Source organism: Thalassophryne amazonica, chromosome 17 (genome assembly GCF_902500255.1).
Source record: "Thalassophryne amazonica chromosome 17, fThaAma1.1, whole genome shotgun sequence".
NCBI classification, from domain to species: domain Eukaryota; kingdom Metazoa; phylum Chordata; class Actinopteri; order Batrachoidiformes; family Batrachoididae; genus Thalassophryne; species Thalassophryne amazonica.
In genome coordinates, this window is record NC_047119.1 from 31,101,917 (window position 1) to 31,246,095 (window position 144,179).

Genomic DNA, 144,179 nt, shown 5'->3' on the forward strand with positions numbered 1-144,179 from the left:
TGCAGCACATCTCAAGCTCCATCGGGTTGGACAGGGAGTGTTGGTGCACAGGCATTTTCAGATCTCTTCAGAGATGTTCAGTCGGTTTCAGGTCTGGTCCACTAGGGATGGTGACTGGTTTCCTCCAAACATGACACCTGGCATTCACGCCAAAGAGTTCAATCTTTGTCTCATCAGACCAGACAATTTTGTTTCTCATGGTCTCACAGGTCTCACAGATGTGTGCCACAAGACAATCCTGTCTCAGAGGTCTACAGACAGTTCCTTTGACTTCATGCTTGGTTTGTGCTCTGACATGCACTGTCAACCGTGGGACCTTATATATAGACAGGTGTGTCTTTCAAAATCATGTCCAGTTAACTGAATTTATCCCAGGTGGACTCCAATTAAACTGTAGAAACATTTCAAGGATGATCAGTGGAAATAGGATGCACCTGAGCTCAGTTTTAAGCTTCATAACAAAGGCTTTGAATAATTATGTACATGTGATTTCTTGGAGTTTTTTTAAATAAATTAGCAAATGTCTCAATTTTTTTTTTTTTTTTTTGCACATTGTCATTATGGGGTATTGTGTGTAGAATTTTGAGAGAGAGAAAAAAAAAATAATTTCATCCATTTTAGAATAATGCTGTAACATGACAAAATGTGGAAAAAGTGGAGCGCTGTGAATACTTTACTGATGCACTGTAACGTTAATATTTCAAAGACGCTTTTCATGAAATATAATTTTAAAAAAAACAAAAACGCTAATTTGAGCTGCATAATGTGAAACAAACTGACCTGATTTGCAGAGCTAGCATTTTTCTTCCCATCATCGCTCGACGATTTATCTGATGTTTGCGGTGGACACATTCTTTTGTAATCAGTGGTTACTCCTCTGTCGACTGTCTGCTGGCTGCTAGTTTTTTAGAATTATTGGCTCATACATATTAACAGAAAATAAGGGAGCACAAATCCCTGTTGCCAAAGAAGCAAAAACATGAAGGAAGATGAAGTCATGACCAGCAACAAGATAATGTAGTCCGCAACGTCACCATTAGATGGCACTAAATCTGACATACTGTAGCTTTAACATCAAACAGATCACTAGTATGAAGGAAATAAAACTGTAAATATGGTAGAATAAAATGGTAACATTTAGAATATTGATAATGCAAAGACACCCACATCCAAAGCACATAAAAAGGCGTGCAGGACCAAAAAAATATCAAAAAGAAAAAACAAATGATCAGCACAGCCACAGTGTTCCCAGACAGAAAATTTTTATTTAATAGAAAATGAATGTAATGTTTCGGGCAAGATCCCTTGGTCTGTCAGTCATCAGTCAAGACATGAATCATTAAATTATTGCATGAATGTAGATGTAATAATTTGTATGTGTGCTAGTTGTGTTAAAAAATGTAAAACCACTAGCATGTCCCCTTGGCTACTATTGGTTCTATTTTGTGAAGCAAACAAGTGCTAAAAATTCAATCTCGTGCTTGTTGACTTTCCAGAATGTTCTCACTGTAAATGATAAATGCACCAAAATCAAAAGGTAATACATTACTTTTTGATTAGGGAATTCTTTTTTACACATTTATCAAAATCAGTGTGTACATTGCTTAGTGTATGTCTGTTCAGGTGAGCCATTACATATAATTTTTTCTTTATTCCTTCCCATTTCCCTGCAGTCTGCAACAGGGTCACAGATCAGTCACTGACCTATTTCAAGCGTTGTGGAAGCATATGTTGTATCGACCTGCGCTACTGCAAGCAGGTGACAAAGGAAGGATGTGAACAGTTCATTGCTGAAATGTCAGTCAGCGTGCAGTTTGGACTGACGGACGACAAACTACTGCAAAAGATCAGTTAGGCAGAGGACTGCACGATGCTCATGACACATTAAAACTACTGCCCACACGGAGGCAGCAGACAGTCGTGTATGGCAAGCCGAGCTGTTTCGTCGTCTGCGGGCTACTGAACAGGCACGAGGACACCATGTCTGTAAAACTGATGGAAAGGGAACCTGTGCTGCTAAGCCACAACTTTTTTTTTTCTGTAAAAATGGAAACTTTTTTTGGGGGGGGGGGCAATATGGACAGTTTTTTGGGGGGGTTGTTGCTGTTTTTCAGAAATTTGCACCTATTAATAACTTATTTATTTCTTCTTATTGAGTGTTTACCTGCAGTACCATGGTTATATTTGTGTTCATAGGTATTTGTTCCAATGCAAAGTTCATGCATTGTAGATGACTATTTTTGTATCAGAAAGTGTTTCATACATTTATGTGCAGTTTTAAGTGCACCACAGTATAGTTCCATTAAAAATTGATAATCAATTGCTGAGAGACAAAAGTCTCAATTTGTTGCCAAACTGTAGGATGGTAGCTTTTGTGTTTGTGTTTTTTTTAATATGCCAGTACTCTGTTTCCTATTGGATAAAGGTGCTGTCCATTTAATTTTCTGTAAAAATGTTGTTATACCTTTGTATGAGGTGTCTTGCAGAAAATGTTTATTTGCACTGATACAGCCAGTATGAATACATGAATGTATTCACAGTCATTACTGACATGGTGTATAAAGTCTTTTTGGCCTTTTTTGTTTAAGTGGAAGTGTTTGACTGTTAATGAGTTGTAGTCCAGATGTATTGTATAGTAACATAGCTTCATATAAATGTCCAAACACAGGTTGGTACTTTGCAAAAGGGAACATTTTAGCTCTGTAAGTAGCAACAATACCCGTTCATTCCATAGTCAAAGATTTAGTAACTGTCAAACAGTATTAAAGCTGGTTTACCCATGTCCTCATTTAAACTCCACATTTGAGTCATGCAAGAAATAGTTTTAATAACCCAGAGGATTATGATTAAATTTGCACAAACCTTTTTAGGTGATGTGAATTTGATGTGCCACAATACAGCCTGTACTTCAATTCACAGAAAAAATGGAGTAGAGCAACTGAAACAGGATTTTTATCTTTTCTCCACTCATAATGTTATTTTACTGTAGATATCAAAATTCTCATGAACCCAGAAATTAAGATTTAAGTTTGTATAATTTTCATGCAATGTAATGTTCCAGTTTCAAAAGCAGCAAATCTTATTAAACCAGTGGTGAAACATTAATTACAAAGTTTTTGACTTTAGCTCAAAATTGAATAGTTTTCAAAAGTCACAGAGTTCTTTTGGCAACAATGTAGATAACAATTGCAGGTGAAAGCGTAACTTTCTGGGTGAAAGTAAAAATCCTGGGTCAAGATATGGTTCCACTCAAACCCATAGATTTCAATTACATTTGGTTGATTGGTAGATCTTAAGTTAAAGAAACGTTGATTACATTATGCTGCAGGTCTGACTCAAGGAGTCTGTCTTGCCTTTGATCATGATTCCTTTGATCCTGCAATTGGGATTGGTGGTTGATTCAACATAATCAAAAAAAAAAAAAGTCAGGAGCCACCCCTTCATCTTGATTCCTTTGATCCTTTTACCAGGATTGGTGGTTGATTCAACATGATCAAAACAAGTCAGGATCCACCCCTTCATCTTGATTCATTTGATCCTGTAACCAGGATAAATGCAAGACCTACTATAAGAAAGCAAGATTCAAAGACCAGCAATCAAAATCAAAGATGTGTACCGGTAATCAGGACCAGAATCCAGAAATCAACATGGAGGTTAAGGAGCAAAGATTAGCAATGAGTTTTAAAGGTATGACTGTATAACAGGTGCTAAATTATTTTTGTTATTCACCTTGACACAACTGACGAAATAGTAAAATCTGAAAGATTTGTGCAAAAAACAAAAAAAAAAAACCCTTTGTGCTTTACACTTAAGAGATTCCACTGGAAAAGACGTTTATCAAAGGTAGTTGTTTTAGAATAGTTTCTTCAAAGTTTTATTTTTGTATCATTTGAATTATATCTGCACATAAAAAGGCATTGCTTTTTGTGGCATTATGGGCTATGGCCACAATTATAGGTCATGAATGCAAATATTCATTAATATATTTTGTCATACAAAATAAATGTTGACGTTACAACTTATCTAAAAATGTTCAAATATATCCAAACATTTAGGATTAAATTTTCTAAAAATGAGTTTGCAAACAAACACCTTCATAGTTATTGTCTAAGTTTATTGAGTTCTTCCCCTTTAATTGAGATATACTTTGGGGTGGGGAATTACATTATGCTCTGTCTTCATGAAGTATTTTAGTATATTATTGTAAATGTTTAGACTGTACATAATGTATATGTAAAATATAGTAAGAATTAAATTTTGTGATATTAAATTCAACTGAAATACTAAGCTTTGTGTGAAATTGGTTGCTTTTTAAACAGAAACTTAAATATGTTCATAATTAACATTTTATGTTTGTACTTAATGTGATGGGATTTGTATTTAAAGTGAAGTTCAACCAACTTGAATTGTATCACATTTTACAGAAAGACAAGCAGAGTTATACTGACTGGTTTGTAGTTCTGTGTTTTTATTGAATCTAATAAATCATCTTTTGTTTACCAAAATAAAAAGGTTCAACATTCCAAAATATAAAGATCCAGGGTTATGAGTGATACCTTTCTACTGTGACATACAGTGTAGCTGCCCCAGTTTGTTTGACATCTTAAAGAAACAGCAGCATCATCAGCATACAGGCTTACAGTTATACATTTGTTACAGTGCATGGTGTCAGTATCACGTTTGAATCTGAAGCAGACGGACGTGTTAGAAATCAAGACAGAACTTTAATGTTGACTCAGAGGACCAAAATTTTCATCTGGTCAAAACCAGCAGATAATAAATTCTGAAAAGATGGTATACTTTCATACTGCCAAATTAAATATAATTAAAAATTATATCAAAGACTCCTAAGTACATGTAAAAAATATACATTTAATCATAACTTAACAATATAAGCTATCTATGCAACTCACTTAACAGCAATTCAGTTTTTAAACATATCACAGGCTGTACATGGATATTTTAGTGACATCTGAGTAAACTACAACTTGTGACTAGAAAACAAACGTTTAATTTGCATAAAAGGTTAAAGTAAAATTTGACTTGAAATTTGACTCATGATGTCATTGTATGAATAATGGACAGGACACATTTAAACTGTAGAAGCACATTATGTATTCAAGCACAAATGCATTTGTAGAAATTATACTATTGCTTGCTAGAAGCTTGTCTAGGGTGTACCCCACCTCTCACTGACTGCTGGAATAGGCATCAGCACCCCACACACCCTTGACCCTTAACTGGAACAAGTGGGTTTATAAAATGATGGATGGATGCTTGGTGGAAGTTATTTAAAGTTACACTCCTCCATAACTGATTGGTGGCTGTCCAGCACCTGTTGCCACAGATGTGTGAACTGCTAATGTAGTTTACCTGTGAAATTGTGTTTTGAAACATTATATACACTATCATACAATTTAGTGAATTTATTATTAAGAATTTTAACATTCTTTTTTCCTCTTCAGTATATTCAAATACTGCAAGGTGTATTTGAAGCTTATTGATTCATTAGGCACTGTAGTTAATAATGTTTACCATCTCCAGCTACGGCTGTTGGCTGATAGGAAGTTTAAAAGTTTTAGTTTGGGCTATTTGTGCACCCCAGCTACGCACCTGCTATTACATAAATGGTAAACATGCATTTTGATTGTTACAGCTAAATATCACATGTACATGTGTTAATCTGTAATTTACATAAATGGTAAAGACTATACATTTACATTGTTAATCTGGTATTTACATAAGAGGTAAACAAAAGTTACATTGTTACTGTTAAATTGTGTTAATCTCTAATTTACACAGATTATATAGACATTAGTAAATAACCACATGTACACCTGTATGTCTATTTTATAGATGGCAAACAAAATGCATTGTTACAGCAACATCAGATGTGCATGTGTAAATTTGTAATTTACACAGCTGGCAGACATTTATATACAGTGGCTTGCAAAAGTATTCAGCCCCTTGGTATTTCACACATTTTAATTTGTTTGACATTTCAAATACAAAAAGTAAACCAAGCTTCTCAAAATAAAAAAAAATATAAAATTATCTTCCTTAAACTCAAAGTAAATCTCTACAACCTGACACAAATTAATTAAAAATATAAAAGCCAAGATGATGGGTTGCATAAGTAATGGGCCCCTTTGGTATAATACCTGTAAATAATCAGTTTTATTGCCAGTTGTCTTCAGACAAGTCAGGGGACGGATACATGAACATTTCCAATTCACTGAATATGTCTTGGACTTTATTTACATCAGTTATGAAGAGATACAAATAATATGGCACTCTATGGTAAATCTGTATGGAGTAGACAGTTCTCAAAAACTGAGTGACTGTGCAAGAAGGAGAGGAGTGAGGAAAACCACCAAGACACCTAGACAACCCAGAAGTTGTTATAGGCTTCTGTGGTTGCGATTGGAGAAATTGCGCACAGTGCAAGTTTTGGATTTTATATCCCCAGTTATACAGCAGTTCATGTATCCATCTCCTGACTTGTCTGAAGAAAACTGGCAATTAAACTCATTTACAGGTATTATATCAAAGGGGCCAATTGCTTATGTAAACCATCATCTTGGCTTTTAGATTTAATTCATTTATATCAAGTTGTAGAGATTTGTTTTCAGTTTGAATCTAAAAAAGATCATTTTAGAAATTTTTATATTGAGAAGCCTGATTTACTTTTTGTATTTGAAACACCATAAACAAATTAAAATGCGTGAAATACCAAGGGGCTGAATACTTCTGCAAGCCACTGTATACATATAGACAATTATTTCAGTTAAATATCACATATACATGTGATATTTAACTGAAATATCACATATACATGTGTAAAATAATTAATTTACAGAGGTGGTACCCAATAGGCACAGATTGATCAGAGTTTCTCATTTGCATGATTTAATCTGCAAACATCTGATTCATTTTTGAGCAAACATAATTGAGATTTTGATCAAATGTGTACAGAGTTTCACAGAATTTTGCCCAAAACAGGGATTTTCTCCAGTTGCACTGGTGGCAATGGAACATTGCCATTTAAAGACTTGGGACAGTGCACATTTGTGCTGTGTCTTCCAAAAAGAGCTTTTGACCATGTCAGATATTACAGCAGTAGCGTGTAGATTTTTTTCAAACACCAAAGAGTAACTATATTTGGGCTTTTTTGTTTATATTTCCAAAGTCCCCCAATACTAAGCACATTGATATTTTGTACTAGGTGTAATTTAGGCCTGAAACGACTGGTTTCAGATATCAGTGGGCAGGTTTCCATTACACCTTAAATTGCGCAAATTGAAGTAGGGAACTGAAAATACACTTAATGGAAACATGGGTATTTTGAGAAAAAAACTTTCACATATTACAAAAATGCTTTTGCACTTATATGAGCTGGTGCTTCAGGTGATTACAAAAAATGAAATAGAAACTTTTTTCGCCATCACTGATGGCATGGCATTAAAAAAAAAAGGGTCACGTGACATTTGAAAATACATGACATGATACCTGTGGACTAAGTAAGAGATGGAGAGCTTGTTAAACATTACAACATATGACATTACGGCAACATTGGATCACAACGACGACGAACATACATCAAATTAATTTATTTCTGAATCCCTGTTAGCTCTGTGAGACATGCCCACACAATCTGTGCAACACAGAGGGGGCGTAGCTCCTTCAGAGCAGCAGCCACAGAAACAAGCCACTTATTAGAGACCTGAAAATGTTTCATCATGTGTCACCTCAGTATTTTTGCGGCATTTTTCTCTTTAAATTTTAACATCTATTTTGGATTGTTTAAAGCTTCATTTAAAATAAAAGCACAGCCACAAGGCTGACAACAGGGCTTTGGCGGCACTGTTTGAAGGAGTGTCTCTTTAATGTGTGCATATATATATATATATATATATATATGAACAAAGCATCATCATCATCATCTTCAGCTGCTTATGTTGGATAGGGTCACAGGGGCAACAGCTCCAGTAGGGGACACCAAACTTTGACTGGGGTATTCTGAGGTGTTCCCATGAATGTGTGGAGATATAATATCTCCGCCTAGTCCTGGGTCTTCCCCGGGGTGTCCTCCCAGCTGGACGTACCTGCAGCACCTCCCTAAGGAGGTGCCCACTGGGCATCCTTACCAGATGCCTGAACCAGCTCAGCTGGCTCCTCTCAATGCAAAGGAGCAGCGGCTCTACGCCGAGCTCCTCACAAATGACTGAGCTTCTCACCCTGTCTCTAATGAAGACCCCAGCCACCCTCCCGAGGAAACCCTGAGCACCATGGGCTCAGATTTAGAGGTGCTACCAGGCAACAGGACCACATCATCTGCAAAAAGCAGTGATGAGACCCTCCTCCCCCCGACTATGCCTTGATATCCTGTCCATGAATATCACAAACAGAATTGGTGATAAGGCGCAGCTCTGGCAGAGGCCAACTCCCACTGGAAACCTGTCCGACTTACTGCCAAGCACCTGAACACAGCTCTCGCTTTGTGAGTACAGAGATTGGATGGCCCTGAGAAGGGACCCCCTCACTCCATACTCCCACAGTATCTCCCGGGATACATACGCCTTCTCCAAGATCACAAAACAGATGCAGACTGGATGGGTGTACTCCCAGGCACCCTCCTGGATCCTTGTGAGAGTGAAGAGCTGGTCGGTTGTTCCACTACCAGGATGGAACTCACATTGTTTCTCTTCAGAGATTTGACTAAATAAATAAATGAAATTCAGCACATGATTAAAAAGAAAAAAGGTTTTCTGTCAAATAGTGTCCTTAGTAAAAATCCTCTGCGCACTTCTCTACAAAGAAATAAAATGAATTCAGCGTACTCAGACATTTACACACTTAATTTCCTCTTGTTGATCTGAGAAAATGAGCATAAACTATCGCACCAAAATTGCCGGTTATGAGTGAAAACACATAACGCTAAATGTTTATTAATTGAAGGCATGACGTTTGGCACCTTATGCCCTCCTGTGGGCAATAAGATGAGGTGCATGGTCTGTTCTGATTAATGAATACATATTTAATAAAAACACGTCTCTTTTTTTAATGATATTGCACGCCTTAAATGAACACTGGAGCGAGATAACATGAGACATGTAAACCGTAGACTCTGTGATCTGACATTTTTCACTAGCTCCTCTTTGCTGCTCAGAACAGATCCACTTCACTTTGCTGTTCGTTAAAAACAATCAGCTGTAAAATAAAATGAAACAGATCAGAGTAGAAAGTGATGGATCGGTTCTACTGTGTCTGTGAAACACTACAGACAGAAAGCGTGAGAGACCCAGTGCAGCTGTGGGACATCCACAGGGACGGACATGTGGGACACGACTTAGTCGGGGGGGGGCACAAACAGCTCCAGGCCACAGGCAACAGTCCAGCTTCAAACCAGCAATCCAGTTTGCTGCATCTTTAGTAGACACCATGCACAGTTGTCCATCCTCCTGAGGACGGCTCTGGCATGGAGAGAGTTTTTAAGACTTGAAGACATGCACGGCCCGCACGACGTACTGCCTGCAGATGGGGCACTCGCTCATCCTCTTCCCACATTTGGTGCAGGTTACCATGTGACCACACTCCAGCAGCACACAGTCGATGATGGCGTCCATGCAGATGCGACACAGGTTTTCATCAGCGGCCAGCTGAGCTCTTACACCGACTGCAGATGGAAATAAATCATGTTCAAATCAGTTTATTTTTCTTCCCAACTGCAGTTCTCATTAACAGCCCTGCACAGTAATACCTGCAGGAGTTTGTGGTGTGTTATATACGGTTTGCTGTTATTTACCCACATCTGTACAAAAAGCTCAATAATGTTGAATTTATTTTTTGTTGATTATTCAAAAGAAAATCTAAATTCGAAATGCTTTAACAGATTAAGAATTTAAATCAAGCAACATGACCAGTTTCCTGTTCTAGCTTTTCACATTTGCATTCACATTATGTATTGAAGTGACCGGAATCAGATTTTTTTTATTATTATTATTATTAAACCAGATCAGACAAAAATTACACTCACAACCACATATGTAAGCAGATCAAATCTGGGAAAGACAAAACCTAATCCAGATTACTTCAGTCTTTAATGTAAATGCAGCCTGGGCCAGACAACCTTCAATGCTGTGGGATCTGCAAAATAGCATTTGTAATTTCGTTCAGTTTCTGACATTTGTAGATGGAAAGCAATTCAAGAAATACAAAGCAATCAGAGATTGCAGAACCTCATCCCCCCGATTGGTGCCTGAGATGAAACATCACAATAGGAGGATTCCTTGAAAGCACATTTCTGTCAAGACAATTCAGATTAAATCATTCTTTCTTTAATATTTATTATGTGAGGGTGTTCCTCAGGTTCTAATTGACATGATACAGTCTATAATTAAGTTATAAATATGGATACTATTTCAGATTAAGCTTTTCTTTTGACGTTAGTCACCAAAGCAGCTTTGTTATGGATGTTACTCTGCCAGTTTTACTCCGATGCCCTTCCAGATACAACTATAATGTATGAGTATGGGCAGGTGTGGCCTCAAACCGGGGACCTTCTTATTTGGAAGCAAGTCTATTAATTACTTACACCACTGTGCTGCCATTAGTGATGACCAAATGAGGATTCATGAAGCTTTTGCATTTTTAATGAGCCCACTAGGTGGCGACGGTGACATCCAAGTAAAGGTTAATGTAACGTTGTTTTTTCTGAGCATAATAGATGGCAGGCTCTTCAAAACAAACAAAAAACTCTAAAGTACACAGCACCCGAGATTGCTTTGAGCCCTTTTGTGAAAAAAGCTGGCCATCTAGTAGCCGCAGACAAAAACAGCAAATGCTTCATGAAGCCCGATCTGACGATCATCATAAAAATGTAGGATATTTGAGCCAGGTGTTAAAAGCAAAACCATCCTTTTGAGTGGAAAACTTCAGTTAGAGCAAATAGAAATTTTACATTTCTGAGTAATTTAAGCCCTTAATCTGTTCGCTACAGGAGTAGTGAGTGAATTACTCTCATTTTTATCTGGTACCATGGAAACGCTTGTTTCTGACATCGTTCCTATAGAAACGTGTATCCTGCAAATATTTTGAAACCAAAACTAAGGCTGTACAATCAGCAGTGCCTCACATATGCACACTTAGAGAGAAGAATAGCAGGTAAAATATAGCTCATTATGCATTATTTATTTTTATGAGAATGTGGGACATGCGATATCTGACTGCTGGCTGAAGTTTGGCTGCTCCAGGTCTCGTAAGTGGACCCATCTCTTCCCTTTATATCAACAACCGTGCCTATTTAAAGCATGATAATGTAATTACACATAATGGAGACATGCTGCCACCAGCGTAATGCGATGTGAAGAGGTGAAAGCTCTTAGAGAGCACGTTAATGAAAGGATGAGAGAAAGACCTTCACAATGAGATGACAGTCACGGAGTGCAGAGAAACAAACTGCATCTGGCAGAAGACAATGACCTCAGCGATAATGTGGCACAGGTAAAAACTGGCTGCAACATGCCATGAGTGTCATCACACCACATGCACTGTAGGTGAGCACGGAGAAGATGGAAAGGGTGCTGTGCAGTGTTTCGTCATAAAAAACATCTTACCTCCAACGCTACTGTTGCACAGAGGTGGAGGATATGCAACCACTGATTTATAGATAAGAACAGGCAGCAATAAAATGCATTAGTGCAGGAAAAAAGAGAATTTACCCTTTAAAGTGAAACAATGTCGAAGGATGAAATTAAAAATTAGTTTTGCCAGCTATTTTTGCATGGAGACAGTAAAATATGAGTATTGATTAAAATATAATTACCTGCTGTTATGCTCACATTTTCCACTGTAAAAAAAAGAAAAACATATGTTCATACATACAGACAAAAGGTCATAATGTAAATTTTAGAGTGATGGAAGAAAAAAAAAAATCAGCTTACTGGATTTCCTGTTCTGCTCGTTTTCTCTGTAGAGTCGATGCACTCGCTCCAGCAGCTCCCATTTCTCACAGCAGCCCGAGTAATTGACAAAGTTCCTGGCGAGAATCTCTTTGAGCTGGCGGACGGAGAGGTTTTCTATCGCTTCCTCGTTGTCCAGATCGGACAGAGAGGCCCTGATCCTCCTCTGTGTTGCTGGACTGACCTGCAAGTCACAGACGAAAAACAAAAGGACCAAACTGCTCATTTTGATGATCGAACCTTTCAATAAAAATTGCAATGACTGCAAATGTGTTACTAGCAGCTGTTTTACTCAACCATAAAATTTAGAAGCAGAAGACAATACACTTATCTGATGATTCTGAATGTCGGTAGCTTCAGTTTATTCTGGTTCAACATTAAAATCGATTACATGAACCAGTCTTCAAAAGATAAGCTGTTATGGTAAACAATGTGGCTAATCAGCATGTTTTCTTAACTGATGTAACACATTTTCCAGAGTATACAGTAGTGTTCAGAATAATAGTAGTGCTATGTGACTAAAAAGATTAATCCAGGTTTTGAGTATATTTCTTATTGTTACATGGGTAACAAGGTACCAGTAGGTTCAGTAGATTCTCACAAATCCAACAAGACCAAGCATTCATGATATGCACACTCTTAAGGCTATGAAATTGGGCTATTAGTAAAAAAAAAGTAGAAAAGGGGGTGTTCACAATAATAGTAGCATCTGCTGTTGATGCTACAAACTCAAAACTATTATGTTCATACTGCTTTTTTAGCAATCCTGTGAATCACTAAACTAGTATTTAGTTGTATAACCACAGTTTGTCATGATTTCTTCACATCTGCGAGGCATTCATTTTGCTGGTTTGAAACCAAGATTTTGCTCGTTTACTCGTGCTTGGGGTCAGTGTCTTGTTGAAACACCCATTTCAAGGGCATGTCCTCTTCAGCATAAGGCAACATGACCTCTTCAAGTATTTTGACATATCCAAACTGATCCATGATACCTGGTATGTGATATATAGGCCCAACACCATAGCAGGAGAAACATGCCCATATCCTGATGCTTGCACCACCATGCTTCACTGTCTTCACTGTGAACTGAGGCTTGAATTCAGAGTTTGGGGGTCGTCTCACAAACTGTCTGCGGCCCTTGGACTCAAAAACAATTTTACTCTCATCAGTCCACAAAATATTCCTCCATTTCCCTTTAGGCCAGTTGATGTGTTCTTTGGCAAACTGTAACCTCTTCTGCACATGTCTTTTATTTAACAGAGGGACTTTGCGGGGGATTCTTGCAAATAAATTTGCTTCACACAGGTGTCTTCTAACTGTCACAACACTTACAGGTAACTCCAGACTGTCTTTGATCATCCTGGAGCTGATCAATGGGTGAGCCTTTACCATTCTGGATATTCTTCTATCCATTTTGATGGTTGTTTTCCATTTCTTCCACACGTCTCTGTTTTTTTGTCCATTTTAAAGCATTGGAGATCATTGTAGATGAACAGCCTATAATTTTTGCACCTGCATATGAGTTTTCCCCTCTCCAATCAACTTTTTAATCAAACTACACTGTTCTTCTGAACAATGTCTTGAACGTCCCATTTTCCTCAGGCTTTCAAAGAGAAAAGCATGTTCAACAGGTGCTGGCTTCATCCTTAAATAGGGGACACCTGATTCACACCTGTTTGTTCCACAGAATTGACGAACTCACTGACTGAATTCCACACTACTATTATTGTGAACACCCCCTTTTCTACTTTTTTTTTTTACTAATAGCCCAATTTCATAGCCTTAAGAGTGTGCATATCATGAATGCTTGGTCTTGTTGGATTTGTGAGAATCTACTGGTACCTTGTTTCCCATGTAACAATAAGAAATATACTCAAAACCTGGATTAATCTTTTTAGTCACATAGCACTACTATTATTCTGAACACTACTGTACGTTGCTCCAGAGTATAAATCACATCCGTCAAGCATGCATGGTGTGGGCACAGGGGGGGAAGATAAAAATCACACTGGGGTAAAAGTTACACCTTTCACCTTTTTTCCGTATGTGGAACAGTATTTCCCTGAAGGCAAGTTTAACAACAGAAAGGAACTCGGTGCCACACATGTGCACACCACAGCCTGCACTGTTACTTAACATAAGGACGTTTAAATTCAAACAATAAGCAATATGGACAACATATTGATGTTATTTGTTGCAGTACGGACAAAATAAATCATCAGATGGACACAACCTGCTGGCCCACAGCACTGAAAAGCTACAATTTATCATTTGGAATTTTTGCGCACTGTTGTGCATTTTGTTATTGGCGTTTATTCTTTTACTACACTGGTCAACCAAAAAAAAAAAAAGTTTTTTTTTTCTTGCATGGACTTTGAAAACTGATTTAAGGTAATTTTGGGGTGCAGAATCCAAATCTGAGCTCAGATTTCCTCTATTACATCACATTTTTTTTGTAATCTGTCTGTTCCATATTGATGGATTATGCAAAAGTCACGAGTTTGACGCCACTAATCATGCACTAATCATGCACAAAAGCAGCTTGAAAAGCATAGTTTTTAAACCAGGTTTGCGAAATGTGAACAAGAGCCATAATATTGTTTATGGCGCAGAAGAGGTGTGTGAGACTGCAGCTTTTGCTTTGTATCTCAAAAACGTGATGTGACTGGCAAAAACTAATACCAGATTCAGAGCTCCCAAATTACCCCAAAATCTGTTGAAAAACTCAATGCAAGAAAAATCATGCTGCCCAGTGTTATTGGAATTTATTTTGCCTAGTGATTTGATTTCTGTGAAATTCCCATATAAATATTTATTATTATTAATAATTATTAAAATAATTACAACAACAACAAATGCATGACTTATAAGGACCCCCTGCCCGCAAAATTAGTAAAAAAAAAAAAAACCTTAACTTGTACTCTGGAAAATGCAGTATTTTAATTAATATTTGCAATGTAATGTTTTAAAGAGCCTGTGCTGTGATGTTTAGAAGTCGAAGACAATGGAAAAATAATTACATCCCCTCCAGGTTGGTAACATAACTAAAGCCAGTGGGCCCCAGCAAAACTAGAGAAAAACGATTTAACCTTATGTTTCAGTTTTGTAGTTTGGAAAAAGGCTGCCAGTGATGTAACAGATGTGAAATATTTATCTGCTCAAATATCAAAATGACCCTTTAAAAAGGGACGCACGCATGCAATGGCCTCTCTAAAGTCAATGCATTAAAATGGAAGAAGAAAACAATCAATCAAACAAAAAACACAACAACAACAAAGCACTGCACCTCTATGATATTTTCTGCAGGTTCCAGGCTCAGGAGCGATGTTGTCGGTGTATCATCATGTTCCTGTTGGATCCGAAATCAACACATTGAGGAGGATTAAAGTTTCAACCTGTATGAAGCCACTAAAGTCCAACACAGATCCAAAATTATGGCCATGTAATCACAAAATGACTAAACACTGACATTATTCCAGCCCAGTAGAAGAGTAGACTCTCACTCTGAGCCCCTTTCACACCGGGCCAACATAGAGTTGCATAATGCGGCATACCGACTACGCCGCGCTTATGCAGCACTACGTGACAATACGCTGAGGGATGCAAAGGGGTCCACGAAATGGACACAAATTTTTTTTTTTTTAAAACATGTTTGATTTTTTTACTAGTGTACTCCGCTACTGTATGCAAGTCTACGTAACACTGTGCTACTGTACACCATGCCTCCACAATTGTACACTACCATACACCAGTCTGGCAAAAAATCCTTTTAAGTTTTTTTTTTTTTTTAATCAGTACATACCTGGATTGCAAGATTTTATTCATCCCGCTGAACTTTCCTGTTAATGAAGCTTCAAAACCACGGAAGAAGAAGAGGTGAGCCAAAGCTTCCCTCCAGCATGCAACATACGCAGTCATTCCTGCGTAATAGATCCGCAGCACAATGCAACTCTATGCAGGCCCGATGTGAAAGGGGCTTACTGTTCAGTTCTCTTTATTCATCTGTGTTACTTTCACATTAATGACATTTTCTTGAAATAACTGCACTTTTTTTTTGCTCACCAGATCAAGACTTTTTGCATTTCAATACTACAGATATCATCTCAGACATAGTCTAAAACTTGGAATATGGTGCCAACTCTTATTATTATTAATAATAATAATAATAATGGCAGATCCTAAAGGGATTACAGAACTAATGTGACTTAAAATTAAGATTTTCAGGCGAAATAGATTATTTTTAAAATTATGGTGAGCAAACACACAGTCACTTGCAGAGCTTTCAATAGTAGGATGAGAATAATCTTTTGTTTCATTAAAATAACCTTAAAGTGTTTCACTGACTGAAGCAATAATGCAGAAAGAAATGTAATTTAAACCCTTTTTAATATTTATACAGTCTTTTTTTTTTTTTTTTTAACATGATCGCAGGCCTCCCACCTCCCACCCTGACATCAGTGTGAGAGTGTGTTTGTGTGAATGGGTGAATGTGAGGCGTAACTGTAAAGCACTTTGAGCGTCTGGTGAAGATGGAAAAGCTCTATATAAATGCAGTCCATTTATAAGCAGCATAAAATGCATGAATGAATCAATGGATCAAAAAGAAAGTTGGGCTCTCTGAATTGAGTGTCTAGTGCATTTACAAAAAAAAAAAAAAAAAAACGCTGTAAGATTTAAAAAGCCTTTGTTGTGTGGGCCGCTGAAGAGGAGGTACTGCTGGCTCACCACCACCGGATGGCGCCCTGCTTGGAGTGCGGGCTTCAAGCACAAGAGGGCGCCAGAACCACTGGGAGTGACAGCCGTCAATCATCCTCAACACCAGCTGTCACTCATCATCTCATCATCACCATCACCATAAAGGCCGGGTGGCGACTCCACCTCCTCGCCGAGAAATCTCCTACGATACAAGGTAATCTCTCTGCTGACTTATACGTCAAATAATAATCTGATCTGTTTTGCAGCTGTTTTTTCCTGGTGGTATTTCCTTGACTGGATTTTCGGAGCTGCACGTGTGTATGATTGGAGGTGGAGGCTCTCCCTCCACAAGAATCAATAATCAAGGTTGCTGGGTGTGAGGATTCACACTCACTACCTTCTGTTTTTTCTGCCAGCAGTACCAGGGCCGACAACGGAGGACAGAGACCACCTGGGGACTCGGGGCTTGGCGGCTTCAGTGTTCTTCAGGCCGTTGGTGGTAGAAGCGGTGTGGGTCCCGGCTCTTCGTTCATCTGAGGTCTCCTATCTTCGAGCCTGCCCGCAATCCTCTTGTGTGTGATTGGCAGTACCTTTGTTTATTTTACGTTGTGTTCTTGTGCAACATTAAATTGTTACTCCTTCCCTTATCCATTGTCCGTTCATTAGCGCCCCCTGTTGTGGGTCCGTGTTACGACACCTTCCCAACAGGATTTCTCGGCCATTCGTCATGGATCCCGAGGGGCGTCAACCACAGCTTGAACAGCCAATGGGAGAACAGGGAGCGCAGGCGTCAGCAGGAGGCGTGGTAAGTGATCTGCAGCAAATCCTTACCGCTTTCACTGCTCAGTTACAGCTGGTAACTGAGCAAAATGCAAGCCTCAATCAGAGGATGGAGGCTCTCACCGCCAGAGTGGAAGCACGCGAGTCAAGCGTCGCTGCAGTGTCTCCTCCTGCTGGTCCGGGGCCTAATGTAGATGTTCCACTGGCCGTTCAACTACCCCCCCCACCGTCCCCTGAAGCTTACATAAGTCCTCCTGAACCGTACGGAGGCTGTGTGGAGACGTGCGCAGACTTCTTGATGCAGTGTTCGCTCGTTTTTGCACAGCGTCCAGTCATGTACGCGGCAGACGCCACCCGGGTGGCTTATGTAATTAATCTGCTTCGAGGTGAGGCACGCGCTTGGGCTACAGCGCTCTGGGAACAGCAGTCATGGCTTCTGACGTCATACGCTGGGTTTATACGGGAATTCAAACAGGTGTTTGATCATCCCAACAGAGGCGAGACCGCCTCGACCGTGCTGCTGTCACTGAGACAGGGGCGTCGGAGCGCGGCAGATTACGCTGTCGACTTCCGCATCGCGGCTGCGAGGTCGGGTTGGAATGACGTCGCGCTCCGCGCCGCCTTCATAAGCGGACTGTCTCCAGTACTGAAGGAGCATTTACTGGCTAAGGACGAACCGCAGACTTTCGACGGGCTTGTCACTCTGGTTATACGCTTAGACAACCGTTTGAATGAACACCGTCGGGAGCAGGCCGGGGGGCGTGGCCGGGCACAAGCCGTCCCTCTCTCTTCCGGGTCTGACGGGGTGACGTCGTCCTCACGCTCCATTGCCGGTGGGCTCCGTGTGGCAACAGCTCCCCCTGCTGACGAAGCTATGGACACGAGCAGGGCTAAAGTGAGATCAGATATTAAACAAAGGAGACTGGCCCGCGGGGAATGTTTTTACTGTGGCTCATGTGAGCACCTGTTAAAAGACTGCCCCAAACGGTCAAACACCAACGCCCGTCCTTAGACACTGGGCTAAGGGTGGGCCATAACATGTGCACGGGAAGTTCCCGCAAATCAGCACGAATCCCAGTGGTAATCCTGAGTGGGGATTTAACCCTTCACGCCCCAGCACTGGTGGACACGGGGTCCGAAGGGAATCTGTTGGATAGCAGATGGGCAAAGGAAGTGGGGCTCCCCCTAGTGGCTCTGCCTTCGCCCTTGAAGGTACGGGCACTAGATGGCACTCTACTCCCGCTAATCACACACCGGACCCAGCCTGTGACCCTGGTTGTGTCTGGGAATCACCGGGAGGAGATAGTGTTTTACGTGACATCTTCTACCTCCCGAGTGATTTTGGGTTTTCCTTGGATGGTGAAGCACAATCCCCGGATCGATTGGCCGTCTGGGGTCGTGGTGCAGTGGAGCGAAACCTGCCACCGGGAGTGTTTAGGATCCTCGGTTCCCCCCGGAATGACGGCTAAGGAGGAGGTTAAAACCCCTCCCAATCTGACGGCGGTGCCAGGGGAGTACCATGATCTGGCTGACGTCTTCAGCAAAGATCTGGCGCTCGCCCTTCCACCACACCGACCGTACGATTGTGCCATCGATTTGGTTCCGGGCAGTGAGTTCCCGTCCAGTAGGCTGTACAATCTCTCACGTCCGGAACGCGAATCAATGGAAACCTACATCCGGGACTCCTTGGCCGCCGGGTTGATCCGGAACTCCACCTCCCCGATGGGTGCTGGTTTCTTTTTTGTGGGCAAGAAAGACGGCGGACTTCGTCCATGCATCGATTACAGGGGATTGAACGAGATCACGGTTCGCAATCGATACCCATTGCCCCTCTTGGATTCGGTGTTCACACCCCTGCATGGAGCCAAAATATTCACCAAACTCGATCTTAGGAATGCGTACCATCTAGTTCGGATCCGGAAGGGAGATGAATGGAAGACGGCATTTAACACCCCGTTGGGTCATTTTGAGTACCTGGTCATGCCGTTCGGTCTCACTAACGCCCCCGCGACGTTCCAAGCCTTGGTTAATGACGTCCTGCGGGACTTCCTGCACCGGTTTGTCTTCGTGTATCTGGATGATATACTCATCTTTTCCCCGGATCCTGAGACCCATGTCCGGCATGTACGTCAGGTCCTACAGCGGTTGTTAGAAAACCGGCTGTTTGTGAAGGGCGAGAAGTGTGAGTTTCACCGCACGTCTCTGTCCTTCTTGGGGTTTATCATCTCCTCCAACTCCGTCGCCCCGGATCCGGCCAAGGTTGCGGCGGTGAGGGATTGGCCCCAACCAACGAGCCGTAGGAAGCTGCAACAGTTCCTCGGCTTCGCAAACTTCTACAGGAGGTTCATTAAGGGTTACAGTCAGGTCGTTAGCCCCCTGACCGCCCTGACCTCCACCAAAGTCCCCTTCACCTGGTCGGACCGGTGCGAGGCCGCGTTTAGGGAGTTGAAACGCCGGTTTTCATCTGCTCCAGTTCTGGTGCAGCCTGATCCTACTCGCCAGTTTGTAGTAGAGGTGGATGCCTCAGACTCAGGAATAGGAGCCGTGCTGTCCCAGAGCGGGGAGTCCGATAAGGTTCTCCATCCTTGTGCCTACTTTTCCCGCAGGTTGACCCCCGCTGAACGGAACTATGACGTGGGCAATCGAGAACTCCTCGCGGTGAAGGAGGCTCTAGAAGAGTGGAGACACCTGTTGGAGGGGGCTACGGGGCCTTTCACGGTTTTTACGGACCACCGGAACCTGGAGTACATCCGGACCGCCAAGCGGCTGAACCCCAGGCAAGCCCGCTGGTCCCTGTTCTTCGCACGCTTTGACTTCCGGATCACCTACCGCCCCGGGACCAAAAATCAACGATCTGATGCATTGTCCCGGGTGCACGAAGAGGAAGCCAAGGTCGGGTTGTCGGACCCCATCGACACCATCCTTCCCGAGTCCACTGTCGTGGCTACCCTCACCTGGGACGTGGAGGAGATCGTCCGGGAGGCCCAGACTAAGAACCCGGACCCGGGAAACGGTCCGAAGAATAGACTCTACGTTCCACCAGAGGCTAGGGCTGCCGTCTTGGACTTCTGCCACGGATCCAAGCTCTCCTGTCATCCTGGAGTGCGTAGGACCGTGCAGTAGTCCAGCAGCGCTTCTGGTGGGCGTCACTGGAAGCCGACGTCCGGGACTACGTCCAGGCCTGCACCACCTGTGCCAGGGCAAGGCGGACCATCGCAAGACCAGGGGTCTCCTCCAAACCCCTGCCTGTGGCTCATCGCCCCTGGTCCCACAGCGGTCTGGACTTCGTCACGGGCCTCCCGGCGTCCCAGGGCAACACCGCCATACTGACGATAGTGGACCGGTTCTCCAAGGCGGCCCACTTCGTGGCCCTCCCGAAGCTCCCAACGGCCCAGGAGACGGCAGACCTCCTGGTTCACCACGTCGTGCGTCTGCATGGGATACCGTCGGACATCGTCTCGGATCGTGGTCCCCAGTTTTCCTCGCAGGTCTGGAGGAGTTTTTGTAAGGAACTGGGGGCCACCGTGCGTCTCTCGTCCGGGTACCACCCACAGACGAACGGCCAGGCAGAGCGGGCGAACCAGGAACTTGAACAGGCTCTTCGTTGTGTCACCTCCGCTCACCCGGCGGCCTGGAGTAACCATCTGGCCTGGATCGAGTACGCTCACAACAGCCAAGTATCCTCTGCCACCGGCTCTCCCCCTTTGAAGCGTGTCTGGGCTACCAGCCCCCGTTGTTCCCACTTGTGGAGGGAGAGGTCGGGGTACCCTCGGTCCAGGCCCACCTGCGGAGGTGCCGCCGGGTGTGGCGGGCCGCCCGCCTCTGCCCTGTTGCAGGCCCGGACGAGGGCCAAGGCCATGCAGACCCGCCGGCGTTCCCGGCCCCTACATACCAACCAGGGCAGGAGGTGTGGCTATCCACCAAAGATATCCCGCTCCAGGTGACCTCCCACAAACTCAAGGACCGCTTCATCGGGCCGTTCCCCATCGCCAAGATCCTCAGTCCGGCCGCAGTGAAGCTAACTCTCCCGGCTCACTGCGGATCCATCCGGTTTTTCATGTTTCCAAACTCAAGCCATACCACACCTCACCGCTCTGCTCCCCCGGACCCGACCCACCTCCTGCCCGGATCATCGACGGGGAGCCGGCATGGACCGTTCGTCGGCTCCTGGACGTCCGTCGGATGGGTCGGGGCTTTCAGTACTTGGTGGACTGGGAGGGTTACGGACCCGAGGAACGCTCCTGGGTGAAGAGGAGCTTCATCCTGGACCCGGCCCTTTTGGTCGATTTCTACCACCGACACCCAGACAAGCCTGGTCGGGTGCCAGGAGGCGCCCGTTGAGGGGGGGGTCCTGTTGTGTGGGCCGCTGAAGAGGAGGTACTGCTGGCTCACCACCACCGGATGGCGCCCTGCTTGGAGTGCGGGCTTCAAGCACAAGAGGGCGCCAGAACCACTGGGAGTGACAGCCGTCAATCATCCTCAACACCAGCTGTCACTCATCATCTCATCATCACCATCACCATAAAGGCCGGGTGGCGACTCCACCTCCTCGCCGAGAAATCTCCTACGATACAAGGTAATCTCTCTGCTGACTTATACGTCAAATAATAATCTGATCTGTTTTGCAGCTGTTTTTTCCTGGTGGTATTTCCTTGACTGGATTTTCGGAGCTGCACGTGTGTATGATTGGAGGTGGAGGCTCTCCCTCCACAAGAATCAATAATCAAGGTTGCTGGGTGTGAGGATTCACACTCACTACCTTCTGTTTTTTCTGCCAGCAGTACCAGGGCCGACAACGGAGGACAGAGACCACCTGGGGACTCGGGGCTTGGCGGCTTCAGTGTTCTTCAGGCCGTTGGTGGTAGAAGCGGTGTGGGTCCCGGCTCTTCGTTCATCTGAGGTCTCCTATCTCGAGCCTGCCCGCAATCCTCTTGTGTGTGATTGGCAGTACCTTTGTTTATTTTACGTTGTGTTCTTGTGCAACATTAAATTGTTACTCCTTCCCTTATCCATTGTCCGTTCATTAGCGCCCCCTGTTGTGGGTCCGTGTTACGACACCTTCCCAACAGCCTTGACGTGCACCAATTATATGAGAAAAGAAAAACTGAAGGGTGAGATTATGTATGAGTGATAAGAGGAGGGATGTTAAGGTTTGTGCTGTTGGCTGCAGCTGTGCCGCCGTGGGGAGTTCTCATCCAGTCTTATATAACGAATGCAGTCGCTGTAACGGCCTAAAAAAGCTGAGGGCTTAAGCTGCATATCTGGCTGGTCTGAGGGCTGCGTGTGTGCACACACACACACACACACACACGAGCAGATGTTTTCATCCGTCATATGGATGTCTGACCAATGCACAAGAACTTTGTGAAAATCTCACAAAATACAGCGAAACACTTAACTCAGAACATAGCACTCCGCCAGATGAAAAAGAGCAAAAACATAAAGAAGGAATTCACAGAAGAAGAAGAACAAAAAACTAAATCAAGAATACACACGGGGGGATGTTTGTTAGGAAGATGAAAGGGACACATCATCTAATCATCCTGCACAGATGGAGGGCACATGCCAAATAATTACTGCGTATGAAAAGGAGTAAAAATGTGCGCGTGTTTGTGCGAGAGCCTGCACACCATCGAGCTCTGAGCGTTCACGTGTACGTGCGCCCTGACCTGGCTGGTGGTCCCTGAGCTGTCACTCCGGCTGAGCGCGTCTCCCTGAGAGGCGGACAGGACCGAGTGTTCCGAGGTGGAGCGTGTGGCCAAAGTAGGCGAGGCGGCACGCGAGTGGGGCAGCGAGTGCAAGCTGTCTGTGTCATCCTCCTCCTCCTCTTCTTCTTCTTCACGAGTGTTCCCATCCTCCTCCTCATCCTCCTCTTCATCCTCTTCCACCACCGCTCTGGGAATCTCACCCGCTCCCCGGTGGCAGAGCACCAGGTCCACGAGGTCCTCTTTTTCCCTGCAGGTGTCTGTGGGAATGTTTCGCAGCAGAAGGTACTGACGGAGGTCTTTGACGCGGAGCTGCATGAGTCGAGGCCTCTGGAAGGCTGTGCCGCGCAGGAGGTGGCAGGTGGTGCAGCAGCGCAGGTTCTCCTGAAGCACCGAGCACAGGGCGCAGAAACTCTTCTTACAATCACAGCAGATGTGCTGCAGAAAGACACACACACACACACATCATTTACACAGGGTGACACATTCTGCTACTGACACCAGCATTTTTGCAGCGTCTGTTTTTTTTTTTTAATATTCCAAAGCAGGTTTTATTTTCACATCATTTACTATTTGTTAGAATAGTCACTTTATGATATCACTGATGAAGATACAGAATGCTTATGGTCACTTGGTGGAGGCAGACGTGTGTGTCCTCTGAGTGCCATTCTAGTTTTTTTTAATTAACTGATTGATTAATTAATTAATTTGGGGTGGGCATGATTAAGGTCCAGGAATTATTTCCCAATTTTTTTTTATTTTTTTTTTAAGATATCACAGAGGAAATTACATTTTGGCAGAGGTAGGCACTCTAATGATTAAGTTTGTAAAAGAAAAAAAAACGAAAAAAAAAACAGTTCCACTTTTATACCATCAAACAGAACAGGAATACAATATTAAAATAAAAAAATTGTTGAAAACAATGACTAATTATTATTTTGTTGCCATTGTCATACCTGCGTATTTATATTTATTTAATTATTTTAATTTTAGAAATAAACAAACAGATTCTTACAAACTAGCTACAGACGCTCCATCCAATTCAAGAGCTCAGGGCATATAGGCCGTATCTATTTTAAACGAAAAAGTGTGTATATATACACACATATATATATATATATATATATATATACATATATATATATATATATATATATATATATATACACACACATATATATATACACACACACATATATGTGTGTGGAAACTCAAAGTCAATGAAATACACTCTGGTACTCGATGTTTTCTGACATTTTTTATATCGAGCAGCAAGACCGACACTTCAAAGTGGGCAGCAAAGTTGGTTGGTCATGGCAGCGAACATTTTCTTATCACTCGTGTGCAAACGTGCTCATACTTCACCCGAAACTCATTTCAAAGAAACAGATACTTTTATTGTCAATCCCTGGTGTGTCTTTTTTCTTCACTGTGAAAATATCACACACACGTAAATCCACAGAGCGGTGGTCTGTGGATACGGATACAGCTATCTGAAGCAGTGCGTGTGACTGCCACACAGCTACACTCTTATCAGAGTCCATGTGTGCACGGACCTTGGAAAGGAAGGGGCCAAATGATGCATGAAGTTCTCGCCAGTGGGTTTTGCATTAAAAAAAAAAGTGCATAAATTACAACTCTGCAGACAGTTTTTAGGTTAACTTTATACCTTCCAGTGAGTTTCCACTTTACATATATTTCAATGCAGCATGGAAGATCAGCCTGCAGAGAATTTAAACCTGGTTCAGATAAGCAATCTGTCTCATTCAATGTCAACACTTTTACTGTGGATTAAGTGTTTCTGGCTGAAGAGTCCTTGTTGGTGCATTCAATGACAATATGAAATTGTATGCACAAGATATTCTGTCTGATATTCAAACCTGAAATATGTAACACATGGTTACTGTCAAAATGACATTTCAAATTTAAGGAACCAAATAAATAAATAATACCTGCTTAGTACAGTTAAGGTGGGAATCGAATCCACGACCTTGCTGTGCGGCAACAGTGCTAAGCCACTAATCCACTGTGCTGGCAGGGGGGGATTTTCAAATTAAAACTCACTTTATTTTTGATTGAGCTTGGAATATTTCATTGCTTCTGCAATGAAATATTTTATTTTCAGAAAGTCAATGAATTATTGAAGTTAAATCTTCCATAGATGCACCAAGAAGGAACAATGCTGTCACATCTGCACACAAGACTGCATCACTCTGACTGTACACGATTAATCCTGCAGGTTTTGTGTTTTTTGTGCATGCACATTTTTAAACACATTTTAGTTCAAACAGAAGTGCAGAGAAGGCGATCAAGTGCAGGATCGGACTTGATGGACGGGCCACAATATTTCTATTTAATAAGCACAAAAAATGCAAAATGCATGAGTCATTTGATATTTAAAGACTTCACAAGCACTGCAGCATGTAAGGGAGATTTTTCCAATGTTCATGTGTCCAAAATTGTCACCATGCTGCACGTACCTTGCGTCTGAAGACAGAGAAGGCCAGTCCACAGGCCTTGCACAACTGTCCGCTGCTCCCTGAGCTGGTTGGAGGGTAGGTGGAGTAACCAGCACTTGGAGCAAAGCGAAAGGGCCCCGCCCCTGCTCCGAACCCTGGCTGCTGCGCCCGTACTGTGCCAGTGCCCATCACCTCATTCAGCAGCCCACAGCATGACGCCCACATGGATGACGCTCCCGCCTGTTGACAACACACACAAATACACATATTCACAAACATGCGTCAAGAACTAAACATTAATATGTTTTGCAGCTCATGCCACCTGTGAATAAATCTCACATTATCATGTTATAGTAGCGCAAAGTCTAATAACAGTTATGAAGTCCAGCATAATTATTCCAAATAAGCTGTACTAAAATTCAACTGTATAATTAATACAAGCTTATATTCAGCCTTCTTTGCATTTGCAGTATTTAGTTAATGACAGTGTATTGAAAACCATGAAATTAATATAGAGACCGATTTCAACTACTCATATACGTTGTAAACTGCAGTTAGAGAGATATTACATTTAATCAGCTTGCATAGAGAGTATCAAGTGTGTATGTTCTGTGTTGTATGCAAAGGTAGACAAACTCAGAAGATTTTGCACTCTCAAACTGATTTAGAAAGAGGGCTCTAAGGTGAAGTCTCACTTGCCCAAGCAACCTTGCAAATAAATGACTTTCTCCAAAACGGCTTTAAGAATTATGGTTTAATTTTTATTAAATGCGTAAAAATTCTGGAAATCTAAAATATTCCTGGGTATATGCAATGAGTTTGTGCACTTCCAGAAGTTCTGCACAGCAGCAGCAGCATTCCAAAATAACAACACATACAATATATATATATATATATATATATATATATATATATATATATATATATATATATATATATATATATATAGAGTGAGGAAAATAAGTATTTTAACACCCTGCGATTTTGCAAGTTCTCCCACTTAGAAATCATGGGAGGGGTCTGAAATTTTCATCTTAGATGCACGTCCACTGTGAGAGACAATCTAAAAAAAAAAAATAAAAAAAAAAATCCGGAAATCACAATGTATGATTTTTTTTTAATATAATTTATTTGTATGTTACTGCTGCAAATAAGTATTTGAACACCTACCAACCAGCAAGAATTCTGGCTCTCACAGACTTGTTAATTTTTCTTTAAGAAGCCCTCTTATTCTGCACTCTTTACCTGTATTAATTGCACCTGTTTGAACTTGTTACCTGTATAAAAGACACCTGTTCACACACTCAATCAATCACACTCCAACCTGTCCACCATAGCCAAGACCAAAGAGCTGTCGAAGGACACCAGGGACAAAACTGTAGACCTGCACAAGGCTGGGATGGACTACAGGACAACAGTCAAGCAGCTTGGTAGAAGACAACAACTGTTATGATTATTTATTAGAAAGTGGAAGAAACACAAGATGACTGTCAATCTCCCTCGGTCTGGGATTCCATGCAAGATCTCACTTTGTGGGGTAAGGATGATTCTGAGAAAGCTCAGAACTACACAGGAGGACCTGGTCAATGACCTGAAGAGAGCTGAACCACAGTCACAAAGATTACATTAGTAACACATGATGCTGTCATGGTTTAAAATCCTGCAGGGCAGCAAGGCCCCCCTGCTCAAGCCAGCACATGTCCAAGCCTGTTTGAAGTTCACCAGTGACCATCTGGATGATCCGGAGGAGGCATGGGAGAAGGTCATGTGGTCAGATGAGACCAGAATAGAGCTTTTTGGGATCAACTCCACTTACCATGTTTAGAGGATGAGAACAACCCCAAGAAAACCATCCCAACCGTGAAGCATGGGGGTGGAAACATCATACTCTGGGGGGTGCTCTTCTGCAAAGGGGACAGGACGACTGCACCGTACTGAAGGGAGGATGGATGGGGTCATGTATTGCGAGATTTTGGCAAACAACCTCCTTCCCTCAGTAAGAGCACTGAAGATGGGTCATGGCTGGGTCTTCCAGCATGACAATGACCCCAAACACACAGCCAGGGCAGCTAAGGAGGGGCTCCATAAGAAGCATTTCAAGGTCCTGGAGTGGCCTGGCCAGTCTCCAGACCTGAACTCAATAAAAATCTTTGGAGGGAGCTGAAACTCTATACCTTACCATACCTGAAAGATCTGGAGAAGATCTGTATGGAGGAGTGGACCAAAATCCCTGCTGCAGTGTGCGCAAACCTGGTGAAAAACTACAGGAAACGTTTGACCTCTGTAACTGCAAACAAAGGCTACTGTACCAAATATTAACATTGATTTTCACAGGTGTTCAAATACTTATTTGGAGCAGTAACATACAATAAATATATATATATAAAAAAAATCATACATTGTGATTTCTGGATTTTTTTTAGATTATGTCTGTCACAGTGGACATGCAGCTAAGATGAAAATTTCAGACCCCTCCATGATTTCTAAGTGGGAGAACTCGCAAAATTGCAGGGTGTTCAAATACTTATTTTCCTCACTGATATATATATATATATATATATATATATATATATATATATATATATATATATATATATATAATATATATATATATTAGATATATATATATATATATATATATATATGTGTGTGGTGTGTGTGTGTGTGTGTGTGGTCTACCCCATCTGTCATGCTCAGTCATCACGTTATGGGGTAACTATGTCAGGGAATTCAATGAATTTTTGACCTTGTTTGACCATTACTTTGGAGACCAAGCACACTCAAACTACACAATTATCAATCCTATTAGCCCCCTTGTGATACATTTGACACTTCAGCAGATGGCTTCCATCCATTAAAGGACATGTTGCATGTTTTTAATGGTCTCAGTTAGCAAGACAAACTTCAAGGGTCATGATTGTAAGTCTCTCCACCTGCATGCACTAGTAATTAGTGATGTAGTTTAATGCAAAATATTCCTCTCCCTGAGTGAATTAGCAGGTGCATTTCCAGAAAAGGTCTTACTCAGCAATCCTTGGCATTTCTCAGCATGTGACATACATTTTAGAATGAGCAGAAACATCCTGATGACCGACAGACAGAGTGACGAATGCAGTTATGTCTGATAATGAAGCTTCTGAGCTTTCATTTGAAAGTGATGGCTCGGATTTACAGAGGAGATGACACTTCACCCTGAATCTCTTACTTTTCAGAGTCCGTTGGATTTTGAAGCCTAACGTGCTTTTACAAGCTGCCTGGACACACAGATGTATTTCTTACTTTGGAAAAAGTCAGAATACATTATTTTCAGGGTTTTCTATCTAACAAGCTACAGTCGTGACAGAACTTGAGCTGAAGGCAAAGCTGCTGAGGACTGGTGGACTCGGACATGTTCTTTGGCTGGTGATCCATGTGAGGACTTATAGTGGACCTGCATTGTTCTTCGACTGGCAATCACGCACGCGATGCGTGCATGGGGGCTTCTTTGATGGTGTGGACTTTACATTTGGAAATCTTAACAAGTGGGTGAGTGGCATGTTCAGTTTTTTCCTCTTTGCAGTGTTCTCAGTGGAGCTGGTAGGCTTTACTTTTAATTTCCTTTGAGAGAGTCTGTTGGAATTTGGATCTTGATGTGTGTGTTGTGCAGCATGCTGTTTTAACATGCACCTCTCAGATGTTTAACTGCTGCTGTGAATGTGGATGTTTAATGTCTCCACAACATTATTTTTCTGCACAGATTAAAAAAAAAAAAGTTTGGAAATGCAAAAGTGACTGCAAAAGTAACACGATCAGTGGGATCGTACTTCTCGGATTGCTTTTGTTTTCAGCTGCCCAACTGACTCAAATCTGAATTATTACGCATCAACGACGGTGTGGCTACAAGACAGTTTATGCTTCAAACTGTCTTGAAATATTCTGCATAGAAATCGTGGCATCTAGTGTACACCTCTACCCCCACAAAACAACTACTGACTGTGGCTCAACTTGCGCTGATGTGGAACAAACTCTTTGAAATCTGAAGATGGAGATATGCACAAATGATGCTCCATAGTGATGATGGTCACAGTGAATTACATAAAGTCACATATAGCTGGAAAAAAAAAAAAGTCTGAATAAGCACATAAGCACACCCAAACATATCTTCATGCAGTCTGAACAAGTGTGTAAGAATAGGATCAAAACAAACACAGACGCTGGACAACTACTGGCTTCTGGCCTAATAACTTTGACTGAGGGGGAAAAGCGAGAAAACAGGAGATGGCACATTATCGAGAGTGCGCTTTAAGCATCTTTGTGAGGAAACCTAATTAAGCGTGAGTAGCCTCTAAAAGCTCCTATTAATGACACTCTCGTGAGCGCTGTGGATTCAATTTCTCTGTTGCTGCATTATTTTACAGTTTGCTTAATAAATGCAAAATTAGAACATGTGTTCAGCGTGTAACCGATGCAACCAACAGTTTGTGGGTGTCATACTGAAAGGAGACAGACGGCTGATGTTAGTTCTGTTTCATGCCCCCGGGGAAGGAGCTGAGCTTCATACAGCGCAACAGTGATGCTGACGACGAGCGCCCGTAAGGACAGAATCTGTCAGATGTGTTTTCTGACCACAAGACGGGACGGGGAGCAAAGATGGAGTTCCTCGGAGCATACTGATGAGGAGTAAGAGAAGGAGGACGAGAGAATATGTCTCCTATTGTTCCTGCTGGTGCACAATCAATAGCTGACATAAGCAGAACGCTGGCTTGCCGTGGTTCCAGGCTCCATGCAAAAAAAAAAAAAAAAGAGAAAAGAAATTCACAAGGTCTTGCCACATCACAAGGCAAGACCACAAACACCCCGAGTGCCGACTTCAGCCGTCTCCTTAAGGAACGTTAGGAAGGAGGCGCTATATGTGGCGCCACAGTGAGAAACTGGAAGGTTTGTTCCTGCTGCGCTGAGCCACCCGGACACTCAGGAAGCATTTTTCAAGCTCAAATAATGGAATAACAACATATTACAGCACTCGGAGAGCGCGTGGCTCGGCCAAAGATTAACGATCAGGCAATCCGGTGTGATGATTGATAACATTACTGAATGTTTCTGGCACAGTTTCATACAATACAGCAACTTTACTCACATCACTGGATGAATACATAACTAATTATCACAAATGATTCAGCTCCCATCAGAACCAGAGGACTTGTTGTTGATGGGGATATGATTAAGAGCAGCAGAATATATATTGTGTGTGGTGGCCAAGCGGTTAAGTGTGCTTGTTTCCAGTATGGCAGGTTCTTGGTTCAAGGCCAACCCTGCCCATTCTCCACATGGAGTTGTGTCAGAAAGGGGAACCAGCGATAAATGTGCCAAATCAACATGCAGGTCCACTTCGGATCTGCTGTGATGAATCTGAGTGAAATCAATTTACTTATGTGTGTACACACACACACACACACACACACACCACACACACACACACACACCGGCCATTTTATTAGGTACACTTGTTCAAGTGCTTGTTAACACAAATAGCTAATCAGGCAATCACATGGCAGCAACTCAATGCATTTAGGCATCTAGACATGGAGTGGACAACTTGTTGAAGTTCAAACCGAGCATCAGAATGAGAAAGATGCATGGTTGTTGGTGCCAGACAGGCTGGTCTGAGTATTTCACAAACTGCTAATCTATTGAGATTTTCACACAAACCATCTCTAGGGTTTACAGAGAATGGTCCAAAAATAGGGAAGATATCCACTAAGTGGCAGTTGCATGAACAAAAATGCCTAGTTGATGTCAGAGGAGAATGGGCAGACTGGTAGAAAGTGCAACTGAATGATGCTGTCATGTTAATATGCACCAACATCTCTGAGGAATGTTTCTAACACCTCATTGAATTTATGCCACTAAGAATTAAGGCAGTTCTGAAGGAAAAAGTTCCAAAAAGTTTAAACTCGGAACTAGCAAGGTGCACCTAGTAAAGGCGCCACTTAAAGGAAACACTATAGCGCCTTAGTACAAACTTTACATGAGTAATGTAAATCACTTTTTTAGTGAGAGTTATGGTTTAATTTCTCTGAAATGCATAAAATACTGGAAGTTTAAAAGTATATACTTCCGGGTATATGCATAGGCTGCTTCGGGTCATTGTCCTGCTGAAAGATGAACTGTCACCCAGTCTGAGGTCAAGAGCACTCTGGAGCAGGTTTTCATCCAGGATGTCTCTGTACATTGCTGCATTTATCTTTCCCTCAATCCTGACTAGTCTCCCAGTTCCTGCTCCTGAAAAACATCCCCACAGCATGATGCTGCCACCACAATGCTTCACTGTAGGGATGGTGTCTGGGTTCCTCCAAACATGGTGCCTGGCATTCACGTCAGTGTGTTCAGTCTTTGTCTCGTCAGATCAGAGAATTTTGTTTCTCATGGTCCGAGAGTCCTTCAGGTGCCTTTTGGCAAACTCCAGGCAGGCTGCCACGTGCCTTTTACTAAGGAGTGTGTTCCGTCTGGCCACTCTACCATACAGGCCAGATTGGTGGATTGCTGCAAAGATGGTTGTTCTTCTGGATAGTTCTCCTCTCTCCGCACAGGAATGCTGGAGCTTTGACAGCGTGACCATCAGGTTCTTGGTCACCTCCCTGACTAAGGACCTTCTCCATGATCCCTCAGTTTAGATGGTCAGCCAGCTCTAGGAAGAGTCCTGGTGGCTTCATGGCAAAAGCTGTGAATACGTATGTACATGTGATTTCTTAGTTTTTTAATTTTTAATCAATTTGCAAAAATTAAAAAAAAAAACTTTTTCCACATTGTCATTATGGGGTATTGTGTGTAGAATTCTGAGGAAATAAATGAATTTCATCCATTCTGGAATCAGGCTGTAACATAAAATGTGGAAAAAGTGAAGCACTGTAAATACTTTCTGGATGCACTGTATGTGTGTGTTTCTCTGTCACCTTAATATACACATAGTCTACATGTTGTCTCCATCATAAATAACTCTTCAGTTGTTACTAAAAATTACCAATGTCTTCATCCTCATAACAACAATACATATCCCAAATAATTATAAAATGCAATCACCTTATCTACTTCTCAGAGAGAATACCTATGGTGTAAGTATAAAGTGTCTACACATTATTATTACAAAGTTCATGTATTCACAATTATGTGTTCACTCAAATAGATACTGGGCATAGCACTCAGACTTGATGAAGAGTTGACCTTGACACCAGAGGATTCTTTGTTCAACTCCTGGTTGGATATGAGAATGACTAAGGTTGGTTTAGCAAGGTCCTTAATGCCTGACATGCTACCAGTGTGCAGTATGACAGCACTGTGACATCAGTGTGTGTGTGTGTGTGTGTGTGTAAAGCTCTGTAGAAATGCAGTCCTTTGCCACATCCAAAACAAACTATAATTCTGCATTGTTTCTGTTTAAATTTATTGCATTATGCATCTTCTCTTCAGATAAATCTGCTGCAAGTACGATGATCCACCACACTTCATGGTGTCACCTGTGGCTCAAAATTCACCTGATGTCGTTAGATGCATTTGCGCTCATATGGGAGTACAGTAAGAACACATTCTGCACCCTCCGGCATGGTGGGCCATGAAATCACTCAGATCTAGCTTTGAGTCAGCATGACGTGTTTCTGTCATTTTAATTAGTACACTGTGCACACTCTGCAGGCAGGGAGACCTGAATGCACAAGAGACGAGCGCAAACATGATAATGTATTTTTAGCCGTATTGCTCCAACCTGCATCTCTGGTAATATTACAACTGAACTAATGTATTTTTGTGATTACAATCACACAGGAACATCGGTCTGAGCGCAAAAACTGAACAATGTAGACGTGATGTGCAGACAAGAGAGCATCAATAAAAGCAACAGAGATGCAAGCGATCTGACCTCATAAAACTAGTTTTCTAGACTCAAACCAAGAAGTATGACCATATGGGACGGGACCCTGAAACAGCTCCAAATGGGCCATGTTTGAGACAAACATGTTTAACTGGAACTAAAGTGAGTCTGACATTATTTTAACTGCAGCATCATTTCATAGGTCAACATTATTTATCGCTTTGATTTCTGTGCTGTGTTTGAGTGATGCTGGGTGACATGTTTCATCCTCATTTATTATAGTTCTTTAAATCTAAAGATTAAACAATTACAGTAGTGTTCAGAATAATAGTAGTGCTATGTGACTAAAAAGATTAATCCAGGTTTTGAGTATATTTCTTATTGTTACATGGGAAACAAGGTACCAGTAGATTCAGTAGATTCTCACAAATCCAACAAGACCAAGCATTCATGATATGCACACTCTTAAGGCTATGAAATTGGGCTATTAGTAAAAAAAAAGTAGAAAAGGGGGTGTTCACAATAATAGTAGAGTAGTGTGGCATTCAGTCAGTGAGTTCGGCAATTTTGTGGAACAAACAGGTGTGAATCAGGTGTCCCCTATTTAAGGATGAAGCCAGCACCTGTTGAACATGCTTTTCTCTTTGAAAGCCTGAGGAAAATGGGACGTTCAAGACATTGTTCAGAAGAACAGCGTAGTTTGATTAAAGAGTTGATTGGAGAGGGGAAAATGTATATTCAGGTGCAAAAAATTATAGGCTGTTCACCAATCAAAACAAACAGCTATGGAGACTGCCAAAACACAAAGTACTTGTTTTTCCTGAATGCTTCCGAGTGTTTGTTACTTCCAAGTGTTTTGCCCCTCTTGCATGTGCACGTTGATCAGTCATGAATGCAGCCTGTTAAAAGCTTTGTATAGGCTCATTAGTATCCGTCTTTGATATAGCATCGCGGGAAGTTTCAGCTACACGTTCAGACAGCTGGGTAAAAATGGCATCGTAGAGAGTTCTAGGGGCACGATCATGGCGGCAGTTACAACCAGGTTAAAACAGCATGATGCTCTGGTACATAGAGCAGACGTCGCACATATCTCAATCCAAAACCTGACAGATGCACTCAAAAAAAAATTAATGCTGTGTTGACACATAGGCAGGATGCATTACGAGTGTTAAATTTGCGTCATTCTTGGCACATTCCGGACATTTTTAATGTGACTTAACGTATCTGTATAGGTTTCTTAATAGTGTGTGTTGGTGCGTGATATTCGTGAAGCAGGTTTTTGGCTGTCAGAAAAATCTTCCACAAATGTCACGCACCACCCTCGTTTTGCCTCATGTCGTGGAGGTCGCAACTGAGCATGTTGATCCGTCTTGATTAGTGGTGATCCTTAATAGAGCGTTACACCATTCTCTGACGTGCGCACAATTAAACCCTGCTGCACCGCATTCAGTTTCATTGCTGCAGTATGCTGAAGTAGGACAGTGACATCAAGTTGGCTAAACGTTTTGTTCTAATGCTCATCAGCGTGCTCCTGCAGGTGTTCCATCTGCTGCTGCTGCGCCTGATGTTTGGGAAAACGAGCTAGACGAGGGCAGAGTGTCCGTCGTCTTTTCTCTGTACGGAGCTCACTGAACCAAGACGCATGCTCGATATGCATGCATGGCCGTGAACGGTAGAACGTCCATAGCTCTTGAAAATAATATATTCCCAACTTTTTCCAAGTGTCTGCTTGGCAGGTCCACTGATGTGAATGAATGCTGAGCCATCACTTTCGAAGGTAGATTCTCACAAATCAACAAGACCAAGCACTTCATGATATGCACACTCTTAAGGCTATGAAATTGGGCTATTAGTAAAAAAAAAGTAGAAAAGGGGGTGTTCACAATAATAGTAGCATCTGCTGTTGATGCTACAAACTCAAACATATTATGTTCATACTGCTTTTTTAGCAATCCTGTGAATCACTAAACTAGTATTTAGTTGTATAACCACAGTTTGTCATGATTTCTTCACATCTGCGAGGCATTCATTTTGCTGGTTTGAAACCAAGATTTTGCTCGTTTACTCGTGCTTGGGGTCAGTGTCTTGTTGAAACACCCATTTCAAGGGCATGTCCTCTTCAGCATAAGGCAACATGACCTCTTCAAGTATTTTGACATATCCAACTGATCCATGATACCTGGTATGTGATATATAGGCCCAACACCATAGCAGGAGAAACATGCCCATATCCTGATGCTTGCACCACCATGCTTCACTGTCTTCACTGTGAACTGAGGCTTGAATTCAGAGTTTGGGGGTCGTCTCACAAACTGTCTGCGGCCCTTGGACTCAAAAACAATTTTACTCTCATCAGTCCACAAATATTCCTCCATTTCCCTTTAGGCCAGTTGATGTGTTCTTTGGCAAACTGTAACCTCTTCTGCACATGTCTTTTATTTAACAGAGGGACTTTGCGGGGGATTCTTGCAAATAAATTTGCTTCACACAGGTGTCTTCTAACTGTCACAACACTTACAGGTAACTCCAGACTGTCTTTGATCATCCTGGAGCTGATCAATGGGTGAGCCTTTACCATTCTGGATATTCTTCTATCCATTTTGATGGTTGTTTTCCATTTCTTCCACACGTCTCTGTTTTTTTGTCCATTTTAAAGCATTGGAGATCATTGTAGATGAACAGCCTATAATTTTTGCACCTGCATATGAGTTTTCCCCTCTCAATCAACTTTTAATCAAACTACACTGTTCTTCTGAACAATGTCTTGAACGTCCCATTTTCCTCAGGCTTTCAAAGAGAAAAGCATGTTCAACAGGTGCTGGCTTCATCCTTAAATAGGGGACACCTGATTCACACCTGTTTGTTCCACAGAATTGACGAACTCACTGACTGAATTCCACACTACTATTATTGTGACACCCCCTTTTCTACTTTTTTTTTTTACTAATAGCCCAATTTCATAGCCTTAAGAGTGTGCATATCATGAATGCTTGGTCTTGTTGGATTTGTGAGAATCTACTGGTACCTTGTTTCCCATGTAACAATAAGAAATATACTCAAAACCTGGATTAATCTTTTTAGTCACATAGCACTACTATTATTCTGAACACTACTGTACGTTGCTCCAGAGTATAAATCACATCCGTCAAGCATGCATGGTGTGGGCACAGGGGGGGAAGATAAAAATCACACTGGGGTAAAAGTTACACCTTTCACCTTTTTTCCGTATGTGGAACAGTATTTCCCTGAAGGCAAGTTTAACAACAGAAAGGAACTCGGTGCCACACATGTGCACACCACAGCCTGCACTGTTACTTAACATAAGGACGTTTAAATTCAAACAATAAGCAATATGGACAACATATTGATGTTATTTGTTGCAGTACGGACAAAATAAATCATCAGATGGACACAACCTGCTGGCCCACAGCACTGAAAAGCTACAATTTATCATTTGGAATTTTTGCGCACTGTTGTGCATTTTGTTATTGGCGTTTATTCTTTTACTACACTGGTCAACCAAAAAAAAAAAAAAGTTTTTTTTTTCTTGCATGGACTTTGAAAACTGATTTAAGGTAATTTTGGGGTGCAGAATCCAAATCTGAGCTCAGATTTCCTCTATTACATCACATTTTTTTTGTAATCTGTCTGTTCCATATTGATGGATTATGCAAAAGTCACGAGTTTGACGCCACTAATCATGCACTAATCATGCACAAAAGCAGCTTGAAAAGCATAGTTTTTAAACCAGGTTTGCGAAATGTGAACAAGAGCCATAATATTGTTTATGGCGCAGAAGAGGTGTGTGAGACTGCAGCTTTTGCTTTGTATCTCAAAAACGTGATGTGACTGGCAAAAACTAATACCAGATTCAGAGCTCCCAAATTACCCCAAAATCTGTTGAAAAACTCAATGCAAGAAAAATCATGCTGCCCAGTGTTATTGGAATTTATTTTGCCTAGTGATTTGATTTGTGAAATTCCCATATAAATATTTATTATTATTAATAATTATTAAAATAATTACAACAACAACAAATGCATGACTTATAAGGACCCCCTGCCCGCAAAATTAGTAAAAAAAAAAAACCTTAACTTGTACTCTGGAAAATGCAGTATTTTAATTAATATTTGCAATGTAATGTTTTAAAGAGCCTGTGCTGTGATGTTTAGAAATCGAAGACAAGGGAAAAATAATTACATCCCCTCCAGGTTGGTAACATAACTAAAGCCAGTGGGCCCCAGCAAAACTAGAGAAAACGATTTAACCTTATGTTTCAGTTTTGTAGTTTGGAAAAAGGCTGCCAGTGATGTAACAGATGTGAAATATTTATCTGCTCAAATATCAAAATGACCCTTTAAAAAGGGACGCACGCATGCAATGCCTCTCTAAAGTCAATGCATTAAAATGGAAGAAGAAAACAATCAATCAAACAAAAAACACAACAACAACAAACAGCACTCACCTCTATGATTTTCTGCAGGTTCCAGGCTCAGGAGCGATGTTGTCGGTGTATCATCATGTTCCTGTTGGATCCGAAATCAACACATTGAGGAGGATTAAAGTTTCAACCTGTATGAAGCCACTAAAGTCCAACACAGATCCAAAATTATGGCCATGTAATCACAAAATGACTAAACACTGACATTATTCCAGCCCAGTAGAAGAGTAGACTCTCACTCTGAGCCCCTTTCACACCGGGCCAACATAGAGTTGCATAATGCGGCATACCGACTACGCCGCGCTTATGCAGCACTACGTGACAATACGCTGAGGGATGCAAAGGGGTCCACGAAATGGACACAAATTTTTTTTTTTTAAAACATGTTTGATTTTTTTACTAGTGTACTCCGCTACTGTATGCAAGTCTACGTAACACTGTGCTACTGTACACCATGCCTCCACAATTGTACACTACCATACACCAGTCTGGCAAAAAATCCTTTTAAGTTTTTTTTTTTTTTAATCAGTACATACCTGGATTGCAAGATTTTATTCATCCCGCTGAACTTTCCTGTTAATGAAGCTTCAAAACCACGGAAGAAGAAGAGGTGAGCCAAAGCTTCCCTCCAGCATGCAACATACGCAGTCATTCCTGCGTAATAGATCGCAGCACAATAGCAACTCTATGCAGGCCCGATGTGAAAGGGGCTTACTGTTCAGTTCTCTTTATTCATCTGTGTTACTTTCACATTAATGACATTTTCTTGAAATAACTGCACTTTTTTTTTGCTCACCAGATCAAGACTTTTTGCATTTCAATACTACAGATATCATCTCAGACATAGTCTAAAACTTGGAATATGGTGCCAACTTATTATTATTAATAATAATAATAATAATGGCAGATCCTAAAGGGATTACAGAACTAATGTGACTTAAAATTAAGATTTTCAGGCGAAATAGATTTTTTTAAAATTATGGTGAGCAAACACACAGTCACTTGCAGAGCTTTCAATAGTAGGATGAGAATAATCTTTTGTTTCATTAAAATAACCTTAAAGTGTTTCACTGACTGAAGCAATAATGCAGAAAGAAATGTAATTTAAACCCTTTTTAATATTTATACAGTCTTTTTTTTTTTTTTTTAACATGATCGCAGGCCTCCCACCTCCCACCCTGACATCAGTGTGAGAGTGTGTTTGTGTGAATGGGTGAATGTGAGGCGTAACTGTAAAGCACTTTGAGCGTCTGGTGAAGATGGAAAAGCTCTATATAAATGCAGTCCATTTATAAGCAGCATAAAATGCATGAATGAATCAATGGATCAAAAAGAAAGTTGGGCTCTCTGAATTGAGTGTCTAGTGCATTTACAAAAAAAAAAAAAAAAAAAAAGCTGTAAGATTTAAAAAGCCTTTGTTGTGTGGGCCGCTGAAGAGGAGGTACTGCTGGCTCACCCCACCGGATGGCGCCCTGCTTGGAGTGCGGGCTTCAAGCACAAGAGGGCGCCAGAACCACTGGGAGTGACAGCCGTCAATCATCCTCAACACCAGCTGTCACTCATCATCTCATCATCACCATCACCATAAAGGCCGGGTGGCGACTCCACCTCCTCGCCGAGAATCTCCTACGATACAAGGTAATCTCTCTGCTGACTTATACGTCAAATAATAATCTGATCTGTTTGCAGCTGTTTTTTCCTGGTGGTATTTCCTTGACTGGATTTTCGGAGCTGCACGTGTGTATGATTGGAGGTGGAGGCTCTCCCTCCACAAGAATCAATAATCAAGGTTGCTGGGTGTGAGGATTCACACTCACTACCTTCTGTTTTTTCTGCCAGCAGTACCAGGGCCGACAACGGAGGACAGAGACCACCTGGGGACTCGGGGCTGGGCTTGGCGGCTTCAGTGTTCTTCAGGCCGTTGGTGGTAGAAGCGGTGTGGGTCCCGGCTCTTCGTTCATCTGAGGTCTCCTATCTTCGAGCCTGCCCGCAATCTCTTGTGTGTGATTGGCAGTACCTTTGTTTATTTTACGTTGTGTTCTTGTGCAACATTAAATTGTTACTCCTTCCCTTATCCATTGTCCGTTCATTAGCGCCCCCTGTTGTGGGTCCGTGTTACGACACCTTCCCAACAGGATTCTCGGCCATTACGTCATGGATCCCGAGGGGCGTCAACCACAGCTTGAACAGCCAATGGGAGAACAGGGAGCGCAGGCGTCAGCAGGAGGCGTGGTAAGTGATCTGCAGCAAATCCTTACCGCTTTCACTGCGCAGTTACAGCTGGTAACTGAGCAAAATGCAAGCCTCAATCAGAGGATGGAGGCTCTCACCGCCAGAGTGGAAGCACGCGAGTCAAGCGTCGCTGCAGTGTCTCCTCCTGCTGGTCCGGGGCCTAATGTAGATGTTCCACTGGCCGTTCAACTACCCCCCCACCGTCCCCTGAAGCTTACATAAGTCCTCCTGAACCGTACGGAGGCTGTGTGGAGACGTGCGCAGACTTCTTGATGCAGTGTTCGCTCGTTTTTGCACAGCGTCCAGTCATGTACGCGGCAGACGCCACCCGGGTGGCTTATGTAATTAATCTGCTTCGAGGTGAGGCACGCGCTTGGGCTACAGCGCTCTGGGAACAGCAGTCATGGCTTCTGACGTCATACGCTGGGTTTATACGGGAATTCAAACAGGTGTTTGATCATCCCAACAGAGGCGAGACCGCCTCGACCGTGCTGCTGTCACTGAGACAGGGGCGTCGGAGCGCGGCAGATTACGCTGTCGACTTCCGCATCGCGGCTGCGAGGTCGGGTTGGAATGACGTCGCGCTCCGCGCCGCCTTCATAAGCGGACTGTCTCCAGTACTGAAGGAGCATTTACTGGCTAAGGACGCACCGCAGACTTTCGACGGGCTTGTCACTCTGGTTATACGCTTAGACAACCGTTTGAATGAACACCGTCGGGAGCAGGGCGGGGGGGCGTGGCGGGGCACAAGCCGTCGCTCTCTCTTCCGGGTCTGACGGGGTGACGTCGTCCTCACGCTCCATTGCCGGTGGGCTCCGTGTGGCAACAGCTCCCCCTGCTGACGAAGCTATGGACACGAGCAGGGCTAAAGTGAGATCAGATATTAAACAAAGGAGACTGGCCCGCGGGGAATGTTTTTACTGTGGCTCATGTGAGCACACTGTTAAAAGACTGCCCCAAACGGTCAAACACCAACGCCCGTCCTTAGACACTGGGCTAAGGGTGGGCCATAACATGTGCACGGGAAGTTCCCGCAAATCAGCACGAATCCCAGTGTAATCCTGAGTGGGGATTTAACCCTTCACGCCCCAGCACTGGTGGACACGGGGTCCGAAGGTGAATCTGTTGGATAGCAGATGGGCAAAGGAAGTGGGGCTCCCCCTAGTGGCTCTGCCTTCGCCCTTGAGGTACGGGCACTAGAGTGGCACTCTACTCCCGCTAATCACACACCGGACCCAGCCTGTGACCCTGGTTGTGTCTGGGAACACCGGGAGGAGATAGTGTTTTACGTGACATCTTCTACCTCCCGAGTGATTTTGGGTTTTCCTTGGATGGTGAAGCACAATCCCCGGATCGATTGGGCCGTCTGGGGTCGTGGTGCAGTGGAGCGAAACCTGCCACCCGGGAGTGTTTAGGATCCTCGGTTTCCCCCCGGAATGACGGCTAAGGAGGAGGTTAAAACCCCTCCCAATCTGACGTGCGGTGCCAGGGGAGTACCATGATCTGGCTGACGTCTTCAGCAAAGATCTGGCGCTCGCCCTTGCCACCCACACCGACCGTACGATTGTGCCATCGATTTGGTTCCGGGCAGTGAGTTCCCGTCCAGTAGGCTGTACAATCTCTCACGTCCGGAACGCGAATCATGGAAACCTACATCCGGGACTCCTTGGCCGCCGGGTTGATTCCGGAACTCCACCTCCCCGATGGGTGCTGGTTTCTTTTTTGTGGGCAAGAAAGACGGCGGACTTCGTCCATGCTCGATTACAGGGGATTGAACGAGATCACGGTTCGCAATCGATACCCATTGCCCCTCTTGGATTCGGTGTTCACACCCCTGCATGGAGCCAAATATTCACCCAAACTCGATCTTAGGAATGCGTACCATCTAGTTCGGATCCGGAAGGGAGATGAATGGAAGACGGCATTTAACACCCCGTTGGGTCATTTTGAGTACCTGGTCATGCCGTTCGGTCTCACTAACGCCCCCGCGACGTTCCAAGCCTTGGTTAATGACGTCCTGCGGGACTTCCTGCACCGGTTTGTCTTCGTGTATCTGGATGATATACTCATCTTTTCCCCGGATCCTGAGACCCATGTCCGGCATGTACGTCGGTCCTACAGCGGTTGTTAGAAAAACCGGCTGTTTGTGAAGGGCGAGAAGTGTGAGTTTCACCGCACGTCTCTGTCCTTCTTGGGGTTTATCATCTCCTCCAACTCCGTCGCCCCGGATCCGGCCAAGGTTGCGGCGGTGAGGGATTGGCCCCAAACCAACGAGCCGTAGGAAGCTGCAACAGTTCCTCGGCTTCGCAAACTTCTACAGGAGGTTACATTAAGGGTTACAGTCAGGTCGTTAGCCCCTGACCGCCCTGACCTCCACCAAAGTCCCCTTCACCTGGTCGGACCGGTGCGAGGGCCGCGTTTAGGGAGTTGAAACGCCGGTTTTCATCTGCTCCAGTTCTGGTGCAGCCTGATCCTACTCGCCAGTTTGTAGTAGAGGTGGATGCCTCAGACTCAGGAATAGGAGCCGTGCTGTCCCAGAGCGGGGAGTCCGATAAGGTTCTCCATCCTTGTGCCTACTTTTCCCGCAGGTTGACCCCCGCTGAACGGAACTATGACGTGGGCAATCGAGAACTCCTCGCGGTGAAGGAGGCTCTAGAAGAGTGGAGACACCTGTTGGAGGGGGCTACGGGGCCTTTCACGGTTTTTACGGACCAACGGAACTGGAGTACATCCGGACCGCCAAGCGGCTGAACCCCAGGCAAGCCCGCTGGTCCCTGTTCTTCGCACGCTTTGACTTCCGGATCACCTACCGCCCCGGGACCAAAAATCAACGATCTGATGCATTGTCCCGGGTGCACGAAGAGGAAGCCAAGGTCGGGTTGTCGGACCCCATCGACACCATCCTTCCCGAGTCACTGTCGTGGCTACCCTCACCTGGGACGTGGAGGAGATCGTCCGGGAGGCCCAGACTAAGAACCCGGACCCGGGAAACGGTCCGAAGAATAGACTCTACGTTCCACCAGAGGCTAGGGCTGCCGTCTTGGACTTCTGCCACGGATCCAAGCTCTCCTGTCATCCTGGAGTGCGTAGGACCGTGGCAGTAGTCCAGCAGCGCTTCTGGTGGGCGTCACTGGAAGCCGACGTCCGGGACTACGTCCAGGCCTGCACCACCTGTGCCAGGGGCAAGGCGGACCATCGCAAGACCAGGGGTCTCCTCCAACCCCTGCCTGTGCCTCATCGCCCCTGTTCCCACATCGGTCTGGACTTCGTCACGGGCCTCCCGCCGTCCCAGGGCAACACCGCCATACTGACGATAGTGGACCGGTTCTCCAAGGCGGCCCACTTCGTGGCCCTCCCGAAGCTCCCAACGGCCCAGGAGACGGCAGACCTCCTGGTTCACCACGTCGTGCGTCTGCATGGGATACCGTCGGACATCGTCTCGGATCGTGGTCCCCAGTTTTCCTCGCAGGTCTGGAGGAGTTTTTGTAAGGAACTGGGGGCCACCGTGCGTCTCTCGTCCGGGTACCACCCACAGACGAACGGCCAGGCAGAGCGGGCGAACCAGGAACTTGAACAGGCTCTTCGTTGTGTCAACCTCCGCTCACCCGGCGGCCTGGAGTACCATCTGGCCCTGGATCGAGTACCTCACAACCAGCCAAGTATCCTCTGCCACCGGCCTCTCCCCCTTTGAAGCGTGGTCTGGGCTACCAGCCCCCGTTGTTCCCACTTGTGGAGGGAGAGTCGGGGTACCCTCGGTCCAGGCCCACCTGCGGAGGTGCCGCCGGGTGTGGGCGGGCCGCCCGCATCTGCCCTGTTGCAGGCCCGGACGAGGGCCAAGGCCCATGCAGACCGCCGGCGTTCCCCGGCCCCTACATACCAACCAGGCAGGAGGTGTGGCTATCCACCAAAGATATCCCGCTCCAGGTGACCTCCCACAAACTCAAGGGACCCGCTTCATCGGAGCCGTTCCCCATCGCCAAGATCCTCAGTCCGGCCGCAGTGAAGCTAACTCTCCCGGCTTCACTGCGGATCCATCCGGTTTTTCATGTTTCCAAACTCAAGCCATACCACACCTCACCGCTCTGCTCCCCCGGACCCGACCCACCTCCTGCCCGGATCATCGACGGGGAGCCGGCATGGACCGTTCGTCGGCTCCTGACGTCCGTCGGATGGGTCGGGGCTTTCAGTACTTGGTGGACTGGGAGGGTTACGGACCCGAGGAACGCTCCTGGGTGAAGAGGAGCTTCATCCTGGACCCGGCCCTTTTGGTCGATTCTACCACCGACACCCAGACAAGCCTGGTCGGGTGCCAGGAGGCGCCCGTGGAGGGGGGGGTCCTGTTGTGTGGGCCGCTGAAGAGGAGGTACTGCTGGCTCACCACCACCGGATGGCGCCCTGCTTGGAGTGCGGGCTTCAAGCACAAGAGGGCGCCAGAACCACTGGGAGTGACAGCCGTCAATCATCCTCAACACCAGCTGTCACTCATCATCTCATCATCACCATCACCATAAAGGCCGGGTGGCGACTCCACCTCCTCGCCGAGAAATCTCCTACGATACAAGGTAATCTCTCTGCTGACTTATACGTCAAATAATAATCTGATCTGTTTTGCAGCTGTTTTTCCTGGTGGTATTTCCTTGACTGGATTTTCGGAGCTGCACGTGTGTATGATTGGAGGTGGAGGCTCTCCCTCCACAAGAATCAATAATCAAGGTTGCTGGGTGTGAGGATTCACACTCACTACCTTCTGTTTTTTCTGCCAGCAGTACCAGGGCCGACAACGGAGGACAGAGACCACCTGGGGACTCGGGGCTTGGCGGCTTCAGTGTTCTTCAGGCCGTTGGTGGTAGAAGCGGTGTGGGTCCCGGCTCTTCCGTTCATCTGAGGTCTCCTATCTTCGAGCCTGCCCGCAATCCTCTTGTGTGTGATTGGCAGTACCTTTGTTTATTTTACGTTGTGTTCTTGTGCAACATTAAATTGTTACTCCTTTCCCTTATCCATGTCCGTTCATTAGCGCCCCCTGTTGTGGGTCCGTGTTACGACACCTTCCCAACAGCCTTGACCGTGCACCAATTATATGAGAAAAGAAAAACTGAAGGGTGAGATTATGTATGAGTGATAGAGGAGGGGATTGTTAAGGTTTGTGCTGTTGGCTGCAGCTGTGCCGCCGTGGGGAGTTCTCATCCAGTCTTATATAACGAATGCAGTCGCTGTAACGGCCTAAAAAAAGCTGAGGGCTTAAGCTGCATATCTGGCTGGTCTGAGGGCTGCGTGTGTGCACACACACACACACACACACACGAGCAGATGTTTTCATCCGTCATATGGATGTCTGACCAATGCACAAGAACTTTGTGAAATCTCAACAAAATACAGCGAAACACTTAACTCAAACATAGCACTCCGCCAGATGAAAAGAGCAAAAACATAAAGAAGGAATTCACAGAAGAAGAAGAACAAAAAACTAAATCAAGAATACACACGGGGGGATGTTTGTTAGGAAGATGAAAGGGACACATCATCTAATCATCCTGCACAGATGGAGGGCACATGCCAAATAATTACTTGCGTATGAAAAGGAGTAAAAATGTGCGCGTGTTTGTGCGAGAGCCTGCACACCATCGAGCTCTGAGCGTTCACGTGTACGTGCGCCCTGACCTGTGCTGGTGGTCCCTGAGCTGTCACTCTCCGGCTGAGCGCGTCTCCCTGAGAGGCGGACAGGACCGAGTGTTTCCGAGGTGGAGCGTGTGGCCAAAGTAGGCGAAGGCGGCACGCGAGTGGGGCAGCGAGTGCAAGCTGTCTGTGTCATCCTCCTCCTCCTCTTCTTCTTCTTCACGAGTGTTCCCATCCTCCTCCTCATCCTCCTCTTCATCCTCTTCCCACACCACCGCTCTGGGAATCTCACCCGCTCCCCCGGTGGCAGAGCACCAGGTCCACGAGGTCCTCTTTTTTCCCTGCAGGTGTCTGTGGGAATGTTTCGCAGCAGAAGGTACTGACGGAGGTCTTTGACGCGGAGCTGCATGAGTCGAGTCCTCTGGAAGTCTGTGCCGCGCAGGAGGTGGCAGGTGGTGCAGCAGCGCCAGGTTCTCCTGAAGCACCGAGCACAGGGCGCAGAAACTCTTCTTACAATCACAGCAGATGTGCTGCAGAAAGACACACACACACACACATCATTACCAAGGGTGACACATTCTGCTACTGACACCAGCATTTTTGCAGCGTCTGTTTTTTTTTTTTAATATTCCAAAGCAGGTTTATTTTCACATCATTTCTATTTGTTAGAATAGTCACTTTATGATATCACTGATGAAGATACAGAATGCTTATGGTCCACTTGGTGGAGGCAGACGTGTGTGTCCTCTGAGTGCCATTCTAGTTTTTTTTAATTAACTGATTGATTAATTAATTAATTTGGGGTGGGCATGATTAAGGTCCAGGAATTATTTCCCAATTTTTTTTTATTTTTTTTTTAAGATATCACAGAGGAAATTACATTTTGGCAGAGTTAGGCCACTCTAATGATTAAGTTTGGTAAAAGAAAAAAAAAAACGAAAAAAAAAACAGTTCCACTTTTATACCATCAAACAGAACAGGAATACAATATTAAAATAAAAAAATTGTTGAAAACAATGACTAATTATTATTTTGTTGCCATTGTCATACCTGCGTAATTTATATTTATTTAATTATTTTAATTTTAGAAATAAACAAACAGATTCTTACAAACTAGCTACAGACGCTCCCAGCCAATTCAAGAGCTCAGGGCATATAGCCGTATCTATTTTAAACGAAAAAGTGGTGTATATATACACACATATATATATATATATATATATGATATACAATATATATATATATATATATATATATATATATATACACACACATATATATATACACACACACATATATGTGTGTGGAAAACTCAAGTCAAATGAAATAACTCTGGTACCGATGTTTCTGACATTTTTTATATCGAGCAGCAAAGACCGACACTTCAAAGTGGGCAGCAAAGTTGGTTGGTCCATGGCAGCGAACATTTTCTTATCACTTCGTGTGTGCAACGTGCTCATACTTCACAGCCCGAAACTCATTTCCAAGAACAGATACTTTTATTGTCAATCCCCTGGTGTGTCTTTTTTCCTTCACTGTGAAAATATCACACACACGTAAATCCACAGAGCGGTGGTCTGTGGATACGGATACAGCTATCTGAAGCAGTGCGTGTGACTGCCACACAGCTACACTCTTATCAGAGTCCATGTGTGCACGGACCTTGGAAAGGAAGGGGCCAAATGAGGCATGAAGTTCTCGCCAGTGGGTTTTGCATTAAAAAAAAAGTGCATAAATTACAACTCTGCAGACAGGTTTTTAGGTTAACTTTATACCTTCCAGTGAGTTTCCACTTTACATATATTTCAATGCAGCATGGAAGATCAGCCTGCAGAGAATTTAAACCTGGTTCAGATAAGCAATCTGTCTCATTCAATGTCAACACTTTTACTGTGGATTAAGTGTTTTCTGGGCTGAAGAGTCCTTGTTGGTGCATTCAATGACAATATGAAATTGTATGCACAAGATATTCTGTCTGATATTCAAACCTGAAATATGTAACACATGGTTACTGTCAAAATGACATTTCAATTTAAGGAACCAAATAATAAATAATACCTGCTTAGTACAGTTAAGGTGGGAATCGAATCCACGACCTTGCTGTGCGGCAACAGTGCTAAGCCACTAATCCACTGTGCTGGCAGGGGGGGGATTTTCAAATTAAAACTCACTTATTTTTGATTGAGCTTGGAATATTTCATTGCTTCTGCAATGAAATATTTATTTTCAGAAAGTCAATGAAATTATTGAAGTTAAATCTTCCATAGATGCACCAAGAAGGAACAATGCTGTCACATCTGCACACAATGATTGCATCACTCTGACTGTACACGATTAATCCTGCAGGTTTTGTGTTTTTTGTGCATGCACATTTTTAAACACATTTTAGTTCAAACAGAAGTGCAGAGAAGGCGATCAAGTGCAGGATCGGACTTGATGGACGGGCCACAATATTTCTATTTAATAAGCACAAAAAATGCAAAATGCATGAGTCATTTGAATATTTAAAGACTTCACAAGCACGCAGCATGTTAAGGGAGATTTTTTCCAATGTTCATGTGTCCAAAATTGTCACCATGCTGCACGTACCTTGCGTCTGAAGACAGAGAAGGCCAGTCCACAGGCCTTGCACAACTGTCCGCTGCTCCCTGAGCTGGTTGGAGGGTAGGTGGAGTAACCAGCACTTGGAGCAAAGCGAAAAGGGGCCCCGCCCCTGCCTCCGAACCCTGGCTGCTCGCCCGTACTGTGCCAGTGCCCATCACCTCATTCAGCAGCCCACAGCATGACGCCCACATGGATGACGCTCCCCGCCTGTTGACAACACACACAAATACCATATTCACAACATGCTAGTCAAGAACTAAACATTAATATGTTTTGCAGCTCATGCCACCTGTGAATAAATCTCACATTATCATGTTATAAGTAGCGCAAGTCTAATAACAGTTATGAAGTCCAGCATAATTATTCACAATAAGCTTTACTAAAATTCAACTGTATAATTAATCAAGCTTATAATTCAGCCTTCTTTGCATTTGCAGTATTTAGTTAATGACAGTGTATTGAAAACCATGAAATTAAATATAGAGACCGATTTCAACTACTCATATACGTTGTAAACTGCAGTTAGAGAGATATTACATTTAAATTCCAGCTTGCATAGAGAGTATCAAGTGTAGTATGTTCTGTGTTGTATGCAAAGGTAGACAAACTCAGAAGATTTTGCAACTCTCAAACTGATTTAGAAAGAGGGCTCTAAGGTGAAGTCTCCTTGCCCAAGCAACCTTGCAAATAAATGACTTTCCTCTCCAAAACGGCTTTAAGAATTATGGTTTAATTTTTATAATGCGTAAAAATTCTGGAAATCTAAAATATTCCTGGGTAATAGCAATGAGTTGTGCACTTCCAGAGTTCTGCACAGCAGCAGCAGCATTCCAAAATAACAACACATACAATATATATATATATATTATATATATATATATATATATATAGGATATATATATATATATATAGATATATTATATAGAGTGAGGGAAATAAGTATTTTAACACCCTGCGATTTGCAAGTTCTCCCACTTAGAAATCATGGAGGGGTCTGAAATTTTCATCTTAGATGCACGTCCACTGTGAGAGACAATCTAAAAAAAAAAAATAAAAAAAAAAAAATCCGGAAATCACAATGTATGATTTTTTTTAATATAATTTATTTGTATGTTACTGCTGCAAATAAGTATTGAACACCTACCAACCAGCAAGAATTCTGGCTCTCACAGACTTGTTATTTTTCTTTAAGAAGCCCTCTTATTCCTGCCTCTTTACCTGTATAATTGCACCTGTTTGAACTTGTTACTGTATAAAAGACACCGGTTTCACACACTCAATCAATCACACATCCAACCGTCCCACCATAGCCAAGACCAAGAGCTGTCGAAGGACCCAGGGACAAAACTGTAGACCTGCACAAGGCTGGGATGGACTACAGGACAACAGTCAAGCAGCTTGTAGAAGACAACAACTGTTAGGATTATTTATTAGAAAGTGGAAGAAACACAAGATGACTGTCAATCTCCCCTCGGTCTGGGATTCCATGCAAGATCTCACTTTGTGGGGTAAGGGATGATTCTGAGAAAGCTCAGAACTACACAGGAGGACCTGGTCAATGACCTGAAGAGAGCTGGAACCACAGTCACAAAGATTACATTAGTAACACATGATGCTGTCATGGTTTTAAAATCCTGCAGGGCAGCAAGGGCCCCCTGCTCAAGCCAGCACATGTCCAAGCCTGTTTGAAGTTCACCAGTGAACCATCTGGATGATCCGGAGGAGGCATGGGAGAAGGTCATGTGGTCAGATGAGACCAGAATAGAGCTTTTTTGGGATCAACTCCACTTACCATGTTTAGAGGATGAGAACAACCCCAAGAAAACCATCCCAACCGTGAAGCATGGGGGTGGAAACATCATACTCTGGGGTGTGCTCTTCTGCAAAGGGGACAGGACGACTGCACCGTACTGAAGGGAGGATGGATGGGGTCATGTATTGCGAGATTTTGGCCAAACAACCTCCTTCCCTCAGTAAGAGCACTGAAGATGGGTCATGGCTGGGTCTTCCCAGCATGACAATGACCCAAACACACAGCCAGGGCAGCTAAGGAGGGGCTCCATAAGAAGCATTTCAAGGTCCTGGAGTGGCCTGGCCAGTCTCCAGACCTGAACTCAATAAAAATCTTTGGAGGGAGCTGAAACTCTATACCTTACCATACCTGAAAGATCTGGAGAAGATCTGTATGGAGGAGTGGACCAAAATCCCTGCTGCAGTGTGCGCAAACCTGGTGAAAAACTACAGGAAACGTTTGACCTCTGTAACTGCAAACAAAGGCTACTGTACCAAATATTAACATTGATTTTCACAGGTGTTCAAATACTTATTTGGAGCAGTAACATACAAATAAATATATATATATAAAAAAAAATCATACATTGTGATTTCTGGATTTTTTTTTAGATTATGTCTGTCACAGTGGACATGCAGCTAAGATGAAAATTTCAGACCCCTCCATGATTTCTAAGTGGGAGAACTCGCAAAATTGCAGGGTGTTCAAATACTTATTTTCCTCACTGATATATATATATATATATATATATATATATATATATATATATATATATATATATATATATATATATATATATATATATATATATATATATATATATATATATATGTGTGTGTGTGTGTGTGTGTGTGTGTGTGTCTACCCCATCTGTCATGCTCAGTCATCACGTTATGGGGTAAACTATGTCAGGGAATTCAATGAATTTTGACCTTGTTTGACCATTACTTTGGAGACCAAGCACACTCAAAACTACACAATTTATCAATCCTATTAGCCCCCTTGTGATACATTTGACAACTTCAGCAGATGGCTTTCCATCCATTAAAGGACATGTTGCATGTTTTTAATGTCTCAGTTAGCAAGACAACTTCAAGGTCATGATTGTAAGTCTCTCCACCTGCATGCACTAGTAATTAGTGATGTAGTTTAATGCAAAATATTCCTCTCCCTGAGTGAATTAGCAGGTGCATTTCCAGAAAAGGTCTTACTCAGCAATCCTTGGCATTTCTCAGCATGTGACATACATTTTAGAATGAGCAGAAACATCCTGATGACCGACAGACAGAGTGACGAATGCAGTTATGTCTGATAATGAAGCTTCTGAGCTTTCATTTGAAAGTGATGGCTCGGATTTACAGAGGAGATGACACTTCACCCTGAATCTCTTAACTTTTTCAGAGTCCGTTGGATTTTGAAGCCTAACGTGCTTTTTACAAGCTGCCTGGACACACAGATGTATTTCTTACTTTGGAAAAAGTCAGAATACATTATTTTCAGGGTTTTCTATCTAACAAGCTACAGTCGTGACAGAACTTGAGCTGAAGGCAAAGCTGCTGAGGACTGGTGGACTCGGACATGTTCTTTGGCTGGTGATCCATGTGAGGACTTATAGTGGACCTGCATTGTTCTTCGACTGGCAATCACGCACGCGATGCGTGCATGGGGGCTTCTTTGATGGTGTGGACTTTACATTTGGAAATCTTAACAAGTGGGTGAGTGGCATGTTCAGTTTTTTCCTCTTTGCAGTGTTCTCAGTGGAGCTGGTAGGCTTTACTTTTAATTTCCTTTGAGAGAGTCTGTTGGAATTTGGATCTTGATGTGTGTGTTGTGCAGCATGCTGTTTTAACATGCACCTCTCAGATGTTTAACTGCCGCTGTGAATGTGGATGTTTAATGTCTCCACAACATTATTTTTCTGCACAGATTAAAAAAAAAAAAAGTTTGGAAATGCAAAAGTGACTGCAAAAGTAACACGATCAGTGGGATCGTACTTCTCGGATTGCTTTTGTTTTCAGCTGCCCAACTGACTCAAATCTGAATTATTACGCATCAACGACGGTGTGGCTACAAGACAGTTTATGCTTCAAACTGTCTTGAAATATTCTGCATAGAAATCGTGGCATCTAGTGTACACCTCTACCCCCACAAAAACAACTACTGACTGTGGCTCAACTTGCGCTGATGTGGAACAAACTCTTTGAAATCTGAAGATGGAGATATGCACAAATGATGCTCCATAGTGATGATGGTCACAGTGAATTACATAAAGTCACATATAGCTGGAAAAAAAAAAAAAGTCTGAATAAGCACATAAGCACACCCAAACATATCTTCATGCAGTCTGAACAAGTGTGTAAGAATAGGATCAAAACAAACACAGACGCTGGACAACTACTGGCTTCTGGCCTAATAACTTTGACTGAGGGGGAAAAGCGAGAAAACAGGAGATGGCACATTATCGAGAGTGCGCTTTAAGCATCTTTGTGAGGAAACCTAATTAAGCGTGAGTAGCCTCTAAAAGCTCCTATTAATGACACTCTCGTGAGCGCTGTGGATTCAATTTCTCTGTTGCTGCATTATTTACAGTTTGCTTAATAAATGCAAAATTAGAACATGTGTTCAGCGTGTAACCGATGCAACCAACAGTTTGTGGGTGTCATACTGAAAGGAGACAGACGGCTGATGTTAGTTCTGTTTCATGCCCCCGGGGAAGGAGCTGAGCTTCATACAGCGCAACAGTGATGCTGACGACGAGCGCCCGTAAGGACAGAATCTGTCAGATGTGTTTTCTGACCACAAGACGGGACGGGGAGCAAAGATGGAGTTCCTCGGAGCATACTGATGAGGAGTAAGAGAAGGAGGACGAGAGAATATGTCTCCTATTGTTCCTGCTGGTGCACAATCAATAGCTGACATAAGCAGAACGCTGGCTTGCCGTGGTTCCAGGCTCCATGCAAAAAAAAAAAAAAAAAAGAGAAAAGAAATTCACAAGGTCTTGCCACATCACAAGGCAAGACCACAAACACCCCGAGTGCCGACTTCAGCCGTCTCCTTAAGGAACGTTAGGAAGGAGGCGCTATATGTGGCGCCACAGTGAGAAACTGGAAGGTTTGTTCCTGCTGCGCTGAGCCACCCGGACACTCAGGAAGCATTTTTCAAGCTCAAATAATGGAATAACAACATATTACAGCACTCGGAGAGCGCGTGGCTCGGCCAAAGATTAACGATCAGGCAATCCGGTGTGATGATTGATAACATTACTGAATGTTTCTGGCACAGTTTCATACAATACAGCAACTTTACTCACATCACTGGATGAATACATAACTAATTATCACAAAATGATTCAGCTCCCATCAGAACCAGAGGACTTGTTGTTGATGGGGATATGATTAAGAGCAGCAGAATATATAGTATGCGTGTGTGGTGGCCAAGCGGTTAAGTGTGCTTGTTTCCAGTATGGCAGGTTCTTGGTTCAAGGCCAACCCTGCCCATTCTCCACATGGAGTTGTGTCAGAAAGGGGAACCAGCGATAAATGTGCCAAATCAACATGCAGGTCCACTTCGGATCTGCTGTGATGAATCTGAGTGAAATCAAATTTACTTATGTGTGTACACACACACACACACACACACACACACACACACACCGGCCATTTTATTAGGTACACTTGTTCAAGTGCTTGTTAACACAAATAGCTAATCAGGCAATCACATGGCAGCAACTCAATGCATTTAGGCATCTAGACATGGAGTGGACAACTTGTTGAAGTTCAAACCGAGCATCAGAATGAGAAAGATGCATGGTTGTTGGTGCCAGACAGGCTGGTCTGAGTATTTCACAAACTGCTAATCTATTGAGATTTTCACACAAACCATCTCTAGGGTTTACAGAGAATGGTCCAAAAATAGGGAAGATATCCACTAAGTGGCAGTTGCATGAACAAAAATGCCTAGTTGATGTCAGAGGAGAATGGGCAGACTGGTAGAAAGTGCAACTGAATGATGCTGTCATGTTAATATGCACCAACATCTCTGAGGAATGTTTCTAACACCTCATTGAATTTATGCCACTAAGAATTAAGGCAGTTCTGAAGGAAAAAGTTCCAAAAAGTTTAAACTCGGAACTAGCAAGGTGCACCTAGTAAAGGCGCCACTTAAAGGAAACACTATAGCGCCTTAGTACAAACTTTACATGAGTAATGTAAATCACTTTTTAGTGAGAGTTATGGTTTAATTTCTCTGAAATGCATAAAATACTGGAAGTTTAAAAGTATATACTTCCGGGTATATGCATAGGCTGTATGCTTCGGGTCATTGTCCTGCTGAAAGATGAACTGTCACCCCAGTCTGAGGTCAAGAGCACTCTGGAGCAGGTTTTCATCCAGGATGTCTCTGTACATTGCTGCATTTATCTTTCCCTCAATCCTGACTAGTCTCCCAGTTCCTGCTCCTGAAAAACATCCCCACAGCATGATGCTGCCACCACAATGCTTCACTGTAGGGATGGTGTCTGGGTTCCTCCAAACATGGTGCCTGGCATTCACGTCAGTGTGTTCAGTCTTTGTCTCGTCAGATCAGAGAATTTTGTTTCTCATGGTCCGAGAGTCCTTCAGGTGCCTTTTGGCAAACTCCAGGCAGGCTGCCACGTGCCTTTTACTAAGGAGTGTGTTCCGTCTGGCCACTCTACCATACAGGCCAGATTGGTGGATTGCTGCAAAGATGGTTGTTCTTCTGGATAGTTCTCCTCTCTCCGCACAGGAATGCTGGAGCTTTGACAGCGTGACCATCAGGTTCTTGGTCACCTCCCTGACTAAGGACCTTCTCCATGATCCCTCAGTTTAGATGGTCAGCCAGCTCTAGGAAGAGTCCTGGTGGCTTCATGGCAAAGCTGTGAATACGTATGTACATGTGATTTCTTAGTTTTTTAATTTTTAATCAATTTGCAAAAATTAAAAAAAAAAACTTTTTCCACATTGTCATTATGGGGTATTGTGTGTAGAATTCTGAGGAAATAAATGAATTTCATCCATTCTGGAATCAGGCTGTAACATAAAATGTGGAAAAAGTGAAGCACTGTAAATACTTTCTGGATGCACTGTATGTGTGTGTTTCTCTGTCACCTTAATATACACATAGTCTACATGTAATGTCTCCATCATAAATAACTCTTCAGTTGTTACTAAAAAATTACCAATGTCTTCATCCTCATAACAACAAATACATATCCCAAATAATTATAAAATGCAATCACCTTATCTACTTCTCAGAGAGAATACCTATGGTGTAAGTATAAAGTGTCTACACATTATTATTACAAAGTTCATGTATTCACAATTATGTGTTCACTCAAATAGATACTGGGCATAGCACTCAGACTTGATGAAGAGTTGACCTTGACACCAGAGGATTCTTTGTTCAACTCCTGGTTGGATATGAGAATGACTAAGGTTGGTTTAGCAAGGTCCTTAATGCCTGACATGCTACCAGTGTGCAGTATGACAGCACTGTGACATCAGTGTGTGTGTGTGTGTGTGTGTAAAGCTCTGTAGAAATGCAGTCCTTTGCCACATCCAAAACAAACTATAATTCTGCATTGTTTCTGTTTAAATTTATTGCATTATGCATCTTCTCTTCAGATAAATCTGCTGCAAGTACGATGATCCACCACACTTCATGGTGTCACCTGTGGCTCAAAATTCACCTGATGTCGTTAGATGCATTTGCGCTCATATGGGAGTACAGTAAGAACACATTCTGCACCCTCCGGCATGGTGGGCCATGAAATCACTCAGATCTAGCTTTGAGTCAGCATGACGTGTTTCTGTCATTTTAATTAGTACACTGTGCACACTCTGCAGGCAGGGAGACCTGAATGCACAAGAGACGAGCGCAAACATGATAATGTATTTTTAGCCGTATTGCTCCAACCTGCATCTCTGGTAATATTACAACTGAACTAATGTATTTTTGTGATTACAATCACACAGGAACATCGGTCTGAGCGCAAAAACTGAACAATGTAGACGTGATGTGCAGACAAGAGAGCATCAATAAAAGCAACAGAGATGCAAGCGATCTGACCTCATAAAACTAGTTTTCTAGACTCAAACCAAGAAGTATGACCATATGGGACGGGACCCTGAAACAGCTCCAAATGGGCCATGTTTGAGACAAACATGTTTAACTGGAACTAAAGTGAGTCTGACATTATTTTAACTGCAGCATCATTTCATAGGTCAACATTATTTATCGCTTTGATTTCTGTGCTGTGTTTGAGTGATGCTGGGTGACATGTTTCATCCTCATTTATTATAGTTCTTTAAATCTAAAGATTAAACAATTACAGTAGTGTTCAGAATAATAGTAGTGCTATGTGACTAAAAGATTAATCCAGGTTTTGAGTATATTTCTTATTGTTACATGGGAAACAAGGTACCAGTAGATTCAGTAGATTCTCACAAATCCAACAAGACCAAGCATTCATGATATGCACACTCTTAAGGCTATGAAATTGGGCTATTAGTAAAAAAAAAGTAGAAAAGGGGGTGTTCACAATAATAGTAGAGTAGTGTGGCATTCAGTCAGTGAGTTCGGCAATTTTGTGGAACAAACAGGTGTGAATCAGGTGTCCCCTATTTAAGGATGAAGCCAGCACCTGTTGAACATGCTTTTCTCTTTGAAAGCCTGAGGAAAATGGGACGTTCAAGACATTGTTCAGAAGAACAGCGTAGTTTGATTAAAGAGTTGATTGGAGAGGGGAAAATGTATATTCAGGTGCAAAAAATTATAGGCTGTTCACCAATCAAACAAACAGCTATGGAGACTGCCAAAACACAAAGTACTTGTTTTCCTGAATGCTTCCGAGTGTTTGTTACTTCCAAGTGTTTTGCCCCTCTTGCATGTGCACGTTGATCAGTCATGAATGCAGCCTGTTAAAAGCTTTGTATAGGCTCATTAGTATCCGTCTTTGATATAGCATCGCGGGAAGTTTCAGCTACACGTTCAGACAGCTGGGTAAAAATGGCATCGTAGAGAGTTCTAGGGGCACGATCATGGCGGCAGTTACAACCAGGTTAAAACAGCATGATGCTCTGGTACATAGAGCAGACGTCGCACATATCTCAATCCAAAACCTGACAGATGCACTCAAAAAAAAATTAATGCTGTGTTGACACATAGGCAGGATGCATTACGAGTGTTAAATTTGCGTCATTCTTGGCACATTCCGGACATTTTTAATGTGACTTAACGTATCTGTATAGGTTTCTTAATAGTGTGTGTTGGTGCGTGATATTCGTGAAGCAGGTTTTTGGCTGTCAGAAAAATCTTCCACAAATGTCACGCACCACCCTCGTTTTGCCTCATGTCGTGGAGGTCGCAACTGAGCATGTTGATCCGTCTTGATTAGTGGTGATCCTTAATAGAGCGTTACACCATTCTCTGACGTGCGCACAATTAAACCCTGCTGCACCGCATTCAGTTTCATTGCTGCAGTATGCTGAAGTAGGACAGTGACATCAAGTTGGCTAAACGTTTTGTTCTAATGCTCATCAGCGTGCTCCTGCAGGTGTTCCATCTGCTGCTGCTGCGCCTGATGTTTGGGAAAACGAGCTAGACGAGGGCAGAGTGTCCGTCGTCTTTTCTCTGTACGGAGCTCACTGAACCAAGACGCATGCTCGATATGCATGCATGGCCGTGAACGGTAGAACGTCCATAGCTCTTGAAAATAATATATTCCCAACTTTTTCCAAGTGTCTGCTTGGCAGGTCCACTGATGTGAATGAATGCTGAGCCATCACTTTCGAAGGAATGGTCAGTAGCTTCATGATTTTCACATTTCTAATCTGTTTCTGTCACTTTAAGCAGCAAGGAGTTGCTCCTTGCTGCACCTCTTCTCTGAAACATAATTTACTTTATGCAGGTGCAGAGTTGTGGATTCAGACAATATTTTCACCACCACAACTATGCACAAATGTTGCTGCCAAATTTGTTAACTTATGGTGGCGCTGTAGTGCAAAGCAATTTTTTAATTTTTTTTCCACAAATAGAAAACAAAAGAGCCCTGTTGTTGGAAATTTGTCTTTACATCATTTATGTGCTTCTGCTGTTTGTACTAATTAAGGTAACATGAAACATGTCAGGTTTTTAAATAATAATAAAAAATGCTGTAAAGATGTAGTGCGCAGTCACCAAACGCTTAATTTTGGATTTCTAAACTGTTTTTATGCAATAATTACACTGGTTTTATAAAGTAGAGTTGGTAATGTTCACTGTCTACACAGCCATGTTGATTGGTGATGTCATATCCTGCACTTGGGCTTCACCAATCCCAAACAAAAAAGCAAATCACAGTTCCTGAGTGAGAACTGAATGCAGTATTTTGTAATTCTTGTGTCTGTCAATCATCAAAAAGGCCACGGTTTTAGTATTTCTGTGCATGTCCCTCTTGAGTCAGAAATGATTTTTTTCCCCCAAAATTACCAAATTTCCAGAGGTGAGTCATACAAATGATGTTTATACAGAGTATTGTTACATTCACATGGCGTGTTGTTGGACTACTGACGAGATGTATTCAAGGAAGCGTTAACCAAAATTGCCAACTCTGGTTCACAGGTAAGCGGTTAACCCTAATGGTTAGCACCAAACACAAGCATCACACAATTAGCGACTGCAAATGCTAACTGCTAGCATACACCCTCAAATGCTAATGCTAACACATGTCCATTTATGCTATTGCCAACCGCTACCATATCCTTGCTTATGAGAACATTAACTATAGGTAGTTAAGGATCCTTTAATGCCACAGTTTAATGTGCCATGTCAATGTAAAAATTTCCAGTGCAGCATTTGCTGCTTTCACTCTGGAGTCAGTAGACCAATCATCAACCTCTGGTATTTTAGCGTTATTATAGCAGCCATCTGTGCCACTTCAAAATGCACCCATTCACCCCAAAATATAAAACTCCCCAGTCTACCGGTGTTGCCCATCTGCATTAGCTTCAACTGACAATGCTACCAGCTAATGGAGGTATAGTGGGTGTGTCAAAGCATGAAGTAGGCGTGCAAATCCACATATGGACTTGTGTGACATATGTCACAAGTCTAAAACAAACCATTTCAGGATTACATCTCCCTAATAACATGGTAGCTTCCTCTAGTATGGTCACAGGAAGGTGGGACTTTTAGAGTGTTTATGAAGAAACTCCAACATATTTAAATATTAACATGTAGACAAAAACTGGTGTGACCCCTTTAATGTTATATGATACATTTAAAATTGCAACAAAGCCATTAATGAGTATTGTATGGCCTAAACAATATTACGGTTGTTTTCCGTCCAAACAATGACATATTGAAGCTGCTGTCACTATCTTTGTCTGTCGTCTCTTCATTTCCTCTCTATTGCTGCTCAGTTTCTCTCATATTCTTCTCTTGCATGAAGCAGAAGAAGATTTCTTGCAGCAAACAATGAGCTCAGCTGCAAAAACTGCACGAAAACTTACGATTATTGGTGAAAAACAGGAGACAGGTATCATATTATTTATACAATCGTGATTTACACACAGTTTGGTGGTGTTTTCTGATGCCTGCAGATGCCACGTCCAATAAAAGCAGAACAACAACAAACATAAAGCTCATGTTGCTTTCAGCCACGTTTGGATCTGTGTGCGTAAAATAAGATTTACACACTTTAGTCCCGAGTGGAGGAAGAGTTGATGGAGGCTTTTTCTCGGGAGCATACCTTTAGGTGCAGTCGATTAGGACTGAACCGTGTCACAACATCAAAAACAGACTTTTTCTGCCAGATTTATACATTTATCCTGTGCGATCTTGGCAATGAGCTACAATGCTTCATTGCTAATCAGATTCAATTAATTTTCTGAAGCAGTTATTTAGTCTTTGCTTCATTTTTTTTCCTGAAGAAATTCTGATTTAGTGGTTGCAGCATTTTGAAACAATCATAGTGATTGAATCATCTCATTGAGCGTTTCGACACATAACCACATTTTCTGAATGAGCCGCTTCATAATGTGTTGTGAACATTTTGAAAACACCAAATCACTTTTGCAAACAAATGCAATAATTGTTTTGTGTATTGTGAAACAATTTTCATTTCGTGTTCGGGCATTTTGAAGCAGCAAATCATTTTCTGAAGCAAAGGTATAGTGTTTCAACTGCTTTCTGAAGTAAATGCTTCAGTTGCTGTTTGAGCAATTTGAAACAGCAACTCATTTTCTGATACATCATTTCAAGTTCCAAACATTTTAAAGCAATTTTCTGAAGCAGCTGTTCCATTAATTGTTTTGAATACTTTAACACATTGACACAGGATTGTTTTATGTTCCAAACACTTTAAAATGGTGAATCTTTTTGGTTCATTTGTTTCCCAAGCAACTGACTGATTTAGTGTATTGAGTGTTTTGGAATACTGAATTCTTTTCTGAATCAGAAGTAATTTCGTGTTAATTGTTAATTTAAATTTATTTTAATTTGAGTATTTTGAACGAGTGAATAATTTTCTAAAACAGCTGTTTCATTTAATGTGTTTAATAATTTACATCTGTTTCATTTAATGTTTCAAGTATTTTCAAAACAGTATATGATTTCCTGAATAAACTAGCATTTTGGCATGTCAAAACAGTAAATTTTCATCTGAAACAATTAGTTCATTAAACATTTCCAAACAGTAAATGGGCCACTGAAACAACTGATTAATTTCGTATGTTTACATTTTGTAACAGCCAAATGGTTTCTGAATCAGTTGGTTCATGTAGCAGTTCAAAACAGTGAATAATGTTCAAAAGCAATTGGTTCATATTGTCATGAGTAGAGTCTTCGGTTAGGAAGGAGTTTCCTCCAGTTGAAACTGCTCCTTATATGGTTCTTTTTCAGCTGTCATATTAAATTTATGGGGGTAATCAAGTGTTCTGTGATTATATTTCACTGGGTGTCTCGAAGACATTCACTGATGGTGCAGTGACAAGTTCATCAGGTAGGCCATGTCACCTTGGTTTGACCCGATTGCTGAAGAAAAAGAGTCTTTTGTTAGTATATGTAGTGCTCCTTTTTAAGCGTATGCCCTCTGGTCTTCATATCCCTCATCACTTCTGATATGCATGGTGTAGTGTTGTATAATCTGTGTACATATTTAAATGTGTTGATAAGTTCCCCCCATAGTCTCCTGTATAGTAGAGAGGGTAGTTGTAGGTTTTTCAGCCTTTCTTCATATTTCAGGTCACGTAGTCCTGGCACTCTTTTGGTTGTTACTAGTTTCCATGTGCACAGTGACCAAATCGGTGCCCCATACTCAATGGATGATGAAAACGTCTTTGTCCACATATTCAAAGGATCTCCACAGAAGACCCACCATTTCATTCGCTTTGGAGACAATGGATGTAATATGGCTTTCAAATATCAAGTCTTGATCAACAATGATCCCTAGGTCTCCTTCTTCTTGTAGTCAAGAAAGACTCTTTTTTGCAGACTGACCGCTAACCGCTAACTTTTTGTTAGTGGATTAGCTTGTCAGCTAACTTCAAATACCATCAGCGGACCAATAAGCATCCGCTAAATTTAGTTCCGCTAATTTAGTCTGCTAATGTTTTTTTTTTTTTGCATAGTTAGTAACATGAAATACATTTGTAAACCAGTGGTTCCGGTCTGCTACGTATTTTGCAGCAGTCAGGCAGCTGAGAAGAGCTGAGCTCAACTCTACCCCAGCGGAAGGAACCTGGCTACCAGGCTACCACAGAAAAGTCATTTACCTTTACAATATACAGTGGTCCAGCCATGAGGCAGATGTCTTGAAAAGGAAAGCAGGTTTGACTTATGGTTTTGATTTATACATCAAATTAATCCAGATAGAATAGCTACATTAATGTCAACTTTGTCATTTGTACAAAGTGAAAATATAACATAGCTTTTAATTTTAAAATAATGCACTAATTCTGAAGTTTTTAACATTAGCACACACAGATGCCCAAAGGGATTATGAGTAAACTGAGCTTCTGCTCACACTGATTCATTCATTTTTTTTTCTACAACCTCACTTCCAATGAAGTTGGGATGTTGTGTAAAATGTAAATAAAAACAGAATACAATGACTTGCAAATCCTCTTCAATCCTTTAATTCCTGCAATTGAACGCTGAGAAACATTGTTCTTAAACTGTTGGACTATTTTTTTCACTCAGTTGTTCACAAAGTGGTGATCCTCACCCCATCTTTGCTTGTGAATGGCTGAGACTTTTGGGGATGCTCCGTTTATACCCAATCATGACACTCACAATTAGTGTCCTCAGATCCCAAATGCTTATTGAGTGCTGTTAGAAGGAAAGGTGATGTAACACAGTGGTAAACATACCACTGTCCCAGCTTTTTCGAAACATGTTGCAGGCATCCATTTCAAAATGAGCAAATATTTGCACAAACACAATAAAGTCTATCAGTTTGAACATTAAATATGTTGTCTTTGTGGTGTGTTCAATTGAATGTAGGTTGAAGAGGATTTGTAAATCATTGTATTCTGTTTTTATTTACATTTCACACAAAGTCCCAACTTCATTGGAATGGGAGTTGTATGTAAAAACCAACACAAGTTACTGTAATGTGTGTGTTGGTGTTTACAAATAAATGTGCTTTTGCAAAATGCGTCATTTTTTTCATTTGTAAAAAAAAAAAAAAAAGGAAAAAAAAGGCATTTGCAAAACCGAAAAATCTGTTTAAGCTGTGATTCAGGTTGACAACAGTGTGATATAACTAGGTGCCATTCCCACAGCCATCCAGTAAATGGGTTAAAATGCATAGAACACTGCCATCAGCTTCCCCCTAATACTGTAGCCATCAACTTTTGCTAACAGGCGTTCAGTGGGTGCCTTTCGGAAATGAGTTACTCTCTGAAACGAGATTCATTAAAAAAAACAAAAAAACATCACTATTGGTGGAGTATCTGGGGATGTTAAAAACCTAAATCTGTGTTTTTTTGCAGAACAGTCACCATAATACTGTCTGGTTTGCCTCGCTTAGGTAGAGATCTCTATTTGCAGTGCTGACACACGGTATGCAAAGGCAAAATGATTCATAGTCTGGGTTTCAAAATATAATTTAGAAGTCTCTGCTTTTGGCTTACACCATCCGCCTCACAGGGGCTGAAAAGCAGCTTTTCAATTTCAACCCGATTAGTCAATGAAAAGCCAGAGGCATTTTGTCTTCTGGGGACAGAGTGAGCAATAATGTTCCCGAGGAAAATTAACACCAAGAGTTAACAATGACTGGAGTCTTATCTTACACAACACTGGCAAACAGCACTTAAAAATGCTCAAAGTAGAGTTTTCTATGAGGAGCATGAAAAAAAATTTAAGCAAAGAAAATGTAAAGAAATCTTTGTGTTATTTCAGTTTTAGGTCATTGCTGTGATGTGCACGAGTGGCTTTTGTTACCAGTAACTCCTTGGAGCATTTAAGCAGCAGAAAACTGTCCTATCGGTGACCAAAACCTAAACATGTAATGTTGCAGGAAATCTAAGAGCCTCTGTATACTGCAGAGATGTTTCAAACTATTTCTTAAATCTCAATATTAGAATTACAGTTTGGCCAAATTGCCCCCCCCCCCCCAAAAAAAAGAAAAAAGAAAGAAAATCACAAACCAAAAGGTCTCAGACAAATTAAGAAAATGGTCATTAAACTGTTAAGCCAGTGAACTTTATTTCATTACAATTCAAAAACTGTCACATTTTGGCTGTTAACAAAAGCGTCGAGCTGCTGCAGTGAGTCAGCTAGCTGGCAGCTACAAGGGGAATCCTCCGTAATGTGGAGTACAACATCTCACGTGTGAAAAGTCGGACTGGCTATTTACACTACGGGTGGTGCAAATATGGTAAAACTAAATCTTTATTTACAGCACAGTGGTGTAAATAGAGAACTACCAAATCTTTACTTGTACCATCATGATGCAAATAAGGGGATATTAAACTTCAATTTGTACCACAGTAGTAGATGTTTCGAATATAAATTAAATTTGTGTAGATGAGGGTGGTGCAAATAAGAGTTGAACTAAATCCTAATTTACACCTCAGTGGTGCAAATAGCCTTTTCCAGTGATAGTAGATCTTTGTGGCTTCCAGCGGGATTCAAACACTGGACTCCTCACTCACAAGGCCATCGCACTACTGGGTCAACCACAGAGGAATTCCCCCACCAGAGCAGCCAAACAGGAATCCTCCACCAGACCAGCCAAAGGGGAATCCCCGACCAGATCAGCCAAAGAGGAATTCCCTCACCAGACCAGCCAAAGGGGAATCCTCCACCAGACCAGCCAAAGGGGAATCCCCGACCAGACCAGCCAAAGGGGAATCCCCGACCAGATCAGCCAAAGGGGAGTTCTCCACCAGACCAGTCAAAGAGGAATCCCTGACCAGATCAGCCAAAGGGGAGTTCTCCACCAGACCAGTCAAAGAGGAATTCCTCCACCAGACCAGCCAAAGGGGAATCCCCGACCAGATCAGCTAAAGAGGATTTCCTCCACCAGACCAACCAAAGGGGAATCCCCGACCAGATCAGCTAAAGAGGAATTCTTACACCAGACCAGCCAAAGGGGAATCCTCCACCAGATCAGCCAAAGAGGAATTCCTCCACCAGACCAACCAAAGGGGAATCCCCGACCAGATCAGCTAAAGAGGAATTCTTACAGCAGACCAGCCAAAGGGGAATCCCCGACCAGATCAGCCAAAGAGGAATCCGCTCAAGTATTTGGTCCATCCTCCTCAGGCCAGTTACATGTGATAAAATCCCAGCCCAGTCTGCACTGGTTGCAAAATTCAGCCTCAACAAGAAGGGCACTCAATGGACATTGCTAACAATGAAGCTGTTCTCTCTCTCTTTTTTTTTTGTTTGAACCAGTGCATGCATCTCGGCAGCACGGTGGCTTACTGGTTAGCACTGTTGCCTCACAGCAAGAAGGTCATAGGTTTGATTCCCACCTGTGGCCTTTCTGTGTGGAGTTTGCGTGTTCTCTCCATGTTTGAGTGCGTTCTCTCTCGGTGCTGCGGCTTCAAGTTTAAATTGTCCGTAGGTGTGAGTGTGGGTGTGAATGTGTTTGTTTGTCTATATGTGGCCCTGAGACAGACTGGCATCCTGTCCAGGGTGTATCCCAACCTCGCACTCTATGACTGCTGGGATAGGCTCCAGCCCCCGTGACCCTTAATTGGACTAAGCAGTTAAAGAAGAGTGTGTGTGTGTGTGTATGTATGCATGCATGCATGCATCTCAACAAACATAACAAGGGGTACACTTACACACCACTGTGCCTCTGGGTCCAACGCCAAAGTTGTGCAAGGTCTTGAGGTATAATCTACCGTATGTGGACATACAGTGGGTTTTAGAGATTCTGCCCCTTGGTGGCCTTAATTACAGTTAAAACATTGATATGGAAATAAATGGACCACATTTATCCATCCATCTGAATCAGAAGCTCAAAGCACTTTACAATGATGCTTCACATTCACTCAGTCACACGCACACACCAATGTCAGGGTACTGTCATTGCAAGGCCATCACTATATAATTGGAGCAACTGTGGGAGTAAAATGCCAGGATCTGATAAGCAAACCGATGATGTCACAAATGCAAATGTGAATTGCACATCAAAATAGTGGAGTGGGCAATGGATTAAGCACTAAGTAAACTGAAAACACTGAAAAAGTAGTTAGTGGTGCTGGACATTTAAATCAGCTATGGCAATGATTTTTTTAAACATAAAAAAGTATACATTTTATTTATACAGTAATCATTTGTATTAATATTTTGCCTGTAAGTATCTGACAGTGTGTGTGTACATTCATGATCAAACTGTGGAAATTACTAACAACTGTGAGCTATGATGGCTGGATATAGCGCCATAGTCACAGGGGTGGCTCTAGATTTGAGTAAAGGGGGGCTGTGACTTGCTTGTCATGCCCCCCCCTTCCCCAGAAATTTTTTTAAATCTGTAACCTTTTTGTCTGCGTTCTAAGGCAATGTTTAAAGTTAAATATTGACTCTAGTAATTGTTTTCAATGTACAATTTTGATTTTAAACAGAGGAACTCTTCTGAGGACAGTGACTTCAGTCAAAAGAACTAGTAGTTTTTCCCCCCCCCAAAATTATTTCAGAAGTATCCACCAATGGATACTGGAAGGGAATTAAAAAAAAAAAAAAAAAAAAAATCACTTTTAATTTCACTATAATGTCACAAAGTAAGGTCATAGAGAAAGCCATAAGAAAATCTCATTGTACTGTTACAAAACTGAAAAAAGGGAAGGAAAGATTCAAATCAGATCTGAAACCTGAATCACCACAACAACTGAACCAAGTATTTTCACGTGACCAAAGCATTCATGTCTCCACATATAGCTCAAGTCTGTTCTCCAATTATTTGAGACAAAATATCCACAAGACAGAACCTCCACCCTCCTCAGATAAGTGTTAATTCTAATAATATCAACTCACCATGTTGGCAGTCACATAATATTCACTTGAGGGCCACATCCGGCCCCCGGGCCTCCATTTGAGAGTCCCTGTGACAGTAAAACTGGACTAACTAGTGATAACTGTAATTTATTGCTAGTGATGATGCTGATGTTTGCAGTGGTGGTTATAATGACCAGGACTGTCACCAGAGCTCCGATGACATCATCGTCTTCATCTCCATCAGTCTGGCTGCTGCAGTAACTCCACATTAGGAGCCTCCAGTGATCCACCACAGCGGACCTGAGAGGTGATGAAGAGCCGAGGCGCCTCACAAATAACCTCCCTCCGCTCGTCCTCCTCACCCATTCACCAGTCTGGATCTCATTAGCGCGGATTAAAGCTTGACGATGAATGGACGTCGCTCCAGAGGCTCGAGTCCACTGAAGTATCACACCGGGGTCAAAGCGGACTGATTAAAGGCTGCGCACTGATCTGCACCTACAGCCCACATGCAGGACGAGACGTGCTCACCAGGGAAACACAAAAACCAGACTGACAACTTCATTAAACCAGCTAAATGCTTTAAAACACAAGCCTGTCGTTACAACTGCGCGGCGGCGCACAAAACCCACATCCAGAACAGAGAGCGCTGCGCCGTGCGCAAACCGCAACCCAACTGCATCCAAATGATCAACTGCAGGATCAGTTCGTACCTTCATTGCGCCTCCCGTTTGAGGAATCTGCCGAGTAATGGGAGAACGACGACCATCGCCAGCGCACAGGGAATCAAACCATTACGTCTTCCCTCTCTCCGGCTGTCTGTGAGTGTGGAGTAGGCATAACGTAATGGCCAAAAGCAGGCACAGCCAACCACCAAACGCACAAAGGGGCTGGTATCTTTAGCAGCCAATCCGCCTTAACACATCAGCAGAGTGGGCGTTCGGTGGCGCCGTGCGTAAAGACGCATGTGCGAGCCTGACAGACGCATCCTGCTATTTCCCCAGCGTCGATTTACTCTTCTGAATGAGTGCATTGAGCAACAAAATGAGTCTACTGCAACGAATATCGATCAAATATTTTTTTCAAATGCGTTACAATTTGTTTTCTTTAAATTTATCGCGCAGGATTTATATTTTGTGCACGAAACCAATGTTCTCCTTCGCGCCACAGCTTTCCGACCAAATGCAAATGCGCCAAATTTAGTCTGTGCTTGTGCATACACGTGCACACAAGGAGGTTGCAGTCTGCAGTCCGCAGATAATAGAGGACTTTTCTCCCGCTGCCGACAGTTCCCGCTGAGCGCCCGCAGGGGGCGGCAAAGCGCGCCGCCACAGACGCAAACAACTGAGCCTCAGGGGAGAAACTGCTGCTCAGACTGTGGAATCAAATCGTTATGAGTGGGTGATAGATGCAGCAGTAATGCGGGCGACAGACTGCATCCAAAAGCACGTGAAGACTGCGATAAGACAAACAGAATATTCTGTGTCCTCCTTTTCCACTAAATCGAACACTGAGCCATGCATTTTTATGTAGTGATTGATTGATTTAGAAATTCCACATAAGACCTACAATAAAATACAGTGTGTTAAAATATATGCATGCACATTTATAATGGAATTTCAAGGATAACACAAAAAAGTCGACTTTTTGTGTAAAAAACCTTTCGGCCGCTTGGGTGCGCTTGTTGGACTATTTTCCCTTTTACTTTGTTGGACTATTTTTTTTTCTCTTTTTTCTTTCTTTGTGTTTGTTAATTGCTTGGATGCACGTGTGCAGAAATAAATTCAATTAAAACAAAAAAAAAAAATAAATAAAATAAAAATAAATGCTTATTTCCATTGTGGTCTTTTACATAAAACAAATAAAAAATAAAATAGGCGGCAAAGACTGGTAAAATATAGATAAACTGAAAATAAATAAACAATAAAAGAATAAAATAAATTACGAAAAAGACAAAAAACAAAACTCACCGACTAGAACAGAGAAAGCAGTTAAAATAAGACAAATTTACACAAAATGACTGGCTTTCTAAAACACTATGACTTTACTATTCTTAAGTTTATCACAAGTTTGAGCATCAGATGGCAGATAATTCCTTTCTTTCCAAGGTCTTTTTATTAAACACTCAAATGTAATGTACAATACAGATTATGTAAAAAATTACAATTATTTTTTAAATTTTCTTTCCATTAACTTTAAACAATAAATAATAGATAACAAGCAGCCAGCTGCTAAACAAATTATAACAAAAAGAGACCCACAGAAGAAACCAAAGGATAAAATGAAAAAAAAATATATAAATACAATTTAAAAAAAATGAGGGGCTAGGATGGATAGGGAAATCAGTGGACTACTCAGAGGCAGTAGTTGTGGATCTCTCAAAGAAATCCAGAAAAGGATGCCATAACTTATAAAAATTGTTTTCAGATCCACAAATTGCGTATCTGATTTTTTCTAAATCCATGCACATTATATCCACATTATATCTTTTACCCATTGTGCATGTGAAAGGGATGAGGAATCTTTCCACTTAAATAAAATAGCTTTGAGCTAATAGAAATGAAAAATTCAAGACTTTAAGCTTGGAATTTGGCAAGTCAAGGCAGTTGATTCCAACTAAAAGCACCAATATCATGGATTGTCATGTCATCATCACTTTTTTCATGTTATCATTTTGAAGACTTATTCTGAAATTGATCAAATTCACTTTGCCTCTGGAATACCAAAGTGAAAACTGATTTACGGCAACAATCCCGCCCAGAATGATCACAGTTCATGCAATAATTTATAGAAGAAAATACAGTTCTGACAGAAGTTATCTCCTGGAGTCTTTTTGGGTATGACACCTCAAACCTCACCTGGATCTGGTGATTGTCTTTATTGTTCTCTGAGGAGCCTCTCACTCTGTTCAGTTGGATGGCACGTGATGTGGATATTGTTCCAGTTTGGTGTCCATTATGACCTTTGGCTATGCCACACAAAGAAGAAGAAGAAAAAGAGGTTCTTGTTGAACCAACACAAGCACTAAGCTTATTTCCAGAAGGGCCCACAGCAGGCAACTCTGCGCCTCCCCAGCACACCTGCTCAAAGTGCCAGTTGGGAGCTTCACAGTCCAGTGTGCAAACCATTACACACCACCACCACCTCCCTCTGTGTTATCATGGGGTCATTGTTTTGTCAGAAAACTTTGGCTGAGTCTGAGTAAGATTTCATCAAGGATATCTATGTACTTTGCTCCATTCTCCTTGATTAGTTTTAATCTCTACCAATTTGCATATTGACTAAAAAGTGCCACAGGCAACAGTGGATTCTGTAGTGTCAGAGAGCTCTGTGTTAGGTTGGAGACAACTTGTAGTGACTCACTTATCTCTCCAGTGATATTCATGTCTCTGTGTCATGAAGTTTCGAAACAGAGATTCTGATGACTTTGCAGGAGAAAGAAGGTCCAAGTCTTTGGGGTCCTAGTGTTTCCCGTCTTACTATATGATTGTGAGATTAGGATGTTAACTAGTGACCTAAGGTAATGATTGGATGTCTTCAGTACTGCTGCTTCATAATCATAAGATCCTTGGGTACTGCTGCTATTATGACTTTGTGTCAAACAAATGGTTACTTATTGCATTCCAGGTGAGGTGCACCACGTTCATTGAGGGTGAACATAAGCTATGACATTTAGGTCATGCAGGTGCCACAGTGTTGAGGACACCAACAACTACAAAAGGCCAAGGGGACGCCTATAGCTTCAAACAGACACATGGCTACTTTCAAGAAGTGGGGATGGACCTGATGTCTGCGTGGATGGTTGCCATCCAGGGCTAAAGGCATTTTTGTGGTGGATCTGGCGATGGACAAAAAGTCAAAACATGGTTATCAATGGGCCAACTGCAGTAGAGTCTTAAATGAACTCATACTCAATTTTTTGGTCACACAGGTACGCTGTTAAGTTGATCTTTTTATGAGTTTTTGTTGTTTTTGTTGTTGATCTGTGTGCCGAATAAATAAAATTAATTCAATTCATTCATTCATTCATAATAAGATGCTGTGCATTATCAGATGCACAATAGTATACCTTTCTATTTGAAGACTTTTGATACAAGCATGTGAGAAACCAGAGGAACAACATATTGAAATCATCAACTCAGTGTTAAGTTGAGTTCTTGTATTTGATGAGATACAGATTCTCACTCAAAAATCTAGTTTCTAATAAAAGAACCTCACCTGCTGTGGCACATCTGTCTGTCATCAAAAATATCATATATGTGGAAAATCTGACCCAGCTACATTCGTTTCTGACAAATACCGTATAATTTCCACCATAGGAGAACTAGTCCAAGGATATAAAAAAAATCCAAGCTTTTCCAACAGTATAATATGATCAATATTATCAAATGCTGCAATAAGTTCTAACAACAACACTGATATGTCTGCATCCAGACAGCAGGTGTTTCACCACTTCAATATGTAATGTTTCTGTGGAATGATTTGTCCGGAATGCAGACTGTAACTGTTTAAAAAGATAATTGTAAAACAGTTATTTCCTGGCTAACACTTTTCACTCATTTATGAGAAGAAACAGATCTATAATTTTCAAACAAGCCAAGATTAGGTTTTAAAGCAACAAAGGTCTTAAAACAGGAACCATGCCAATGGTGAGCAATAAATTAACAATACTGGTTTTGCCAGGTCCCAACAATGACCACAAGTCCTTTCAAAACCTGGTTTGAAAGTATGCAAGAATACACATTTATAATTTGCACCCCTAACAGTTACAGACACCACATCAAGACACATATGAAACAGCTGAATTTTATGACAGGATCTGTGATAGCAATCTGCTGTTCTATCACCTGACAAGGCATTTTCAATGTTCTACAAAATAAATAAATAATTAAAAAAAGAAAGCAAAGGTTATTACTTATTTCATGCAGTAAAATGCAAATTAATTATTTAAAAATCATACAATGTGATTTTCTGAAATTTATTTAAGCTTCTGCCTCTCAGTTGAAGTGAGATAAAAATTACAGACCTCTACATTCTTTGTAGGTGGGAAAACTTGCAAAATCAACAGTGGATCAAATACTTATTTGCTTCAATGTATATGTGATGTCCATCCACCGTCATATGAGGGGAGTGTGGTGAGAGCTGTGAGTCAGCTGGAGGAGACCATCAGAAAAGACATGAAGAAAGTGAGTGAAGCTGAACTGAAGAGGGTCCAGCAGTATGCAGTGGATGTGACTCTGGATCCTGATACAGCACATCCTAAACTCATCCTGTCTGATGATGGAAAACAAGTAAAACATGGTGATGAACGGAAGAAACATGGTGGTGTGCTGAAGATATTCCCAGACAAACCAAAGAGATATTCAACTGGTGTTTGTGTTTTAGCAAAGCAGAGTTTCTCTGCAGGAAGATTATATTTTGAGGTTCAGGTTAAAGGGAAGACTGACTGGGTTTTAGGAGTGGCCAGAGAGTCCATCAACAGGAAAGGACAAAACATATTAAAACCTCAGGATGGTTACTGGACAATATGGTTGAGGAATGAGAATGAGTACAAAGCTCTTTCTGACCCTCCAGTCCGTCTCTCTGTGAGGTCTCAGCCTGAGAAGGTCGGGGTGTTTGTGGATTATGAGGAGGGTCTGATCTCCTTTTATGATGTTGATGCTGCAGATCTTTACTCCTTTACTGGCTGCTCCTTCACTCAGAAAATCTACCCATTTTTTAGTCCTCATCTGCATTATTGTGGTAAAATCTCCACCCCTCTGGTCATCTGTCCTGTCAATCACACTGAATAACAAATATATGATTTTGTTTGATCAAAGAAAAATAAAGCTGTTTTGTGCAATTTTTAGTGTTGGTGCATTGTTTGTTCTTTCATGTTCTTAATTAATCACACATTTTTAGATTTCTATTTGAATGATTACATTTTATTTTATTTCTCATGAAAACTTCAAAGGGTCACATGTTTTTAATCTGCATTTGGGGATTCATGTAACATTCAAACACATCATGATATGTTTTATTTATCTGATACTGCTGATAAAACATGAAGGAATAATAACTGATAAATAAACCAAACTAAAAATACTCATCTCTTGTTGTGTTTTTGAGATTGTTTGTGTATTAATAATAAATAAAGTCACACAGCATTAAATTCAGTATATTTGTGCTCTGTGTTCCATGTAAACATCATAAACAACAAAGATAAATGTGAACAACAGAAACAGAACAACCTGACAGTTTAACTCTTTCTTTCTGAGTGACAACTTCATATATGGATTTAAAAATCTCTTATGGATCAGCTGAGAGAAAATATTACAGAACATTTTGTTACTACATACCTCAGATTTGATACTTTTCTTGAACACACCTTTGAATGGTCCTTAAAACGTCCGAGGTCAGAAAGTGTGTTGACCTTTGACCTGACAGCGATTGTTGTTGACTTAAACACGTGCACAGTTGTGGTAAGAGGAGGAGCAACACTGGAAAAGCAGATTTTCAGCATCACATTCCATCTGAAATTAAAACAGACGGTCTGAAGCACAGAAGAGCTCCAGATGACATTTGTTTGTCTTTACGAGCTTTACTTGTGTGAAGTGCCTTGAGGCAGCTTTGTTGTGATTTGGTGCTATATAAACAAACTAAATTGAACTAAATTGAAATCCTTGTTCGATGTTGAGACGTTGATTTTGAAGGCCTTCAATTGACGTTTTAGGCCGTCTTTGACAAACAGCTTGGACCAATCAACTCTTCCCCTCCTTAAGCTCAACATAGAAGACTGCCTTGGGTAATCGTGAGTCGTCCATACACACTGCATGGCCTATCCATCTAAGCTGGTTCTGGGTGAGAAGGACTTCAAGACTGGAGACTTTGGCTTGCTGTCTCACCTTGGCATTCGAGTGGATCTCTCCAGTGGATTTTCAGCAACTGTCTGAGCATCTGAATGCATTGTAGTCTCTGGATGTGACAACAGTACAAGATGTAGGTCTCTGAGGGGGTACAAGAGACATGACAGGACAATGGCACTTGGTTTACAGTCTGATGCCAGAGTGGTTCCACATCTTGGTGCAAAGTTTGCCGAAGGCAGCAGAGACTATGCTGACTTGCTTCTCCACTTCTTTTTCCAGGTTGTTGTCACAGGAGACTATGCTGCCTAGGTAGGTGAAGTGCTCGACAGAGGTGAGGCTGTTCCCGTGGAGGAGGATGTCCGGCTGTGGAGGGTGACTTCCTGGAGCAGGCTGGAACATGACTACTGTCTTGGTGACGTTGATAGTCAGACCAAGGTTGGAGGCTGCAGTGTCGAAGTAGTCCAGCATGTTCTGGAGCTCCTCTGTGGAATGAGATACCGTAGCAGCATTGTCCACCCACATAGAGCAGTTCTCTGACACAGATAGTCCATGTTCTTGTGCTAGCTTTCAGACATCTTGTGTTGGAGAGCTGGCCATCTGAGCGGGGGGTGAGGTACACCCCTTGGGTAGAGGCAGAGAGTTCCAAGACTGCTGTGATGCACAGAGAGAAGACAGCTGGTGAGAGTATTTCTTCTCTAAAGTTAGACATTTTAACGTGGGTTTCTATGGCAATGTGGAACTACAGCTTTTTATTTTTCCTTGTTGGCCCATTTCAGATGGCTGGAGGTTGTGGTTTGTCAGTCACAAGTTCATGTTTTTTCCTCAATTTTCTTGTAATACAGTTGTTGATTTTTTTTTTTTTTTTGTCCATGTGAAGTTCCTTCGGTTCTGAAAGGTATTGTAAAAGTTTGGTGACAACCCAACTTGTGTCAGGTCCTGTTGCCTGAGGTTGTCACACTCCTCTTCACTAACCTGTTTAAGGACTCTCCCTGTGTCTGGGTCATGGATGAGATATGATGGATGGCTCTTGTTGTATCCAGCAAAAATTCATTTTTCACATCAAACTTTTTCTGCTCCTGTTGGTCTGCACAGCAGACTGATCCAAATACCTTCACCTTAAAAAAATGAAGTTTTCTCCTGGTTATCATGTAGTGTGGAGTTTGTCCAACACGTCTGCTGTGAATAACTGCTGCAGTCATTCAGCAAAATGTCCACGTCTTTGATAGGTTGCTCTCAAGTTACATGTAGCTTGCAAGCTCAAACAATGTCCCAAAAATTTCCTTCTGTGTGTAAAATAAATAAAGAAATAAATAAATAAAATAAAATTGTGCAATATCCTTTGATTCCTTGTTTTCTGAGGACAGATGTCTGAATTTCTCAGCTGCATTTCAACGATCCTCTGTAATCAGAGTCCTGTTGAGCCACTTTGACACATGCGGTCGATGAACGCAGCCTTCAAAGGATGCAGCTCCTGAATCGAGACACATCCATCATCTCTTTAAGCCACAGCAGCCACAGGTGGCCCAAAAATTTTGTCTCCCACAATTTTTTAATTCTTTTCATCTCTGTCGAAACATAAAAGCTGCCACTGGCCTCCAAGTTCCCTCCTGGGACCAGAATCTGTTGGATCTGACATAAAGGCAGGAAAACCGACGTAACTGTGCTGTTTGATGGAGGAATAATCACATGTGGTCACAATAAGAGCCTTTATTTTTTTTATTTTTGTGCATTTTTTTTATTTTTATCCTTCATTCCCAGGACATGACGTCAGTGTGAGATCACACAATGTATTTTATGAAGCTTTGTTGCTTATCGATGTATCCTTGTGGCCACTAGAGGTCAGTGTTACTTGGTGTCAGATTGACGATGTAAAGAACGGCAGTGTCTGTTGCGGCCTCCAGGATCTTGACTTCAGCAACAAGACTTTAAAATAAATGAATCAGACTGTCTTTGTTTTATGGACATTTTCTTTGTTAAAAGACATCAATGTAGCTAAAAAATAGGTTTGCTGGTTGTCACTTGTATTGATCATAAACTTTTCAGAGCTACAACCCCAATTCCAATGAACGTTGTGTAAAATGTAAATAAAAAAAGAATAAAAACAGAATAAAATGATTTTCAATTTGAAATGTGGACTCATCAGACCACAGCACACTTTTCCACTTTGCGTCTGTCCATTTCAAATGAGCTCAGGCCCAGAGAAGACGGCAGTGTTTCTGAATGTTGTTGATGTTTGGATTTCACTTTGCATGGTAGAGCTTTAACTTGCACTTATAGATGTAGTGACGAACTGTGTTAACTGACAATGGTTTTCTGAAGTGTTCTTGAGCCCACGCGGTAAGATCCTTTACACAATGATGTCGGTTTTTAATGCAGTGCCGCCTGAGGGATCAAAGGTCACAGGCATTCAATTGTTTTTCGGCCTTGACACTTACGTGTAGAAAGTTCTCCAGATTCCCTTAATCTTCTGATTATATGATGGACTGTAGATGATGGAATCCCTAAATTCCTTGCAATTGAATGCTGAGAAACATTGTTCTTAAACTGTTGGACTATTTTTTCACACAGTTGTTCACAAAGTGGTGATCCTCGCCCCATCTTTGCTTGTGAATGGCTGAGCCTTTTAGGGATGCTCCTTTTATACCCAATCATGACACTCACCTGTTTTCAATTAACCTGTTCGCCTGTGAAATGTTCCAAACAAGTGTTCTTTGAGCATTCATCAACGTTCCCAGTCTTTTGTTGCCCCTGTCCCAGCTTTTTTGAAACATGTTGTAGGCATCCATTTCAAAATGATCAAATATTTGCACAAAAACAAAAAAGTCTATCAATTTGAACATTAAATATCTTGTCTTTGTGGTGTATTTAATTGAATATAGGTTGAAGAGGACTTGTAAATCATCGTATTCTGTATTTATTTACATTTCACACAACGTCTCAACTTCATTGGAACTGGGGTTGTAAATATGCAGCAGTTTTTATGAAGTTACTGATGGAAATATTTCTGACTCACTGACTGACTGGACTCAGCCATCAAAAGTGTTTCTGTGGTTAGAAGAAAAAACAGAATAAATGTGTCTGACTGTAGTGAAAGTGTGAATTTGTAGAGACATTCATGTAAGAAATACTTTTTGAAGAATGTAAATCAGAAATTCAAAATATACATTTTGAAAAATAAATGTGTTTCTAGTTCTGTGTTTTCTTTTTCGGTGAAGGTTTTTGTCTTTCAATGTCAGATTTTATTTTTAGTAACGTTCACTGTCAGTGTTTTGGTGGTAAGAGGCGGAGAAAAAAACCACAATGGAAGATTTTCAGTGTCACATTACAGGTAAAAACGAACAGTTGTTGAGAAGAACAGAAGAGCTGCAGACGACTTTTATTTGTCTTCACGAGTTTTAATTCTCCAGGTTTTACTCAAAAGCTCAGCAGAGTCTCTGTCAAAGACTGGTGAGTACAGACGAGAACACAGTTAGGTCCAAATGTATTTGGACATGAACAGAGTTTGTGTTATTTTAGTTGTGTGTATGTTAGAGATCAGACTGTCATGGATTGCAATGAAAGAACCAAAACTCAGAAAGTGATCATACCGAGTGAAAGAAGTCGAAGTGAGTCCAAACCACAGAGATGAGCAAAAACTAAAAAGATGAGATGTCGATTGTCACTCCCTGTTACTGTACAGGAAGAGCAGTTGAGGCCGCTGTCTTGTTTCAGAAATGACAAAACACAAAGAAAATGTGCTTCCTGTTTGCATCAGGCAGGTTGAGAAAGAACAAACAGTCATCTTGTCTAAGTGCTAATTATTGAATCAGAATCAGAACATTACAGCCATTACAACCAAAGCAACTCAAAGTTTGAAGTGATCATAACTATAAATATTCACTTTTAATCAGTGGTATTGATTTTGAAGAGGCCACACCTTCACTTCTTCATGAAGAAGGATTTGCTGCAAGTCTGCATGATGTTTCATGAGGTGTACCTAATAAACTGACACCTGAGGGAATATTTCAGGCAAATTTAGTTACCATGTTCTCTCTCTCTGTGTCTCTCTCAGATACAAACATGTATCTGTGTGCGCCGCGACAGGAAAAAAACACCTCCGTGTTGAAAACCATTTCTAAAATTCAGGCGGCTTTTGATGGCTTTCAACAAGTGAGTAACTGAGAAATTGTTTAACAGCTTGGGCATGTTCCAACTTGCCCGTTAAGGTTTCCAGCGGAGGTGTTTTTCCTGTCGCGACCCCCCACAGTCGGGTCCGGTCCGACATGCGACTCTGCCCGCACGTTCTTTCATTACAAAATGTCCATTAACAATGGAATGTCCGAATAAACTCCTCATGCCGACTTCTTCTGAAAGTTCTCTGTTCTCTGACGACTTCCTGGGTCAACAGATCCTGAAATGTGGAAGTTTTCAACTTGAAACGGCGAGACGCTGCCGCCTCGAATCACAGATCTCCGTCAGGCACCGTGGGCCGTCCTTACGGCGACACTACCGGACCAAAATCTCTCATCAGCTGTTAAAATTTTTACCGATAACCAGCTGAATTTATCGAATGGTGTCCACTCAGTTGTGCCTTACAGTTTTTGAAAAAATTTTGATCAAACAAAGCAGCAGTCTCTGAGCCATTCCTAAACAATGAAAAAATCGACGAGAGGGTGGGCGACTCCCCACTCAAAGACTGCCCACAGGCGAATGACGTAACCGACAGGCGTGAAAAAACTCTCGCATGCCCACGAGAGTTCAAGCATGTCTGATGTAATCACACGTGATTCAAATCCATATGGTTTTTGAAAAAAATAAGGTCGGATACTTTTCTAATAGACCTCGTATATATACATACATATTCTATTTCTACCTCATTTCTTATGTCTTGTACTCTTACAAGTATTATTGTATTATTGCTTATCCTTGCACATGCTGTTCAATGAACATTTTGCTCTACTTGCACCCACCTTGTGTGTTTTCTTAAGAACTGACGTAACGTGAATTTCTCCTCTGTGAGATCAATAAAGTTTATCTTATCTTATCTTATCTCGCAGTTGCTCGCACTGTGTTCCCGCGTGCACAAAACCATCTCAGTGGCATCATGCATACCTGCCCGTCGGTTCGACGTTTTAGTGGTTTGCTCATACGAGCTGTTCCGCCATGATTTGTCCTGATTTGTACTTATTCCCACTATGTGTGAAGGGGCCCTTAGGAATGAAAAAAGAATTAGTACTGTATAAAAAACAGATATCAAAACTTCATATCTGTCACACATTCAGTTCTTAATTTGTCACGGTATGACGTAGACTTTAGCACCACATCCACCAGATTAGCAGGGGGGGTGTTCAAGTCTTGTCTTGTCGATCTTGCTCATGCTTCACTTTTTTTCAGTACAAACCTCCAAAACACAATAGCAGCAGCTTCTTTGACAAGAAATTAAGAGGTTGAGAATGAACCAACAGTTATAATTTTAACATTTTGTGCTGAAAGAAATGTAAGAGTTACTAAATTTTCCATGACATCATTTTGGCAGCTGGTGTTGAGAAACACCTCCACCGTGCCTTTGATGATGGAGAATGGTTTGTTGGTCATATATGGTACTTTCCCACCGGATGGTATCAACTCAACTTGATTTGAGGTGTTTCCTTTTTCACTGCTGATTGTAGTAAATCTAACTCCTTATAGCCACGCTATATAAAACTGTTGTGATGAGTATTTTAGTTTTTATATTTTACTACTACGGTACAGACGGCACTACTTGCCTCACAATCTGGCAACATGTGCTGATTTTCCACTTCACAGCATTCAGTCTTGGCTCCTGGATGGCAACCACGCAGGCCCCCAGACATATCTAACAATATTAAAAAAATGTTGGCTTTGTTCAGGACGTCTTTTTGTCTCCTGTCTCACACAGTAATGATGCAGTAATAGTGATGATTCTCTCTGACCAATCAGTAATCTGCAGTCTTTTCACACCACCCATTGGTGTCACCTCACTGCACATGTTCTTTGGAGTCCAGTGAAATCTGCAAACACATTAGTTCAGACAAATGTAGTTTTCACTCGTCACTTTCACAACGAGCCTCAATAATGTTGTGCCACTTGTCAACAGGAATTTAAAGTAAAGTGTGAAAAATTATTGACTTTTCCATCATTACAGGAATCATAGATTCCAATGCTAAAATCAAATTAAAAATAATGTAATTCCATTTTTTTTACATTGTTTTCTCAGGATGTGGACATGTCTGCTGCCAGCTGTCTGCTTTCTAAAGATCAGTTCTTCTGCTCCATCTGTTTGGATGTTTTCACCAATCCAGTTAGCACATCATGTGGACACAACTTCTGTAAAAAGTGCATCACTGAGTGCTGGGAAACACGTGGTACTTGTCAGTGTCCCATCTGCAAAAAGGTTTTTGACACAACACCTGAGCTGCAGGTCAATATTTTCATCTCTGAGATGGTTGATCAGTTCAAGCAGAAAGTCAGCAGCAGCTCAGAGCAACGATCTGCTGAACCAGGAGAAGTTCTCTGTGACGTCTGTCCTGAAGACAAACTGAAGGCCCTGAAGTCCTGCCTGGTGTGTCTGATGTCCTACTGTGAGACTCACCTGGACCCTCATCTGACAAAGTCAGGCCTGAAGAGACATCAGCTGATTGACCCTGTGGAGAACCTGGAAGGCAGAATGTGTGAAAAACATGACAAACTGCTGGAGCTGTTCTGCAAGAACGACCAGATGTGTGTCTGTATGCTCTGCACCATTTTAGACCACAAGTCACATGATGTTGTTCCTCTGAAAGAAGAATGTGAAGAAAAGAAGACTGAACTGTGGAAAGCAGAAGCTGAAATTCAAGAGATGATCCAGAAGAGACGACTGAAGATTCAGGAGATCAAACAGTCAGTCGAGTTTAGCCAGAAAAATGCAGACAAAGAGAAATCAGCTGGTGTTCAGATCTTCACTGCTCTGATGGAGTCTGTTCAGAGAGGCCTGAATGAGCTCCTCAAGAGCATTGAGGAGAAGCAGAAGATGACAGAGGACCAGGCTGAAGGCTTCATCACAGAGCTGGAACATGAAATCTCTGAGCTGCAGAAGAGGAGCTCTGAGGTGGAGCAGCTCTCACAGTCTGAAGACCACCTCCACCTCCTCCAAGGCTTCCAGTCCCTGAGCCCTGGTCCACCCACCAAGGACTGGACTGAGGTCAGAGTCCATCCACCGTCATATGAGGGGAGTGTGGTGAGAGCTGTGAGTCAGCTGGAGGAGTCCATCAGAAAAAACATGAAGAAAGTGAGTGAAGCTGAACTGAAGAGGGTCCAGCAGTATGCAGTGGATGTTACTCTGGATCCTGATACAGCACATCCTAAACTCATCCTGTCTGATGATGGAAAACAAGTAAAAGATGGTGATGAACGGAAGAATCTCCCAGACAACCCAGAGAGATATTCATATCATGTCAGTGTTTTATCAAAGCAGAGTTTCTTTGCAGGAAGATTGTATTTTGAGGTTCAGGTTAAAGGGAAGACTAAGTGGGATTTAGGAGTGGCCAGAGAGTCTGTCAACAGGAAAGGATACATCACATTAAGACCTCAGGATGGTTACTGGACAATATGGTTGAGGAATGAAAATAAGTACAAAGCTCTTTCTGGCCCTTCAGTCCGTCTCTCTGTGAGGTCTCAGCCTGAGAAGGTCGGGGTGTTTGTGGATTATGAGGAGGGTCTGATCTCCTTTTATGATGTTGATGCTGCAGTTCTTCTTTACTCCTTTACTGGCTGCTCCTTCACTCAGAAAATCTACCTATATTTTAGTCCTTGTCTGAATGATGGTGGTAAAAACTCCGTCCCTCTGATCATCTGTCCTGTCAATCAGATTGAGTAACAAATGTTTGATTTTTTGTTTGTTTTATAAAAAGGTGTTTCATGCAAAGTTACATTTTTAATGTTTGTGCACTGTGTGTCGTTTCATGTTCTTCTTTAATCACACATTTTTAAATTTCTGTTTGAATGATTACATTATTTTTTTATTTGTGATTCATATTTAAAGGGGTTAAAAGTTTCTAATATACATTTAGGATTCATATATCTTTCAAACACATGATATAATATTTTATGAATGTAAAAATCCTCATAAAAATGAAGAATAAGAACTGATAATAACAAACTATAATGATCAGTTTTATCACTGTATCCAGTTACTAAATTAAAAATATTGATCTGTGACTGTGAGTTTCTCTTATTGTGTTTCTTCAGTTGGTTTGTGTATTAATTCTAAATACAGTTTCACAGCATCAAGTTCAGTATAGTTGTGCTCCATGTTTCATGTAAACATCAACAAATATAAATGTTCAGAACAACCTGACAGTTTATTTCTCTTTTTCTGAGTGTCAACTTCACATATGTAGATTTAAAAGTATCACATTTCTACATCTGATAAATGTTGCATTTGTCCATTTTTCAAAAAATTGATTCTACTTTGAAGTTTTAAATTCTTCAAATTGAATTAATTGAAAGAAAATGTAAAAGAAAATTTTGTCATCACACAGCTCAGAGTTATTGATATTTTTAATAATCACACCTTTGAATGGTCCTGAAATGTCAGTCAGAGGTCATACAGTTGACCTTTGACCTTACTGGGACTTTGATACACCTGCACAGCTGCGGAAAGAGGCGGAGCAACACTACAAAGGCAGATTTTCAGCATCACATTTCACCTGAAATGAAAGTCACAGTCATTTAGGAGCACAGAAGATGTGCAGTCAGCATTTGTTTGTCTTTACAAGCTTAAATTAATCAGATTTTACTCAACAACTCAGCAGAATCTCTGTCAACGACTGGTGAGTAAAGACGACAACACAGTTAGGTCCAAATATATTTGGATACTGACAGAATTCCTGTTATATTAACTGTCTGTCACAGCATGTTAGAGACCATAGTTTAATTTGAGGTTAATTCCTGAAGTGTAATTATTCCTGTAAAATGTGTGATATGATTCTCACAATATGATGCACAGTACACCCACTGTACATCATAACTGAGAGACCCCCCCTCCAAAAAAAGAGAACCTGATTGCAGATCAACAAATGCAGGCAGTAATAAAGTTTACATTGGAAGTCAAATCTGAAATGATAAAATTTTAATAAGTCTGGGATTTAAAGAAGTTGTGTTGTTTTTGTGTGTTTTTTAATTCTGGCAAATGTTATCCAACTGTCAAGATTTTTATGTCAGGGTTTTATAAGACCTGAAGCTGGAGTTTAAAATTGTGACCAAGAATGCAGACACACTGGTTTTAGACGTTGGAGAGTCGTATCAGAATCAGAATCAGAGTAGTTCAAAATTTTTGTGAAATGCAATCTCCAACGTGCAACTCAAACTAGGGAAATGCAACACCCAGCAAACATTGCACCGAATCAAGTGCATTAACTCGCAATTTCTGTTTGCTCACTGTCACAATCCAGTGACATAGTACTCTTATCTCCAGATTCCATCGTGTGTAGGGTTGAGAGAGTCTACAATTTTCCCTGGATGGGACGCCAGTCCGATGCAGATTAGGTCCCCAGTCAAGGCCTGTGCCCATTTACAGCTGGGTGTCCTGAGGTAATGCAGATAAAGTGTCTTGTCCAAGGATACAGAGAGCATAAACAGGACTTGAACCCAGGCCTACATACTGGTAACCCAGTATCTTACCCACATCCTCAGTACAGATTTGTATTTTTTTCTTAAACGTGTTTCAGTCCTGGGTCTGGTTGTTTCAATGAAAGTTTTCATTTTTCAGAGCAGTGTTTATTTTCAGTGTACAATGAATATTGACTCTCTTGCTTAAACATACTTTGTAAAATAAAAATGTAATATTTCATACTATATCTTTTTGTGAAGTCCACCAAACACATATTATGTTGTGAATAAAAAAATATTGCATTTAAAAATCAATAAAAAAAAGACTGTGGCATTACCCTCATCATCAAAATCAAGCAAACAGTTTTAAAATGGTAACTTTTTGTTTTTGGTACACTATTATAGAGTGGGGCCAAACATATTTGGACAATTGCAGTTCAGAATTTATCAGGACCCATAAATGCTGAACCTGTTGTGTGGGCCGCTGAAGAGGAGGTACTGCTGGCCCACCACCACCAGAGGGCGCCCTGCCTGGAGTGCGGGCTCCAGGCACCAGAGGGCGCTGCCGCCTTATGGGAGTAGCCTGGGTGACAGCTGTCACCCATCACCAGACACAGCTGTTCCACTCAGCACAGAGGTATATCAGGAGGACGGCGTCTCCACCTCAGTGCCGAGATATCGCCTTACGTTAGAGGTAACGATTCTCTGCTACATTATATTGTCTCTCTGAGTTTTGCAGAACAGCTGACTACTAAAAGATAAGTACTCACCTTTCTGCAGTATTGACGTGAGGTGGAGTCAGCTTCTTCCCTCTCTGTGTACTGGGTGCAGCCGCATCCACACCTGTGTGTTTGTTCTCTTGCCAGCAGTACCGGATCCGACGAGCGGAGGCAGTGGCCACCCGGGAATTCGGGACTTGGCGGTTCCAGTATTTCCAGGGTTCGGTGGCAGGGGAAATCTGGGTGGTTCCGGCTCGACTTGGACGGACGTCTCCTACCTTCGAGCCTGCCCACACGACACCAGTGGAATTCGGTGTAAACCCAAATTGTCAATTGTTGTATTGGTTGTGCACTTTCACGACAGTAAAAAACTTATTTACTTTCTCCATTGTCCGTTCATTGCGCCCCCTGTTGTGGGTCCGTGTTCCAACACTTTCACAACAGAACCCATGAGTTTGTCCAATTTCCTCAACAAGCTGCCACGACTCAGTTTGCAGTGAATGAACAGATTCAAATGGTTTGTTTGGTTTTAAACAAACATGAAATTAAAACGAATGATGAGATAGAGAAATTAACTTTTGGTCATTTCAAAGAGTTTTACAATTTGTGAACTCCTCAACAAAACAGAGGTCAGAGAGCTCCATTAACATGTGTTAGTGGAGATGGACATAGTTTTCTCAGTGAGTCATATTAATGTGGACAAACTCTGGAACACAGTGCATCTGGAAAGTATTCACAGCGCTTCACTTTTTCCACATTTTGTTATGTTACAACCTTGTAACAAAATGGATGAAATTTTTTTCCTCAAAATTCTACTCACAACACCCCATAATGACAAGGTGAAAAAAAATATTTTTTGGAATTTTTTTGCAAATTTCTTAAAAATAAAAAACTAAATGTACGTAGGTATTCAAACTCTTTGCTCAATACTTGATGCACCTTTGACAGCAAATACACCCTCAAATCTTCTTGAATATGATGCCACCACCTCAGTGCACCAATGTTTGGGCAGTTTTGCTTATTCCTCTTTGCTACACCTCTCAAGTTCGATCAGGTTGGATGGGGAGCATCAGAGCACAGCCATTTTCAGATCTCTCCAGAGATGTTCAATCGGATTCAGGTCTAGGCTCTGGCTGGGCCACTCAAGGACATCACAGAGTTGTCCTGAAGCCACTCCTTTGATATTTTGGCTGTGTGCTTAGGGTCATTGTCCTGCTGAAAGATGAACTGTCACCCCAGTCTGAGTCAAGAGCACCCTGGAGCAGGTTTTCATCCAGGATGTCTCTGTACATTTGAAGCAGCAGGACCTTCGTGGCCGGGACGACGGTGGGGGATCGAACCCACGCGGCTCGCACCAAAAGACCGTTCCTCTACCAGGTCGGCCAAAGGGGAACTCCCCACCATTTTTGACTTCGTCCCGAAGTCACAGGTGCATGTTAGCATACTCTGTGACCCCACATCCTGTTCGTGACGCCAGACTGAAGCAGCAGGACCTTCGTGGCCAGGATGACGGTGGGGGATCGAACCCACGTGGCTCGCACCAAAAGACCATTCCTCTACCAGGTCAGCCAAAGTGGAACTCCCCATTAGCCAAGCTAGCGGGAATGTCTTTTCAGTTGGGACCCGGGACTTTCATCCTGCTACACATTGCTGCATTAATCTTTCCCTCAATCCCGACTAGTCTCCCTGTTACTGCTGCTGAAAAACATCCCCACAGCATGATGCTGCCACCACCATGCTTCACTGTAGGGATGGTGCCTGGTTTCCTCCAAACATGATGTCTGGCATTCACGCCAGAGTCCAATCTTTGTCTCATCAGACCAGTGTATTTTGTTTCTCATGGTCTGAGAGTCCAACAAGTGCTTTCTGGCTTCCGTCTGGCCACTCTACATATGGGCCTGATTGGTAGATTGCTGCAGAGATGGTTGTCCTTCTGGAAGGTTCTCCTCTCTCCACAAAAGAATGCTGGAGCTCTGACAGTGTGACCATCGGGTTCTTGGTCACTTCCCTCACTAAGGCCCTTCTCCCCCGATTGCTCAGTTTAGGTGGGCAGCCAGCTCTAGGAATAGTCCTGGTGGAGGTGAAAGTCTTCCATTTACCGATGATGGAGGCCACTTTACTCATTGAGACCTTGAAAGCAGCAGAAATGTTTTTGTACCGTTCCCCACATTTGTGTATCAAGACAATCCTGTGTCAGAGGTCAACAGACAATTCTTTTGACTTTGTGCTTGGTTTGTGCTCTGATATGCACTGTCAACTGTGCAACCTTATATGTAGACAGGTGTGTGCCTTTCCAAATCATGTCCAATCAACTGAATTTACCCTAGGTGGACTTCACTTAAGCTGTCAAAACATCTCAAGGATGAGCAGTGGAGACAGGATGCACCTGAGCTCAATTTTGAGCTTCATGGTAAAGGCTGTGAATACTTATGTACACGTGAGTTATTAGTTTTTCTTGTAATTTTTAAGAAATTTGCAAAAAATCTAAAACAAAAAACTTTTTTCACATTGTCATTATGTGGTATTGTGTGGAGAATTTTGAGAGAGAGAATTAATTTATTCTATTTTGGAATAAGGCTGTAACAGAACAAAATGTGGAAAAATTGCAGCACTGTGAATACTTTCCAGATGCACTGTACTGTGTGAATTTACATTTTTGCAGCAAAAATATAGACTTTCCCATCATTACGTGAATCATAGTTTCTGATTTCAAAACCAAAAATAAAAACAACAACAACAAAAAACAATTTAATTCCACTTTTGTTTTGAACCTATTCTCAGGGTGTGGACATGTCTGCTGCCAGCTGTTTCCTTTCTGAAGATCAGTTCTTGTGCTCCATTCTTGTGCTGTATCATAATATGTGGAAAAATGGCAGCACTGTGAATACTTTACAGATGCTCTGTATGTTGCTATCATATTGCCAGAGATAAGTGAACTGGACTTTAGAGTGATTGAGGGATTGTTAGACTTTTACAGCCATCAACTGATGCTGAACAACATTATAAAGGAAGATTTCGAAATTAAACCTGAGGTCGGTCACAGTGAGAGTGGAGCTGCAACGTGAATCTATTACTTTGTGTTTAAAATCTTAAATTCACCAGATCTTTCTCAGCAACTCTGCAGAGTCTCTGTCATCACTGGTGAGTCCAGCTGATTATTGAATTAGCTTAATATATTTATACATTTTGGACATTTGACAGCTTGAAAGCAAATAGTCTTCTCATGAATGTCATGATGTTACAGTTTCTGGAAACAAGCACCAACATCTTTAAATAGTTTAAGAAGCTACAGCAGATACATTTTCTCATAACAAAACTCTGGATTGGATTTGTGGATATTATTAAGTGTTATAACATTATTTCAGTGTCAGTCTTTTAGATATTGACTGAAAACACTCCTATTTGACTGTCAGTGAATCAAAACTACTTGCTGTTAGTCTGAGGACAATGTTCATATAGAAGCAACCGTATTGTGCAAAAATATTAGGCATGATTACAAAAGCAAATGTGCTGCAAAAATAAGGAAAATCTTCCATATATCAAATAATGTATAACAATAAGAGCTAAACATTGCAAATTAGAGTAAAAACGTATCTTGTTCATTAAGAGCTCATAAGTATCTTTTTAAAGTCTTTTGCGTTTAAAGCTGAATTGTTTTGAAAGCACAAAATTTTATAATAACATTAAACTGATATTGATAATCCTGTTGGGGAAAGTGTAATGCACGGACCCAACACAGGGGGCGTAAATGAACGGTCAATTGATGAGCCAATAAATACAATTTATTGCAGCAAATGTGCACAACAGGTCAAATACTGCTTTTAGTCAGTCAATCAGAAGTACAGCAGGTGACGTGTGGGCAGGCCCGAGGGCAGGAGACGCCTATCCAGAGAAGAGCCGGGACCCACAAGGTTCCACCGCCAACGAAGACCTGCAGTACGTCGAAGCTGCCAAGTCCCGAGTCCCCAGGTGGCCTCTGCTTCCAGCTGTCAGATCCAGTACTGCTGGCGGGAACAAAAACAGGTTAAGGGTGGGTGTGTGAACACCCAGTAAAAAAATCACAGTTCCTTCCTGAGGGAAAAATCCACCACTCCCAGAAAACAGGAGCTCTGAGAACGTGCAGTACCAACAGTATACTTAGCAAGTTAGGAAAGTGAGGAGTGGGAATGCCAACTCCCTCCAACTTCCACAAACCCAGCTCCAAGCTGCGAGTATACAAAGGTTACGATTGCAAAACTCAGTAGCAAGTATTGTGCGAACGACACAGAACGGCTGAGAAAGTTTTCCTGCGTGGTAAGTTGATAACTCGGCAGAGATGTGGTGTCTCCTCCAGGATTTTATGGGGATGATGATGATCATTGCTGACAGCTGTCAGTTCCTGGCTCCTGGTGACACCTTGCGATTGCGGCCTCTGGTGCCTGAAACCCGACACAGGCAGGGCGCCCTCTGGCGTTGGCCAGCAGTACCTCCTCTTCGGGCGGCCCACACAACAAATCCATTGATTATTCCTCCCTGTTTATCTCTGTGAGCTCATGCATTGGAGTATAAATCTATAAAGTAATCAGTTTTCTCCCGAGAGTCATAGTTGAGAAAGAACAGAATGTTAGTCACATGACTTCTGTAACACATTGCAAACTTCAACTTCACTTCTTATAAAACCCTGAAATTATTTACCATCAGTGTAAAATATTTCAGCAATACATCTCACTAAATAACACTGATCATCAGATGAATCTGTTCTGAATAGATAAGATCATGTAAAAATGTATCATTTTGACAAACTATAATCAGAATAACAGATGGTCAGAACTCATAACATGTCATAATGGGTCTTGATCAAGCCTTAACATCCAGTCCTGCTCAATGAAGCCGACAGGGAAGTGGCAAATCATGCAATTCCTTGAAAGGCCACTTGGGGCTGGCTTCAAACATGAGTCTTTCCCATTGGAAGCCCCTGTTAGACTTTACAGGACCAATAAACATGTTTACGTCCTGGTGGTTTTGGTCTCTGTAGGTAGTTACCCGTTCATGACAACAGTACTGGGTGTGTGTGAACATTTTTGAAATAACTAATCAGTTAGAGCTATTTTAAGACAAAAAAAAAAATAATAATAATAATAAAAAAAAAAAAAAAAATATATATATATATATATATATATATATATATATATATATATATATATATGAATAATTAGGGGCGTCGTCACTTTGAGTGACAGATGTGCACTGGAGTCAAACTAACATCTACCGGATGTCCACTGACCAGCTAAGGAAAAAGTACAGGACAAAACGGTAAACAAATTTACAACCACAAAGGAAGCTCTCAGTCTGATAGCTACTCAAAGTTTTGAGTATGCACAAAACTTTCCAATGGACTTCTCAGATATCAGCTGACAAGGAACGCATTTTAGAAATGAGAAAAGAATTATAACTGGACAAAAACAGATATCAGAACTTTGTATCCGTTACACATACAGTTCCTGAATCCGTCATAGCCTGACTTAGACTTTAGCACCATAACCACCAGGTTAGCAGGAAGTTGTTTGGGGTTCTTACACCAATCCTGCCTATGCTTCACTTTTTTTTCCCGTACAAACCTTCAAAACATGATAGCAGCAGCTTCTATAACATGAAATTAATGAGAGGTTGAGAACAGTTATAATTTTAACATTTTGCGCTGAAAAAAAAAAGTGTTACTGAATTTTCCATGACAGCATTTTGGCAGCTGGTGTTTGGAAACACCGCCACTGTACCTTTGATGATGGCGAAAGGTTTGTTGTTCATATATGGCACTTTCCCACTGGATGGTATCACCTTTCCTTTTTCACTGCCGATTGTAATAAACCTAATTCATCAAAGTGTGGTGACCCTGACAAGTCACCACCAAAAAAAAAATAGAGATTCTCAAACTAGGGTAAGAAAAACAAGCAGAGGCGTGGTCCCAAGTTACAATAACTCACAGTTTTTATTTTCTAATGTTTAAAATGGCCATCTTGTGTTGTGGTTAAAAATTAATTAACAAATATAAAGCATGGAGGGATTGGTCAGCAGCAAGGGCTTACCGGTGAAAAGGAGACACCAGCAATGATGGTCCCTAAAGAAAGAAATAAGCACCCCAGTCACACGTGACACACAGCACAATCACACTGTGAAGGTCCAATCCTGCGGGGTGGGTGAAGCACAACACACCAAAATCGAGGGATCCAACACCCTGGGCCCCTACACCACCACCGTCGCCCCACAACTGAAAAACAAATAAAAGAAATCAAAACAATCCCCCCAATAAGACATAGTTAAAAAAAAAAGATTTAAAATTAATTAATTTAAAAAAAGCACATCAGCCAATATTAAAAAGAAACACACAATATACAGTTAAAAGAAAAAGGATAAAATAAAAAAAACAAAAATTACTAAACCCTAATCCCAACCCCCACAAGCGCTACTGAGCAAAGAGGCCTGGGTATGTTGCGGGTGTCTAAGTTAGCCACCAGGGGGGTATGCTAACATTAACACGTACAGACAACACGCTAAAACCAAGTAAGGCAAAGCAGCAGCGGTCTCATGCAGCCGGTCCAGAGCCGCTGTCCACCCCAGAGATCTGCCATGACATTACAAATTATTAAATTACTAAAAAAAAAAACATAATATATGCATTGTTAACATGTTGAGCTACATACCAATGGATTAGCCACTTAATCACAGGAAGGGAGGAAGGAGCGCCACAGCTGCTGATGCCGCCGTAACGACCTACGGATCACGTTTCCCCCACAACACGATAACCACAGATTTCCTGCCTGCTGTAAATTTACAGATATAATAATAAGCTATAGCAACTTTTGGCAGTCTTGCAGGCAGTGCGATTACAGCAACGTACCTGAGCTGCAGAAAACGAGGCGCACACACAGATAGCGCACAGAAGGAGGCTGGCAACTAGCTGCATGATGACGTGCTGCAGAATAAAATCATTAACGACAAACACCAAAACAACGGCTAAGCATGCCCGCTCAATACCATGCCGAACCAGGAAGGGCCCACCCATAAGGCACCACTCCTTTTGAAGTGCGCCCCTAACGAGGACTGGATGAACCAAATGACAATCTGGGAGAGACAGGGAATACTCCTCCTGCTACAAAAGCAACTCCCAATAAAACTGTTGCGATGAATATTTACGTTTTTATATTACACTAGTACTGTACAGACAGCACTACTTGCCTAACAAGTCTGGTAACATGTGCTGGTGTTGCACGTCACAACATCCATGACACCACAGAACAGTCTTGGCTCCTGAATGGCAACCACGCAGGCCCCCAGACAAGTCTAACAATATTAAAAAATGTTGGCTTTTTCAGGACGTCTTTTTGTCTCCTGTCTCACACAGTGATGATGCAATAATAGTGATGATTCTCTCTGACTAATCAATAATCTGCAGTCTTTTCACACCACCTTTTGGTGTCACCTCACTGCACATGTTCCTTGGAGTCCAGTGAAATCAGCAAACACATATTAGTTCAGACAAACGTAGTTTTCACTCGTCACTTTCACAATGAGCCTCAATAATGTTGTGCCACTTGTCAACAGGAATTTAAAGTAAAGTGTGACAAATTATTGATTTTTCCATCATTTCAGGAATCATGGATTACAATTTTAAAAGCAAATTAAAAAATAACTTAATTTCAGTTTTGTTTGTTCTCAGGGTGTGGACATGTCTGCTGCCAGCTGTCTGCTTTCTGAAGATCAGTTCTTGTGCTCCATCTGTTTGGATGTTTTCACCAATCCAGTTACCACATCATGTGGACACAACTTCTGTAAAAAGTGCATCACTGCACACTGGGACATGAATGTTCCTAGTCAATGTCCCAACTGCAAAAAGGTTTTTGGCACAAGACCTGAGCTGCAGGTCAATATTTTCATCTCTGAGATGGTTGATCAGTTCAAAGAAAGTCAGCAGCAGCTCAGAGCAACGATCTGCTGAACCAGGAGAAGTTCTCTGTGACGTCTGTCCTGAAGCCAAACTGAAGGCCCTGAAGTCCTGCCTGGTGTGTCTGATGTCCTACTGTGAGACTCACCTGGACCCTCATCTGACAAGGTCAGGCCTGAAGAGACATCAGCTGATCGACCCTGTGGAGGACCTGGAAGGCAGAATGTGTGAAAAACATGACAAACTGCTGGAGCTGTTCTGCAAGAACGAGCAGATGTGTGTCTGCATGCTCTGCACTATTTTAGACCACAAGTCACATGATGTTGTTCCTCTGAAAGCAGAATGTGAAGAAAAGAAGACTGAGCTGTGGAAGACGGAAGCTGAAATTCAGAAGATGATTCAGAAGAGACGACTGAAGATTCAGGAGATCAAACAGTCAGTCGAGCTCAGTCAGAAAAATGCAGGCAAAGAAATATCAGCTGGTGTTCAGATCTTCACTGCGCTGATGGAGTCTGTTCAGAGAGGCCTGAATGAGCTTCTCGAGACCATCGAGGAGAAGCAGAAGATGACAGAGGACCAGGCTGAAGGCTTCATCACAGAGCTGGAACGTGAAATTTCTGAGCTGCAGAAGAGGAGCTCTGAGGTGGAGCAGCTCTCACAGTCTAAAGACCACCTCCACCTCCTCCAAGGCTTCCAGTCCCTGAGCCCTGCTCCACCCACCAAGGACTGGACTGTGGTCAGAGTCCATCCACCGTCATATGAGGGGAGTGTGATGAGAGCTGTGAGTCAGCTGGAGGAGTCCATCAGAAAAAACATGAAGAAAGTGAGTGAGGCTGAACTGAAGAGGGTCCAGCAGTATGCAGTGGATGTAACTCTGGATCCTGATACAGCACATCCTAATCTCATCCTGTCTCATGATGGAAAACAAGTAAAACATGGTGATGAACAGAAGAATCTCCCAGACAACCCAAAGAGATATTCACCTTGTGTCAATGTTTTGGCAAAGCGGAGTTTCTCTGCAGGAAGATTTTATTTTGAGGTTCAGGTTAAAGGGAAGACTGAGTGGGATTTAGGAGTGGCCAGAGAGTCCGTCAACAGGAAAGGAAACATCACATTATGTCCTCAGAATGGTTACTGGACAATATGGTTGAGGAATGAAAAGTATGACGCTAATGCTGGTCCTTCAGTCTGTCTCTCTGTGAGGTCTCAGCCTGAGAAGGTCGGGGTGTTTGTGGATTATGAGGAGGGTCTGATCTCGTTTTATGATGTTGATGCTACAGATCTTCTTTACTCCTTTACTGGCTGCTCCTTCACTCAGAAAATCTACCCATATTTTAGTCCTTGCTCAAATGATGGTGGTAAAAACTCCGCCCCTCTGATCATCTGTCCTGTCAATCACACTGAATAACAAATGTTTGGGGGGAAAAGTTCTGTCATGCAACAATTAAATTTTTAGTGTTTGTGCACTGTGTTTATGTTTATTATTAATCACACATTTTTAGATTTCTGTTTGAATGATTACATTATTTTTATTTTTATTTAAAACTTAAAGGGGTCACATGTTTTTAATCTTTTTAATCTACATTTGGGTATTCATGTTATTATTCAAACACATCTATATATTAATAGCCAAGTGCCCTCTGTGTATGTTTTTGCGTGTGTGTGTGTTTGGCTTCAATCAAGGAGAAATTGGAGAGAGCTGAAATTTGCTGTTTGTTATACTTATGTATTTTGGGTCAAGGATGAATGCTTCGAAAACAGAAAGTTGAAATTAGCAGAAATTAGGGATATTAGTTCACAGCAATGAACATTGGACACTGCTTCATATTGATTCAATGGTTCAGATAGCTTCGTTTTTTCCGTCACTCATTTTCATGAGTAAAATACATCAGCAACCACTAATTATTACCACATATGTCCGGATGGACTGAGAATTATGTATAACTTGATGTTGTGTTGTGAACGGGACATTAATTAACGTGCAACGACTTTTAAACACTGAAAAATGAAGCATAAAATAACTCACCAAGATCTTCTCACATAACATCTAATCCAGTGTGCTTCTCTGTTTGCCTTTAAAACAGACTGATTCATAGCACATGCAAAACACTTTGGCATACATTTAAAAATGCATAAATATGCAAAAAATGTGCAAACTAATTCTCATTCCTATAGCTGTCAATCAAACCAGGATTCAGCCTTTCGACTTATCATCCAATCATAGTGCAGAACCTGCCCGCCCACAGCTCCATTCACCCCCAGAGAGCCCGACAACCGGCCTGGCTATGAATTGGGCCGGATACTGGCCTCCATTTTGGAGTGAGAGTTCCCACTGCTAAACGACCAATAGGAGAGCAGCACTGTAATTCCCTCGCCTAAACAACCAATTGGAGACCAGCGCTCACGCCACATCAACGTGAGAATGATGCATGGGCTGACATCAGCGTCTTGGTCGCCAACCAATCACAGGCTTGGAGAGAGAGGCCAGTATCTGGGGCCGGTTGTTGGGCTCACAGATATACTACATCGGGTCGAGCCAGCCCCTGAGCGGATGGCGGCCCTGCCATCTTGAAAGGTTGAAGCGCTGCAGCTGTCAGTGCTTGTTTTGATTCTCTGACCGACATCTCCACTGTTATCTACATTTAAGACATGAAAACTTGTGCTTTGGTCAATTCAGATATGTAGATTCGGCCTTTTCTACAGGTCTTGCCTATCTAGTAAATCTGTGGACGGGCTACCCCAGAGACACTCAGCTGGACGCTGAGGTCCAGAGGTGGGACAAAATCGTGGCTTTTTCCAATGACATTCACATTTTGTGGCAATGAAGAAACTTTTCCAGGCAGCCCCACTGAAGTGAAAGGATGCTTCAAACTCTGATTTTGATGCTAAAAAAAAATGAAACCTTAAAAATTCACATTCAAACTCTGATGGCACAGATTTACTTCCATAGACGCTCGGCTTCTACAGGAAAATGCATTGACCACAGACCATATGACAAAAAAATTTATAAGAAGTTAACAAAAGAGTCAATCGATTTGTGTTAAGTAGCTGATTCTGAACAAACTCATCTTCAAGATGAACATGTTCTAATGCATTTGTAGTCAATGAAATGATAACAAACTGTACATATTTTTGACCATTGAATTTTTTTGACATTTTCGGGAAGCTGAGCTTCCCTTGCAGTCTTTGACAAACCACCTCTGAGTCACACGCATTCCAACTCATTATAGAAACTTTGTATAATTTATTACTAATCTTGAAAAATGTCAGCTACCTATTTTATAAACACTACCCAGTCTAGAGCCTGTGGATCCCCACGGACAATGTGCTACAAGTAGTTATGATATAATGGTTACTGAGTCTAAAAATGTTGATCAAACATAATTGATAACAAAGCAAATTGTATAAAAATTAATCTGTCAGTGAAATTCTCTTCTTGTGTTCCTGAGATTGTTTGTGTGTTCATAATAAATAAAGTTTCACAGCATCAAGTTCAGTATATTTGTGCTCCATGTTCCTTACAATAAAGTTAAATGTGTTTAGAACAATCTGATATTTTCTTTCTTTCTGAGTTACAACTTCACATACTGGGGAAACTGGGGCACGGTGAATCAGTAGCTATATCTGCAAAACTACATACATATTTGCAGCAGTTATGCCATATTTTTATGCATAAAGACATCCCCCTTATAAATTAGTGTTTTGTTTTTGGATACATTAAGGGTAAAACTAAGTGGAAAATGAAGTAAGTTTTTTCCTGTCCGTGGGAAGGGTACAGAAACATTTCTGCTGTTTTGAAGTTACCAAAGAGCACAGTGGCCTCCATCAACTGTAAATGGAACAAGTCTGGATCCACCAGGACTCTTCCGAGAGCTGGCCGCCTGTTTAAACTGAGTGATTGGGGAGAAGGGCCTTAGTCAGGGAGGTGACCAAGAACCTGATGGTCACTCTGTCAGAGTTCCAGCATTCCTCTGTGGAGAGAGGAGAACCTTCCAGAAGGACATCCATCTCTGCAGCAATCCACCAATCAGGCCTGTATAGTAGAGTGGCCAGGTGGCTGGCGCGAGAGTCCTCACAAACACTAGGAAACTAGACCATATCACACTGGTCCTTAAATATTTCACTGGTTTCTTGTGAGCCAAAGGATAGATTTTAAAATCTTACTGTTGGCCTGTAAAGCTCTGAACCATCATGGGCCATTTCCACTATTCATTCATTCAAAGTCCTTTATTTCATCACGCACAAAACATACTTAATCTCCCATTTACAAAACAAAAGAAAACAAAGAAAATAAAACAAAAACTGCTAAACAATTACCCAATCTAGTGCGGCCGAAAGGGCGTAGGCTGAAGCAGAAGCTTATAAACACCCAACCCTTACACCAGTTACTATACACACACTTATAAGTACACTCATAACAAATACCAATCAGTGAAATAAAATGTCTGAACACAGAGAAACAAACGGTAATACAATGCACAAATAAATAGAACAGCCACAAAGACAGCTCACCTAATTTTTCGTACTATAAGAAGTAATTATATTGTTTTTATAAAGTCTTTTAAAGCAAGCCAGTGTACCAGATAACGTAATACTCTCAGAACAATTATTCCAGATTTTAACACCTTTTACAGAAATACACAGACTTAACAGTTGTCCGAATCTTTCTTCTATCAAATACCAGTATTCCTCGCAGATGATAACAGAACTCCAACATTTTAAACAGCTGCTGGACATGTTGAGGCAAGAGTCCATTTTTAACTTTATACATCGTAAAATAATCGTCTGTATCCGAAAATAATCAACCAAGTCTCGGAATTTCAAAATGTGAAAACAAGCAAACAATGGATTTGTTGGTTCACAATAACTCTTATAGCTTTCTTTTGTAACAGAAATATTGGATTTGTTTTGTTTTATATGTCTTTCCTCAAACCTTGATGCAATAAGTCATGTATGGGACAAGTAATGAATGATACAGCGTAACCACAGAGACGGCTCTCATGAAAGTGGTGAATGATCTTCTGCTTACAATGGATTCGGACACCACTACGGTTCTGTTGCTGTTAGATCTCACTGCTGCATTTGATACAGTGGATCATCATATTCTACTTGATAGGCTGGAAAATCATTTTGGGATTACTGGGAGTGCCCTTGCATGGCTGACGTCATACTTGACCAGTCGTTCTCACTGTGTTTTGTACAGTAACACTACCTCTAACCTTAGTGATATGAAATTTGGGGTTCCACAGGGGTCTGTCTTAGGCCCCCTGCTTTTCGCCGTTTATATAGCACCCCTTGGGCACATATGAATGAATGAATGAATGAAAACTGTTTATTTCGAACATTTGATACAACAACAATTACAAGATAGATCAGTAAAGACAACAACAAAAAAGTTCCTACTGTGTACCCAACATGTCCGAAAAGGGGTAGGGTGAAGCATCAGCTTATTTATCCCTACCCCTTCTTCCCCACAACCAGTAATACCCTTTGCCACATATACACATAGATTCCTACACACCTAAACCGATATCAATATATATATATATATATATATATATATATATATATATATATATATATATATATATATATATATATATATATATATATATACATATATATACACATACACATACATATATACATACACACATCAACATACATACATATATACACATATACATATATACACATATATATACACAAACATAAATATACACCTACACATACCTACTTACATACAAAATACTATATATTTACAAGCCGAAGCAAAAAACAAAAACACCCTAACCCTCATTACCCTTCCTCCTCCCTATACCTAGAAAAAAACATATTTTTGTACCGCTGTTTGAACTGGTTCATGCTTGGACATTGCTTGAGCCCCACTCCCAATCTGTTCCACATCCTCACCCCACAGACAGAAATACAGAAACCTTTTAATGTTGTTCGTGCCCACTGATGCTTTAAATTAAATTTCCCCCTCAGACTGTAATCCCCTGATCTGTTAAAAAACATATTTTTAATATTTGCTGGAAGTAAATTGTTTATTGCTTTATACACAATTTGTACTGTTTGAAAATGAACCAAGTCTGTGAATTTTAAGAATTTGGATTGTAAAAATAGTGGATTTGTATGATCTCTATAGCCAGTATTATGAATAATTCTTATAGCTCTTTTCTGCATTACTGATAGTGATTGTGTTGTACCTTTATAAGTATTACCCCATACCTCTGCACAGTACTGTAAATATGGTAAAACCAGTGAGCAGTAAAGAATGCGGAGTGAGTTGTGGTCCAGAATATGTTTCGCTTTGTTTAGAACTGAAATGCTTCTTGACAGTTTACTTTGTATATGTTTTATATGAGTCTTCCAGTTTATCTTATCATCTATTATCACCCCCAGAAACTTATTTTCATGTACCCTTTCAATATCTACCCCCTCGACTTGTAACTGAACCTGTATGTCTGTATTACAATAGCCAAATAACATGTATTTTGTTTTACTTAAGTTTAATGATAATTTGTTTCTGTCAAACCATATTTTCAATTTTCCCATTTCTATACTGATCCTCCTCAGTAACTCCTGCAAATCCCCCCCTGAACAAAAAATGCTTGTGTCATCTGCAAATAATACTAATTTTAATATTTTGGAAACATTGACAATATCATTATATAAATTAGAAACAGTTTTGGACCCAATACTGACCCCTGTGGGACGCCACAAGCATTGTCCAAGCATGATGATGTATATTCCCCCAACTTCACAAACTGTTTTCTGTTACTTAAGTAGCTTCTCACCCAGTGCAACACCAACCCCCTAATCCCATACTGTTCAAGTTTATTGATTAATATGTCATGATTAATTGTATCAAAAGCCTTTTTAAGGTCTATAAATATTCCAACTGAATGTAATTTGTGGTCTATGGCGTTTGTAATCTCCTCAACTGATTCTATTAATGCAAGTGATGTTGAACTATGTGCTCTGAATCCATATTGACTATCAGTAAGTAATTTATGTTTATTTATGAATTTGTCTAATCTATTATTGAATAACTTTTCTAATAATTTGGAAAATTGTGGAAGCAAAGAAACAGGTCTATAATTTGTGAAGTGGTGTCTATCCCCAGTCTTATACAGCGGCACAACCTTAGCTATTTTCATTTGATTGGGAAATTTACCGGTTTGAAATGATAAGTTACAGATGTATGTTAATGGTTCTACAATCCATTCAATGACCTGTTTTACCACCACCATATCAATTTCATTTAAATCAGTAGATGTTTTATATTTACAATTATTCACAATGTCTGTAATTTCATTTCCATCCACTGCTGTGAGGAACATTGAACAGGGATTTCTTTCTATGAGATTATTATCCCAATCCTCAGGTTGGGAATCGGGAATTTTTTCTGCCAAGCTTGGTCCAATATTTACAAAAAAATTATTAAAACCGTTGACTACCTCATCCTTATTTTCCTTCTTGACATTATTATCAATGAAATACTGAGGGTAACTCTGTTTTTTATTACCATTTTTGATAATGCTATTTAATATATCCCATATTCCTTTAATATTGTTTTTGTTATTATATAATATGTTACTATAATATTCCTTCCTACATACCCGTATAATATTAGTTAATCTATTTTTGTATTTCTTATATCTATTTTCTGCCTCTTTAGTCTTTAGTTTTATGAATTCTCTATACAGTGTATTTTTCTTATTACATGCATTTCGTAACCCTTTCGTCATCCATGGTCGAGCTTGGATTTTTTGTTTTCTGTAGTCTTGTTTAATTGGACAATTTTTATCATATAATGATGTAAATATTTGTAAAAAAGTTTCATATGCACTATCAACATCACTTTCACTGTATACCTTTTCCCAGTTTTGCTCCTGTAAATCCTTCTTTAGTGTGTTCATGTTTTCCTCTGTCCGCACTCGCCTGTATTTTATTTTCTCCTCTGGCTGATTCCGCCGATGGTTTCTATTATAAACAATGAAAACTGGTAGATGATCACTAATGTCATTGATTAATAATCCACTCACAGTGTTATTCTCAATATCATTGCTGAATATATTATCAATTAAGGTAGCACTATGGGATGTAATTCTGCTTGGCCTGGTGATTTTTGGATATAAACTCATACTGTACATTATACTGATAAATTCATCTGTTATTTTATGTTTATTTGGATTGAGCAGATCAATATTTAAGTCACCACAAATGAACACAGTTTTTTGATTAGTTTTTGAGAACATTTTTCCCATACAGTCAGTGAATGTTTCAATACTAGATCCTGGTGCTCTATATATACAGCTGACTAATACATTTTTGCTTTTTTCTTCACATATTTCAATAGTTATACATTCTAATAAGTTATCAATCACAGTTGTCATATTGTCTACTATTTTATAATCCATGTTCTTATCCACATACACAGCCACTCCTCCTCCACTCTTATTTTTTCTGTTTACACAATTAAATTCATATCCATCCAGTTCAAAATCCATTCCTTTATCTTCATTGATCCATGTTTCTGATATAGCAATTATGTTAAATATTTTTTTAAACTGACTTAAATATTCTTTAATGTTGTTAAAGTTTGCATATAGACTTCTGCTGTTGAAATGGATTATTGATAATTTGTTATCCGTTTTAATGATCCGATTAAACTGTTCATCTGTATAATAGCAACAACTGTCATTGATATTTGAGAAGAAATTATTGTCCGGGTCTATATCGTGCTCCAAGTCCAGTACATTGTGGTCTGTGTATTTAAATGTTCTCAGTTCTACTTTTCCATGATCAGCAATCCTTTGAGTTATATCCTTCTTGTCTCCAGATGTAGATGAATAGGTAGTAGATGAATAGGTTCCTCTGGTCTGTGTCATGGTGTTGTGATGTGTTTGTGTCCTCATACCTTATTGGTCATATCTGTCCAGATCCTCGCTTTAAGAAACACTATTGTTCATATTTGTCCAGCTCCTCGATGTTCCTTATTGCCATGACTTTTGCTTGTTCTGGTGATCCGTTCAGTTTGATGAATATTTTACAGTTTGAAGTCCATGTGTGCTGGATTTTTCCCTGTTTCTTCAAGAAGCGTGCTTTCCTGGCGATGTCGGCATTCCGTTTGGTGAGATGTTCATTGATGAATACGTTTGTCCCTTTCAGTTTTCTTCCTTGTTTTAACAGTGCTGTTTTGTGTTTTCTGTTGATGAATCTCATGATGACGGTTCGTTTATCACCGTCATTTTTCCGGGGCAGAGGGTGGCACGCTTCAATGTTATTTAAATCCATTTCTATACCTTTAGATAGGAGGAAATCAGCAACCTGTTTTTCCACAGAGCTGACCTCCTGTTCACTGGGCTCCCCTCCGCTCTCATCTGTTACCGCCCGTGCGTAGGACCGTGGTTTGATGTGAAGACCTGTGATGATGACGTCGTTGATTCTGGTGTACTGCTCCAATTCAGCCACTCTATTTTCCAGCTGCACCAGATGCCGGTCTTTCTCGGCATTCTGGAGCCGTAATGCCTTCACCTCCTCCACCAGATCCATGATTGATTTCTGTTGCTGCTTCACAACAGAAATCTCCTCTGATAAAAAGTCCAGAGATTTTTTAATATCGTCACCTTCCTCCGCTGTCAGAACCTTCTTAGGCCCCATGGTCGGCTTATGAGCAGCTTGTCGATCGCCGATGTTAACAGCCTGCGTTGTTTGTCACCGGGATGGATCTGCACTTCGCTGGTGCCGCGCGGCCTCGGTGTTTCCGCGCTGATGGATGCGCGGTGGCTGCACGAGGCCTCGGGGAAGCGGCACTCGTGACGCGCGGTTCTAATGACGCAGCGCGCGGCCTCAGTGAATTCACCACGTTGGGCCTCGGACGTTGTTGCTGTCCAGTCGCGGGGCTAAGTTGCCGGTTGAGGTGGTATTCCCACTGTCCGGGTTGGCAAACACCGGCGTGGCAGATGGCAACTACAAACACCACCTCTGAAAACTCAGGTACAAACTTTTTGCAGCTCACTCTGACGACACGCAGCTCTGACTGACTGTGACTGACGCAGCTCTGACGTGTAGGTGTGAAGACCTCCAGTGTTGCCACAGTTACTTTGAAAAAGTAATCCAATAACTTATTACTGATTACTCCTTGAAAAAGTAACTTAGTTACTTTACTGATTACTCAATTGGAAAAGTAACTAAGTTAGATTGCTAGTTACTTTTTTGTTACTTTCTCCAGCTGCCGACAACAACCCTCTGCCACCTCAACATGACAATGATACTAATTTGCCAAAACTCACTTTATAGTCACCCTTTCTGGACTTCAATGAAAATAAATACTTGTTTTATAAAAAGTAAAATAAAGACCTCTTTCTTGACCTCATATTTAACTGTTGACAGCACTGTAACAGTAAAACTTGCAATTTCTAATCTACATTGTTTATAAATGTAACTATTGAATTCTTTCTAACATTTTGCTAACATTTAAAGTCTCTCTAAACATTTTACTTGTCGAAATTATTATTATTATAAGTAGTATTAGTTGTAGTATTAGTAGTAGTAGTTGTAGTAAAAAAACGGTTTCAAAACTGGACCTTTAATCTAGGAGTGTTGGTGGGGGGCGACATCCCTGCCCCACACCCCCATTCCATCTGGATTCGCCCCTGCTTTGGCGTTTGAGCACAAAGAGTGGATAACATTTATTTATGCAGAAAATATGACCAGATTTACAGGTAAGAAAGTTTTATTGCGTTTTCACATCATGTGGTCCTCAGAAAGACAGTTTTGGTGCATTTGAGTGGAAAATAGTGTCAGGTGTTGACTGAGTAATCTAATGCATTAATCTTTCCAAATCAGTAATCATATTAAAGTTCGCGTCGCGGAGGATCAGCTGATTTTAACGAGCAGATACAGAGCGGCTCAGCTCAGAATTCTAAATAAAGGAGAAAAAATGCATAAAAATGTCTTTGTAAATATCTCCCTCAGCCCCAACCAGTCCCAGCAGAAGACTGCCCCTCCCTGAGCCTGGTTCTGCTGGAGGTTTCTTCCTGTTAAAAGGGAGTTTTTCCTTCCCACTGTAGCCAAGTGCTTGCTCACAGGGGGTCGTTTTGACCGTTGGGGTTTTACATCATTATTGTATGGCCTTGCCTTACAATATAAAGCGCCTTGGGGCAACTGTTTGTTGTGATTTGGCGCTATATATAAAAAAAAAAATTGAATTGAATTGAATTTGTAAAGCTCAGTGCAAGTGTGCTGTTGTCACCGCGCTTTAAGAGGTCTGGACGAGTCGTAGCTGCGGCGAAAAAATGCAGATGAAAAGCTCACAGCTTGCTTAAAGTGGGCAGTTCAGTCGAAGCCCGACCTCCTGCCCACGGACCAAGTTTAATGCTGCAATCGACCCACAATGCAAAAATAATAGTAACGCACAGTGACTTGGAGAAGGAACTTTAATCTGATTACTGATTAGGAAAGATTAACATGTTAGATTACTCGTTACTAAAAAAGTGGTTAGATTAGAATAACGCGTTACCGGCATAACTGGTCGTGAGGGTTTCCCGCTGCTGAAACACTACAAGCATCCAACCTCTCGCACTGTGCATGTGCAGACACTGCAGACCTGTCTTGTAATGTTTTTTGGTTTTTCTTTTGTTTTCTTTTTTTTTAAACTTTGATGTCTTCCATCGATTAACTCCCATTAATTTGAAAAAAAAGCTTCTGTTTACTTTTTGCTTCCGGAAAGACGAGTCCGACGTTTGGTTTTTGAATGTACAATGTGGTTTTTGAATGTACAATGTGTGTGAGAATATAAATCATGCGCTCTGAACTTTTACACCGTGCGGTTCTGTCGTACAGTTTGAGCTGGAACCGAGTACAGTGATTGAAAATATCATACAGTGTCTGCTCAGCTTCAGGACGAATACTGCCATGAACACTACTGGCCAGTAGATGGCAGTAGAGACCTTGAAAACTTGCCAAAACAAAATTCCAGAATCTGTGTTGCTACTTGCTACGTTTAAGATGCATGGAATTTAACAAACGCACACACAATAACAACGTCTATAAACCCAGAGAATATATTCATGAGAGTTTTAGGCACTAGAGTTTAATGCTGTTGTCCGTGGACCCTGATCAGAGTGTCTTAAATCATTTCTCCTGTCGTGAAGTACTGAGATTACCCTGTCTATCACCCATAATGCACCTGGACACAGTATGTCCACACTAAAACCTTAAAAATTAGCGCATTACTTTAAAACATATATCTGATATTTTCACTTTATAAAACTTCAGATGTGATGTTAATTTAAATAACGTGTCCGAAATAAGTTTGGTTAAAATTTGAACCACAAGTTAAAAATGTATGCCTTTGGATGACTTGGGTGATATTGGCCACGTATCAGTATGGCGTTAAAAGAAATTAGTTTTTCTTGTGACCAGTTCTCCTTTGCCTGCAGAGGATAGAGCGGTTTCTTCTAGATGTAACTCTCCTCTGTTTGCAGAGGATAGAACTACACATCTGTTAAGCTTTGTTTACCACGTTAACGGTCTAAAAAATATTGGACAAAAATTTATTGGAAGATAATTGGTCTGATAATGGTTTTAAAAGTTATCTGAAAAGGTAATCTGATAATGAAAACTTTATCTTCGATAATTATGGTTATCGGAACTGTGCCCACCACTGCACCACTTCAATATTTATAGAGAAAGCAGTTCAGTTCAAAGGTCACCACTAGGGTGTGATTTATGCGCTGTGTATATTTCTGTGTTCCCCTTCAGGAGACCAACTATGTTCACCTACCACGTCTTGAGGAATGAAGTTAGAGAGGGGCAGGGTTGGCAAACCCTGCTGTTGTATGTGTTAAGGGTGTAAGTGCAAAGGTTTTACATTTCCTGTTCTCCCCTACTGTCTTCAGGAGATGCACGAACCTTCCTGCAGGGTGATGAGTGAATCCACATGGCATGATCAGCAAGTTTTACCGCTGTGTACCTTGTCAACAGGATCTGGAAGGCTCTAGAAAGTCATCAGGCTTTATGGAGTGTAGAGGATCAAACAACAGTGACAAACAAACACTTCTAAAACTGAAAAAAAAAAAAATTTATAACCTGAAAACACCTCTGAAGTGATTTACAAAACATCTTATGTCAATGTGCACGTGTATTACACGTAGTCAAAGGTAAAGCTCATGTATGCGCACATGCACGCCCTCATGCAGACGCTGTTAAGATGTAAATAAATATTGTTTATGACTGATTGATGAACTGGGTTTATTCTGTGCAATCAGTATAAACATACGGGTGATTCTTAGACTACGGGCACTTATGTCCTTTGATCATATTGTATGAAAAACAGAAAAAAGGGGAAATTTCACACTTTTATAGTTATCTTTACAATGAAAGTGTGTTAAGAAATTTGTTCTAGTAGTCTATGATGACTTTTTCACCTTTTTTCAGCATCATTATATGCAAATATTGCCGTTTTGTGCTTGTCCCACACCCAGACTTTTGATCTTCAATGATAAAAAATGAATGGTAAAGAAACTTTTTTTTTCTAATGTTTTAAAATATCTCTGAATAAAATATCAGTAAAATAATCAAAACATAATTGGGGTATTCAATGTCATACAACTGTTGTGATTTTTTTTTAAACAAAATGTAGTTGTCCCACACTATTGCCGTAATTTCCACCACAACACTGTAATGTCCCTTTAAACAGTTTGTATGAAAGATTGTTTGGGTAGTTTCTATGGAGATAAACAGTGACATCAGAGCACATGTATATAGTGCCAAATCACAACAAACAGTTGCCCCAAGGCACTTTATATTGTAAGGCAATGGTGTGGTGGAAATTACATTTACAAGGCCAATAGTGCCCGTAGTTAAAGAATCACCCATACACAGGTGAATATATCAGTGATCCTCGGATAACACAATAAAGCATAAATGCTTATTTCCATTGTGGTGCTTGTGAAATTATCATGTGACAAAATCAAGGGACTTAACTGGACAAAATGTACATAAGACAATAGGATAATTAATGCAAATAACTATATATATATATATATACAGGATCATACAGGATGATAACAATCTCACTCCAATTCTTCTCTCAGCTTCTAAAGTGCTTTGATCAGGGTATCCACTGACTCTGCAGCATCGTCTGCTTGTGCTGACAACAGGTTTGTCTTTACAACAACAATGTGTGCGCACACACACGTTCAAGCCACAGACGGATGGAACATGCGTAAATAGTTAAAGTAGTTGCTAGAAGGTTCTTGCCGCTATTGTTTCTGTATGACAACGTTGCTTTTCGTCCCACACATGGACGAGTCATGTTCAGCTCGTCGGATCTTTAGTTATTGATGCATTCAGATATCGTCAATGTTCGTGCAAGACGTCAGACTTGGGAGGTTAGGCGAAATTAGACGACAGTCAAATAGAACGCTTACGGTAAGGGAGCTACGCAAATAATGAGGAACCATCAAGACAGAAAGCAAAACGGAATACGGACGAACTGAAGTTGTCATTGGGATTCGTTCACATTTTTCAACAGTTTGAAAATTCTGACAAAGCGCCAGCTACAGGAACAAAGCTGGACAACGGTTAAATGATGTCTCTGAAAGACAACATAATAAGTCCAGATTTCTTGTTTTGTTTTGGCTTCGGTGTCCTTTGTTAGTGCCATGTGACTGGGGTGTAAACTAAGTGATTGGGTGAGAAGGCCCATTGTCAGGGAGGTGACAAAGAACCCGATGGTTACTCTGTCAGAGCTCCAGTATTCCTCTGTGGAGAGAGGAGAACCTTCCAGAAGGACAACCATCTCTGTTGCAATCCACCAATCAGGCCTGTATGGTAGAGTGGCCAGACAGAAGCCATTCCTTAAAATGCACGTGGTAGCCCAGCTGAAGTTTTCCAAAATGCACCTGAAGGACTCTTGGACCATGAGAAACAAAATTCATTGGTCTGATGAGACAAAGATTGAACTCTTTGGTGTGAATGCCAGGCATCATGTTTGGAGGAAACCAGGCACCATCCCTACAGTAAAACATGGTGGTGGCAGCATCATGCTGTGGGGATGTTTTTCAGCGGCAGGAACTGGGAGACTAGTGAGGATTGAGGGAAAGATGAATGCAGCAATGTACAGAGACATCCTGGATGAAAACCTGCACCAGCGCGCTCTTGACCTCAAACTGGGTTGATGATTCATCTTTCTGTAGGTCAATGACCAAAGCACATAGCCAAGATATCAAAGGAGTGGCTTCAGGACAATTCTGTGAATGTCCTTCAGTGGCCCAGCCAGAGCCCAGACCTGAAACCGATTTAACATCTGTGGAAAGATCTGAAAATTGCTGTGTACTGATGTTTCCCATCCAACATGATGGAGCTTGAGAGATGCTGCAAAGAGGAATGGGCAAACTTGCCCATTCTCTTAGTTTTTTTATTTGTAATGAATTTGCAAAAATTTCAAAAAGCTTTGTTCATGTTGTCATTATGGCCTGTTATGAGTAGAAATTTGAGGAAAAAAAAATTACTCCATTTTGGAATAAGGCTGCATCATAATATGTGGAAAAAAGCAGCCGAGCTGCTCTGTGTCGGCCTGATCCTGTCAGATCTCAGAAGCGAAGCAGAGCGGGCTCTGGTTAGTACTTGGATGGGAGACCTCTTTGGAACACCAGCGGCTGTGTGTGTTTCTCCAGGTAAAACTGGAGTTGCATCAGGAAGGGCATCCAGCGTAATACTTGTGCGAATTACCCATGTGGATCTGGCTGTATCCGCTGTGGCGACCCTGAACAAAACCGGGAGCAGCCGAATGAACAACAACAACATAATATGTGGAAAGAGTGAAGCACTGTGAATACTTTACAGACGCTCTGTATGTTGCTATCATATTGCCAGAGATAAGTGAACTGGACTTTAGAGTGATTGAGGGATTGTTAGACTTTTACAGCCATCAACTGATGCTGAACAACATTATAAAGGAAGATTTCGAAATTAAACCTGAGGTCGGTCACAGTGAGAGCAGAGCTGCAACGTGAATCTATTACTTTGTGTTTAAAATCTTAAAAATCTTAAATTCACCAGATCTTTCTCGGCAACTCTGCAGAGTCTCTGTCATCACTGGTGAGTCCAGCTGATTATTGAATTAGCTTAATATATTTATACATTTTGGACATTTGACGGCTTGAAAGCAAATAATCAATCTTCTCATGAATGTCATGATGTTACAGTTTCTGGAAACAAGCACCAACATCTTTATATAGTTTTAGAAGCCACAGCAGATATATTTTTTCATAACAAATCTCTGGATTGGATTTGTGGATATTATTAAGTGTTATAATATTATTTCAGTGTCAGTCTTTTAGATATTGACTGAAAACACTCCTATTTGACTGTCAGTGAATCAAAACTACTTGCTGTTAGTCTGAGGACAATGTTCATATCAAAGTTACAGTATTGTGCAAAAATATTAGGCATGATTACAAAAGCAAATATGCTGCAAAAATAAGGAAAATCTTCCATATATCAAATAATGTATGACAATAAGAGCTAAACATTGCAAATTAGAGAAAATAAGTATCTTGTTTATTAACACAGAGAATGCCAAGGTCTGGTCAAATGACCAATCAACCTCTAAAGTCCACAGATAGTCAAATGACTCCAAGATCCCCTGTGGAGAGCTACTTCTGTTATGTAAACAAGGAAGTCTCAGGACACCTCAGGGGAGGGGCTGACTTGGCTAGCCACATTCTTGTGTTTGCATATTTGCATCTGTGTGCCTGCTTAGCTGAAAGGGATGCTGATTTGTGCTTAGGTGGATAAATAACTTTACCCTGGGGGAGAGATGAAATTTTGTTTTCTGAATTGTATTGAAATGTGCCAAAAAACACACCAAAATAAAGTTTTGTTTTCTGAATTGTATTGAAATGTACAAAAAAAACACACCAAAAGAAAACTTTGTTTTCTGGATTTTATTGAAATGTACCAAAATGTACCAAAAAACACCAGAAAACCAAAATATATACAATAGGTTACAGTCACTCACAATGACTAACAGTCCCCACACTGTTATTAAGTCATTATGTCCACATGATGACAGCAAGCAGACACACATGTGTCACAGTGGGCAGTTGTTAGTCCATGTCTATCCAAACACAGTACATGTTGTCCAGCTGGGACATCCAGAACGACAGATCTTTCAGCCGCTGTGGTGCACAAATAGTTGTAGCAATAAGTGTACTAGGCAGCTGTAATTTTACACGTTTTGCACACAACTCTTGCTTCATACGCAGCCCTTTCAGCTAATGGGGCTTTCGCAGCGGTGTATTCGTACAGCTGCTCATTGCAGCGTTGTGAGTCACTGAAATACGCCCCAAATACGTGCGTGCTCGTTTTTGTTGTGCATTCTGTTAGTAGAGCTGCGTATTGCGGTGTGTGTGGCTATTTTAGTACGTCTGGAGTGCGCGCGTACCTTGAGCGTTCATTCCGTTCATATAGCTGCGTGTTTATGTGTGCACAGCGCGTGTTTCTTTTGCCGCAAAAAAGCCACTTCCCCTTTTTTTTCCCAGTTCTCTCCAGACAGCTTTGCTTGAAAATCAGTGGGATTTTATCACGAGTGTGTGTGTTCACGTGTGTTCATGTGTGCACACAGTCGCGTGTGCCATCTTGCACCAGTTCAGTGCTATTTTCTGCCTCTGTGAAGTGCGCTCTGAGAGAGAGAGGGAGAGCGCGTGCGTGAGAGAGATCGGTTTTATTTTATTTTAAGCAGTCTCTCTCTCTCTCTCTCTCTCTCTACTCATTCTCTACTGCATGGTGTGGTGCGATAGTCATTTAACATTATTATTATTATTTTTTTAATGCAGCGAGTGCGAGTTTATTTTAGAGTCAGCTCTTTTCGATCAGGGCGTTTGATGAGCGCACCGACATGCAGCAGAGCGCGTGCGCACGAGAGAGCGCTATAAGGAGACTCACTCCTCTGAATAAAACCTCTCTCTCTCTCTCTTTCTCTCTCTCTATAATCACAGCTGTGTCTATTTAAAATCTCTCTCTCTGAACGAGAGAGATTTTATTTAGAGGAATCTGAGTGAATTTGAAAGCGCTCTCTTGCGCGCGCGTGCTCGCTCGCGCTCTCTGTGTGTGTGTGTGTGTGTGTGTGTGTGAGAGAGAGAGCGGTTTTATGAAATGATGCAACACTGAAACAGTCCTCGTCCAGTATGATAAAGTGAAGCAACGATCTCGCAGTATTTATACAACCCCTGGCAAAAATTATGGAATCACCGGCCTCAGAGGATGTTCATTCAGTTGTTTAATTTTGTAGAAAAAAAGCAGATCACAGACATGACACAAAACTAAAGTCATTTCAAATGGCAACTTTCTGGCTTTAAGAAACACTATAAGAAATCAAGAAAAAAAGATTGTGGCAGTCAGTAACGGTTACTTTTTTAGACCAAGCAGAGGAAAAAAATATGGAATCACCCTGTAAATTTTCATCCCCAAAACTAACACCTGCATCATATCAGATCTGCTCATTAGTCTGCATCTAAAAAGGAGTGAACACACCTTGGAGAGCTGTTGCACCAAGTGGACTGACATGAATAATGGCTCCAACACGAGAGATGTCAATTGAAACAAAGGAGAGGATTATCAAACTCTTAAAAGAGAGTAAATCATCACGCAATGTTGCAAAAGATGTTGGTTGTTCACAGTCAGCTGTGTCTAAACTCTGGACCAAATACAAACAACATGGGAAGTGTTATGTGTCGGACGCAGCCGGAGAACCGACCAGCATTTGAAGGACCCAGTATAAAATAAGCAGAGCACGGTACAAAGGATAACAGAATTTAATTACATAACAGTGATGTGAAAAATACAACAAATGAGTGTGCGGTCTGGCGTGGTGGAATTGCGGTGTGCTCCCAGCAGCACTAACGGTCCGGAGCCAGAAACTGTTCGGACCCAAGAACCCCGCCGACACCCCCCAGGTGGCCGCGACAAACCGAGTCTGTGAAAGAAGAAATCATCATGTGAGTCCACACTCCACACACAGAGAGACCACTCAAAGGTGTACATAAACAGCAAACACTTCCTGGCTTAATCACTAATCAGCTTCCCTCCCTGCAGGCATGGAACACCCAGTTCACATAACTCAACTACAGTGGAAGCTGATTAAACGACTAATATAACAGCTCAATATAATAAGGTGTGAGGGACACCACATTTACTGACTGTACTAATGTTAGTCACAAAACCTAACGTACCTCAGGAAGTGTGCTGACGAGCATGAAACCTCACCCCGTCCCCTTTCACAGACCATGCATCAAACCTGGACGTTCTCTGCATCCACTGATGATGAGATGGCTCTCGAGACGACGATCTCACCCGTCTGGTCACAAGGTCGAGTCTCTGGCAAATACACACTGTGTACTCCAGACTTAAATGCCACCATGCTCCAATCCGTGTAGATGCACCACAGCTGTGAGTCCTGACGAGCTGCACTTGATCAGCCTCAGGTGATCAGGGTGAGGTCCTGAAAACTCAGCCACACAGCCACTCAGTCCTAAACGCGTACCACCTGAAGGGAAAACAAAAGACAGAAACAGAAGACAGAAACAAAAAGGCAGCCAGGCCCCCCCAGCCATACAACAGGAAGGTTGTTAAAGGCAAACATACTGGTAGACCAAGGAAGACATCAAAGCGTCAAGACAGAAAACTTAAAGCAATATGTCTCAAAAATCGAAAAATGTACAACAAAACAAATGAGGAACGAATGGGAGGAAACTGGAGTCAACGTCTGTGACCGAACTGTAAGAAACTGCCTAAAGGAAATGGGATTTACATACAGAAAAGCTAAATGAAAGGCATAATTAACACCTAAACAGAAAAAAAACAAGGTTACAATGGGCTAAGGAAAAGCAATCGTGGACTGTGGATGACTGGATGAAAGTCATATTCAGTGATGAATCTCGAATCTGCATTGGGCAAGGTGATGATGGTGGAACTTTTGTTTGGTGCCGTTCCAATGAGATTTATAAAGATGACTGCCTGAAGATGATGATATGGGGCTGCATGTCAGGTAAAGGCACTGGGGAGATGGCTGTCATTACATCATCAATAAATGCATAAGTTTATGTTGATATTTTGGACAACTGAAAGGATGTTTGAGGATGATGAAATCATTTTTCAAGATGATAATACATCTTGCCATAGAGCAAAAAACTGCAAAAACATTCCTTGCAAAAAGACACATAGGGTCAATGTCAATGAGCAGATCTGATTTGATGCAGGTGTTAATTTGGGGGATGAAAATTTACAGGGTGATTCCATAATTTTTTCCTCAGAATTGAGTGATTCCATATTTTTTTCCTCTGCTTGGTCTAAAAAAGTAACCGTTACTGACTGCCACAATCTTTGTTTCTTGATTTCTTATAGTGTTTCTTAAAGCCAGAAAGTTGCCATTTGAAATGACTTTAGTTTTGTGTCATGTCTGTGATCTGCCTTTTTTCTACAAAATTAAACAACTGAATGAACATCCTCTGAGGCCGGTGATTCCATAATTTTTGCCAGGGGTTGTAGCTCCAGAAGAACAACAAGGAGATGTGAAGTTGCGCACAGTCCGTGTTGCAGCGCGTGGGCGGACTCACAATAGCGGACAGTAGCATGGTGCTGCGTGGACTCCCGTGGAGGCTCCATGCTGTGCTGTACGCTGAAGAAAATTAAACAGGTTTAATTTCTTCCGTCCTATGCGCGTAGCCCTCAACATACTGCTACGTATTGAGAAAAAACTCCTTGTGAAGTGGGTGGAGAGCTGCTCATTACAGCGTAGACGATACGCTGTAATGAGCAGCTCTACGAATACGCCACTGTGAAAGCCCCTTAAGCAGGCAAGTGACTCCAAGATCCCCTGTGGAGAGCTACTTCTGTTATGTAAACAAGGACGTCTCAGAACACACAGACAGCAAATATGCAAACACAAGAATGTGGCTAGCCAGGGTCATTTGACTCTCTGTGGGCTTTACAGGTAGAAGAGAAAAGTTTGGACCTCCGAGTGTTAAGAGCTCACAAGTATCTTTTTAAAGTCTTTTGCATTTAAAGCTGAATTGTTTTGAAAGCACAAAATTTTACAAAAAGATTAAACTGAACAATTGATAATCCATTGATTATTCCTCCCTGTTTATCTGTGTGAGCTCATGCATTGGAGTATAAATCTATAAAGTAATCAGTTTTCTCCTGAGAGTCATAGTTGAGAAAGAACAGAATGTTAGTCACATGACTTCTATAACACATTGTGAACTTCAACTTCACTTCTTATAAAACCCTGAATTTATTTACCATCAGTGTAAAATCTTTCAGCAATACATCTCACTAAATAACACTGATCATCAGATGAATCTGTTCTGAAAAGATAAGATCATGTAAAAATTGATCATTTTGACAAACTATAATCAGAATAACAGATGGTCAGAACTCATAACAGGTCATAATAGGTCTTGATCAAGCCTTAACATCCAGTCCTGATCAATGAAGCCAACATGGAAGTGGCAAATCATGCAATTCCTTGAATGGCCACTTGGGGCTGTCTTCAAACATGAGTCTTTCCCATTGGAACTCCCTGTTATGCCGCGTTCACACTGGGCGTGACGCGAGCGACTGCAGCAACAGGTTGCCATGTAATCCCTATGTACGGATGCGTTTTGGCGCCAAGTCACACAGTGCAATACGATGGACGCGAATGAAGCGACGCGAGTGAAGCGATTTTGAGCGCTTGGCGCATTTGTGGCGCGATATTGCGTTGCATCACGTCGCGTTGCCCTCCTCCCCAAGTTGAAAAATCTGAACTTTTTCGTCTTGTCGCGCTGCGATGACCAATCAGGGACTGAATATGTAGTGACGTGGAGATATCTGGAGTTTGACTGAAGATGTGAACATGTCCTGTATCTGGTAGCCAGCCTGTGAGCAGGACTTATGTCTCTTTTGTCCTTTATTTCACAATTATGACAGATTTTTTGGAGCGAGCAGCAGCCCTGCAGCAGTGGGAGCGGAGGTTTTTTTTTTGTATGTACGTGCGCATGCGAGCGAATTGTCCGTGGAGATTATTTTACTTATGAACTACACAGATGTATAATAAAACAAATGGTGACTGGTTTCTAAACACAATTATGACAGAGTTTTTGGGGGAAGAGCAAGCAGCAGCCCCACAGCAGGGGGAATGCAGTTTCTTTTTTTTTTAACGTGCGCATGCGAATCGTCCATGAAGATTATTTTACTTATTAACTACACAGATGTATAATTAAAAAAATGGTGACTGGTCTCTAAACACAATTATGACAGAGTTTTTGGGGTAAGAGCAAGCAGCAGCCCCACAGGAGGGGGAGCGGAGCTTCTTTCTTTTTTTCTTATGTGCGCGCACGAGAGAATTGTCTGTGGAGATTATTTTATTAATTAACTACACAGATGTATAATAAAGCAAATGGTGACTGGTTTCTAAACACAATCATGATAGTGTTTTTGGAGCGAGCAGCAGCCCCACAGCAGGGGGAGCGGAGTTTCTTTCTTTCTTTTTTTTTTAATTGTTTACATGTGCGTGCGTGAACGGGACAGGAGGTCCTCAAACTGGGTCCAGCAGAGGCAAAAGGACCGCTGAAAGCGGCCGTCATCCAGATGCAGCTCCTGCAGCAAATAATGATACTCCCCGAACTGGCAACGTCTCATGAGGTTTGTCAGCTTTCCACAACAACTCGCTCCGTGTGATCAAGATCCGTTTTGTTAACTTGACTGACAACTGGAGCCGGCGAGCGGAATGGAAGCTCCTCCTATTTGATGATGCACTGGGGCAAATTTTCGCAGCAAAAGCAGAGCGACACACCGGGCGATGGTGGCGCGTCCGTCACCACGCGACCCCCGTGAATTTGTAGCGTTTGATCGCGCCCGGTGTGAACGCGGCATTAGACTTTACAGAACAAACAAACATGTTTACGTCCTGGTGGTTTTGGTTTCTGTAGGTCGTTACCCGTTCATGAGAACAGTACTGAGTGTGCGTGAACATTTTTTGAAATAACTCATCAGTTAGAGCTATTTTAAGACAAAAAAAAAAAAAAAAGAATTAGGAGCGTCGTCACTTTGAGTGACAGTTGTGCACTGAAATCAAATTAACATTTAACTAACATGTACCGGATGTCCACTGACCAGCTAAGGAAAAAGTACAGGACAAAAGGGTAAACAAATGTACAACCACCAGGGAAGCTCTCAGTCTGATATCTACTCAAAGTTTTGAGCATGCACAAAACTTTCCAATGGACTTCGTGGCTATCAGCTGACATCAGCTGATAAGGAACGCATTTTAGAAATGAGAAAAGAATTATAACTGGACAAAAATGGATATCAGAACTTTGTATCGGTTACACATACAGTTCCTCAATCCATCATAGCCTGACTTAGACTTTAGCACCACCAGGTTAGCAGGGGGGTATTTGGGATTCTTTCGCCGATCCTGCCCATGCTTCAACTGAACTGAATTTTCCATGACAGCATTTTGGCAGCTGGTGCTTGGAAACACCGCCACCGTGCCTTTGATGATGGGGAAAGGTTTGTTGGTCATATATGGCACTTTCCCTCTGCATGGTATCCCCCCAACTCAAGTTGCTTTTGTTTCCAGGTGTTTCCTTTTTTACTGTTGATTTTAATAAAACTAACTCATCAAAGCAACTCCCAATAAAACTGTTGCGATGAATATTTAAGTTTTCATATTACACTAGTACTGTACAGACAGCACTACTTGCCTAACAAGTTTGGTAACGTGCTGGTGTTGCACGTCACAACATCCATGACACCACACAACAGTCTTGGCTCCTGGGTGGCAACCATGCAGGCCCCCAGACAAGTCTAACAATATTAAAAAATGGTGGCTTTGTTCAGGACGTTTTTTGTCTCCTGTCTCACACAGTGATGATGCAGTAATAGTGATGATTCTCTCTGACTAATCAATAATCTGCAGTCTTTTCACACCACCTTTTGGTGTCACCTCACTGCACATGTTTCTTGGAGTCCAGTGAAATCTGCAAACACATATTAGTTCAGACAAACGTAGTTTTTACTCGTCACTTTTACAGTGAGCCTCAATAATGTTGTGCCACTTGTCAATAGGAATTTAAAGTGTGAACAATTCTTGACTTTTCCATCATTACAGGAATCATAGATTCCAATGCTAAAATCCAATTAAAAAATAACATAATTCCATTTTATTAATTTTTTTACATTGTTTTCTCAGGGTGTGGACATGTCTGCTGCCAGCTGTCTGCTTTCTGAAGATCAGTTCTTGTGCTCCATCTGTCTGGATGTTTTCACCAATCCAGTTACCACATCATGTGGACACAACTTCTGTAAAAAGTGCATCACTGAGTGCTGGGAAACACATGGTACTTGCCAATGTCCCATCTGCAAAAAGGTTTTTGACACAAGACCTGAGCTGCAGGTCAATATTTTCATCTCTGAGATGGTTGATCAGTTCAAACAGAAAGTCAGCAGCAGCTCAGAGCAACGATCTGCTGAACCAGAAGAAGTTCTCTGTGACGTCTGTCCTGAAGACAAACTAAAGGCCCTGAAGTCCTGCCTGGTGTGTCTGATGTCCTACTGTGAGACTCACCTGGACCCTCATCTGACAAGGTCAGGCCTGAAGAGACATCAGCTGATTGACCCTGTGGAGAACCTGGAAGGTAGAATGTGTGAAAAACACGACAAACTGCTGGAGCTGTTCTGCAAGAACGACCAGATGTGTGTCTGTATGCTCTGTACTATTTTAGACCACAAGTCACATGATGTTGTTCCTCTGAAAGAAGAATATGAAGGAAAGAAGGCTGAGCTGAGGAAGACGGAAGCTGAAATTCAGGAGATGATCCAGAAGAGACAACTGAAGATTCAGGAGATCAAACAGTCAGTTGAGCTCAGCCAGAAAAATGCAGACAAAGAGAAATCAGCTGGTGTTCAGATCTTCACTGCTCTGATGGAGTCTGTTCAGAGAGGTCTGAACGAGCTCCTCAAGACCATCGAGGAGAAGCAGAAGATGACAGAGGACCAGGCTGAAGGCTTCATCACAGAGCTGGAATGTGAAATCTCTGAGCTGCAGAAGAGGAGCTCTGAGGTGGAGCAGCTCACACAGTCTGAAGACCACCTCCACCTCCTCCAAGGCTTCCAGTCCCTGAGCCCTGCTCCACCCACCAAGGACTGGACTGAGGTCAGAGTCCATCCACCATCATATGAGGGGAGTGTGATGAGAGCTGTGAGTCAGCTGGAGGAGACCATCAGAAAAGAGATGAAGAAAGTGAGTGAAGCTGAACTGAAGAGGGTCCAGCAGTATGCAGTGGATGTTACTCTGGATCCTGATACAGCACATCCTAAACTCACCCTGTCTGATGATGGAAAACAAGTAAAACATGGTGATGAACGGAAGAATCTCCCAGACAACCCAGAGAGATATTCAACTGGTATCTGTGTTTTAGCAAAGCAGAGTTTCTCTGCAGGTAGATTTTATTATGAGGTTCAAGTTAAAGGAAAGACTATTGTTGTGTGGGCCGCTGAAGAGGAGGTACTGCTGGCCCACCACCACTAGAGGGCGCCCTGCCTGGAGTGCGGGCTCCAGGCACCGGAGGGCGCTGCCGCCTTACAGGAGCAGCCAGGATGACAGCTGTCACCCATCACCGGAGACAGCTGATCCCAATCACTACGGAGGTATATCAGCAGGACGGCATCTCCACCTCATTTGCCGAGATATCGTTTCTACCAGAGAGGTAACGTATCAAAGCAAATAGAGTGCATCTTTTGGATTGAGCTAGTTTTTTGGATTACTGTTCCAACGAGAGGTGGAGGTACCTTTCCTGCTGTTCGGAGTCCTGGGTACATACGCGCCCCCATCTAACTGTTCTTTGCTCCTCGTCAGCAGTACCAGGTCCGACACGCGGAGGCAGTGGCCACCTGGGAGTTCGGGACTTGGCGGCTCCAGTATTCCCGGGGTCCTGTGGCGGAGGAAGCCGTGTGGTTCCGGTCTTACCTTGGAGAGGCGTCTCCTATCTTTGAGCCTGCCCACACGACACTTTTGTGAATTGACTGTTGTCCATTGCTGTGATTGGTTGTATTCGTTGTGCACATTCACAACAGTAAAGCGTTGTTATTTTGACTTACTCCATTGTCCGTTCATTTGCGCCCCCTGTTGTGGGTCCGTGTTCCTACACTTTCCCAACAGGATATCTCGGCCAGCGTCATGGATCCCGAGGGGCGTCAACCGGCTGTTGAACGGCCAATGGAAGAACAGGACGCGCAGGCGTCCGCGGGAGGGGTAATCGGTGAGTTGCAGCGGATCCTCACCGCTTTCACGACTCGGTTGGATTTCATGACCGAGCAGAACGTCCTCCTGAACCGCAGGGTGGAGGCTCTCGCCGCGCAGGTAGAAGCGCGCCCTCTGGGCGCTGCTGCTTCTCTCCCTCCCGTAGATCCTGTGCGTAACGTTGACGTTCCACTGGTTGTTCAACGACCTCTCCCTCCTTCCCCGGAAGCATACATAAGCCCTCCAGAGCCGTACGGAGGCTGTGTGGAGACGTGCGCGGATTTTCTGATGCAGTGTTCGCTCGTCTTCGCACAGCGTCCCGTTATGTACGCGACCGATGCTAGTAAAGTAGCTTATGTCATAAACCTGCTTCGCAGTGAGGCACGCGCTTGGGCTACAGCGCTCTGGGAGCAGAATTCACGGCTCCTTCTGACATACGATGGGTTTGTGAGGGGGCTCAGAACCGTGTTCGATCACCCTAATAGAGGAGAAACCGCTTCAACCGTGCTACTGTCAATGAGACAGGGGCGCCGGAGCGCAGCTGTTTATGCAGTCGACTTCCACATCGCGGCTGCGAGATCCGGCTGGAATAACGCTGCCCTCCGCGCCGCCTTTGTAAACGGACTGTCTTTGGTTCTCAAGGAGCACCTGGTGGCTAAGGACGAACCGCGGGATTTAGACGGGCTTATCGATCTTGTCATACGGTTGGACAACCGGTTAGAAGAACGTCGGCGGGAACGAGACGAAGGGCGTGGCCGGGCACGCGCCGTCCCTCTCCCTTCCGGTTCCGACCGCGCTCCGCCTTCCCCACGCTCCACGGCCCTTGCGCTCCGTGGGGCCACAGCTCCCCCTACTGACGAAGCTATGGACACGAGTAGGGCAACATTTAGGGCACCAGCTGCACAGAGGAGACGGGCCCATGGAGCTTGTTTTGTTTGTGGTGCACTAGAGCACCATGTGAGAGACTGCCCCGAGCGGTTACAACACCAACGCCCGCCCCTAGAGACTGGGCTAGGGGTGGGCCGAGACATTCACGTGGGACACACCCACATTGCTACACGACTCCCAGTCACGATCCTGTATGAGGATTTAACCCTGAAGGCCCCAGCACTGGTGGACACAGGCTCTGAGGGGAATCTGTTGGACTGCAGATGGGCCAGGGAGATAGGGCTCCCTCTGGTGGCGCTTACCTCGCCTGTGCAGGTTCGAGCACTAGATGGCTCCCTGCTCCCTCCGATCAAAAACAATGTCGGACTCTGTTGTTTTCTCTGGGCCCCTCCCCAATCAGACCGGGAGTGACATGTTTAGCCGCATGTTCTCCTTGAATTGCTGGCTGTCTGAGTGGTGTCCAAAAAATGAGGTGGGCTTCATTGATAATTGGCAAAGCTTCTGGGGAAAACCTGGTCTTGTTAGGAGAGACGGCATCCATCCCACTTTAGAGGGAGCAGCTCTCATTTCTAGAAATCTGGCCAATTTTTTGGGATCCTCCAAACTGTGACTGTCTAGCGTTGGGACCAGGAGGCAGAGCTGTGGTCTTATACACCTCTCTGCAGCTTCTCTCCCCCTGCCATCCCCCTATTACCCCATCCCCGTAGAGACGGTGCCTGCTCCCAGACCACCAATAACTAGCAAAATGTATTTAAGCATAAAAATTCAAAAAGAAAAAATAATATAGCACCTTCAATTGCACCACAGACTAAAACAGTTAAATGTGGTCTATTAAACATTAGGTCTCTTTCTTCTAAGTCCCTGTTGGTAAATGATATAATAATTGATCAACGTATTGATTTATTCTGCCTAACAGAAACTTGGTTACAGCAGGATGAATATGTTAGTTTAAATGAGTCAACACCCCCGAGTCACACTAACTGTCAGAATGCTCGTAGCACGGGCCGGGGCGGAGGATTAGCAGCAATCTTCCATTCCAGCTTATTAATTAATCAAAAACCTAGACAGAGCTTTAATTCATTTGAAAGCTTGTCTCTTAGTCTTGTCCATCCAAATTGGAAGTCCCAAAAACCAGTTTTATTTGTTATTATCTATCGTCCACCTGGTCGTTACTGTGAGTTTCTCTGTGAATTTTCAGACCTTTTGTCTGACTTAGTGCTTAGCTCAGATAAGATAATTATAGTGGGCGATTTTAACATCCACACAGATGCTGAGAATGACAGCCTCAACACTGCATTTAATCTATTATTAGACTCTATCGGCTTTGCTCAAAAAGTAAATGAGTCCACCCACCACTTTAATCATATTTTAGATCTTGTTCTGACTTATGGTATGGAAATAGAAGACTTAACAGTATTCCCTGAAAACTCCCTTTTGTCTGATCATTTTTTAATAACATTTACATTTACCCTGATGGACTACCCTGCAGTGGGGAATAAGTTTCATTACACTAGAAGTCTTTCAGAAAGCGCTGTAACTAGGTTTAAGGATATGATTCCTTCTTTATGTTCTCTAATGTCATATACCAACACAGAGCAGAGTAGCTACCTAAACTCTGTAAGGGAGTTAGAGTATCTTGTCAATAGTTTTACATCCTCATTGAAGACAACTTTGGATGCTGTAGCTCCTCTGAAAAGAGAGCTTTAAATCAGAAGTGTCTGACTCCGTGGTATAACTCACAAACTCGTAGCTTAAAGCAGATAACCCGTAAGTTGGAGAGGAAATGGCGTCTCACTAATTTAGAAGATCTTCACTTAGCCTGGAAAAAGAGTTTGTTGCTCTATAAGAAAGCCCTTCGTGAAGCTAGGACATCTTTCTACTCATCACTAATTGAAGAAAATAAGAACAACCCCAGGTTTCTTTTCAGCACTGTAGCCAGGCTGACAAAGAGTCAGAGCTCTATTGAGCTGAGTATTCCATTAACTTTAACTAGTAATGACTTCATGACTTTCTTTGCTAACAAAATTTTGACTATTAGAGAAAAAATTACTCATAACCATCCCAAAGATGTATCGTTATCTTTGGCTGCTTTCAGTGATGCCGGTATTTGGTTAGACTCTTTCTCTCCGATTGTTCTGTCTGAGTTATTTTCATTAGTTACTTCATCCAAACCATCAACATGCTTATTAGACCCCATTCCTGCCAGGCTGCTCAAGGAAGTCCTACCATTATTTAATGCTTCAATCTTAAATATGATCAATCTATCTTTGTTAGTTGGTTATGTACCACAGGCCTTTAAGGTGGCAGTAATTAAACCATTACTTAAAAAGCCATCACTTGACCCAGCTATCTTAGCTAATTATAGGCCAATCTCCAACCTTCCTTTTCTCTCAAAGATTCTTGAGAGGGTAGTTGTAAAACAGCTAACTGATCACCTGCAGAGGAATGGTCTATTTGAAGAGTTTCAGTCAGGTTTTAGAATTCATCATAGTACAGAAACAGCATTAGTGAAGGTTACAAATGATCTTCTTATGGCTTCGGACAGTGGACTTATCTCTGTGCTTGTTCTGTTGGACCTCAGTGCTGCTTTTGATACTGTTGACCATAAAATTTTATTACAGAGATTAGAGCATGTCATAGGTATTAAAGGCATTGCACTGTGGTGGTTTGAATCATATTTGTCTAATAGATTACAGTTTGTTCATGTAAATGGGGAATCTTCTTCACAGACTAAAGTTAATTATGGAGTTCCACAAGGTTCTGTGCTAGGACCAATTTTATTCACTTTATACATGCTTCCCTTGGGCAGTATTATTAGACGGTATTGCTTAAATTTTCATTGTTACGCAGATGATACCCAGCTTTATCTATCCATGAAGCCAGAGGATACGCACCAATTAGCTAAACTGCAGGATTGTCTTACAGACATAAAGACATGGATGACCTCTAATTTCCTGCTTTTAAACTCAGATAAAACTGAAGTTATTGTACTTGGCCCCACAAATCTTAGAAGCATGGTGTCTAACCAGATCGTTACTCTGGATGGCATTTCCCTGATCTCTAGTAATACTGTGAGAAATCTTGGAGTTATTTTTGATCAGGATATGTCATTCAAAGCGCATATTAAACAAATATGTAGGACTACCTTTTTGCATTTACGCAATATCTCTAAAATCAGAAAGGTCTTGTCTCAGAGTGATGCTGAAAAACTAATTCATGCATTTATTTCCTCTAGGCTGGACTATTGTAATTCATTATTATCAGGTTGTCCTAAAAGTTCCCTAAAAAGCCTTCAGTTGGTTCAGAATGCTGCAGCTAGAGTACTGACGGGGACTAGCAGGAGAGAGCATATCTCACCCGTGTTGGCCTCCCTTCATTGGCTTCCTGTTAATGCTAGAATAGAATTTAAAATTCTTCTTCTTACTTATAAGGTTTTGAATAATCAGGTCCCATCTTATCTTAGGGACCTCGTAGTACCATATTACCCCATTAGAGCGCTTCGCTCTCAGACTGCGGGCTTACTTGTAGTTCCTAGGGTTTGTAAGAGTAGAATGGGAGGCAGAGCCTTCAGCTTTCAGGCTCCTCTCCTGTGGAACCAACTCCCAATTCAGATCAGGGAGACAGATACCCTCTCTACTTTTAAGATTAGGCTTAAAACTTTCCTTTTCGCTAAGGCTTATAGTTAGGGCTGGATCGGGTGACCCTGGACCATCCCTTGGTTATGTTGCTTTAGACGTAGACTGTGTTTCATAATTATTGTATGGCCTTGCCTTGCAATGTGGAGCGCCTTGGGGCAACTGTTTGTTGTGATTTGGCGCTATACAAGAAAAAAGTTGATTGATTGATTGATCACACATAAGACACCACCTGTAACGCTGGTGGTGTCAGGAAACCACCGGGAGATGATCGAGTTTTTTGTGACTCAGGCCACTTCCCGTGTGGTTTTAGGCTTTCCCTGGATGTTGAAGCACAATCCCCGGATTGATTGGCCGTCCGGGGTAGTGGTTCAGTGGAGTGAGACCTGCCATCGGGTGTGTCTAGGTTCCTCGGTTCCTCCCGGCTCCCAAGCTAAGGAGGAGGTCAGAGTCCCGCCCAATCTGGGGACGGTGCCGGTGGAGTACCACGACCTTGTCGACGTGTTCAGCAAGGATCTGGCGCTCACACTCCCCCCCCACCGTCCGTACGATTGTGCCATCGATTTGGTTCCAGGCAGTGGGTTCCCGTCCAGTAGACTGTACAACCTCTCACGGCCTGAGCGCGAATCAATGGAGACCTACATCCGGGACTCGTTAGCTGCCGGGTTGATCCGAAATTCCACCTCCCCGATGGGCGCAGGTTTCTTTTTCGTGGGTAAAAAAAAGATGGCGGACTTCGTCCATGCATCGATTATAGGGGGCTGAACGAAATCACGGTTCGCAACCGATACCCGTTACCCCTGTTGGATTCGGTGTTCACGCCCCTGCATGGAGCCAAGATTTTTACCAAGCTTGATCTTAGAAACGCGTATCATCTGGTTCGGATCCGGAAGGGAGACGAGTGGAAGACGGCATTCAACACCCCCTTAGGTCACTTTGAGTACCTGGTCATGCCGTTCGGCCTCACAAACGCCCCCGCGATGTTCCAAGCCTTGGTTAACGACGTATTGCGGGACTTCCTGCACCGGTTCGTCTTCGTATATCTAGACGATATACTCATCTTTTCTCCGGATCCTGAGACTCATGTCCGGCATGTACGTCAGGTCCTGCAGCGGTTGTTAGAGAACCGGCTGTTTGTGAAGGGCGAGAAGTGTGAGTTCCACCGCACTTCTTTGTCCTTCCTGGGGTTCATCATCTCCTCCAACTCCGTCGCTCCTGATCCGGCCAAGGTTGCGGCGGTGAGAGACTGGCCCCAACCAACAAGCCGTAGGAAGTTGCAACAGTTCCTAGGCTTTGCTAATTTCTACAGGAGGTTCATTAAGGGCTACAGTCAGGTAGTTAGCCCCCTGACAGCCCTGACCTCACCAAAAGTTCCCTTCACCTGGTCGGATCGGTGCGATGCCGCGTTTAAGGAGTTGAAATGGCGCTTCTCGTCTGCACCCGTTCTGGTGCAGCCCGATCCTAGTCGCCAGTTAGTGGTTGAAGTGGACGCCTCGGACTCAGGGATAGGAGCCGTGCTGTCCCAGAGCGGGAAGACCGATAAGGTCCTTCACCCGTGTGCCTATTTTTCCCGCAGGTTGACCCCAGCCGAACGGAACTATGACGTCGGCAATCGAGAGCTCCTTGCAGTGAAAGAGGCTCTTGAGGAGTGGAGACATCTGTTGGAGGGAACGTCCGTGCCATTCACGGTTTTCACTGACCACTGGAACCTGGAGTATATCAGGACCGCCAAGCGACTGAACCCCAGGCAAGCCCGCTGGTCAGTGTTCTTCGGCCGTTTTGACTTCCGGATCACCTACCGTCCCGGGACCAAAAACCAAAGATCGGATGCCTTGTCCCGGGTACACGAAGATGAGGTCAAAACGGAGCCGTCGGATCCCCCGGAACCCATCATCCTGGAGTCCGCTATCGTGGCCGCCCTCACCTGGGACGTGGAGAAAACCGTCCGGGAGGCCCTGACACGAGACCCGGACCCCAGAACCGGACCGAAGAACAAACTCTACGTCCCACCAGAAGCCAGGGCTGCAGTTCTGGACTTCTGTCACGGTTCTAAGCTCTCCTGTCACCCTGGGGTGCAAAGAACCGTGGCAGTCGTCCGGCAGCGCTTCTGGTGGGCGTCCCTGGAGGCCGACGTCCGGGGTTACATCCAGGCCTGTACCACCTGTGCCAGGGGCAAGGCGGATCACCGTAAGACACCAGGATTGCTACAGCCGCTGCCCGTGCCTCATTGCCCCTGGTCCCACATCGGCCTGGATTTTGTCACGGGTCTCCCGCCGTCCCAGGGAAACACCGTCGTCCTCACGATAGTGGACCGATTCTCCAAGGCGGCCCACTTCGTGGCCCTCCCGAAGCTCCCAACGGCCCAGGAGACAGCGGACCTCCTAGTCCACCACGTCGTCCGTCTGCATGGGATACCATCAGACATCGTCTCCGATCGCGGTCCCCAGTTCTCCTCGCAGGTTTGGAGGAGCTTTTGCCGGGAACTGGGGGCCACGGTCAGTCTCTCGTCCGGGTACCACCCCCAGACCAACGGACAAGCAGAACGGGCAAACCAGGAGATGGAGCAAACCTTGCGCTGTGTGACAGCCGCGCACCCGACGGCCTGGAGTACCCACCTGGCCTGGATCGAGTACGCGCACAACAGTCAAGTGTCGTCCGCCACCGGCCTCTCCCCCTTTGAGGTGTGTTTGGGGTATCAACCCCCGTTGTTTCCGGTGGTTGAGGGGGAGGTCGGTGTGCCCTCGGTCCAGGCCCACCTACGGAAGTGCCGTCGGGTGTGGCGTGCCGCCCGTTCTGCTTTGTTGAAGGCCCGGATGAGGGCGAAGAACCATGCAGACCGGCGGCGGGCCCCGGCTCCCACGTATCGTCCAGGGCAGGAGGTCTGGTTGTCCACCAAAGACATTCCCCTTCAAGTGGACTCCCCGAAACTGCAAGAACGATACATCGGCCCCTACAAAATACTCAAGGTCATCAATCCCGCCGCAGTGAGGCTCCGGCTTCCGGCCTCACTGCGGATTCACCCGGTATTCCATGTGTCAAGGATTAAACCCCATCACACCTCACCCCTCTGCACTCCGGGTCCGGCGCCACCTCCTGCCCGGATCATCGACGGAGAGCCGGCCTGGACCGTGCGCCGGCTCCTCGACGTCCGACGAATGGGCCGGGGTTTTCAGTATCTGGTGGACTGGGAGGGGTACGGCCCCGAAGAACGCTCCTGGGTGAAGAAGGGCTTCATCCTGGACCCGGCCCTCCTGGCCGACTTCTACCGTCGCCACCCTGACAAACCCGGTCGTGCGCCAGGAGGCGCCCGTTGAGGGGGGGGTCCTGTTGTATGGGCCGCTGAAGAGGAGGTACTGCTGGCCCACCACCACTAGAGGGCGCCCTGCCTGGAGTGCGGGCTCCAGGCACCGGAGGGCGCTGCCGCCTTACAGGAGCAGCCAGGATGACAGCTGTCACCCATCACCGGAGACAGCTGATCCCAATCACTACGGAGGTATATCAGCAGGACGGCATCTCCACCTCATTTGCCGAGATATCGTTTCTACCAGAGAGGTAACGTATCAAAGCAAATAGAGTGCATCTTTTGGATTGAGCTAGTTTTTTGGATTACTGTTCCAACGAGAGGTGGAGGTACCTTTCCTGCTGTTCGGAGTCCTGGGTGCATACGCGCCCCCATCTAACTGTTCTTTGCTCCTCGCCAGCAGTACCAGGTCCGACACGCGGAGGCAGTGGCCACCTGGGAGTTCGGGACTTGGCGGCTCCAGTATTCCCGGGGTCCTGTGGCGGAGGAAGCCGTGTAGTTCCGGTCTTACCTTGGAGAGGCGTCTCCTATCTTCGAGCCTGCCCACATGACACTTTTGTGAATTGACTGTTGTCCATTGCTGTGATTGGTTGTATTCGTTGTGCACATTCACAACAGTAAAGCGTTGTTATTTTGACTTACTCCATTGTCCGTTCATTTGCGCCCCCTGTTGTGGGTCCGTGTTCCTACACTTTCCCAACAACTATGTGGACTTTAGGAGTGGCCAGAGAGTCCGTCAACAGGAAAGGAGACATTGAATTAAGTCCTCAGTATGGTTACTGGACAATATGCTTGAGGAATAAAAATAAGTATAAAGCTTGCTGTGGTTCTTCAGTCTGTCTCTCTGTGAGGTCTCAGCCTGAGAAGGTCGGGGTGTTTGTGGATTATGAGGAGGGTCTGATCTCCTTTTATGATGTTGATGCTGCAGATCTTCTTTACTCCTTTGCTGGCTGCTCCTTCACTCAGAAACTCTACCCATATTTTAGTCCTGAACCAAATGATGGTGGCAAAAACTCTGAGCCACTGATCATACGTCGTGTCAATCAAAATGTAAAATGTAAGTTTATGTAAAATGTCATGGGTTGATTCATGTCAGCACCTCTTAAAAAAAAAAAGAAAGAAAACCATCTGGAATCATATTCAGCAGGGGTGTGACAAGATCTTGTGACACGATATTTCTTGGTGAGGTGAAACACTCTTTCTGAAGAGTGCAGTGGCTTTTTTACAGAGTGCTTCAGCATTTTTTTTTCCTATTTGTGTGTGTGTGTGTGTGTGTGTGTGTGTGTGTATGTTTCAATTTTTGAGGCCCGGTCAAGCAGTTTTTGTTTTTGAAAATCTCTCAACTTGTCAGAAGTCATGGTGTCGTCACCCACTGCAGCTCCAAGGCAGAGTAGAGCATTAACACAATGACAAATCTGGTGACTTTTACCCTACGGTCATATTTGCTGCAGATGAGGGCAACAAGCTGTTGGTATGTGCCGCTTTATGGTCATTCCAGGGGTGTGGACAGCCCGTGGTTACTTGGCGATAATATGCACAATGTTTAATGACAGATTACAATGCTTGTCTACTTAACAGAACTAAAGTTTGCCTGATTTTTTTTTTAAGTTTAACATCTTTCATAGGGATGTTCCTGTATTGCTAGTTAGCATGCTAACATCTCCTTAAAATGTCGTAAATCACTTCAGAGTTGTTATCTATTTAGAAACAGTTTTCCAAATTGACAAGTGATTTTTTTTCTCACTAACTTTTACACCAAAAAAAAAAGAGCCAATCACATGACATTTATTCAAAACTATAGTTGTTTCTGGGCGTATTCCGCCATCTTGGATTATTTTGTTCAAGCAAACAGCCATCTGCCATCACGGTGCCTTTTTACTCAAATTGGCAGTCGCGTTGCTTAGCATTTGTATAAAATAGACTTCTTGTGTATTTTGACCCTGTCTAGCTGGCACCATTGTAACTAATTGAAATTGAATGGCAGGTTGTCGCTTGTGGCTAATGGGACTTATTACACAAAAACTGGTCAGTCACAAAGTGACAAAATGACAGAGAGGGGAAGAGAAGCATTTTTACTGAAATTCTTCCTTATAGTTAAGATATATTTGGGATGGGCCCATATTGAAACAAACTTAACTTATTATCCATTTATTGTTTCATTATATTTTAATTTGATGCTGGTAGTTAACGAAGAAAGGGACTTTAAAAAAAGTTTACCCCATTTATTGGTTTTCTGCTTCAGAATATTACCTTTGCAAACTATGAAATAATTTGAGCTTCAACATTCAATCATTTGATCAAATTTGTTGATGTCTTTATAGGCATATTAAAGGATTATTACCCTTGCTTGATCGGTCTGTACAGGAAAATATCAGACCGACTGAATATGTTGGACACACGCATGCACACACACACACACACCAGCATGTCAACATCCACTGAAGTGCTCAAAGCACATAACTGAACCCAGTTTGCACACCATGTTAGCAAAACGTCTTTAAAAAGTGCATCACTGAACACTGCAATGACATTTTCAGCACAAGACCTGAGCTGCAGGTCAATATTTTCATCTCTGAGATGGTTGATCAGTTCAAACAGAAAGTCAGCAGCAGCTCAGAGCAATGATCTGCTGAACCAGGAGAAGTTCTCTGTGACATCTGTCCTGAAGCCAAACTGAAGGCCCTGAAGTCCTGCCTGGTGTGTCTGATGTCCTACTGTGAGACTCACCTGGACCCTCATCTGACAAGGTCAGGATTGAAGAGACATCAGCTGATTGACCCTGTGGAGAACCTGGAAGGCAGAATGTGTGAAAAACATGACAAACTGCTGGAGCTGTTCTGTAAGAACGACCAGATATGTGTCTGCATGCTCTGCACCTTTAAAGACCACAAGTCACATGATGTTGTTCCTCTGAAACAACATCATGTGACGACTGAAGATTCAGGAGATCAAACAGTCAGTTGAGCTCAGCCAGAAAAATGCAGACAAAGAGAAATCAGCTGGTGTTCAGATCTTCACTGCTCTGATGGAGTCTGTTCAGAGAGGTCTGAACGAGCTCCTCAAGACCATCGAGGAGAAGCAGAAGATGACAGAGGACCAGGCTGAAGGCTTCATCACAGAGCTGGAATGTGAAATCTCTGAGCTGCAGAAGAGGAGCTCTGAGGTGGAGCAGCTCTCACAGTCTGAAGACCACCTCCACCTCCTCCAAGGCTTCCAGTCCCTGAGCCCTGCTCCACCCACCAAGGACTGGACTGAGGTCAGAGTCCATCCACCGTCATATGAGGGGAGTGTGATGAGAGCTGTGAGTCAGCTGGAGGAGACCATCAGAAAAAACATGAAGAAGAAAGTGAGTGAGGCTGAACTGAAGAGGGTCCAGCAGTATGCAGTGGATGTGACTCTGGATCCTGATACAGCACATCCTAAACTCATCCTGTCTGATGATGGAAAACAAGTAAAAGATAGTGATTTATCATCAATCTACAACACAACTAGCCTCGTCCTTCGGACTCGGGCTGATACGAGTACATCGGGACATGATACAGGGAAACAGCAACGATAACCTATAAGTACAGAAGAATCTCCCAGACAACCCAGAGAGATATTCAACTTGTGTTTGTGTTTTGGCAAAGCACAGTTTCTCTGTAGGAAGATTTTATTTTGAGGTTCAGGTTAAAGGGAAGACTAAGTGGATTTTAGGAGTGGCCAGAGAGTCCGTCAAGAGGAAAGGAAACATTACATTAAGACCTCAGGATGGTTACTGGACAATATGCTTGAGGAATGAAAATGAGTACAAAGCTCTTTCTGGTCCTTCAGTCTGTCTCTCTGTGAGGTCTCAGCCTGAGAAGGTCGGGGTGTTTGTGGATTATGAGGAGGGTCTGATCTCCTTTTACGATGTTGATGCTGCAGATCTTCTTTACTCCTTTACTGGCTGCTCCTTCACTCAGAAAATCTACCCATATTTTAATACTTGCTTAAATGATGGTGGTAAAAACTCCGCCCCTCTGATCATCTGTCCTGTCAATCAGATTGAGTAACAAATGTTTGATTTTTTTTTTGTTTTGTAAAAAGGTGTTTTATGCAAAGTTACATTTTTAATGTTTGTGCACTCTGTCATTTCATGTTCTTCTTTAATCACACACTTTTGAATTTCTATTTGAATTATTACATTGTTTTTTATTTGTGATTCATATTTAAAGGGGATAAAAGTTTCTAACATTTAAGGATTCATATATCTTTCAAACACATGATAATATAATATAACAATATTTTATGAATGTAAAAATGCTCATAAAACATGAAGAATAAGAACTGATAACAAATTATAATGATCAGTTGTATCACTGTATCCAGTTACTAAATTAAAAATATTGATCTGTGACAGTGAGTTTCTCTTATTGTGTTTCTACAGTTGGTTTGTGTATTATTAACAAAGTTTCACAGTATCAAGTTCAGTATATTTGTGCTTCATGTTTCATGTAAACAACTCAGCCACATGGGGTGTGCAGCCAGTACATTCTGAGTGCCGGTCCCAAACCCGGATAAATGAGGAGGGTTGCGTCAGGAAGGGCATCCTGCGTAAAACAAGCCAACCCAACTATGCAGACTAAGAATCGAATTCCCATACCGGATCGGTCGAGGCCTGGGTTAACAATGTCCGCCACCGGTGCTGTTGCAGGGTGCCGGTGGAAACTGGGCTACTGCTGGGGGAAGACGACGAAGAAGAGGTGGAGAACATTGCCACAAACAGTGGGAGAAGAAGAAAACTAGAAGGGTGGAAATGAGAGTGGGGACTTTGAATGTTGGTAGTATGACTGGTAAAGGGAAAGAGCTGGCTGATATGATGGAGAGGAGAAAGGTAGACATATTGTGTGTGGAAGGGAAGTAAGAGCAGGAGCATCGGCGGTGGGTACAAGTTGTACCATGGTGAGGACAGGAAGAGAAATGGTGTTGGGGTCATTTTAAAGGAAGTGTATGTTAAAAGTGTGTTGGAGGTTAAGTGAGTGTCTGACAGGGTGATGAGTGTGAAGTTGGAAATTGAAGGGGTGATGATGAATATCATCAGTGCATATGCCCCACAGGTAGGTTGTGAGATGAAGGAGAAAGAAGATTTCTGGAGTGTGTTAGATGAGGTGGTGGAGAGTGTTCCCAAGCATGAAAGAGTGGGGATAGGAGCAGACTTCAATGGGCATGTTGGTGAAGGGAACAGAGGTGATATGGGTAGATATGGTATCAAGGATAGGAATGGGGAAGGACAGATGGTAGTTGATTTTGCAAAAAGGATGGAAATGGCTGTGGTGAATACCTACTTTTAGAAAAGGGAGGTGCACAGGGTAACATATAAGAGTGGAGGAAGGTGCACACAGGTCGACTGCATTCTTTATAGGAGATGCAAGCTAAAAGAAATCAGAGACTGTAAGGTGGTGGCAGGAGAGAGTGTCGTTAGACAGCATAGGATGGTTGTTTGTAGGATGAGTTGAGGTAAAGAAGAAGAAGAGAGTGAGAGCTCAACAAAGGATCAGATGGTGGAAGCTGAAGGAGGAAGACTGTTGTGTAAAATTTAGCGAGCAGGTCAGAGAAGCACTGGTAGGAGGGGAAGCAATTTTGGACAACTGGAGAAGTACTGCAGATGTGGTGAGGGAGACAGCTAGGACAGTATGATATCTGGACAGTGGAAGGAAGACAAGGAGACTTGGTGGTGGAACGAAGAGGTCCAGGAAAGCATAAGGAGAAAGAAGTTGGCAAAAAAGTTTTGGGATAGTCAGAGAGATGAAGAAAGTAGACATAAGGTAAAAAGGTGAAAAGAGAAGTGGCAAAAGCAAAGGAAAAGGCATATTGCGAGCTGTACAAGAAGCTGAATAGTAAGGAAGAAGAAAAGGACTTGTACCGATTGGCCAGACAAAGGGACAGAGCTGGAAAGGATGTGCAGCAGGTTAGGGTGGTAAAAGAAGCACATGGTAATGTGCTGACAAGTGAGGAGTGTGTGCTGAGAAGGTGGAGGGAATATTTTGAAGAGTTGATGAATAAAGAAAATGAGCGAGTGTCATGATCCAGCCCTGTTGGGCTCGGCTGTTATTATTTTGAAATCTTTTTTCCACATTCGTGCTCTGAGCCTTTTATATTTCTTAATCATGCCATGTGTCATAGTCATGCTTCAGCTGGTCTTGTTTCTTGTTCTTGTCAAGTTTTCATGTTCATGTTATCATTGGTTTTGTTTCTGTCAATCATCCTCGTATTTGTTCACTCTTGGTTCCTTAAGTAACTGTAGTTTAGTTCTGTTCATCACATTGTGTGTATTATGCTTTGGTCACATTTTTGGTTGTTATTTACCTGCAAGTGCTTCCTGTCTGGTTATGTTCCTTTAGTTACAGTATTTATTGCACTCTGTTTATCATTTATTTTGTGTTGCTTTATTATGCTTTTATCACTGGTTTTGGTTAATATTATCATCAGTGTTTCATCTAGTTGTGTCCCGGTTGTATGTATTGCATTTTCTGTTTATGATTTATTTTGTTAATTGGTCACTGGTTTTAGTTTGTTTATTTTTTGCTCATCAGTTGTTGCTTGTATTCTTATACTTTGATATGGGTCAGTCTGGTTAATATATTATTTGGTTTTAGCTCTGCTCATAGTTCAATGTTTCCTTTATGCCTGTCTAAGTATGTTCTCACTCCATATCACTGCACCAGCCATTGTGTTTTTGTCTCACACTTTGTTTCTGTCTGCTTTGTATTTTCACCCACTCCCGCTCTTGCACTTGCTCACGTGCCTTTGTTACTTTCATCACTCCACTGTGTTTTCCTGCCTTCACTCTCTTGCACTTACCTTTGTCTTCCCTGGTCACGCCCCCTTCCAGAACCTTCACTGACACCTGTGCCTTGTTCCACTAATTACATCACCAGTTATTTAAGCCCTCACAGTCTCACATTCTCTTGCTTGATTGTTGAATGTACTTCACTTTCCAGCTCTCACGTCTCATCTTGATCAGCCTGCCGGTATCTGACCTTGTTTTGCCTCAACCTTGTACTTGTCTTTGCCTCTGATCACGTCCACGCCATGTTTTTTGACCACAGCCTGTTTATTGGACCAAGCCTCAGCCTCACGTCTGTCTGTACCTTTGCCATTACGACTAGACCACCTGTGTGCCGAATCCCTGCCTGTCTCAACAATTAAACCTGATTCTAACCACATCTGCTGTGAGAGTTTGCAACTGTGTCCACCCAATTTGTGCCACGCCTTGACAGAGAGAGAAAAGGTTGGATGATGTGGTCAGAATAAATCAGGAAATACAAGAGATTAGTAAGGAAGAAGTGAGGGCTGCTATGAAGAGGATGAAGAGTGGAAAGGCAGTTGGTCCAGATGACATTCCAGTGGATGCATGGAAATGTCTAGGAGAGATGGCAGTAGAGTTTCTAATCAGATTGTTTAATAAAATCTTGGAAAGTGAGAGGATGCCTGAGGAGTGTAGACGAAGTGTGCTGGTTCCTATTTTCAAGAACAAGGGTGATGTGCAGAGCTGCAGTAACTACAGAGGCATAAAGCTGATCAGCCACAGCATGAAGTTATGGGAAAGAGTAGTAGAAGCTAGGCTTAGAAAACAGGTGAAGATCTGTGAGCAGCAATATGGTTTCATGCCAAGAAAGAGCACTACAGATGCAATGTTTGCTCTGAGAATACTGTTGGAAAAAGTACAGAGAAGGACAGAAAGAGTTACATTGTGTGGTTGTGGACTTAGAAAAAGCTTATGATAGGGTGCCAAGAGAAGAGCTGTGGTATTACATGAGGAAGTCTGGAGTGGCAGAGAAGTATGTTAGGGTAGTGCAGGACATGTACAAGAATAGTGTGACAGTGGTGAGATGTGCAGTCGGAATGACAGACTCATTCAAGATTACACCAAGGATCAGCGCTGAGTCCTTTCTTGTTTGCAGCGGTGATGGACAGGTTGACGGATGAGATCAGACATGAGTCCCCATGGACTATGATGTTTGCAGATGACATTGTGATCTGTAGTGAGAGTAGAGAGCAAGTTGAGTCTCGTCTGGAGAGGTGGAGATATGCTTTGGAGAGAAGGGGAATGAAGTCAGTAGAAGCAAGACTGAGCACATGTGTGTAAATGGGAGGGAGCCCAGTGGAATAGTGCAGTTACAAGGAGTAGAAGTGGTGAAAGTAGATGAGTTAAAAATATTTGGGGTCAACTGTTCAAAGTAATGGAGAGTGTGGTAGAGAGGTGAAGAAGAGAGTGCAGGCAGGGTGGAGTGGGTGGAGAAAGGTGGCAGGAGTGATTTGTGACCGAAGAATATCAGCAAGAGTGAAGGGGAAAGTTTACAAGACAGTAGTGAGACCAGCTATGTTGTACGGTTTTGAGACGGTGGCACAAACAAAAAGACAGGAGGCAGAGCTGGAGGTGGCAGAGCTGACGATGTTGAGATTCTCTTTGGGAGTGACAAGAATGGACAAGATTAGGAATGAACATATCAGAGGGACAGCTCAGGTGGGACAGTTTGGAGACAAAGTCAGAGAGGTGAGATTGAGATGGTTTGGACATGTGCAGAGGAGGGACCCAGGGTATATAGGGAGAAGGATGCTGAGGATGGAGCCACCAGGCAGGAGGAGAAGAGGGGGCCAAAGAGGAGGTTCATGGATGTGCTGAGGGAGGACATGCAAGTGGTGGGTGTGACAGAGGAAGATACAGAGGACAGGGTGAGACGGAAACGATTGATCTGCTTTGGCGACCCCGAACGGGAACAGCCGAAAGACAGACAAGAAGAATGTTTCATGTAAACATCAACAAAGATAAATGTTCAGAACAACCTGACAGTTTATTTCTCTTTTTCTGAGTGTCAACTTCAAAAATGTGGATTTAAAAATCTCACATTTCTTTATCTGATAAATGTTGCATTTGTCCCTTTTTCAAAAAATTGATTCTACTTTGAAGCTTTAAATTCTTCGAATTGAATTAATTGAAAGAAAATGTAAATGAAAATTTTGTCACCACACAGCTCAGACTTATTGATATTTTTAATACTCACACCTTTGAATGGTCTTGAAATGTCAATAAGAGGTCATACAGTGAGCTGACCTTTGACCCTACTGGGACTTTGATCAGGGGCGGTCCTGGAGGCGGGCCGACCGGGCAGCCGCCCAGGGCGGCATTGCGGGGGGGCACGATTGTGCGAAAAAAAAAAAAAAATGGGGTGGGGGGTTGTCCTGACGGGGGAGTTCGTGGTTAAGTTACGGCAGAGCGGCGCCCCCACCTTCCCCCCCTGTCCCATGGTGGCTTTCCTCTCTCACTCATTCCCGCAGCTTCACAGTGCTTTAAACAGTGTGGATGCTGAGCGTCCACAGAGTTCAATAGCGAAGCAAAGAGTGCAGCGAAATGAGACGAGTAATTGGATAAATGCTGGGCTTTGTCCCGCCCATCGGACGCTCAGCGTCTGTGGGGGTCTATGGGGCAGTGGGCTGGCCTCGGCTGCCAGCTTCTGCATGATGATTGGATGATCTGTCTGAGGCTGAATCCCTTTTTGATTGACAGCGAAATGAGCGAATCAGCGATCTTTTGGTGTAAACATCCGTGGGAGCATTTTTTAATTTTCATTCTGTTCTGAGTTGAACCGGAGACTTTCCTAATCATCTTAGTGGCATTTTCTTTGTTAAAAACGACTAGCGACAAATCAAGCTTCTATTTCTGGTGTCTTTTTTTGTAGCTGCTTGTGTTTGGAGACTGACTTCTATCACTCTTTCTGACTTCTATCGCAGTTTCTGTCCCTACCGAGCAGCGGGTGCTGCTGAGCTCCTCCACCGTCACAAAGCACTCACAGGCGGACACACTTCACACTAGCCTCACGCCAGTCCCAGCTAGCGAGCTAGCTAGGTAGCAAGCTGCACGTAATGGCAGACAATTTGAATGTTGTGGACCGGATTTTGGCGAAGCCATTTAATAGTCTTCTTTACGAAGAAGCCATGGCTGCTGTCATGGCTTCAGCTCTCAATGGTTTGCAGGCCAACGTTAAAGCAATAGCCCCCAGTGCAATGTTTGTGCATTGCTATGCACACAGACTGAGTCTGGTTCTGTCTCAGGGGGTAAATGCTTATCTGAGTGCACAATATGTTTTGCATCACTCTCTGGGTTTGCCACATTTTTCTCAAAATCCACAAAGAGGATGTCTTTTCTTGAGTCTGCAGGCTGCTCAAGGTTGCCCAGAAATGCTGCTACTCGATGGAATTTCACATCACGGATAGTGAGCACTGTGGCAAACAATTATGATGCCCTCCTGCAAACTTTTGAGATGATCATTGCAGATAAGTCCATGGATGATGACACATTAGACTCTGCCAATTTCTTTGTGTTTGTTATTGCAGTAGTCATTAAAACCGGAAATTTGTTCTTGAAAATAGCTGTTGTGAGTTAATTTGTGAGATTGTGGGTGTTCTGAACGAAATTAATGTTTTCATGGGTGGTGGGGCGGAGGTGGTGGCCACGTTAGTGTGCGCGGGGGGTGGCACACAGGGGGTTTCGCCCGGGGAGTAAATCACTCTAGGACCGCCACTGACTTTGATACACCTGCACAGCTGAGGAAAGAGGCGGAGCAACACTACAAAGGCATATTTTCAGTGTCACATTTCACCTGAAATGAAAGTCAGTCATTTCAGAGCACAGAAGCGCTGCAGTCAACATTTGTTTGTCTTTACAAGCTTAAATTAATCAGATTTTACTCAACACCTCAGCAGAATCTCTGTCATAATTGGTGAGTAAAGACGAGAACACAGTTAGGTCCAAATATATTTGGATACTGACAGAATTCCTGTTATATTAACTGTCTGTCACAGCATGTTAGAGACCATTGTTTAATTTGAGGTTAATTACTGAAGTGGAATTTGTTGGGAAAGTGTAGTGACACGGACCCACAACAGGGGGGCATAAATGAACGGACAATGAAAATGCCAAAAGATAATTTATTATTGTGAAAATGTGCACAACGGAATACAGATACAACTTTAGGTAACAGTCAATTAAACAATAGGTGACGTGTAGGCAGGCTCGAGGATAGGAGACGCCTGTCCAGAGAAGAGTCGGGCCCCACACGATTTCCACTGCCAGCGGAGACCTGCAACACACCGGAGCCACCAAGTCCTGAGTCCCCAGGTGGCCACTGCCTCCAGCTGTCGGATCGGGTACTGCTGGCAGGAAGCACAAACAGATTATGTGGGTGTGTGGAACACCCAGCAACAGTCAGCAACTCACAGTTCCTTTCTGAGGGAAAAGTCCTCCACTTCCAGGTAGCAGGAGAACACAGTACGTGCAGTGCCTACTGTAACACTTAAGAATTTAGGAGTGGAATCGCCAACTCCCCAAAATTCCTACAAACCAGCTCCAAGCTGTAAGTTACAGAAAGTTACGACTGCAAAACATTCAGAAAACACTTATGTGCGTACGGCACAGATACGGCTGAGATGTTACCTGTAGGATAAGCTGATTTCTCGGCAGGGAAGTGATGTCTCTGCCAGGCTTTTATGGTGGATGGTGATGATGGGTTGAGTGGTGACAGCTGTCAGCTCCGGGCTCCTGGTAGGCGACTGTGCCCTCTGGTGCCTGAAGCCCGCCTTCAGGCAGGGCGCCCTCTGGTGCTGGCCAAGCAGTACCTCCTCTTCGGGCGGCCCACACAACAGGACCCCCCCCTCAACGGGAGCCTCCTGGCACCCGACCAGGCTTGTCGGGATGCCGCTGGTAGAAATCGGCCATGAGGGCCGGATCCAGGATGAAGCTCCTCTTCACCCAGGAGCGTTCTTCGGGTCCGTAACCCTCCCAGTCCACCAGATATTGGAATCCCCGACCCCTCCGACGAACATCCAAGAGCCTGCGGATGGTCCACGCAGGCTTGCCGTCAATGATGTGGGCAGGAGGTGGCACTGGTCCGGGGGTGCAGAGGTTTGAGGTGTGACACGGCTTGATCTTGGAGACATAGAATACGGGATGTATCTGCAGTGAAGCTGGCAGTCTCAGCTTCACTGCGGCTGGACTGAGGACTTTAGTGATGGTGAATGGTCCGATGAATCTGTCCTTCAGTTTTTGGGAGTCCGTATGCAGAGGAATGTCTTTGGTAGATAGCCATACCTCCTGCCCAGGCTGGTATGCAGGGTCCGGTGTAGGCCGGCGGTCTGCATGGCCCTTAGCCCTCGTCCGGGCCTTTAGAAGGGCAGAGTGGGCTGTGCGCCACACCCGACGGCACCTTCTGAGGTGGGCCTGGACCGAGGGGACCTCGACCTCTCCCTCCATGGCTGGGAACAATGGGGGCTGGTACCCCAAACACGCCTCGAAGGAGGAGAGGCCGGTCGCTGAGGAGACTTGGCTGTTATGGCCGTACTCGATCCAGGCCAGATGTTGACTCCAGGCCGTTGGGTGCGCGGAGGTTACACACCGCAGGGCCTGCTCCAGATCTTGATTCACCCACTCTGCCTGTCCATTTGTCTGGGGGTGGTACCCGGACGAGAGACTCACGGTGGCCCCTAGTCATTATGGCCTGTTATGAGTAGAAATTTGAGGAAAAAAATTTACTCCATTTTGGAATAAGGCTGCATCATAATATGTGGGAAAAAAGCAGCCGAGCTGCTCTGTGTCGGCCTGATCCTGTCAGATCTCAGAAGTGAAGCAGAGCGGGCTCTGGTTAGTACTTGGATGGGAGACCTCTTTGGAACACCAGCGGCTGTGTGTGTTTCTCCAGGTAAAACTGGAGTTGCGTCAGGAAGGGCATCCAGCGTAATACTTGTGCGAATTACCCATGTGGATCTGGCTGTAGCCGCTGTGGCGACCCTGAACAAAACCGGGAGCAGCCGAATGAACAACAACAACATAATATGTGGAAAGAGTGAAGCACTGTGAATACTTTACAGACGCTCTGTATGTTGCTATCATATTGCCAGAGATAAGTGAACTGGACTTTAGAGTGATTGAGGGATTGTTAGACTTTTACAGCCATCAACTGATGCTGAACAACATTATAAAGGAAGATTTCAAAATTAAACCTGAGGTCGGTCACAGTGAGAGCAGAGCTGCAACGTGAATCTCTTACTTTGTATTTAAAATCTTAAAAATCTTAAATTCACCAGATCTTTCTCAGCAACTCTGCAGAGTCTCTGTCATCACTGGTGAGTCCAGCTGATTATTGAATTAGCTTAATATATTTATACATTTTGGACATTTGACAGCTTGAAAGCAAATAATCAATCTTCTCATGAATGTCATGATGTTACAGTTTCTGGAAACAAGCACCAACATCTTTAAATAGTTTTAGAAGCCACAGCAGATATATTTTTTCATAACAAATCTCTGGATTGGATTTGTGGATATTATTAAGTGTTATAATATTATTTCAGTGTCAGTCTTTTAGATATTGACTGAAAACACTCCTATTTGACTGTCAGTGAATCAAAACTACTTGCTGTTAGTCTGAGGACAATGTTCACATCGAAGCACCAGTATTGTGCAAAAATATTAGGCATGATTACAAAAGCAAATGTGCTGCAAAAATAAGGAAAATCTTCCATATATCAAATAATGTATGACAATAAGAGCTAAACATTGCAAATTACAGAAAATAAGTATCTTGTTCATTAAGAGCTCATAAGTATCTTTAAAGTCTTTTGCATTTATGAATTGTTTTGAAAGCACAAAATTTTACAAAAAGATTAAACTGATCAATTGATAATCCATTGATTATTCCTCCCTGTTTATCTCTGTGAGCTCATGCTTTGGAGTCAATAGCAGCCTACTGGCTGATGAGTTGTTATGTGGCAGCAAAGCTGAGAAGAGGAGCTCAGAAGTCCAGTCACATCTGTTTCATGTCAAGGTGGTCAACTTCCCCAGCAACATGTCTCCAGGGAACTTGCTGGTGTCTCTTTCCCAGATCTCCCCAGAAAATTTTAGTATAGCGGTGCTGTTGGCCATTATTACCCAAGGCGACGCGTGTTGTGAGTCATTTTGACTGGTTTTAGATGCATTGAAAGCAAGAATATAGACAACAAATGACACTTATGTTGTAATAAAGTTCTTTTTTGCATGCTTCTGTCTACCCCGGTCACACGGCACTTAATGAAGGGCAACAAAGCCCTAACGAAACAAGAAATCTGGACTTTCGTTGACATTCGTTGGCATCGTTTAACCTTCACTCAGCTTCATTCCTGCAGCTGCAGCTTGGTCAGGATTTTTAAACTGTCAAAAAATTTGAACGAAGGCCGCAGAAAACCTCAATTCATCCTTATTTCATTTTGCTGTAGTTCTTGATTTTTTAAAATTGTTTTAGTTTTTGCCTTTTTTTTGCTGTGGACTTTATTTGGATATCTTTACACTGGGGTGAGTGGAATATAATTTTTTTTCTTCAAGTTTTGCTTTGCGTTTTCAATGATACGGAACCCTGGAAGTGTCATCGCAAAATGTGTTGCATGTGGAGAGAATGTGCGTACATTTTATTATCGTTGCGTGGAGATCAACGTTGGCTTCGGTTTAGTTGTGTTTCACTTTTTAAATTTTCAATTTATTTTATTTATACAGCGCCAAATCACAACAAAGTTGCTTCATGGCGCTTTACACAAATAAGATCTAACCTTACTAACCTAAACCTGGACTAATTTGATTGTCACATCAGAATCAGAGTCAAATTTATTGCCAGGTAAGTTCTCACATACAAGTAATTTGATCTGGTGTCATTGGTGCATAACGAAAAAAAGAATACTTCTGTAAGAAGTAAATGGAAGAAGTAAATCTGCTCTTTTAAAGATGAAACCCTGGATGAAAAACTTTCTGAATCAGTTTTTCACACTTTGCTGTTTCTCTCTTCCTCAGAGAGAGGAGGAGTCTCTGTGAGCGAACAAGAGACTCCTCACTGAGTCTCACACAATCTTTGTGGCTTATTTGAGCAAACTTTGGAAACATGAAGGCTTTCATCTGTAAAATAAAGCCTATGTGTCACAAGCTACACAGGCAGAAGTAGCTCTTTTTATTGGAAGACTTTGATGAAGTTCTGTGCTCTGCTCAGCTTGCCTGCTGGCGTTGGAGGGGCGAGCAGGCAGCACAAACAACCTGGCCGGATTAAAAAGTACCTGAGAGCAGGGTGCAGTATAAAGGCACTGTGATAACAGTAAATGGCGCTACGCCATTGTTCCACTGTCTGGGGAGAACCCTAGATGTTTACTGGGATACCAAACCAAAAGGGGCACAGCTCAAGGTGAGTTTAAACCCCCTAAACCCCCCCTTAGATCCGCCAGTGCCATACCATCACAGATGCTGGCTTTTAAACTTTATGCTGGTAACAATCTGGATGGTCCGGAGGACACGATGTCCATGATTTCCAAAAACAATATGTGGACTCATCAGACCACAGCACACTTTTCCACTTTGCATCTGTCCATTTCAAATGAGCTCAGCTGTGTTTCTGGATGTTGTTGATGTATGGCTTTCACTTTGCATGGTAGAGTTTTAACTTGCACATGTAGATGTAGTGACGAACTGTGTTACCTGACAATGGTTTTCTGAAGTGTTCCCAAGCAGTGCCGCCTGAGCGATCGAAGGTCACGGGCATTCAATGTTGGTTTTCGGCCTTGCCGCTTTCGTGTGGAAAGTTCTCCAGATTCTCTGAATCTTCTGACTATATTATGGACTGTAGATGATGGAATCCCTAAATTCCTTGCAAATGAATGTTGAGAAACATTGTTCTTAAACTGTTGGACTATTTTTTCACGCAGTTGTTCACAATGTGGTGATCCTGTCCCTGTCTTTGCTTGTGAACGGCTGAGCCTTTTGGGGATGCTCCTTTTATACCCAATCATGACACTCACGTGTTTCCAATTAACCTGTTCACCTGTGGAATGTTCCAAATAGATGTTCTTTGAGCATTCATCAACTTTCCCAGTCTTTTTTGCCCTGTCCCAGCTTTTTTGAAATGTGTTGCAGGCATCCATTTCAAAATGAGCAGATATTTGCACAAAAACAATAAAGTTTATCACTTTGAACATTAAATATCTTGTCTATGTGGTGTATTTAATTGAATATAGGTTGAAGAGGCTTTTCAAATCACTGTATTCTGTTTGTATTTACATTTCACACAATATCCCAACTTCATGCACAGTTTTTATGAAGTTACTGATGGAAATATTTCTGACTCACTGACTGACTGGACTCAGCCATCAAAAGTGTTTCTGTGGCAGAAAAACAGAATAAATGTGTCTGACTGCAGTGAAAGATGTGAACTTGTAGAGATATTCACTTTTCCCAGAAGAGACACTCAAGTAAGAAATACTTTTTGAAGAATGTAAATCAGAAATTCAAAATATCCATTTGGAAAATTAAATGTGTTTGTATTTCAATATTTTCTTTTTCAGTGAAGGTTTTTGTCTTTCAATGTCAGATTTTTTTTTTAGTAAAGTTCACTGTCAGTGTTTTGGTGGTAAGAGGCGGAGAAAAACTAGTGTCACATTACAGCTAAAAACAAAAGTAAAAGTTGTTCAGAAGCACAGAAGAGCTACAGACGACTTTTGTTTGTCTTTACGAGCTTTTATTCACCAGGTTTTACACAACAATACAGCAGAGTCTCTGTCAAAGACTGGTGAGTACAGACGAGAACACAGTTAGGTCCAATTATATTTGGACACAGACAGAGTTTGTGTTATTTTAGTTGTGTGTCAGTATGTTAGAGATCAGACTGTCATGGATTGGAACGAAAAAAACAAAACTCAGAAAGTGATCATACCGAGTGATAGAAGTAGAGGTGAGTCCAAACCACACAGAGGAGCAAAAACCAAAAATATGAAACCGGTTGTTGATTGTCACTCCCTGTTGCTGTACAGGAAGAGCAGTTGAGGCCGCTGTCTTGTTTCAGAAATGACAAAACACAAAGAAAATGTGCTTCCTGTTTGCATCAGGCAGGTTTAGAAAGAACAAACAGTCATCTTGTCTAATGGCTAATTATTGAATCAGAATCAGAACGTCACAGCCATTATCAACAAAAGCAACTCAAAGTTTGAAGTGATCATAACTATAAATATTCACTTTTAATCAGTGGTATTGATTTTGAAGAGGCCACACCTTCACTTCTTCATGAAGAAGAATTTGCTGCAAGTCTGCATGATGTTTCATGAGGTGTATCTAATAAACTGACACCTGAGTGTGTCAGGGTTTAGGTTTTGTTTTATTGTTTGCTCTGCTTAGGTTATGTTTTGTGATTTCTCTTGTGGGGTTTTTCTGCTTGGCCTTGGTCCGTCCCTTTCTCTCATTTGTCTCTCCTGGTGGTGGGCAGGGCACACTGTTGGGCCACACCCCTATTCTGGTGGTTTCCACACACCTGTTTCTAATTGGTAGCTCATCACCAGGGTGTATATTAGTTTCACGGGTTTGTTTGTTGTGCTTTATGCCTTTGCTTCATAGCTAATCTTGTAAGTTTTCTCGACCTGTTTTTCTCGCTGTATTTTGGACTGCCTGCTTGTTTATTGGACCACGCCCTTGCCTAATGTTTGTGACACTGTTGCTGATTTTTGACTGCTTTTCAGTGTACCAGAACCTGCTTGTTGTTTCAGTAAAACCTTATCGCCAAATCCCATCTGAGTCTGAGCTCTGCATTTGTGTCCAGCCATCCGGTACCACTGGTCTTGATAGAGTGAATATTTCAGCCAAATTCAGTTACTATGTTCTCTCTCTCTCTCTCTCTCTCTCAGATACTCACATACACACACTGCAGCAGTCACCTTTGTCTTCACAGCAAAGTTTCTGTCAGACTGGTGAGTACAGACCAGTACACAGTTAGGTTCAAATGTATTTGGACACAGTTTGTTTTATTTTTGTATGTGTGTCAGTGTGTTAGCGATCAGACTGTCATGAAACAACCAAATTTCAGAAAGTAATTACAGCAGGGGAATGGAATTTTTTTTTTTTTTTTTTTTTTTTTTTTTTACTAGACCAAACAGGCAAAACAAAAATAAACAGAAACAAAGCAGAAGTAAGTCTGTAACACAGATTAGAAAAAAGTGAGCGGGTAGATGAAAAAATGGATAATCAATCTTCAGTCACTATTGGTGGCAGGAAGAGCAGGTCGGGCTGCCGTCTTATTTAATAAATTGTAAATGTAAAGAAAATGTGCTTCCTGTTTGCACCACGAAAGTGGAGGAAGAGGGACAAACGGTCATCTTGTCTACTGGCCAATTACTTAATCAATCAGAATCAGAACATCACATCCATTACAGACAAAAGAGCTCAAAGTTTATAGTGAACATGTCTGTAAATGTTGAATTTTAATGCACAAGAACAGTTAACAAACTCAGAGTTCATCTAGAGTTATTTCAAGAGAATGCAACTGATTCCATTTACAATAATCTCACCTGAGTGAGAAAGAACCAAAATGAACATTGATTCATTCATTTTGTACCGTTTA

General features: G+C 42.5%; 8 protein-coding genes across 12 annotated transcripts in view; 7 read left to right on the forward strand and 1 right to left on the reverse strand.

Annotated features, from left to right (window-relative positions):
* The window catches only part of LOC117529326 (lysine-specific demethylase 2B), a 50,884-nt gene extending 47,076 nt beyond the window's left edge, over positions 1-3,808 (forward strand). For all 3 annotated transcript variants that reach the window (XM_034192076.1, XM_034192075.1, XM_034192077.1), the window contains exon 21: positions 1,674-3,808. In XM_034192076.1, the coding sequence (XP_034047967.1) occupies positions 1,674-1,855 (182 nt within the window). In that variant the 3' untranslated portion in view covers positions 1,856-3,808. The remainder of the gene's footprint in view (positions 1-1,673) is intronic.
* A 5,244-nt stretch (positions 3,809-9,052) lies between these two features.
* On the reverse strand, positions 9,053-67,600 carry rnf34b (ring finger protein 34b). Of its 3 annotated transcripts, none has more exons than XM_034192087.1 (8): positions 67,287-67,600; positions 25,621-25,839; positions 23,105-23,524; positions 15,247-15,309; positions 11,943-12,144; positions 11,825-11,848; positions 11,616-11,657; positions 9,053-9,676 (listed from the first exon to the last, which is right to left on the reverse strand). In XM_034192087.1, the coding sequence occupies exons 1-8, from the start codon at positions 67,290-67,292 to the stop codon at positions 9,492-9,494; spliced, it is 1,161 nt and encodes a 386-aa protein (XP_034047978.1). In that variant the 5' UTR covers positions 67,293-67,600; the 3' UTR covers positions 9,053-9,491. The 3 variants fall into 3 exon arrangements, with proteins under 3 accessions (XP_034047978.1, XP_034047975.1, XP_034047977.1); XM_034192084.1 differs by having other exon boundaries at positions 23,105-23,578; positions 67,287-67,598; XM_034192086.1 differs by lacking the exon at positions 11,616-11,657 and having other exon boundaries at positions 23,105-23,578.
* A 4,084-nt stretch (positions 67,601-71,684) lies between these two features.
* LOC117530086 (zinc-binding protein A33-like) lies at positions 71,685-72,365 on the forward strand. The gene has a single exon (XM_034193020.1). The coding sequence runs from the start codon at positions 71,751-71,753 to the stop codon at positions 72,363-72,365; it is 615 nt and encodes a 204-aa protein (XP_034048911.1). The 5' UTR covers positions 71,685-71,750.
* A 4,366-nt stretch (positions 72,366-76,731) lies between these two features.
* LOC117529257 (E3 ubiquitin-protein ligase TRIM21-like) lies at positions 76,732-81,607 on the forward strand. Its single transcript, XM_034191989.1, has 2 exons — positions 76,732-76,865; positions 79,633-81,607. The coding sequence occupies exon 2, from the start codon at positions 79,642-79,644 to the stop codon at positions 81,268-81,270; it is 1,629 nt and encodes a 542-aa protein (XP_034047880.1). The 5' UTR covers positions 76,732-76,865; positions 79,633-79,641; the 3' UTR covers positions 81,271-81,607.
* Positions 81,608-82,115: 508 nt separating this feature from the next.
* On the forward strand, positions 82,116-95,127 carry LOC117529258 (probable E3 ubiquitin-protein ligase TRIML1). The gene is given in 3 exon segments (XM_034191991.1): positions 82,116-82,225; positions 91,416-91,643; positions 91,645-95,127. Coding segments are annotated over 2 exon segments (1,623 nt in total). The 5' UTR covers positions 82,116-82,225; positions 91,416-91,424; the 3' UTR covers positions 93,049-95,127.
* A 20,763-nt stretch (positions 95,128-115,890) lies between these two features.
* LOC117529449 (zinc finger protein RFP-like) lies at positions 115,891-126,861 on the forward strand. The gene is made up of 2 exons (XM_034192237.1): positions 115,891-117,179; positions 126,471-126,861. Exons 1-2 carry the CDS (start codon positions 115,906-115,908, stop codon positions 126,838-126,840), a joined length of 1,644 nt encoding a protein of 547 aa, XP_034048128.1. The 5' UTR covers positions 115,891-115,905; the 3' UTR covers positions 126,841-126,861.
* A 1,599-nt stretch (positions 126,862-128,460) lies between these two features.
* LOC117529450 (zinc finger protein RFP-like) lies at positions 128,461-129,837 on the forward strand. Its single transcript, XM_034192238.1, is given in 3 exon segments — positions 128,461-128,696; positions 128,698-129,230; positions 129,337-129,837. Coding segments are annotated over 3 exon segments (1,221 nt in total). The 5' UTR covers positions 128,461-128,475; the 3' UTR covers positions 129,804-129,837.
* A 12,399-nt stretch (positions 129,838-142,236) lies between these two features.
* LOC117529401 (zinc finger protein RFP-like) overlaps positions 142,237-144,179 on the forward strand; it is a 16,630-nt gene continuing 14,687 nt past the window's right edge. Inside the window, 1 exon segment of the mRNA XM_034192169.1 lies at positions 142,237-142,361. The gene's annotated coding sequence lies outside the window, so the exon portion shown is untranslated.

Bases quoted from the DNA above. Each gene is read 5' to 3' on its own strand.
- LOC117530086 (XM_034193020.1), top strand. From the start codon at position 71,751: ATGAAGAAAGTGAGTGAAGCTGAACTGAAGAGGGTCCAGCAGTATGCA.
- rnf34b (XM_034192084.1), bottom strand. The intron at 23,579-25,620 runs GTACGTGCAGCA...GTCTTTCTGCAG, and splicing joins TCTCTGTCTTCAGACGCAAG to CACATCTGCTGTGATTGTAA. The intron at 11,849-11,942 runs GTAAGCTGATTT...TTTTTTTTACAG, and splicing joins CGAGCAGAACAGGAAATCCA to TGGAAAATGTGAGCATAACA.
- LOC117529449 (XM_034192237.1), top strand. From the start codon at position 115,906: ATGTCTGCTGCCAGCTGTCTGCTTTCTGAAGATCAGTTCTTGTGCTCC. The intron at 117,180-126,470 runs GACTATTGTTGT...CACTTTCCCAAC, and splicing joins GAGGTTCAAGTTAAAGGAAA to AACTATGTGGACTTTAGGAG.
- LOC117529257 (XM_034191989.1), top strand. From the start codon at position 79,642: ATGTCTGCTGCCAGCTGTCTGCTTTCTAAAGATCAGTTCTTCTGCTCC.